Source organism: Barbus barbus, assembly GCF_936440315.1.
Source record: "Barbus barbus genome assembly, chromosome: 24".
Classification (NCBI taxonomy): Eukaryota; Metazoa; Chordata; class Actinopteri; order Cypriniformes; family Cyprinidae; genus Barbus; species Barbus barbus.
The window spans coordinates 3,622,768-3,752,870 of record NC_136752.1 but is presented as its reverse complement, the minus strand read 5'-3'; the positions used below and the strand labels follow the sequence as shown (position 1 = coordinate 3,752,870).

Genomic DNA, 130,103 nt, shown 5'->3' with positions numbered 1-130,103 from the left:
GAATTAAATGTTTTGGGTGAGTAACTACATTTTGCAGACATGCAATAAAGTTCTGAAGTTCCAGCAAAAAGTTGTGACATTTGCACTCACAGTTTAGAGAATGTTAAGACTATTTCGAAAAATGTGCCAAAGCAATTGAGAAAAACAGTAAATGTAAATTTACTTTGTTCCCCTCTAGTTTGACCTCATTTTGTTTTGTATGCAAGTTGGTTCTCTGTTTAGGTTCAAATAAAAACCCATTTGCAGTTGTTTGCCTCCTAACCCTTGGTCACTCACACACGAAAACAGGCCAAAAGATGCCCATTTTCCTGTAGCCGTGGACAATGGTTTAAGGCGATTAGCCTCCCACTGCAGGTTTGAATTGTGCTGATGTGTGTCTTTATTCCAAGAACACACATGTACTTGAGAATGTGAGCATCTAGGAAAGCTGGAGATGTTCATTTCACATTTGTTTTAATGGAATTATAGTCCAGGTATGCTTCTGAAGTAAGCTGAAATTAGAACCATTGCCAGGAACATAATGGAAAATCTGAAACAAATGGCATTTTAAGAGAAACATAAACTGTATCTGTAATTCCTCTACATTAGCATTAACAAGTAAGGATAAGTGTTTTGTTTTTGACCTTGCCATGATTTGAGGAGCAGTCAGTAAAATGATGGGAACACAATAAAAGCTTATACTGCTGTGGTAATTTATCCTCATCATTTGGAAGTGTATACAAATAGATATTGCTTTTGCAGCACAGAAAACTACATCATGTCGACAACACAACCAACTAAACTGAAATAGCTTGATATAGTTTCTTACCAATATATGAAGTGAAGTGACATACTGCCATGGTGACCCATACTCGGAATTCATGCTCTGCATTTAACCCATCCAACGTGCACACACACAGCAGTGAACACACACACACCCGGAGCAGTGTGGCGCCCGGGGAGCAGTTGGGGGTTCGGTGCCTTGCTCAAGGGCACCTCAGTCGTGGTATTGAGGGTGGAGAGAGCGCTGGACATTCACTCCCCTCACCTACAATCCCTGCCGGCCCGAGACTCGAACCCGCAACCTTTGGATTACGAGTCCGACTCTCTAACCATTAGGCCACAACTTCCCCCTAAAATCTAAATATATTGTCTTAATCATAAACAAACTGGTTTGTAGCGGAAACAGTTCTATCCTTTACTGCACTTTGTTATTCTCCTCATTATTTCCATACAGCAGCCAATGAATCAGAAGCCTTGCGCATTCATAGAAAACAGCTTATACTTCCGTGTGAAAAAAATAAAGTGAAAATACTACACACTACATGAAAGGTAATATTTGAAGTTATTATAGCGGCACTTTAATATTGTTGGTCAAATAGTAGATTAACTGAAACAAGTAAGTCCGTTTGCATTGCAACTGGATGTTGTAGTGTGGAAGAACATGGTTGCCTTGAAGAGGCCAAGAATGAGCTTATTTTGTTTTGCAAAAGAACTACTGGAGAGGACATATTTGAGGTCATAAACGGCTTTTTCCAGGACAATCTGAATTGAAAAGTGTACCATTACTTATGCACAGAAGGAGTATCACTGGTGGCAGGCAGAGTGCAATGTACTATTTGGGTTAGCAATGAAAGTACTCCCAAGTGTATGGAGACTAATATTATAAAATTCATCAAGGTCATGCATTTCCATATCACAGACTCTTTCAAATCCTCCAGGATGGTGAATCACAGGAAGACCAGTGTCTGGTTCACACTGATATTTGGTGGCAATATTATTGAGAAACTGCTTGAACTTCACACTCAGGTAAGTGTCGTTCTAAAGGAGCACCTGCACCCTCTTGTGTACGGTGGCTGTCTGCAAACTTCAGGAGCTTGACAGAGGGGACTTTAGAGGTGCAGTCATTGGTGTAGAGGGAGAAGAGCTCCAGTGCTGATGGTACGAGTGCTGGATGTGAATTTACCAAGCTTTACTAACTGCTGTCTGTCTGTCAGGAAGCTGTTGATCCACTGACTGACAGAGGTGGGGACGGAGAGCTGGGTTAGTTTATTCTGAAGGGTGTCCGTGATGGTGGTGTTAAAAGCGGAGCTGAAGTCCACAAACAGGATCCTCACATAAGTCCCTGGTCTGTCCAGATGCTTCAGGATGAAGTGCAGTCCCATGTTGACTGCATCATCCACAGACCTGTTTGCTCTGTAGGCAAACTGCAGGGGGTCCAGTAAGGGACCAGTGATGTCCTTCAGATGAGCCAGAACCAGTCTTTCAAATGACGTCATGGCTACAGACGTTAGAACCACAGGTCTGTAGTCATTAAGTCCAGTAATTTTGGGGTTCTTTGGGACGGGGATGATGGTGGAGCGTTTGAAGCATGAGGGGACTTCACAGCTCCAGTGATCTGTGTGAAGATGGGGGCCAGCCGGTCAGCACAGATTTTTAGGCAGGCTGGTGACACACCATCTGGACCAGGTGCTTTCCTTCTTTTGTTCTTCCTTAAGACCTGGCACACATCTTTTTTGCGGATTTGAATCGTAGGTGTGGGGGAGAGGAGGGTTGCTGGAGGTGTAAATGGTTGTGTGGAGAGGTGTTCGGGGCGGGTGTGGTGTGTTTTTTCAAAACGACAATAAAACTCGGTCAAGTCGTCTGTTAGTTGTTGATTCTCCAGAGTGCTGGGGGATGGTGTCTTGTAACTGGTGATATCCTTCATTCCTATCCACACTGAAGCAGGATCACTGGAAGATAATTTTTTCCTTAGCTTGTCAGAATAATTCCTCTTTGCCACTCTGATCTCCTTTTCCAGTGTGTATTTGGTCTGTTTGTACAAGACTTTATCCCCCTTTCTGTAAGCATCTTCTTTGGCCTGACGGAGCTGTGTGAGTTTTGCAGTGAACCATGGTTTGTCGTTGTTGTAGATTAGATGAGTCCTGGTAGGAATGCACATGTCCTCACAGAAACTGATATAAGATGTTACAGTCTCTGTGAGATCGTCCAGATCGATGGCAGCGGCTTCAAAAACAATTGAGAGAGAAACAGGCTTGTAAGTTCCGCTGTGTTTCATTAGTCCATCTTTTAACAGATCTCAATACAGGTTTTGCAGATTTAAGTTTCTGCCTGTAGGTCGGAATAAGATGAACCAAACAGTGATCAGAGAGTCCTAAAGCTGTTCGTGGAACCGAGTCCTTTATTGTTGTGTAACAGTGATCCAATATATTACTGTCTCTGGAGGGACATGTGATGTGCATTTCCAGTCCTAGTTTCTAGTTCCAGTTCCAGTTATAGTCTAAGTTTAGTCATTTCCTGTTGCCTTGTTGTTTGTTTCCTGATCTTCTGCCTGTGTATCTTGGATTAACCCTTTGCCTACTGTTTCGGACTCTGTTTGCACCTCTCCTGGACTTTTGCTCGTGTTATCGGATTACCCCTCTTAATATTGTTCGCCGATCGAAAGATCAACGGTTGCCCTAGGATTACTCTTGTGCCTTGCCCGTGCCATACCTGTTGCTGTTATTTGACTCTGCAGGTGTTTTGACTGTTTACTAATAAAAGCTTGCAATTGGATCCGCTTGCCTCACATCTCGTTGACTCCGTTACAATATATATATATATATATGTGTGTATATGTATATACAGTCATGGCCAAAAATGTCGGCACCCTTGCAATTCTGTCAGAAAATGTTTCTGAAAATGTTTCCTTCTCTCAGAAATTTTTTGTAGTTGCAAATGTTTTGGTACTCACATGTTTATTTATTTTTTTGCATTGGAACAACACAAAAAAACAGAGAAGAAAAGTCAAATCTGATACAATTCCACACAGAACCCAAAAAATGCACTGGACAAAATTATTGGCACCCTTAACTTACAGTTTTTTTCAGTCGCTAACAAGCGTTTGTCCAACCAGTTGTCACATTTTCAAAACTCTAAACACAATTAGCACAGTATCGGTCTTTTGTGGCCAAACCATTCACACATTTCATGTCGTTTTCACACAATATGCAGTCAGTGAACACATTTCCACAATGCTTACATTTTCTTAACAGACAAGCTATACCTCCCAACAAAATTATGGATTGTTTTTGTAGTATTTACGAATGTTAACACACAACATCCCACAATAGCAAAAACAATATTCCAAACCTTAGATACAGTATAAAAACCTTTGCTTCTGCAATGATATCAGTTCAAAAACAATATATCTCAGATGATACAGTTTTTTTGGATTGCTTAAGCACGATTTTCAAAACAGGGCCCGTGTTTTCAAAACACTACACACAATTACCACAACCACACACCCAATTAGCAAAACACTACAGAGCCTTTGCATAATTAAACACTCTTGTAAAAACTATACACTTGTTTAAAAACCACACTTTGTTACCATATGAAACACACGTTTCACATTTTACTATACTCTGTTTGCACGAGTTACACTCTGCTGTGATAAACCTAAAACACTTTTAGCACTTCTACTTCCCTATGATTAGAGTAGGCTACCATCAACAAAGTACAAATATAAAGTAAATCCACCAAACACTACACAAGACCAATGTTGCAGACTGAAGAAACTCATTTATTTCTCAACACGCCCAAAATGTTGACATGGAGATTCATAATACTGTAACAAAATGTCACTTTACGTATTGTACTGTAAGTTTACGGTTACAAAAAAAAAAAACACTAGACATTGTCTCTTCGCCTAGCTGGATCTGGCCAGAGAATGTCATCAACATCGCAGGCAATGTGGTCATTAGCAAGACACCTTGGAAAGAAACGTCTTGAATGACGAATCCATCCTTGCATTGCTGCTACCTCCATCTGGTCACAGGCCTCCTCCATGGCTTGGATGAGGGGTACCTCAGCCTGGAGACGGAGATCATATACCTTCCACCGCCATGCCGAGAAAAACTCTTCTATAGGGTTGAGGAATGGAGAGTATGGTGGAAGATATAGGACGGTGAAATGTGGATGTTGCTGAAACCAGTTCTGAACCAGAGAACAATGTATTGTATATGATCGATTTGATTTGCTGCTGTTATGTTGTGCAATTGGTCCAAGAATGTAAGTATGAGTGCTGTGTTGTAAAGGCCCATATGGGCATGGCGGTGGAGGACCCCATTCTGTGTAATGGCTGCACAGAGTGTTATATTACCCCCACGTTGCCCTGGGACATTGACTATAGCCCTGTGGCCAATAATATTTCTTCCCCTCCTTCGTGTTCTTGTCAGGTTGAACCCAGCCTCATCTACGTAAATGAACTCATGCTGGATCTCCTCTCCATCCATTCGTAAAACTCCCTGAAGAACAGTGTCAGGCAAAATTGTGTAGTTCAGTGTAGATCTAGTATACATATTACAGTACAGTAAAAGATTATGAGACAGTATGCAAGATCACACTGCTAAAGTGAATACATACCTCTGCATAATCATGCCGCAGTCGTTTCAGCCTTTCGGAATTGCGCTCGAAAGGCACTCGATAAATTTGCTTCATTTGAATATGGTTTTATTTTAGGATGCGTGCCAGTGTTGATGTTGAGACCTGATGGATATCGTTGAAACTGGCATGGTTATTGACAATGTTAGCTTGGAGCTGATTGAGTGTTATAGCATTGTTGGCCCAAACCATGTTTACTATCTCCCTCTCTTGCTGTTTTGTGAACATAGGAGGCCTTCCCCCTTGTCGTTCCTGACCCTCAATCCTATGTAGAAAAAAAAATGTATACAATAGTACAGTAATTTCACAGGAAAAGGTAACAGAAGTGCTGATACTGCATAGAATACAGTACTGTAAGCAGTTACTGAAACCGTGCAGATGTTTTTGATATGGTGATATTTTTACAATACCTATTTTCCAGTCGAAATGTTCTTATCACACTTGCTACTGTGTATCGGCTTAGATTTGGCTGTACTCGCAGTCCAGCCTCCCTCAGCGTCAGGCAGTGGTTGACAACGTGGTCAACCAGTGTTGCGCGGATCTCATTTGTCAGATTCGGTCCTCTTTGAGCACCTTCTTGTCTTCCTCTTCCTCCAGCATGGCCTCCATCTCTTCCTCTTCCTCTGATTCCTCTTCCTCCTCGTCATCTTACTCTTTCTCTGACTCTTTCCATTGTGCTTGAAGACCGATGAACTCACCTGCTGCTTTTTATAGTGCTTATACACCTGATTGGTGTGTCTACAATTAAGCAAACAAGTGTTTGCACACCTGATGACTGTGTTGAACCAATTGGTTGGACGGTGCGGTAATTTGACAGTCAGTGCTTTGGTATTGCAAGGAAGTGACTTCATGATAGATTTTTGTGTGTAATGTATGTTAAGTGTGTTTAGTGTTTTGCAAATCACTGTGTGTAGAGTTTTGCAACAAGTGTGAGGTTGACAATGTGCTTATAGTTGTGCAAATATGGGCTGATGTTTTGCTTCTTGAGTGTAAGGTTTTGCTAATAGTGTACTACTTTTAATTTTAGTGTGTAAGCAATCCAAAAAAACTGTAATAAACAAACAATTGAATAATTGACACACAGCTGATTTATGTTGGGTAAATTAGGCCAACCACAGTTCATTCCAGTCTGGCTTAGTCTCAGTGGCAGGGGTTATTTTTTTCTATTACATTGACACTTATACAGTAAAAGGAGGACTTTGAGGAGTGATGTTTTTGGAAACAGAAACAGAAAAAGACAAACACGGTAATGTCTGGATGAGGAAGAGTAAGAGCAAGAGGCCCAGGGAGAAGAGCAGGCCCAGTGAGAGATGCAGTGAGAGGTGCAGGAGTAGTGAGAGGAGCAGTGAGAGGTGCAGTGAGAGATGCAGGAGCAGTGAGAGGAGCAGTGAGAGGAGCAGGAGCAGCGAGAGATGCAGGAGCAGTGAGAGATGCAGGAGCAGTGAGAGGAGCAGTGAGAGGTGCAGGAGTAGTGAGAGGAGCAGTGAGAGATGCAGTGAGAGGTGCAGGAGCAGTGAGAGATGCAGTGAGAGGTGCAGGAGTAGTGAGAGGAGCAGTGAGAGATGCAGTGAGAGGTGCAGGAGCAGTGAGAGATGCAGGAGCAGTGAGAGATGCAGGAGCAGTGAGAGATGCAGTGAGAGGAGCAGGAGTAGTGAGAGATGCAGGAGCAGTGAGAGATGCAGGAGCAGTGAGAGGTGCGGTGAGAGGTGCAGGAGCAGTGAGAGATGCAGAAGCAGTGAGAGGTGCAGGAGCAGTGAGAGGTGCAGGAGCAGTGAGAGGTGCAGGAGCAGTGAGAGATGCAGTGAGAGATGCAGGAGCAGTGAGAGGAGCAGTGAGAGATGCAGGAGCAGTGAGAGATGCAGTGAGAGGTGCAGGAGCAGTGAGAGGATCAGTGAGAGATGCAGGAGCAGTGAGAGATGCAGGAGCAGTGAGAGATGCAGTGAGAGGTGCAGGAGCAGTGAGAGGAGCAGTGAGAGATGCAGGAGCAGTGAGAGGAGCAGGAGCAGCGAGAGATGCAGGAGCAGTGAGAGATGCAGTGAGAGGTGCAGGAGCAGTGAGAGGAGCAGGAGCAGCGAGAGATGTAGGAGCAGTGAGAGATGCAGTGAGAGGTGCAGGAGCAGTGAGAGGAGCAGTGAGAGGAGCAGGAGCAGCGAGAGATGCAGGAGCAGTGAGAGATGCAGGAGCAGTGAGAGGAGCAGTGAGAGGTGCAGGAGTAGTGAGAGGAGCAGTGAGAGATGCAGTGAGAGGTGCAGGAGCAGTGAGAGGAGCAGTGAGAGGAGCAGGAGCAGCGAGAGATGCAGGAGCAGTGAGAGATGCAGGAGCAGTGAGAGGAGCAGTGAGAGGTGCAGGAGTAGTGAGAGGAGCAGTGAGAGATGCAGTGAGAGATGCAGGAGCAGTGAGAGATGCAGGAGCAGTGAGAGATGCAGTGAGAGATGCAGGAGCAGTGAGAGGAGCAGGGCCAGGGAGAAGAGCAGGCCCAAGGAGAGGGTAGAGGTGTAAGAATGGGTGGTGGTGGCATTCAAGGGCTGCAAGAACAGTAGTCAGTGATGAAATCAACCACGGTCTTTCACTAAGAGAGGCTGGTGAAAGAGTGCAGCCCAATTTGAGGCGGTCAACGGTTGCCTCCATTACACGCATCTTTCAACAAACCAACAGGTAAGTATTGCATTTTACATGGATTGTTTATATTCTCACTTGACATGTCAATAAGGTCATACAGTAATGCATATGTTGAATTTTTTGTCCCTCTAAAGAATGCAACGTCTTCCACCCTCTGGGGGAAGAGGAAAGCTCCTCAATAATGATCAAGAGCTTGCCATTGTAGAAATGGTTGTTGCAAATAATGCAATAAAACTGCATGAAATTCAAACTAGAATTGTGGAGGACCATGAGATATTTGACAATATCGATAGCATCAGCCTCACAACCATTACGCGGACATTGTCCAAATACAGAGTGCGGATGAAGCAGCTCTACACTGTTCCCTTTGAGAGGAACAGTGAGAGAGTCAAGGAGCTACGACGACAATATGTCCAGGTATAGTGTATATTCAATTCAATGTCCAGTTCTATAAGCTTTGCACTTTGCAAGTAGGTAACCTACACAGTAATAGGTTACAGTACAGTATGGTATACAGTAATGACATGATTTACATAAACTTTGTTTCAGAGAGTTATGGAATTGGAGGCCAACCAGGCCCCTCATGAATTCATATACATAGATGAGGCAGGATTCAATCAGGCCAAAAGGCGTCGACGTGGACGAAATGTAATTGGAAAAAGGGCCACAGTTGATGTGCCAGGACAGAGAGGCAAACATTACCATGTGTGCAGCAATTGCAAATGCAGGATTACTCCTTCACAGATGTCAGATTGGACCCTATAATACCGAGCGCCTCCTTGCCTTTCTCAATGATCTCCACCAGCGCCTGGTTCCAGAGCAGGATCAGGAGGGTGAAATCATGAGGACCTTTGTAATTACCTGGGACAATGTGGCTTTCCATCATTCGCAAGCAATAACAACATGGTTTGAAGTCCACCCAAGACTGGTAAGTCTCTTCCTTCCACCCTATTCACCTTTCCTCAACCCCATAGAAGAGTTCTTTTCTGCATGGAGGTGGAAGGTTTATGACCATCAGCCACATGACCAGATGTCCCTCCTTGAAGCCATAGATGCTGGCTGCAGGGACATCACAGTTGATGATTGCCAAGGGTGGATCCGACATACCAGGCGGTTTTATCCCAGGTGCATCGCCTTGGATAACATCAGATGTGATGTTGATGAAAACATGTGGCCTAACCCTGAAGATCGCAGAGATTAGATACAGTAATTTTTTGCTTTTTTTCTCCCCCCCCATCCTTTTTCTGGGCTTTTTGCTGTTGTTTTTTTGTTCAGAATGCTCGTGTTTCATGGATATGTTGTTCACTGTAAGCAATACTGTAAAACTTTTTCTGTTCTATCATACCGTGTTTCTACTGTACCTCCTGTAGTAAACAGTAAAGGAAAAAAAACGTATTTGCTTTGTACTGGAATACTTTTGAATGTGAACATTACTGTACAAGTGGACATACAGTTCCCAACCAAAACATTTAGTGTCAAAACGGTGGATTGCATGTTTTGCATGCAAATACCTGTAAAACTGAAACATAAAAGTCTATGCAGTTTTTGTAATGTCAACAATAGCCAGTATTTTGAAACCTGGTGTACTTTGATTGATTGCATGTACCTTGTGAAGTGAAAACAAGTGTTATTCTTTGACAGAGTAATTTAATTTTGAGTCAGATTCCCAGTGTTTTGGTAAAGTTGGTGTGTGCAGAGAAAGATGTGTTCTATTTTGAAATGAAGAGTTAGTATATATTTAACTAAATGTGTTTTTGAGAAGAAAATTATCCATTTGGCCAATTGTGTTTTGTAGGTGTGAGTCTGTGTTAAGAGTTTAGAAAAAGTATCTGAAGTATGGGTAAGCGCTTGTTAGCGATTGAAAAAAACTGAAATATTTGGTAGCACCCCCTTTGGAAAAAATAACTGAAATCAATCGCTTCCTGTAACCATGAATGAGTTTCTTACACCTCTCTACTGGAATTTTGGACCACTCTTCTTTTGCAAACTGCTCCAGGTCATTCAGATTGAAGGATGCCTTTTCCCAACTGCTGTTTTGAGATCTCTCCACAGGTGTTCTATGGGATTCCGATCTGGACTCATTGCTGGCCATTTCAGAACTCTCCAGCGCTTTGTTTGTAACCATTTCAGAGTGCTTTTTGAAGTGTGTTTCGGGTCATTGTCCTGCTGGAAGACCCATGACCTCTGGTGGAGACGCAGATTTCTGACACTGGCCACTACGTTGCGCCCCAAAATTCTTTGGTAATCATCAGATTTCATGATACCTTTCACACAGTCAAGGCATCCAGTGCCAGAAGCAGCAAAGCAACCCCAAAACATCTTTGAACCTCCTCCATGTTTGACTGTAGGGACTGTGTTCTTTTCTTTGAAGGCCTCATTTATTTTTCTGTAAACAGTGCCATGATGCCCTTTACCAACAAGCTCTACTTTTGTCTCATCTGTCCACAGTACATTCTCCCAGAAGTATTGTGGTTTTGTCATATAAGTTTTGGCAAACTCCAGTCTTGCTTTTTTATGCCTTTGTGTCAGCAGTGTGTCTCCATCTCCATTCAGATGGTGACAGATAGTGTGAGCTGACACTGATGTGCCCTGTGTCTGCAGATCAGCTTGAATTTGTTTGGAAGTTAATCTGGCTTCTTTATCCACCAATCGAACAATCCTTCGTTGTAATTTTTTATTAATTTTGCTCTTCCGTCCACATCCAGGGAGGTTAGCTACAGTTCCATGGGTTGTAAACCTCTTGATGATATTGTGCGCAGTGGACACAGGAACATTAAGATCTCTGGAGATGGACTTGTTGCCTTGAGATTGTCCATGACTTTCCACAATTTTTTCTCTCAAATCCACAGACAACTCTTTACACTTCTTTCTTTTCTCCATGCTCAGTGTGACACAACACAAAGGTTGAGTCAACTTTTCTCCACTTTAACTGGTTGCAAGTGTGATTATTATGTTGCCCACACCTGTTACTTGTCACAGGTGTGTTTAAATACAAATTACAGGAGCATCAAATGCTTGAAAAGCAATTATTTCTTACTGTTTTGACAAGGTGCCAATACTTTTGTCCGATATTTTTGGCCAAGACTGTATATGGGTCAATGACGTATAAGGATTTTCGACAAATACAAACTTAATAATATCTATTGCAATTGTTTAAACTTAAGACTGTTGTGTGCACAAAATTTCATATTAGATTTTTAAATTAAGCCTAAGTGGTTTTAGTGTTTTTTCATCTAGATAAATAAAAAAAAAAAATCAGGTGGGGCGACTGTGATTTATCTTAAAATGAATTAATTTCCTTAACATACATAATTTTTTTTTAAAAGGTTCTCAATAATTAAAGTGTTTAGAAACAAAGTATTTTTTTTTTTCGTTTTTGTAAATAATTGATTATTTATATTTATTTTAATTCTATATTTCTTAAGAACAAAAATATATGATAATTATTTACAAAAACGAAAAAAAAAAATTAAAAGTTTAGTATGAATTTATGTGCACACAGCATTCTTAATGTTTGAACAATTGCAATAGATATAATTTTTTGTAGCCTATTTGAAAAATCTCAAGTTTGTTAGTCGAAAATCCTTATACTTCATTGACCCATATATATATATATATATATATATATTCTCAAATTAACAATGGGTTAGAAGTAGGTTCAAGTAAACTGACTATATAATGAGAGCATGCCGCTTAGATCACGAACTCAGAAGTCCCTCAAATGCGAGTTTAATTCATTAATATTAATTATACGTTATGTGATTGGACGCTGCATCAAAAGTGACCTCCTGCGTCACTATCGCCTGATTAATATTCATACAAGCCAAGCCTGCGCCATAGTAGCGCAAATGCTGTCTGGTTGTAATGAAGTCTCACTCTTCGCCGCTGGATGGCACATGAAGAACAGGTCCTCCTCCTCTTCCTCACTTCAGTGCGCAGTTTGGATCATGTTTATCAAGCGCTCTTCTGTTCCCACGCGCCACTGCCACGCATTCTGCCTGTTTCGGGGGACATCTCCATAGCAGCTTGTGCAAGGAAGAGTTCACGTGAATGTCCTCTGTCTGTGGGGTAGGTTTTAATGAGTATTAACAAAGTTTTGGCTTGTTTGTGTCGTTTTTGTTGTTTCTGTGTTCAGCTGTGTTAACCCGCAGTTCACTAGTCCCTGTAATCTTAATGTGATCATTTGAGTAGCTGTTAGGAGCATTGCTCTCCTCTCTCACAAATAACAATCAGCCTGCCATGCTGTGGTTGCTGGGACAATCCTTCACAAGAATGTGCATTCACACTCTCTCTCTCTCTCTCTCTCTCACACACACACACACACACACACACACACACACACACACACACGCACACACATGTTGGTTTTTGTGGTTTATGGGGACTCTCCATAGGCATAATGGTTTTTATACTGAACAAACTGTGTGTGCTATTGCCCTACACCAACCCTACACCTAAACTTAGCCCTCACAGGAGACTTTGTGCATTTTTAGATTTTCAAAAAAACACAATTTAGTATGTTTTTTAAGCCTTTTGAATTACGGGGATATAGGCAGTGTCCTCATAAACCACCTTCATATTGTAATACCTCTGTCATACCCATGTCATTATACAAATTTGTGTCCTCATAAACCTAAACATGCACACACACACACACACACACACACACACACACACACACAGAGAGAGACACAGACACACACACACACACACACACACACACACACACACAGAGCACATTTACCTTACCTTATCTAAATGGGGACATTAGGGTGGGTATGTGTATATATATATATATATATATACTGGTTATGATGGGAATTGTATTAGTTTGATTAGAAACTGTAATGATCCCTGTTGGTCTCTTTCTATTGGTGGCTTGTTAATTCCACTGAATCCTAATGGAATATGTCCCAACACGCACTATGGGAAATGGTTAATAGTTGATGTTTTGTAATGTTTGTAATGCTATTTGTAGTGGAAACCATTAGAATTGATGTTTTTTTAGTTCTATCTATCTAGCTACTATCAAATGATGACTTTCCCAAAAAGAGGTTTTGGTTTTGTCAGATTTTAAGGTCTTCTTGCCCCCAAAATATAGCTAAGTACACACAGTTTCTGACTCTAAGACTGTTGTTTTAAATCAAGTTTATTTTGATTAATGCAGCTACAAACCAGGACAACATTTTGGATTTAAAAACCATTTGTTGTGATTATAACCAGCGATTGCTGTACCAAAATAATATAGTTTTTCACAGCTTTGTATTAGCCACTAAGCCTATTTATAAATATAATTAGTTTATTTTACTTTAGGAACGATAACTGTAATAACTAGTATTCTTGTAAAGGGTTTCAGTAATGTGTCTAAAGTGTTTACTTTAAATGTCTTATCTGAAGCATTATTAACGGGTAAACCACACGGTTTAATTAGCTGTGCATGAGTTTATTTCTGTGAGCTCGGCTAAGCACAGTTCATCCTTGCTGGTACTGTATCGAGACAATCTCTACATTGCTTTAAAATGCATCTTTACCATTATCAGATTGTTTCTCGTGTTGGTCTCAAACCCTTTGTCTGATGGAGGGGATTCTGGCTCAGGTAAAGGGTGTGGTGATATCATTCAGACTGTTTCTGGTATTGGTCATCCGATGTACAGATCATGTAACAACTTCGGTCATATCTCAAACCCATTAAGTGAAGTGGTTTATAAAACTAACACAAATCTGTTTTATTAAGTTGCAGAACGATTTAGTTTCATATTGTTTTGAAACACAAACGATCGTAAATGATGTCATGGAAACCTGTCATGGTCACATGTTAAACATGTTGCATAAATGAAATGAATTCTTTTTTTACTTTAAATGAGGCCGGAATGTGCTTGTCATAAAAACGTCAAAATATATGCATGTTTATTGACAATGAAATGTGAGTTTGACATGATCTTGACAGGTTTCGTGAGATTCACCCTTTATTTTGGATCAAACTCGGTATCATTTAATAGATCTGCTCTGAGCGTATGCTCCAGACATTTTCTGGCAGGAAGATTTAGCAGAGTTCCAGCTCAAATCCTTTGAATAGAGCTGAAAAATGAAACTGTTGCTGTACGTCGCCACGAGGAGAAAGGATTATGAGTAACTGTCATAGGGATAAGGTTTCAAAGAGGGAAATAATCAAGTCCTCTTAGGAAAAGATGTCCCTTCACTCTCCTATATATTTTTACAAAAGCACTCCTTGGCCTGACCAACAGGCCCTTAACACTTGGTTCAAGTAGCACAACTACTTCCTCATTTGTCTAATTATGGCTCAGGCGTTTGCAGTATAGTGTTGTCCAGCTGCCTTTTCTATACTGATGTAACTCGACTTTATCACCGCTGCTGAAAAGCTGCACTCAGCAGCAAAAGTTCTGGTCTACCACCCATTTAGAGACCGTCTGACACGTAAAGTGGCCAGTCACATTTATCTGTGATGGATTATACTCTCATGCTGTAAAAAAAGAAAGAAAATAAATGTATGCAGGGCTATTTCTGATGATAAAACCTGAAAGTGTATTGTAAAAATAAATAAAAGGATAAAAAATTAAATAAATAAAAGGATATTTAACCTTTCATCTTTACTTAGATTTATGATTTATTTGAGTTTATCAGATGCCTCCCATAGTTCATATTGATATTCTGCTTTTGTAACTAGTCTGAACGGTAAAAGCGTTCTCCATCGGACTCAATGTAAATTGTGCTGCAGTCTAATTTCTGCTCCACTCCAGCAGCACCAGATGAAATAATTGGGTGCTTAAACACTTTTTTATATATAGAAACTGAAACTTAAATTGAAACCATTAAAAACTAAACTAAAAAAAACTTGAAACCATGAAAACATAAAAACCATGAAAAAGTAATTTTTTTACTTGACATAAATTAAATGGTAACTAATTGAGTTTTACTTGATGTACTAAAATAACTAAAACTGAAATAAAAAAATAAAAAAATATATATTTTTATATTATATAGTTTTTATTATTTACAAAAAATAGAAATAAAAACAGATAGAAAATATGAATAAAATCCATAATAAATATCACAGTGATATTAAAATGGCAATGGTTTAAACTCTTTTTTTTAATTCCAAAAAAAAAAGACATCATAATATAATATGTCAGTATGTCATTCTTTAGAGTTAAATGGTTTTCGGGGGTTTTAGTTGTTGCACACCAGACAATGATGTCATGAAAATGAAATTTCATAAGTGCACTTTTATGCCCTGAACCTTTCTCTACGTAACTCATGTTTCTCTCACACAGGACCGTAACAAAATTAACTTGCAACCAGATGCGCGTGTCTGATTTTTCAGTTCACTTCATGATGAGGAATCTGATTAGCTGTATTGTCATGGTGGTGGTGTGAAGATGAGCGAGTGCTCTGGGGATTTATCATTGTTAATGGACAAACTGAAGAGATATTTAATATGTTCTTCATGACCTCTGCTCTGAGAGATGTCATATTTTGTTTAAATATTCCCTGAAATTTACAGATGATGTACATTGTAAATTGTGATAAAATTACTGTGATAAAAGATCAAAAGGATTAACAATGCAGATTAATTTTCACACTTTGATCATATTTACCAAGGGTGCCGATATTTTTGGCCATGACTGTATAATTTAGTGTTTGATAACTTTATTAAATTGTATTTTCCACTTGCTGTAGGGCACGGGTAAATATGACATTTAATGGGTTTGTGTGAAGATTAAGTTCACTTAAATTAACTAGTTGTTATTTTTTTAAAGGCTAATAAATGTTAAATCGATATCTCTCAGTTATACTGTAATATTGAATGGTTATAGTCAGTGGTTAAATATTAGGGAAAGTCATAGAGGCATCAGTGATACTTGCCTTCAGTCATAAAAAAGATGGCATTAAACAAACATAAAAATATATATTTTCATGTTTCTACATTAATTATAAGATTGAATGTGTAATTATTGCAATATAAAAGTATACTGGAAAACTTTAATATTAGGTGGGAAAAAATGTGATTAATTTTTTTAACGATTGACAGCACTACTAAATATACTAATAATAAGTTAACTCAATTGTGCATCATATCTGATGTCATATAATAATACAATTTAAAGAGTATGTGTGTGTGTGTGCGTGAGTGCATGAGTGTGTGTGTGTGTGTGTGTGCGTGAGTGCGTGAGTGTGTGTGTGTGTGTGTGTGTGTGTGTGTGTGTGCGTGCATGAGTGTGTGTGTGTGTGTGTGTGTGTGTGTGTGTGCGTGCATGAGTGTGTGTGTGTGTGCATGAGTGCGTGTGTGTGTGTGCGTGCGTGAGTGTGTGTGTGTGTGTGTGTGTGTGCGTGAGTGCATGAGTGCGTGTGTGTGTGTGCGTGCATGAGTGAGTGTGTGCGTGAGTGCATGAGTGCGTGTGTGTGTGTGTGTGTGTGCTAAAATGCAAATCCTTAAGTTAGGAAGGAACAAGTCATGTTATGGTTTTGTCTGACAAGCACAGTATGTTGTGTTTTGGCACAGATGTTTTAGCAGTCACACTTAGTCCTTTTTAGAGCTCATTTCGAAATGCACAATATCTTTATTATTTTAAGCCTCACACAATTTTTCTCCTGCATTCTTCTGAAAAGGTGGGAATGTTTTTCCCTATTGTTTTGGGAAAACTATGAGACAGCTGAGACTCTGCCATTCTTCAGGTTGAGAAGAGGCCAGAGTTTAAAGTTCACTAATGTGTGTGACCATAAAACATGAAAAGAGAGAATCCAGAGAATCCTTTAAAGATTTAAAGGGATATGCCTACACATGCTCATTTCAGCTGTCCTCTGAATCACTAGCATAGTGCATCTGCGGCTCTTTCAGTGGTCATCATCATAAATACTACATGTCTGAAGCTGACTTTGAAGTTCTGGGGGTTTAGACTGGTTAGTGCTGAAGCTTTTATTATCAGGTTTGCTTATAGAATAGTCACAACAAACCATTATACCAATTACATTCAAACCAAAAGTGTATAATGGCAGTACTCCTTCTCTTCACACTTGGGGAACTTCTAGCCTGTCATGCTAGCGTAGTCTATAACATGCCATTACGCAGTGAGATTTTATTGACCGATGGTCATGTGTTTGCAGTGAATGTAACTGCTGTTTATAAAGAAATACCTTCATTTTTATGATCCAAGGGTTCACGTTTCACAGACCTGATATCACAGTGCCTCACATGGTTTTGGGGTTAGACCTTTTTTGTTTTGTTTGGTTGCTGGTTGGGTTTAAGAGGGAGAGCATAACTGAATTTGCTTTTCCACTGTTTGTGTCTGTCATCAGTCTCTTGACTCTACATGTGATGCTGTGCTTTGATGCAAAACAGTGCATTTTAAGGAATAAGAATACTTCTGTCAAATTGAAACTATGTAACTGTCATAAGCTCACCTTTGGAGTTTTTTGGTCTTATGCTGTGTACATCGAGAGAAAGTTGCAAGAAATGTCATGGGCATTGGAGGAAACGCATTGCATGTGACCCTGAGCCAAACTAAACATGATCAGATGACATAACTCAAGTCTTTGCTAATACCAGGTATAAACGGGGTCAGTGTAAGATCCATCTTAAGAATCATAACATTAGAAAAACAAGATTCCTAATCATTTGCACCAGATAATTGAACCGTTTGAGCGTCACATTTCAGTGGCGATTGCGACGAATCACAATAGTGATACTATGCAGCAAATCTTGGCTGCATGATTGTTTATATCATCACAAAATGTAAACTGTGTTATAGACTGTATTAAACTCTTTATATAATGTTAGATGTCTAATATATCCAACTTTATCCACATGCTTACAGTACACTCACATAAAGCTTTATACAGTGTCTCGACTACCTGTTTTTACGTAAAAGAACATTTCATTTTATTGGGTCATCATAAATTATAATTGTTTTGGCATGAAATCCCATCAATAACATTTATACAGTGGTGTCCAAATTTATTAGAACACTAGTATTTTCCATCAGCTAAACAATGGTTTTAAGTCAGTTATTTCTATCTTTTGCTGTAGTGTGTCAGAAGGAAATAGCCTTCATTTTGCCATTAATTGCACTATTCATTTTACTGCATTTTTACACAAGTGCCTAAAACTTTTAACAGTAATATAGCTTTGCAAGAAGATTTCTTGAAGTGTCTTGGAGACGTTGCCACAGTTGAGTCTGTCTCAGTTTGTTCTGTTTCTTCATGTCACTCCAGACAGACTGATGATGATGATCAGATCAGATCTCACTAAAATCTCACTGGATTATTACAATTAACGCAATTAATTAAAATACTAGTGTTCTAATCATTTTGGCCACCACTGTAGGTGAACCACATTGAACAAAATCAAAATGATTAATAAATATATGATATGACCCCTTCAATGACAAATCAGCTGATGTAGTGCTGACAACTGCACAAACCTCCCTCTCTTTAGTGTCTAGTCACATCCGCTTTACTCTGGAAAACTACGGCTGCTGTTATGACAGTTGTGCCATTTCCTGTTTCCCTACAGGCTTCTCCAAACGACATGAGGGTTAGGTCCCTCCAAGAGCTGGACATCTATGATTCCTCTCTCCTCGCATCCCAAGGCAGAGGGACACATTCCTGTTTCTGATCCCAGTAATTCCCCCCTCCCCAAGTCTTCCCCTAATTCATGAGCCAGCAGGATGCATCATCTGTGCGAGCCCTCTCTGAGCGTCTCCTCATAGCCTCGCACAAGGGCCAAGCTGAACATGTGGTTCAGCTCATCAACAAAGGGGCCAAGGTAGCCATTACCAAGGTGAGTAACATGCTTTAGTAAACTTGGTAATATACTGGATTCAGAAGTCTGAGAAGTTGTTGTTCCACCCTCTGTGTACGGTAGAGCGAATTACATTTCTGTACAGGTTTTGGAGCTTATATTAAAAATATTGCATTTCAAGAACATGGTCTTGTTCCAGTTCGCACATGCCTGTGAAGTCCATTCATTCTTCATAAGGAAATTTAATGCACCTCCGTGCATGGTATTATTAGTCGCTTACTGTAAAGTATATTACAATAAAGAACTGTGTTTTTACAGTACAATTGTATTTGGTGATATACGGTACTCTTGTTAATTTACAGGCTTGCTGGCAACTGATTTTTTTTTTTACAGTGAGTTACTTTTTTTTTTTTTACAGTGTACTAATTAACAACCTGTATACAGGCTAATATGCAATTATCTAATAAGTAAATAGTGAATTGGCCCCTAAAATAAAGTGTTAGGTTCTCTATTATTAATGTACAGTCACCTATTTGAATTTTTAAAACAAAGCTTAGGACTTTTTCCTACAATCAGAGAGCATTTTAACAGCAGATGTCACACAGGAAGGAAAACCGAAATCTTGTTTCATAACGTTCTAGTGATAATGCAATGCATAGTGTTGACTAGAAGACATCTCATTGCCGCTAATGTAGCATGACGTGTTGTTGTTACTTCTGTTACTAGAGATTAAATTGTAGAAAAACATAATCTCGGGTGTCAGCTGATCTTTAAACGGACATGAGCATACTTTTAAATGCATATGATAAAAAATTCATCATGCAACAACAACTTGAGACTGGGGAGGCATAAGTAAGTTTGATTGATTTGTTTACAAAATAATTGTAAATGTATTAAAACATTATATGCATATTTATTTTGAGTTGAAAACATTATTTATTTAAAAAAAGGTCAAATATTACAGTTACTCCCCCTCTCCTACCCATGAATACCTGGGGTGTCACATTCAAAGCTTCAGGTGTTTCCCTCACCGCAGGGTTTTATCTGATATGTGAAAGCCCCCAGCCCTACCTGCAGAGACCTCCACAGATCATTCAAGCCAGACAACAAATGGCTTTCTCACCAGGACAATGGCGAGACCAGAGCACCTGCTGAGCAGAGCTCAAGCCGTGGAGATAAGAGACATGGCAGGAAAATAACGATTGAGACTTCTTACAGCACAAAAGCAAAATAGATCAGACCACCACTTTGAGTCAGATTCTGATTGGATTAATATTCGTATTGCACTAAATCTTGTAAATATCATAAATAAATTATGCAAATTCAGAATTCTATTCTGTGAGTATAAAAAACAACCACTTTGACAATTAAGGTTAAATAAACGATCAATATAATTTGTCAGTATATTTTCAGAGAGGTGAACACAAGGTGGTACAGACATAACCGAGCACATACCTCTGGTCTCTTCCCCTGCATTGTTACATAATCACTCCCACTAGTGCTGCACAATATATCCAATTTCAGAATATAAAGAAGGTTTTGAGCGGTGGCACTGTGCCAGTGCTTAAGCAGTTTTACGCTCATCAGGTGGGACACAGACTTTAATTACTGCTCATTGTTTGTTGCTGCCTTTATACATCCTGGATGAATTGGACACTTTCTCGGTCTCTTCTAGGCGCTTCGCTCATCATGTGAGGTGATTTTAACATTAATCTAGACTACTTTAATCCTTCAGTACTGATGACCTCCTTCACGTGTCTGACGTCACTTCTTGATCTCAATGGTTTTGTTAAAAAGGACTCGTTTGAGGCCTAAGATTACCCTACTGCACCTCTTCACTTTTGTTTGTTTTGCATGTCTGCAACTGCATCTAACATGAATTCCACCCTGTAATAAACACTTAATGCCCTCTGCCCTGTAGTAACTTCAGTTTAACCAACCTATGGCAGCTTACTAGGTCATTTGGTTATTGCTCTCATACAGTAGTATACTTTGAAAAAAACACGTCTGTGTTGTAAATTAAGAGAGTATTTCTATAATAGCCTATAGCAGACTTGTTTTGAAATATGCTCTGATCAAACCAAGGCACTTAAAGGTGCCATAGAATGCATTGAGACAGTATTTTAAATTGTTCTCTGATATCTACACAGAAGGTATGTGGCTTAGGTAAGGGCAAAAAATCTCCAGAAACGATTTTACATGTCCATTTACAACCCTAGGATTTCTCTCTAGAATGAAACGGTCTGTTATTGGCTTATTTGGCAGGGTCATGAATAATAATGAGCTCTGCTCTGATTGGCTGTTTCACCGTGCTGCTCAATGTTGAGCTCTGCTCTGATTGGCTGTTTCACAGTACGGCTCATCAGCAAGAAGGAAGCACAGGGAGGAAAATATATATTTAAATACTTTCTCTCGCAGTTATATCGTCGGGTAATTATACTGTATATAAAACGCGGGCATCAGGGAGCCGTTATTAATATGCGAGGCATTGAAACTGCTTTTGAACGATCCATCGATCGCGTTATAGTTTCTCTTTAAAGAGACGCGATCACACAAACTATGTTTACATTATGGAGCAACAGTACTTACCACACATTTCACAAGATCAGATGCTTGTCAGTGGTGCTCAGGATCTGTAAGTCATTCGCCATCATCCTCATCTCTCCTTACTGAGAGTGAAATCGTATGTACTGTCACAGGCTACCGCTAGCAAGGAGCTAACCATGTCCCTTTAGTGGCTCGCGTTATTTGCTTTCTGTGCCTTTCTGAATACAGACACCAACCCATCCCTGCACTTCACACCCCCTGCACGGCCTGGAACATAACATTTATTGTGTTATTTTCGCTGTTGTCCGCGCTTGTTTATTTACAATACCTGCAGAGCTTCTGATGGTTCGGCCGGCTTAGAACAAGGGCGGGTTTATGCAAATGTTGTGGGCGTAGTGATCGCGACTGTTGCGTCACAGTCGGTGTTATGTTCTGATTCGCCTGTTTTTCAGTGGTCTTTTTTAATCACGAGATTTACATATGAAGGAGGAAACTATGGTGTTTGAGGCTCACTGTATGTCATTTCCATGTACAGAACTGTTATTATTTAAATATGCCAGGGTAAAGTCAGTTTTTCATTCTATGGCACCTTTAAACTTTAGCTCTTTAACGTAACCATGTTTTGCACAATAACATCAGAATGAGCTGAGCTGTTAGTATGGCACCTAACAGGATGGAAATAAAAGGTTAGCCATTGCTGTGGGGGGTTGAGAACTAGATTGAGTATCAGCTTGGAGTTCTTTTTGTTTTTTAAATATTGATATAATCAAACTGATTTCTGTAATTGGATCAAACAAGATATCATATTTCAGAATGACAATCCAAATAATACCACAGAACATCACAGAATTCATCAAATTGAATGCTAATACTTGAGGTGTGTGCTGTTATTTTCCCATTAAAAACATTACTTCCATTATGGAAGTGATGATAGTACAATTAATAATAATTTTTAATTTTGTTAGTGTTTTTTCTAAAGAAAGATAATCATGTATAATTATGAAAGCCAAAATATGAAATTTCATGGATAAATGTGTACTGAGCACTGTTTTGTAGAGGGGGGTCAAAATGATCATGTTCAGCTAAAACTTCAGAGCCAGATTACAGGAGGGTAGAAAAATGACCAGAAAGATTCCTGCATCATTGCTATTTTTACACAGAGATTGGTCTAGTAAAGTGATTCCAGCAATCATTATATGGTAGTGCTGACCATTCATAAAGCACTTTTCAAGTGTTTTCCTCCAGAGTTTGCATGCCTGTACCTCAAGAAGTATCAAAGACACCTGAATGATTCCTGTTGGCATCTTCATTTTTAAGGCCCTATTTGGTTCAGTTCCAGAGATACTGCAATCTCAACATGGCTCCAAGAACAGAATAAATGGTTAAATTGTACAGTGGTCAAAAACCAAATGTGGGTCACTTTTAGTTCTGTGAGGAATGTCTGAAGATCAAAAAATTTTGAAACTCGTGAACTTCTTGAGTTATAGGCATGCAAACTTTGTAGAAAAAACTATATTTGAGACGGAATGACTCGTATGATAAAACAGCTTAGTCATTTTGCCTGTAAGATTTCTAAGAGAGGACATTTACATCGTATTATATCTAATATCTGGAGTGATGCATGTTTCATTAACACTATAAATACAGCAGCCACAACACGCCTGGCATGAGTGTTGTCTGTTACATAAGTCACAGCTCTGTGATTATTTCTCTTTGTGACATGGTTTCTTGGCTGAAGTAGCATAAGGCTGGTCCTCTGGGAGATTAGTCAATGGCTAAAACTGTAGAAAAGAGGACTGATATTTTATTTAGTCTCACTCATTATGTAAATGGATTATTTGGATTCATAACAGACATCTGCAGAGTCACGCTTGCTGTTCGGTCATGTGTTTTGTCCCACACACATTCACTGGCTCCCCGATCATTCAGTCTGTGTTTGTTTGCTGATTTTGTGTGTGTGTGTGTTGTTTGCTCGCAGAACGGCAGAACCCCTCTGCATTTGGCTGCCTATAAGGGCCACATTGCAGTTGTGAGGATTCTCCTGGCCGCTGGGTGTGACCTGGATATTCAGGATGATGTGAGTATAACATATTTGCAATATTTTCAAAAAAGCACATAGATTAACATAGATTGTTAAAAGCACTATATAAATAAAGGTGATTTATGAGTTCAACACCTTACTGTGCTCCATGTGGTTTGTGAGAGTCAAAAAAGGCAATACTTTAGTATAGGGACCAATTTCACTATTAACTAGCTGCTTATTAGCATTAAAATATTGGCTGTTTATTAGTATTTACAAAGCACATATTTTGCATGACAATATTCTACATCCCTAATCCAACTCAATCCCTAAATTTAACAACTACCTTACTATTAATAAACTGCAAATTAGTAGCTTAGTGAGGCAAAAGTTGTAATTTAATAGTGAGAATTGGACCTTAAATAAAGTGTGACTGAAGAAATGGGAATTGAGCCTACTAAAGTGTCATAAATGTTTGTGTACATATAAAAATAATTCACCAAAAAAAGTCACTTTAGTCACCGAGTCACTCATGTGTTTCCCATATGACTTTATTCTGTGGAACACAAAGGAGAAGTTTTGAAGTAACTCAAGACAAGGCATAAAACGACCATAACTCATGCATTATATGTCAAGTCAGGAGACAAATGAGGAACAGACCACATCACAGGTCTTTCGAAACTGATACTTTTGGTGTTTTGTTGTTCACCTTGTGTCTCGGCCTTTAGGGCAGGTGATATTCCACAATACAAACTCAAACGCGTTTCCGTAAACCTTATCTGTGTTTGGGCAACCATGCCATTTTTGTTGTTTATTTAGTTTTCTGCACCAGAGAAAGAATCATGATTTTACAGCATAGTCCTATAGTGCTCTGCAGAAAACTGTGTTTCCTGAATCTAGAGCTACAGCAAACAAGATCATCTTCATACAGCATCTTTTTTTTAATTTCCAACTAGAAATGGATAATGCTCTGTTGTCGTTTTATGACCAAAATCAGAAATCTGTAGGAAAGACTGGTCCAAAAAAGATTGTTCTACCTTTGTTTTATAATAGGAAATGTGAGCTCCCGTTGCACAATGGCAGAGGAGCCAGTGAGAGTAACACACACCTCCCTCTTAAAGTGCTGTAATACTTCATAAGTAGCACACTGTGCAGCCAGAGTCACCACAGGCTGACTGATGTTTCAGTTATACATGTTTTTGCTCTCAGGGTGACCAGACGGCGTTACACAGAGCAGCTGTGGTGGGAAACACTGATGTCATTTCAGCTCTCATTCAGGAAGGATGTGCACTAGATAGACAAGACAAGGTAAATATCTCATTCACTTATACTAGAAAAAGAGTTATTATTGCAGGAATTGCAATGATCTGTTTACAGAGACTTTCACTGCTGATATGTCGAGGATAATGTACAGTCATCTGGTTGCTATTGGAAAATACATTCTGATAGGACGATGACTTGAAGTGTACTGTACATTATGTATTATTACACCGCCAAATAAACAAATGGACATTAAATACTGATTTAAGTGAAAAAGCGTGGAGTAATATGAGAGACATGAAACTATCAGAACTATGTAAGCAATCAGCTGCCTTTGACAGTTAAGCGCTTTATATCAGCATTTTTCTTTAAATGATGTGGAAAGTAATAAGTATATCTATAACTATAAAGCATTTGGTCCCAAGCCTGCTGTGTGATAGTCTACGTTAGGCCTAATTTGTGGTCCTGTTACTAATTTTTTATATAGTTTTTCATTTGAAATTTGTGCATAAAACTCAAATAGTGAGCCTCCTAATGAACAGCCATTGTTTTTTTAATGTTTTCTTCATGTATCGGATTTTGAAATGACAAATGCAAATGAGAGCTGTGTTACAGCGGTTATATTTTCTGTGTTTTTCTCAGGATGGGAACACTGCATTACATGAGTCTGCGTGGCACGGCTTCAGTCAGTCTGTCAAACTGCTGGTGAAGGCTGGAGCCAACGTTCACGCTAAAAACAAGGTGAAAGCCACTGCCATAGCAAAAACAACCTCAACATATTATATACATGCAAATAATTGTCTTACTAGTGTTTGGCTGATTGTAATACAATTGCAAATATGTGCAAATACACAAATAATGCACACAATGTTGTTTGGAGGTACTTTTGGCTTATGAACGTTACATAATTTACCTCATGCAGCTTTGTTTTGTTGCAGTGGAGCACATGCACAATACAGTACAGCCTGCTATAATAAAGCAATCAGTGCATCATTAAAAAATAAATAATGTCAGTGCGATTATTGTTTTATTAACTCGTGAAGTTCTAGCCCTCATATACAAAATCAGTGCTTGGTCTTCATGGGTGCTGTGCAGTCATATGGTGAACAGGTGTTTTACAGCTGTATTGACCAATCAGCATTCAGGACTGCATCTGGATCTTTTGTACAATGTGGAATGATTCGGTGAACGTTCTAGTTGAGCATATAGCAGGAGATCAGCTCATGTAATCTCTCTCAGGCAGGAAACACGGCTCTTCATCTGGCGTGTCAGAACGGTCATGCTCAAAGCTCCAAAGTCCTGCTGCTGGGCGGCTCTCGTCCCGACAGTAAGAACAGCGTAAGTACCCTCAAACTCTTCTTTCTGTCGGTTTGATTCACACAGTCAAACCAAAAATTTGACTTGACCCTGACGTGTTTTTTCTTTAATTGCCAATACAAACATTTTACACCACAGACTGAAAAAAATGAAGCATTGCTTGGTAATTGGTTGAGCTAAATTGGTATTATCTAATTGTTTAGGCCTACTTAAATTGAACAGCTGACAGGTATTCGGCCATGCCTTTCTATCAAAGTTATCTGACATTATCAAGATGAATTTGTTCTGACACAGTTTAGTCTCAGCCTCAGACGGACCGTTGGCTTTCAGTTGGCTGAACGTCTGATGCATATGGCACACGAAAGTAAACACTTCAGGAGTTTTGAAGTCGTCATCGGGTTGGTTGAATTATACAAACCCCCTCACGAAAGCCGTCGTGTTTTCAACTGTGACGACGAGCGCTTATCAGGATCAACTAAAGAGTTTCACACACCGGTTTGTTATTGTGGGGACATTTCCACGCCCCGAAACATGACGCTGAACGAAACAAACTGTGATTGGTTGTTTGACATGTCGGTCAAACGGCCTCATGGGCGGGCCTTAGCCAATAAAAGCTGCCATGGATTCCAGACCTTCAGCCGTCAGTCTGAAGGTCTGGCTACGCGAGACTAGACACAGTTTAACTCATGTTTTATTACCATTTTCTAAACCATTGCAAATACACTGTTATAATGTGAGAAATGCAGAAGGTGTCTGAATACATTTTGGTTTGACTGTATGTCTCGCTCTCTTTTCTTTCTCTGTGTGTTTGTCATTTAAAAACCACATGAAAAAATGTGCTCTTTAAAAATGAAGTTGACTTGTTTGTTTAGGTTGGTGACACGTGTCTGCATGTGTCTGCACGATATAACCATGTGAGTGTGATCCGAGCGCTCCTGAGTGCCATCTGCTCAGTGACTGAAAGAAATCATGTAAGGACTTATAAATATTGTTAAAACGCCGTTTTGCTGATCCTTGAGTAAGCTGTAATTTTGTCCATCCTGAAGATGTTTCTGATTCATCCCTATTTTGGATTCTCCTCCGATGTTCAGGCAGGAGACACAGCTTTACACATCGCAGCTGCTCTGAATCACAGGAAGACTGCACGCATGTTACTGGAGGCTGGGGCCGACAGCCGCATCAAAAACAATGTGAGCACCTTCAGAAACATTGCATGAGCTTAGCAAAATGAGCTTAGATACACTATATTGCCAAAAGTATTGGGACACCCCCTTCTAATGAACAGGTTTGACTACTTCAGTCATTTCCATGAGTACAAATCTTAATGTTTACGCAAATAATGATATTCTAGGGGATATTGTGCTGCTATTGGCATGTAGCAGAAATGGCCCATTTATCTGTGTGAGTATGCACATGATTCTTCCGTCTGTATGTTATTGGGTGAAGACGGGAGAGACGGCCCTCGATCAGGCTCGTGAAAATGATAATCCTGAAGTGGCGCTGCTGCTCACCAAAGCTCCACAGGTAAGAAAACACACGCATTCTTATGAGCAATTCACAAGAAGAGGTCCTTCTTCTTTTTTTCTTTTTATTATATGCTTAACAACAAAAACATTCAAATTGAACCAACTGACCAAATATCAGATACTGTACATATCAGATTTGGAACCATATTTGCAAATGACTCAAATCACATGCAAAAAATCTTAAATGTGGTCTTTGTGTCTACATACATGCAGCTAAAAATATGTGCCAGATTAACAAATCATAATTGGATGACAGTTTGGTTTTATCAATACTTTTTAAAGGGATAGTTTATCCAAATTGAAAACTTTCATAATTTACTCATTTGTCATTCCAAATCTGTAGGACTTTCTTCTCCAGAACAAATTTTGACTGAATTTTCAGTTCGCATTAACCATTAACTATCCCATTAACGTGACACATTACATTCTTCAGCTTTAGATTCAGCTGAGTGAAGAGTTAAGACATGTGACTTACTATCTGAATTTACATGTAGAGTTTCACTCGAGGACGCACTGTGAGGAAGAGGAGGGACAAGATGAAGACTGAGGGTCGAGCGCAGTCAGTCCCGCGTGATGAGATGCTGCCGAGAAAGGTACAGGAGCAAACCTACACTCCCTGTCTCTCAGACACAATCAGAACCGAAGGAGCATCTGTACGAGACGCAGATGAAGTTCAGGCTGTCACTAAATGTTATGTAAGCTATAATTAATGGCAGGTGAACCTTCATACTCCCACAGTAATATTAGGGTGACCATACGTGCCATTTCTCCCGGACGCATCCTGGCCAGGATTTCTATAATGCATAAAATATCTACAGGATTTGGCTTTGCTTGCGTGTGCAGACCGATCAGTGTTTGACATCGGTTCGTTATGTTTTCGAAGGCTCTCGAGGTACTTTGAATCAAAGCAATATAGAAATCCTGGTCTGGGAAAAATGGCACGTATGGTCACCCGAAGTAATATGACACATCAGATGTGAAAACATTCAATAATTAAAGTTCTGATTGTACCATAGTCGCTAAGTTGATCATTTTTAGGTTTTCATTCTTCGAGTCTTGTGTGTAGAACTACTTCCTTACAGCAATACTGCAGTAACAGCCAGTGTTAATAGCTTGATCATGTTTATGAAGTGAATACTATGTGCCATAGTATGAGATAAAAAAATCATACATGATACATTATTTCAAATAATTATTAAATACAAACATGATTGTAACATATTCAGTCCAGGAAGGGAACATTTTTTAGTTTTTCTTTGCCTGAACTGTGGGAAATGTAGCTAGCAATAAACGAGTAGTGCTCTCAGATCTGCATAACACATTTCATCATGTTTATATCCACTCGCTCCGTAGATTTTGCTGGTCTTTGTCAATGATGTGACTTTACTCTTGTGTTTGTGCAGGACAGTGCATCTCCTGCAAATGACACTCATGGCAGTGACGGTTCTCTCCGCCGGAATGACACCGAGATACGTGCCAACAGAAACAGTGAGAAGAAAGTCAAAGAGAGGGTTCGTCATGCATGTATTTTCTAGTTTAGGGAATGATGTATAATCAGCTGGGTATAATATGGGAATTATATTATATGTTAAGTGCAGAGGTTTATATTGCAGTAGTGATCGGAATTTGCATGTAAATAAACTTCTAACAAGTTCTTCTTCCAGCAACATGTGTCAGAGCTCTTATGTGTGTTGCAGCTGTCGCCATCAGATGCCCTCATTCGAAGACAAAATAAACACAGTGATCACAAGAAGAAGAGTAAAACCGAGAGTTCATCAGCTCTTCCTCCTCCTCCTCCTCCTCATAACTACAAAGCGTTCCAGCTCTATACTCTCTACAGAGGCAAAGACGGCAAGATCATGCAGGCGAGGAACCAGTTTCACTTTCAGATTAAACTGATTTATTTCTCAATTAGCACTCCATTGAAAATAACTAATGCTGTCAAAAAAACCTTTATATTTGTGTTTGTGTTATTCATGGGTTATTTCAAACACATTTTTAGGGACTCTTTGACATCTTTCTCCTATAAAGGACTATAAAACTGCAACCATTTATTATTACATTACAATAAAATATCCTATGAATAGGATACAATCATCTCTGAAATATTTTTTTTTTTTTTTTGAGAAATTGTACTTCACACTTTTTAAACTTAAAGCATTCAATTAATTTGTTGTTTGTGTATAGTTTTCTAAAGAAAGAATCACTGTCCTCAATGGTGCTGTCATTTTCTAATATAGTTTGTATATTTATCATGGAAATGAGAAGTGACAAACATATCTGCATGGGCAGCAAAGCGCCTGTTGAAATGAAAAAAATAAATGCATTAAAAAAAATATATATATATATAAGTAATTTGCTAAATAGAACCTAGTAGAAACCTTTAAATGTATTATTGACTCATGTATATGTGTTATTTCCATTAAAGGCCCCATTGAATGGCTGCAGGTGTGAACCTCTCATTAACAAACTGGAGAATCAGCTCATGGCCACTAAAGAGGAGATGCAGTCAGAGATCCACACTGTACAGGAGCTCATGAACAGCAAGATGGGAGAAATGGAGCGCAAGAACAAACATCAGGTGCAAACAGCCTAGACTTCACAAGACCTACCAGCGTACATGTCCTCATTAAAGGGATAGTTCACCCAAAAATGAAATTTTGATGTTTATCTGCTTACCCCCAGGGCATCCAAGATTTAGGTGACTTTGTCTCTTCAGTAAAACACAAATGAAGGTTTTTAACTCAAACCGTTGCAGTCTGTCAGTCATATAATGGCAGTCAATGGGACTCACGCTTTTGAGAGAAAAAAAAACATACACTGCCAAAACCAAATTAAACCCTGCACCTCGTGACGATACATTGAGGTCTAAAGATATGAAACGATCGTTCTGTGCAAGAAACTGAACAGTATTTATCGTTTTTTACCTCTGATCCGCCGTACTGTCTAACTGTCCTGAGCGCGTGACGTGTCTTCTTCTTGCTTTACGGCGGATTGCAGACTTATAAATGCATTACTGCCACTTATCTCTCAAATGGATCATTGACACTCCTAATTGAGATTGTAGATAGTGTCAATGATCCATTTGAGAGAAAGGTGGCAGCAATGCACTTTCTACTGAAGAAACAAAGTCACTTACATATGTATATACACTTACAGCAGATAAACATCAAATTTTCATTTTTGGGTGAACTATTCCTTTAAGGGTCCATATATTGAAATTCACCTTTTCAAACTTGTTCAAGGCCACTGGTCAGATTTGAACTAGTTAACTTTTTTGGTGTAGCTATATACTGACTACTCAACCTACTGTATATACAAAAGGGAAAAGTCAACAAAAACCAATAATCGATTTAAATTCAGCTGCCCATAATTTCAATTGCTAATAGCCAATCCTTATGCTGCTTGCACCTATGTATATTTAACTTTCATTGAACATTTCATTAAATGTTTTATGCACATAACTTGTGGTGTTTTTTTATTTTATTTTGTGGTTGACTATTGTGTGTTTCAGATCAGAGCTCTAGATAAGATCACTTTAGAGAGAGTGTCTGCTGAAAGGATTGAATGTTTACATCGCATTGACGAGCGAGCCATACAAGAACGCTTGGAAGGAGAAAAAAGACAGGTAATATTCACCAATAAATGTGCATGCAGATAATCATATTGGCATAAACCCTGTTTTACATGCATGAGAAACAGATTGCTTTTTTCTCTAGATGTAAAGGGAATAATGTCTGGTTTTAGTGGTCATGGGCTATCTTTGGATTTACTGTCTTCCTAATCTTTGGATTTCTGTAAGCAGGCATCAGTGGTCAGTGATCTCAAGAACTGGTGTCTTTCGAAGATCCACAGTCTGGAGATGCGTCTTTCTGGCGATCGCAGCAACACTACGTTACGGCGCTCCTCGTCCCTCACCGACGCGCTTTCAGATAGTGATCCCCGTTCCCACACAGCTGTACCGCATACATCTGGTGCCAAAGCCTGTTACTCTCCATCAACAAACCAACCAGAGGCGAAAGATGAACGAGAGGCTGTAGCAGCGAGCACGAGTCCTGAGGATGGATCGGCCGGTTACTATGTGATCGAGGTGGACCACGTCTCACCGGGTATGACGGATGAATGAACAGCCACACACACATCCAGCTGTGTTTCTCTCTATCTCTCTCTCACACACACACACACACACACACACAGATGAGCAAAACAGATTTTCTGGCTCATCTCACATACAGACAGCACTGCATGCAGCATTAATGGTTTTCCTGTGTTTGTTCTCGTTTAGATAAAGGCTTATGTAAGTGTTACATAAAATGTGTTATGTTCGGTTATTAGAAGTAAAATATACTAAACGGAATGTCTTTATACACATATGGAGGGATATAGCAGACAAAATCATTTATTTCATGAATAAAAATGTTCATGGCATTTTTATCGTACATGTGTATAAATAATGAACTGGTACAAATGTTGAAATTAAATTTAGGCATTAACAAATGAATAAGGTACACAATATATTTCATTGTGTCGTATATCACCAAGACATCAATGCAGGGGTCTAGAGATGTGTTTTTAGCGTCTAGACATCCAGTGGAAGATTCCTCTCTAAGCCCTTCACCATTTTTTCACCATTAGTTAAGTAAAGGATAATTCAGGACTAGGTGTTTTAATGCATTTCGCAGAGCTAAAGAACATCCAGATGCACAGCGGCTTGTAAGATCTAGCATTCGTGGGCAGTTGTGGCCTAATGGATAGAGAGTTGGACTTGTAACCTGAAGGTTGTGGGTTTGAGTCTCAGGTCCAGCAGGGATTGTAGGTGGGGGGGAGTGAATAATCAACACTCTCTCCTCCCTCAATACCACGACTGAGGTGAGACCCTTGAGCAAGGCACCAAACCCCCAACTGCTCCTCGGGTGTATGTTCACTGCTGTATGTACACTTGGATGGGTTAAATGCAGAGCACAAATTCTGAGTATGGGTCACCATACTTGGCCACACACCACTTCCTCCTCCCTCCTCCCATTCTGACCACCTAACCCAAAAACTCAGTTACTCATTTTGAACATTTACTCACCCTCAGGCCATCCCAGATGAGTTTGCCGTCAGAATGAGTCCAAACAGCTGAGAAAAACATCACAATAATCCACACCACTCCAGTCCATCAGTTAACATCTGGAGAAGTGAAGGCTGCATGTTTTTAAGAAACAAATTTTGCTTTCAAACCATTGCTTTCGGCTAAAATACGAGTGCATAATCCATAATAATGGTTCCTCCAGTCACCAAGACGTCGATGCAGTGAAGAAGTCCTCTCACATCAAAATCCAGTTTTGGCCTGTTTTGTCTTGTAAATGGTGCTTAATCTGTGTATATGTCTCTCCTGATTCAGACCAGAACACTTTTTCTCTAGAGAAAGTAATATTATAGATAGAGGACTCGTATTTTAGCCAAAAACAACAGTTTAAGGGTCTTACTGATGGATGTGTTTAGTTGTGTGGATTGTGATGTTTTTATCAGCTGTTTGGACTCTCATTCTGACGGCACCCATTCACTGCAGAGCATCCACTGGTGAGCAAGTGATCCAATGCTGAATTACTCCAAATGAATTATAACATTTATTTGAATTATTTAGAGTTAGTGAAAGTTTGTGTGCAACATTACCTCATTGCTGAGAAATAATGTTGCAATTAAGTAGCAAAGCTTATTAAATTTAGAATAAGTCCATGGTATTAAGATTATTGTTACTTAACATTTGCATCTGGTGCTTGTGTCAGTGTGTATGCTGCAAACCTTCTGAAGCTGTTCTGTCTTTTCAGATAAGCAGTCAGCACCGAATCAATCTGCACCCCAGTCTCCTTGTATAGTCCGCCCTAAGCAGCGATCCCGGGCCTGTAGTGACCCTCACAGAGTGCAAGATGAGCTTCAGGACTTGAATCTGGAGCTGAGACCTGTCCCCGATCAGTGCTGCGAGCACAGGAACCTCAAAAGACGCACACAACAAAGAGCAAAGACCAAACAAAACGCTCAAACCATGACGAGTTTAGGAGACCCACACCCCGCCGAGGCTTCCTTCGCCCAGGAGCGGGAAAACATGCACGCGCTGGAGGTTACGCAGTACTTTTTCGAGGCTGTGACTCTGCAGATGGAGCGCTGGTATGAACGTAAGATTGAAGAAGCACGCTGGCAGGCCAACCAGAGAGCCCAGGCCGACAGAGCCGCTCTGCTGGACCGAATAAGCTACCTTGAGGAAGAACTCGGACTGCTGAGAACCAACAGACAGGAGGAGAGCTAGTACAGAAGATAACACTGGTGTAGCAGACACTGTAACGTCCGCATGGATGAGTGAAGTTGATAGAGCAGCTAACACATGAAGATAACACTGCAGCAGCAAACGTCGGGAGAAGACTGATTTGGAGCCGAAACATACTCTTTGCAAGTGCTTAAAGCTACACAAGTTTGATTTCCTTTGCCATCACACAATTCATAATGGAGGGTATAAGCATTCTTAGCAATACTATAGTGGGCATTAGCACAAACTGAAGCTGAAGCTTGTTGCCACCAGAGTAACACAAGAATGCACTTTAAGTACATGCTTTCAGAGCCCTGTTCAAGAATTTGTGTCTGTGCTTGCGTTGGGTTATGTGTCTGGCTTTACAGACAAACGGCCACTGCCAAAGATCTGTTCAAACTCCTGTCTTTGATAATGCACTATAAAGATAAGTCTGTTTTATTGTAAAAGGATCATTTAAATGTGGATTCTTGATTAAGAACAAGGCAGTACTAGTACTCAAATTTGCTGAAAGTGTCTAAATTTTGCTACTATTTTGGAGGTTTGCCAAATCATATAAAACCAGTGAACACTGACAAATAAAAGTAACGAAATCCATCGCAGCAAACACTGTGATATAAGCAAGTATTAGTTGATTTGATGTCTTTGTGTATGGTCTTTATTGCACAAAATGAAATGTCTTAACCTGTGATGTTTAGTTGAGGATTTTGATGTAGTTCGTAGGGAAAGTATAAGAACACACAATGAAATAAGTGTCTGTGTGAATGTTTCATAGGTAAGTCATCTAATTTAACAGCTTTTAATAATTACTTATATATATATATATATATAAATTCAGAATGCATGGGCCGTAAAAAACTCTGTCCCTTGCTATGTTTTGAGGCTGGTGTTGTGTAGAGGTTAAAATCACTGAACTATAGCTGCGATCTGGTATGAAAGGCCCACTTTTCACCATCCAGTCAAACATGAATGTCATTTGATCTTGATTTTTAAGTCTTAAGATGCTGGTTCATTTTTTCTCCGCTGTGAGCTTGAACGACACTGAACCTCACACTGCTCCACGAGGACTGACCTATAATGTGGAGATTGTTTTAAAGGGATAGTTCACCCAGAAATGAAAACCGTGTCATTTACTCCCCCTCAAGTAGATCCAAACCTGTATGAACGTCTCTGTTCTGCTGAACACAAAGGAAGATATTCTGAAGAATGAGGGAAACAGAGCAGTTCTGGGGCACCATTGACTTCCAGAGTATTTTTTTTTTTCTTTTATGGAAGTCGAAACAGCCTGGTTACAAACTTTCTTCAAAATATTTTCCTTACTACTTGAGGGCGAGTAAATGATGGCAGAATTTTCATTTTTGGGTGAACTATCCCTTTAGGTATTGTTGAAATGATCAAAATGTAAAATAATCATGGATTCAAACTGACATCTTTGCCAGTGACTATTGAGCTATGTAATCAAATAGTTTTTGACCATCTTGACAAATGTTAACAACTAATAAGTAATGACCATGTTTTGTTTTTTGATATACGTGCAAATACTAGATTAATTGTTTACAGCTGCTTCAAAGGGAACATTATTATTTACTGTCATACAGCTGTTTGATCTGTCACAAATTAATGTTTAATAAACTACATGTGTAATTTTGTGGGGGGAAAAAAGACTACATCTAGTGTCTCTGTCCGGAAACAGAATTATTTGATTTGATCAGCCATAAAAGACCGTTTTTGTCTGTATATGAAACAATACAGATTTCACTGTTGTGATATGTGCATTGTTGTAGTTTGATAATATATTGCATATTTAGCAGAGAGTGCACAATTAAGTCCATTACTTGCCTTTTATACAACATTTAGCAGATTTTCCATGAACGAATTCATCTCTCTCTCCTCGTGTCGTGATGCTTCACTGTCAGGAGACGAATGTCCTTGAGGCCTCTCAGTTCGTCAGGTTGTTCGAGGGACACGGCCAGCTGTTGTTCCACATTCTTCTGCAGGTTGTAATGATTGATTTTACAAGCTCAGCGTTGAGATGCAAGACTCTTATCATGCCCCGACAGGTATTTTCAGTTTTGGATCTGTGGGGAACGTTTATTGGTGTTCATAATGTAGCATTTGCTAAATAATGCAGATAGGAGCATTTGTTGTGACGTTGTGATATTTCAACTACACACCGAGTAATTATGACTCAGAGAATTGAATGTATTTGGCTTTTATTAATATTTGGCAAAGTAAAATAACGAGCACTCAAATATTATACATTTAAACAATAAAATATCAGATATGCTTTCACATTATAGTGTACTTTTTTAAAAAGGGACAGTTCACCCAAAAATGACAATTATGTCGTTCCAAACCCACAAGACTTGTTCATCTTCAGAAACACAAATGAAGATATTTTACTGAAACCAGAGATTTCTGTCCCTCAATGTGAAGTCCAGTCAGCCATAACACTGACACGTTACAACATTACTACAGACGAGACAAAGATTTCTGAAGAGTCACAATGCCTTTATACTTTGTCTTAAACAGATTCAGTTTATGCTTTTAGTGACATATAAACATTGATCAACACACTGACATAGACCACAACAAATATGGTGAACAAACTGCTTTGTTAATGCACCAAAACCAGAGGTTTGTTCTCGTTTATAACGAGATATTAGTTTTTGCATTTACCATATTTCATCCCTCTATGTATGCAAGTTGATCAATGTTTATATGCAAATGAAAGCCTAAATTAAATCTGTCCATCATATAAAGTGCCACCTGATTCATATAGAAGTCGTTTTATACTTGCTAAAGAGTGAATCATTTATTGTACTTCAATAAATAAAAACTCAGACGAGTGAAAGTCTTGTGTGTCTGGGATGACATGAGGGTGAGTAACTGATGACAGAATTGTCATTTCTGTCTGAACTATCCTTTTAATAAATGAACATTTCAGTTCGATTTCCAGCGAGTTTTAGCATCCAGCCAACGCGAGAGATTTTCTCAGATCCTCCAGATGATTGTGCGCTTGAGTGATCATCATGCGAATCACATCCTGAGGAGGAAAACATACTAAATTTACAATGCATGTAAATGGAGAACATTGTAAGTAGAGCCCAAACTATCAGACATTCACTCTAACCTCACTCATTTTATATGAGAGCTGATTTCCAACCGCATCGCAACAGTGACTGCTGGCCATATGACAAACTTTATACAACTGAGAAGCAAAGCAGTGCAGCGACTACCAAAAGGAGCAGAGAAAGTGTGATTTACTGCCTAATACAGCTGGATGCTGTCAGAGTAAGATTAATGACTAGAAACAAACTGCTCAGAGACTCACTGACCTCCAAAAACAAGATCTACCGTTTATTGTCAATCCCATAGCAATGCATGAAGCACAGCTCACTTTTAATCCAAGCTGGTGAAAATGACTGGATTTTGCCAGCAAAAACTCAAATGTGACTGCACTTTTAAGCCGAGCACAAGGTTCAATTTCTCTGCAATTAAAATTGAAGGCCATTTTTTTCTTCTTCATGCACTTCTGTTAATATACACATCTGTAGAGAGCTGGGTTTTAGGATGAGGGCATATCTATACAGTTCACCAACAAACAAATATTTGCTAAATAAATGCACTCGCCCTCAGACCACCCAAAATGTAGATGAGTTTGTTTCTTCATCAGGTTTGTATAAATGTGTCTCTGCATCAGTGTCTCAGCAATGGATGCTCTGCAGTGAATGGGTGCCGTCAGAATGAGAGCTGATAAAAACACCACAATAATCCACACCACTCCAGTCCATCAGTTAACATCTGGAGAAGACAAAAGCTGAAACAAATCCATTATTAAGGAGTTTTTAACCTTAAACCATTGCTTAAGGCTAAAATACGAAGTCCATACTGTGTGGTGTTTTATCAGCTGTTTGGACTCATTCTGACGGCACCCATTCACTGCAGAGCATCCACTGTGATACAATACTACATTTCTAAGTTGCTAAATTGAACAGGAAGAGCCCACCTGGTCTGTTTCACTCTTGTTCCTCTTGAACTCTTCTCTGGCCCAGTCTCTTAAATATCTGCGGTCAGACTCGCTCGGGATCTTGCGGATGCTTCGGAGCAGATCTCTGTAAACCCCCAGAACCTTCTGTCTCTGTAAAAACTGAGCACAACAGCACATGAAAACACGCTCAACTACAACATCTGCATGTGTCCGTTCATCTGTGTATGAACTCAAAACACTGATGTCTGTCCGCTGCGTCAAGCTTTTAAAGCCTGCGTTCAGTTGCATTGCCTCGCGCAAGTTCAGCTGTGTTTGAAGGCGAGAACGCGTCCTAACAGCATTGCTGGAATTGATCTTAATCCACGGAGCCGTTCTGATTCTAAAGGGGTTGTGGTGAGTGTGTTTTACCTGTTTGAGACTCAGAGCTGCTGCTGGTAATCGAGACACTGCCATGTTGAATAACAAAGGGGCGGAGCTCTTCTTCTTCTTATTGGTTTTATGGCGGATTGCCATCATGGTTTATCAGGTGCATACCGCCACCTACTGTACCGGAGAATGTAACATGGATTATCCAATATCTCAATGACTCCAATATATATATATATATATATATATATATATATATATATATATATATATATATATATATATATATAGTTTATAATAATTTCAATTTTACCCCACTACTATCTAAATCCTATAATATACCCCTGCATCCTTCAGATGTTCCACAATAGCATGCTGTGCATCTTTTACCCCGTCTCTGTTGTTCCCTAAACACCCTCAAGGTTCCGTTTATCTTTAATCTAATCCTCTCTTCTCTATACTTCCTGCAATGCAGCAGTATATGTTCTACATTTTCTGTGATTTTACATTCCATACATTCATCTGATTTACTTTTACCTAATTTAACCCTGTGTGGTCAAACCTCAGCCTGGTTAAAACGGTTTCCTCCCTTCTATTCCTTCCATTCACACCCTGTGTATTAATACATTTCTGTATACTATAATATTTTCTTCCACTATTATCCATGTCCCACCTGTCCTGCCATTTCTTCATCATTTCTTTTTTAATTATTGCCTTAGCTTCTCCTTTAAGTGAATATTCATTATTTCGCTCACCCTGGTTGATTTCTTTGCTATTTTGTCTGCTTTCTCATTCCCTTTTATATTTACATGAGCAGGTACCCAGCAGAATCTCACATCTATCTGAAGCCTTCGCAATCTAAATACATTTTGATGGATTTCTAGCATTAAATCTTCTCTGTTAGATTTCATATTTTGAATACTGTATAGGGCTCTATCTGGTTTTACTTCCTCCACCCACTGCAGCCCTACAATAATCGCCATCATCTCTGCCGTATACACTGACACCTGATCAGGTAATCTTTTCCCAATACTTGCATTCAGTGTTGGTATATATATTCCTATATACTCTATTTTCTTCATCTTTGGATCCATCTGTATAAATATCTAAATAACTGTAAAAATAGCTTTTTATGCATTGACTTGCCATGTATCCTTTCTCACTTTCTTCCCATTTATCCTTTAGTTCCATTATATTTAAATCTAGCAAGTTTTTGGAAACAACCAAACAGGGATATTACTAATAGGAGTAGGAGTGTTAAAACAGATACTGTTTAACCTATATTCCTCTGATCTAGCCTTTGTTACCCGTCCAAAACCATTACCTTGAAAATAATTATACTTCCATCAATCTTTAATAACACTATTGGTAGGGTTTTCATTGCCATATCCATGTAAACGACACCAGTATGTAAGCATGAGTTTATCTTCTCCTAACTCTACCTGGATTGCCTTAGTTGGTGTTGATCTCATCGCACCAGAACAAATCCTCAAAGCTTTATTAATAACTCTTATCCATTTTCATTAAATGTTTTTTTGTTGTTGACCTCATTAGAGCCCTATAAATATACATCAATGATTGTTTATTTGCTCCCCGATCTTTCCCAACTAATGCTCTCATTAAGTTAAAACTTTCTTACATTTTGATTCCACCTTTTCCATATGTACTTTCCATGTACCCTTTTGATCTAAACCAAATACCCAAATATTTAAAATAATCTACTGTTTCCATATTGTGGCCATATAACTTAAAGTTCTGTTTGTCTATCCCTTTCTTCCTGGTAAATAACATATGACAAGATTTACTTGTAGAAAGCTTAAAGCCCCAATTATATGACCATTGTACTTTTCCTATTGCTTCCTTGATTTTACGTGTCACGCCTATGGGATCTCGTCCTCTTACCCAAACAGCCCCATCATCTGCATACAAAGCTGACCCAACTCGTCTGTCCAAATTCATAAAAATATCATTAATCATAACATTAAATAACACTGGACTTATAACGCTTCCTTGTGGAATTCCATTAATAAATTCTATTTCCTCAGACACTTCTGATCCCACTTTAACTCTAAATCTTCTTTCTGCTAAACAATCTAAAACCCAATTATATAACCTACCTCTTATTCCAATCTTATTTAGTATAATTAATAGCCCTTCCCTCCACATAGTAAGCCTTTTCAATATCAAAGAATACAATATTCATTAATTGTTTTCTCATTACTTACTTTCACAACAGCATCCATAGTAGAACGTCCTTTTCTGAAACCACTTTGGTATGGTGCAAATAAACCTCTGTATTCAAGGAAATAATTAAGTCTTCTGACTAAGATCTTCTCCATCCACTTACAGGTGGAATGTTAGGGCGATGGGTCTATAGTTGGCAGCATTGTTAGGATCCTTTCCAGGTTTTTTAAAAGGCAGTATTAATGCACTGCACTCTTCCAATTTTTTGGCATTTTACCGTCTTTTCAAATCTTATTAAATAAATACAATACTACCTCTAATATTTTTCCTGGTAAATTTTGAAACATTACATAGCTCAACTGATCTTCTCCCGTAGCAGTATTTCTGGCACCATTTAATACCATCACTAATTCAATCATATTAATTTCTTCATCCATTGTACTTTCCACATTGTCTTTTTTTTAAAACACACTCCTATTTTCATTTAAAATCTTTTCTTTATTTTGTCTGTGAGTATCATCTAAATGGTCACCACTATGCACACTGGCAAACCTCTTTCCTAATATATTTGCCTTTTCCTTGTCTGTTATTGCCATTATTCCATCATCCTCTAATACTGGTATTTTAACATACACTTTATTCCCACTCATTTTCTTCATCAATATCTCTCCTATTTGAACTTCTCTCCCAATAGTTGAACAGTAACTCCTCCATGCATTTCGTCTACTACTCTTAATTTCTCGTCGAGCTTGAGCCTTTTTCCTCTGATAATTAATTAAATTTTCCTGATTCAAGTTATTTTTTTAATAATCTCAAAGCATTATTTCGTTCTTTTATAATTTCTGTACATTTATCATTCCACCATGGGACCATTTTCCTTTTCCCTCCAACTATCTTGAGTGGTATACTATTTAAAGCTGCATTTAATATTAATTGCGAAACTTCAGATGCACATTCCTCAATATCACCCTCCATTAGAGTTAAATCTGCTGATTCACAACATATTTCTTTAAATTTTTGCCAGGCAGCTTTTGTAAAATCACACTTCTTATGCCTAGGCCTTTCTTGGATATATATTTCAGCATTTATAGAACATATTATCGGAAAGTGGTCGCTCCCAATACTTGTACTGTCATTAATATTCCACTCACAATAATTTGCCAGATTATTAGATATTAAAGTAAGATAAATACAAGACAATGTGTTAGAACGTATGTCAATTCTTGTACCATTTCCATTATTTAGACAAACTAGCTGCCTAACATCCATCAATTCTTCCACTACTTCCCCATTTTTATCAGTGTGCTTACTTCCCCAAAGATTATTATGTGCATTGAAGTCTTTCCTTTTCCCTTGTCTCCTAATTATATCCTCTAAAATGTCTAGACTTGATGATTTACATGGATTATAAAAGCTGATTACTACCAGGTTCCCATCTGATTTATATAATTCAATAATCACACATTCTATTTCTATTGAAGTTGCTATTCTTTTAAATGATATTCCATCCCTTACAAATGTTGCACAGCCTCCACCTTGACCTCCATCTCTATCAAACCTGACAGACTCATATCCAGGTAGAATAAAATCAAGGTGAGGTCAAAGCCAAGCTTCTTGAATGCAAATAATATCATGTTTGACTTCAGATTCTGCTACAAACTTTTTAAATTCTTGTCCATTTGCAATTAAGCTTCTAGCATGCCATTGCAAGAGGTGGCGTACCATTACAAGATTAATTAACACTCTGAGATCCATCATTATTAGCACTCAACATACTATGTATATCTTCAGCTTTAACATCTTTAATACCTAGAAACTCCTCTGCAGCTTTCCTCTCCACCACGGTCTTGATTCTATCACTTTTTCTTTCTTGTCGTGTCGCAATATTAATAACTTTGCGCATAAAAGCACCTTCAAGGTGTTCTCCTCAACTTTACGCTTATGGTTGCATGGCTTCTGTGGAGGTGCTGGCCTTCCTGGCTGATATCTCCTTATGTCTGAACTCTGGGGTACTACATACCTTACATTGTCATTCAAATTGTCCTGATATTCTTTTGGTCTATTTTGTTTGTTTTCATATATACCAATACCCTTTAATGCCTCTGCATATGTCACCTTATTCATAACCTTGTATCTTTGCACTTCTTTAGCTTGTTTCTGAACCACACATCCAGCATAAGCAGCACTATGCTCACCTCCACAATTACAGCTTAGCATCCTTATTGCATTTGCCATAAAATGAATGCACATTTTATAAAACAATCCATTATGCCAAATGGAGTCAAAAGCCTTCTTAAAATCTATGAAGCATGCAAATATTTCCCCTCTTTCTTTAGGTGTACATGTTGATTTATTAATGTGTGTAGTGTGTGAATATGGTCAGTGGTTCGATGTTTAGGGAGGAAGCCAATTTGAGATTTGCTGATGACATTGTGCTGCTTTAAAGAAAGATGAAATCCGAGAGTTGATTATAGAGCAAAATACTTTTGCCAAATTACTGGTTACACATATCCCTCTGTAGTTATTAGGATCTGTTTTGTCTCCACTTTTAAAGATCCAGACCTCAGGAAAAACGCCTGAACTCAGAGTCAGATTGAAGAGTTTGAGTAATGCAATCTGAAGTTCAGGAGAGCTGTTTTTAAGCATCTCATTGTTTATGTTGTCAGGGCCGCAGGATTTCTTATATTTGAGGGAAGGTCTTGTTGGGTTATTGGATAATCAAGTGGATTTTGGTTGTTTTTGATACATGATTCAAGAGCGTTCAGTTTTTCAAGGACTTTTAACTGGTTGGGATTATTCAGAGGGTCAGTTTGATGTGCATAGAGCTTCTCAAAATAATCTTTCCAAATTTGACCGTCTTGTATGGCTAGTACTTGTGGCTTTGTATTGTTTAGACTGTTCCAAGTGCTCCAGAACTGACCCTGATCAACTGTGTTGTCCATCTTCTGAAGTGTGTTGTTATAATAATCTAATTTCTTCTGTCTCAGTGTGTTTTTGTATTGTTTCAGAAGTTCTGAGTGCTTTAGTTGACTGGATCTTTGTGTTTTTGATTTGAAATTAATCGTAGCGCTTGTCTTATTGTTTTACAATCACGGTCAAACCACTTTTCAGAAGGTTTTTGTTTAGCTCTGTTTTTGTGTTTATATGTGGTAGTTTTATTTAAATTAGCCTTTTTTGCTATATTTTCAAAAATATCATTAATATGTTTAATTGCTCAATTTATTCCTTTCCAATTATTATCATATGTTGAATTGTTAAACAGGGTTATGGAATTGACTATTTCATTTGACTTCAATACGTTAATATATGTTTCAGCAGCATTACAAGTCCATCTATATGGTGTTTTGAGCTTATGTAGATGAATTGGCTTTTTCTGGATCTCTCTTGATTTGATGTTTTCACCTTTAATGCAAAGATTGATCTGGTTGTGATCAGACAGAGGTGACTGAGCTTTGACTGTAAGTGCACTGAAATGGGAGGGGCTTATATTTGATATGGCATAATCTACAACACTGTTGCTGAGATTTGAGCTATAGGTAAATTGTCCACAGGAATCTCCTTTGATTCTACCATTGAGGATATAAAGACCTAAAGTTTGACAAAGGTGGGTAAAATCCAAAACTGACTAAAACTAATAATAATAATAATATAGTAAAAATAACAATAACAATCGATAATAAAAATAATCCCAATGATAATAATCAATGTGTTGTGATCAATCATTGTAGATTTCAGTTGAGCATGTTGCTGCAGAGAAGGCTTAGCAGTCGTTTGATTTCTCCCATATCACTAATGGAGAGTTCCTGAGCCGCTGCTGCTGAGGGGGTCTGCTGTGATAGTACCTGGGCGTAGCTTGCTCTCTGCTGGGACGCCTGCCTCTCTTGCTCTCTGTGAGACCAGCCTGAAGTCATGGTTTGTCTGTGAAGGTCTTGAGCGAGATGAAGGTCCAGATGGCTCAAACGGTTGCGTTCTCACATTTCTTTTTGCTCCTTTATAGCCGGTTGTTGGGAAGCGTCCAAGGGCAACATCTTTGATAGCTCTGGCAAAAATCCTGACTCCATCCTGATTCAGGTGGAGCCCGTCATACAGGTGCCACGGTCTTATAGAGCTGTGATGGACTAGGTGCACATTGGGCAGACTGGAACAGGAGAGACGGACCTCTTCGTTGATCTTATCAATCACAGAGGGTGGGACGTCGAGCCGTGGGAGCAAGCTGGAGACCAGTACACATGAACTGGGGAATGTCTGTGAGGCTTTCTCTGCCATCTCATGCATTGCCTTGGCTGTACCTTCATTTAAATTATGGAGGTCATTCGTACCTGTATGAATGATAATACATTGCGGGCTGCCGAGATCATCACTAGTGAGCAGTTCATGAACACGTTTTGTGTTTCTGCAGTGGAGCGCTAGAACCCGCTGTCTGGGGAAGAGTTTCTTGGGTTCGATGTTCTTTCCTATTGAGTCCATCAGAAGAACTACTGAGGCCTGAGTCGCTGGTGTTCTGTGGGACGGTGTTGGTGTGTGAGTGCGCTTCTTCACATGGCCATTCACTGTGTCTGGAGATGTGTACAGATTGATGGTTTGGAAATGGGAAGAGTGGTCATCTGATTCAAAAATGCAGATCGGACTTCCTTTACAGATTCCCTTCTTCTTAGTGTAGGGGAAATATTCATTAATAACACTTTTCTATATGAGGTTCCTCTCTGTATAGAAGATCAAGTTTGTCCTCTTTTCTTGAGATGTCATATCAACATAAAGAGATTCAGGATGTTCATGTAACAGTGTTTGTTTAAATGTCTTTCTTTTGTCTCCTTTAATGTCTGCAGGATAAATTATCTCCATGGCAACCGCTGAATGCGTTCGTTAGTCACAGTTGAGATTTATATGATGCTGGTAATCGTTAATAATAAAAATAATATATTTCTATTATATATAAATAATCTTAGTGCCGTCCTGTGTTGATGAAGGCTATATTGGTCTGTTCTCTTCTAGAGTTTGGGCTGCTGTACCAATAGAAAAAGACTGATTTGAATTGATGTAGCATACATGATAGGCCAATTATATACAACATGGAGGATCTCCTCACACTCCATTCTTCATCTCATCTCAAAAAACCTTTCTGGACTGGTACCAATTTATTATTAATGCACTTTAGTGGTTAAGCTTAATATATAATTTAAGCAACATAACGATGTAGTTTGCTTATTAATAAGTACTACATTTAAGATTTTTTTATTCTATTCATTTTACTCAAGTTCTATGCTTATATTCAAATATAAGCATATTCTATATTTTTTTCAAAACATCCTTTTTTGCGTTAAAATAATTAGTTATGAAACAGCTTTTTACCTAAAAACTACCCTATTCTAATGACACTGTTCTCAAGCACGCAGGAGTCACGTCACTTTCCTATAAGCATAACAGAATATCTTTCATGTCAACATTTATTCTTTGAATGTGTGTATACTCAGTCTGCCATTTACACACACAAAACTGAAGGTTTCAATGGTGTGTGTGTGTGTGTTGTTCCAAATGTTGCATAAAGTGAGCTATTAAGGGTCAAATTCTTAGCCGAGATTTTATCGTATCATTCCATCATTGCCATAAACCAATTTTACATACTACAAAAAAATAAATAATAATAATAACATGCACTGATAAATCAGTTATTATTAGCACAGCAGCATTCCATTAAAATAAATATCAATTTTGATTTCATAGCGACTTTACACACATTTGTGACCCTGGAGCACAAAAGCAGTCTTAAGTCGCTGGGGTATATTTGTAGCAATAGCCAAAAATACATTGTATGGGGGTCAAAATAATATTTTGCTTTTATGCCAAAAATTATTAGAACATTAAGTAAAGATCATGTTCCATGAAGATATTTAGTGAATTTCCTACTGTAAATATATCAAATCTTCATTTTTGATTAGTAACATGCACTGCTAAGCACTTCATTTGCATCCACAAATTCCAGATTTTCAAATAGTTGTATCTTGGCCAAATATTGTCCGAACCATACATCAATGGAATGCTTATTTATTCAGCTTTCATATGTAGAAATATCAATTACACACAAACACCAGACACTGAAGTATATGGTTGTGCTGAAGACCTTTTATTTATTACCACCCTATGCTTTCTCCCATTCAAGGCAAATTTACACTCAAAGTAGCTACAGATGCTTTTCCTGGGAATAAGACCACCAGCTTAATCAAGAAAAGGATTTCCTTATTACATTATGAGATGCACAGGATATTAGAGATTTCAGAAAAATAAAATACTAAAACAATGACGCCAGGAAACCGTCCTTGCAGAAGAACAGAAGGCTTTGGTAGTGACAGTAAAATCTCTTCGTAACGAGGAGAGAAACCAGAGCAGGGTTCTCAAAAGTGTTATGCTCAGGATCTGTAGTGATATGTACTGTAGTGTTTTGACATCATATCCTGTGGAACAGAACAGCATCTAGCCCATGGTTTCTTTCCTAAACCTTTGGGACTATGAAAAGGAAGTAAAGTACTAGGCTAATTTACACTGCATAACTTATACATACAATTTCTGTGTATAAATAAAAAATACACAGAGCAAGAATTTACAATGTTTTTTTTCTTGGGAACTTATATAATGACCGGCTGGCTAAATTCACCAGCGCACATGATGATCTCCCTCATAGGTTTGGTGAAAGAAGGCATAAAATCAAAGTCCCTGTGTAGTCTAGTGCCCTGTGCCGCTCAAATCCACACAATCATAAATAAAGACATCATTTCAGGAAGAAAATACTCAACTTGTTTCAGCTACCATTAAAAAAAGTCTTTAAATAAATTAAAGAGGAGTAAAAATACAGAGCTCCACTGCATCATCAGATTCTCGGTTGTTTAAAAGGCACCAGACAAGTGCATCCTGAAGGAAAAATAATAAATACAGCACAAAGTGTCAAGGCAGACTCCACCAGTCACCAACAGAGATAGAAGAGAGAAAACAAACTCACAAACATATAAAAACACTCACATTCTACACAAGTCCGTCTCGTGAAAATATGCCCCGATGTTACCCACAAATCAAAAGAAAGAAGAAATTATATTTTGCATAATAAAAATCAAGCCCATTTTTAGAGCAGTTCAAATTATTGCCATGTTCCTGAGAATTAAAGACATTTTCCCTCAAAATTCCTGTTCAAATCTTCTACTTCTGAATTTGTCATTTTCATTGTTTTAAATGGCGATTTGCTTAACTGTAATCATTTTAATTACATAAAAATATGACTATAATGCAAAGTCATGCATTATTTCTTCACGTCAGCATAAAGGCAGCGAAAAAAAATACTATGTGTAATTGTCAATTATTATTATTAAATATATTTGTTTGCATTACAGTAAAGAGAAATTGTGGTTTGAAATCAAATTGTCATGAAATGCTGATATGAATGGTCCTGGCTTTATTTATGCTCATGCAAAATATCATTTCTGGGTTCTTTTGATTTCTGGGTTAGTTTCCCCCCACACACGCATTCACACTAAACATAGACTAAATCCCGCCCCTGTTCTGGCCCCAAGGCCTTCGATGGGTTGACCGGCTCGTCCTCCTCCCCGTCATAATCCTCGCACTCGATGGGCTTGGGACAGCTGTACGGGTGGCCGTTATCGTCGAAGAAGCGGCGGAAGGTGAACTCGTAGAAGGCGTGCTCCGGGTGCTTGCCGTTCTTGAACCAGCGGTTGAGTGTGTCGTTGTGGTTGCCGTCAGCATCGTCGTTCCAGAGTTTGTCGGGGTCAACGGGGTCAAAGTTGGAGGTGTCAGTGCAGTGTGTGATTTTGGGGATGTAAGGCGCATGGTGTTGCTGCCGCAGATCTGTGGAGAAGTCGATGCTTTTGAAGAAGGGATGGGCTTTAATCTCATCGGCTCCGTTTTTCCCAAGCCGGTCTTCCGGGCCACGGCAGAGCTTCAGGATCAGGTCGGTGGCCTCCGGACTCAGCTTGGCCTGCTGGGGGATGTGTAGAGCCGTCTGCCAGTTTATCACCTGAGACGGACACAAACACACAGCAAGATGATTCAACTCTGTGTGTAGCTAACATAGAGCTGATAACTGCACCGACTCACAGCATCTGTTGATTTACTTGGCCCAGTGTCGCCTCTGCTCGTTAATGCTGCATACACTTGGCATATTTAAGAGGTTTCAGTCATTTTTGTTGAATTGGCCATTACAATACCCATAAAATGAACTACCTGCGATGGAAGGAATCTGCTGGAACACTAAAAAATTAAGGACTGGCCCCCTCAAAGTCCGGACCTCAACCCCATCGAGCAAATTTGGGGCGAGTTGGAAAATAAAGTGGATAGATCTATTGTACATTCAAAGGAAAGCCTTTGGCATGAGATGACATTAGTGTTGAAGTTCTCAGGAAATATATTGACACTATGCCAGAGAGATGTGCTGCTGTAATTGCTGCAAAAGGTGGACATACCAAATATTAAAGTTAAAAGTGGACAAAAACAGTACGACTCATTTCATCTAGTAGTTTTGTGCTCAGAGCAATCATCGGCATGTTTCATGAACATTATGAAATTAAATCATGTTTTGGAGGCAAAAAAGTCAGTATTTTCAGATCTGTCAGGTGTTCTAATCATTTTGGCCACCACTGTTTGTGTTACAACATGAGACCAAACACATATCCACCTGTAAGGACCAACATATACTCTCACCTTCATCTGAGTCTCAAGAGGAGCTGTTGCCAGAAAAGGAGGTTGACCGACTACCATCTCATAGAGGATAACACCCACACTCCACCAATCACAGAGCTGGGTGTAACCTAGGATTAAGAAAACAAGTAAATAAATAAAACTAAACAAAAATCATACCAATTTAATGAATTAATAGGGTTATGAAATCAGTGGAAAGTTCTGTTGTACCTTACAACACAGTTTAAACGAGCAACATGACTCAGAAACTAGTTCAAAACTTGATCACGCAGAACAATAGCACATGTGCCACCGTTATAGATCAACAAAACCAATTGTACCACAAGCCCAGTGCTGCCAAGTGAATTGGGCTACTTTAACACTGTTGCCGCGGGTTGTTATTTATGTCCGCGGGTTGAAGCGAGATTTAACATGATAATGTGAGATTTAGCCCCTGGAATGCGAATTGTACCAGGGGAACCCTGCCAAAATACATGTATTTACCCCCCGGAACGCGATTTTTACCAGGGGACCCCCCTCAAAGCACGATTGGGCTAGTTTTGAGTGGCAATTGGGCAGGTTTTGTTCCGAAAACCTGGCAACCCAGCACAAGCCTTTTGCAAAAATGGACATAATTCCAGTTTTAAATATATATGTGCAAATAAACCAGTTACTTAATCTGATTTCAGGAATTGCTCTGCTGCCTCATAAATGAGAGTGCAAAACACAGCAACACACAGAGCGGTTTCTGCACAAAACACTGTGGTACATTCAAATTTACTCGTGAGCAATCTACATCTGAGGGTGTATGTTTTTTACTGACACATCTACTCTAGTACTGCAAAGCTGAATCAGCACTGTTTAGATACACATCTTCCATCACACAAATAACAGCATTAATGCAAATAAAGACGAGACCATAATGAATACTGATAATTAAAAAGAATGGACAGAAGTATAACTGTGCCTTTATTCTTCCTGCTCAAGTGTACTAAGAGATTGTTTTGAAGTTTGATATTGTCTTTTGTTTTCCAACTAGAGATGAACAGCCTTAAATGTTGAAATGCTCATTTGATTTGTTTCAATGTATGGAAAACAAGATGCAATGAGCATGAATGATGTCTCTGTCACAGACATCTTCTGAAGACTGAAAGTCATGCAGATTTTGAATGACATGTGGGCGAGAATATTTATTTATTTATGTGTGAACTATTTCTTGCATGAAACATTTCTTTGTCAGGCAAACCTTGTAAGTGTATGAAAAGTGCTTGATAAATTAAGTTTATTATTGTTCATGCATAGGTGCTACTGCACACACACTGACATACCTGTGCGCAGCAGAACCTCAGGGGCGATGTAATTGGGAGTCCCCACCAATGAGTGTGCCAAGCAGCGCTGATGTTGTCTAGCGGCTCTGCGCTCCAGTGGCTTCAATCGTTCTCCACAGCGACAGTTAGGACTGTCTTCCCACTCCTTACTGAAGTCCATACTGTCCTGACGCACATGATCACCTGACAAGACAGACAGAAAAAGTTGAACACCTTACCCTAGTTAAACCAAAGTCCTTTATCAATTCTCCAATATGTTTCATTCAACAGTACATTCAGGATCCATTCATTTTAAAGGGGTCATATGATGCAACTTCAAGTTTTCCTTTCTCTTTGGAGTGTTACAAGCTGTTTGTGCATAGATAAGATCCCTGAAGTTGCGAAGACTAAAGTCTAAAAACCAAAGAGATATTCTTTAATATCTAAAAGTATTTTTAACTAAAAGTTAAGACTCTGCCACGCCCCCCTAAAACATTTAAACACGCCCCCACATGTCTACGTCACGGTGTGGGGAGATTTGTAAAACACCACCCAAATGTGTACGCAAAAAAAGCAGGCGGAACTATTATTCTCGCTGTAGTATTGCTGGCGCCAAGTCCTGGAGACGCTGTGTTTCGTTGTGAAAGCGAAAGTGATTTGTTTGGGCTTCCAAGAGAGGACACAACTAGAAATCAGTGGTTAAGCTGCGTTTACAACACTGTTCCAGAACAGTTCAACCCAAATATTAGAGTGTGTGCAGCACATTTTACAGAGGACTATTTCCTGAACCTGGGAGAGTAGCCTGCCAGCTGTTTTTATAAAGTGGGGCAATTCCAACTTTACAAGGACAGTCTGGCGCTTCTGACTCACAGCCTGTAAGTATGTTTTCTTATTTAAAGAATCTGCCACAAATGCGAGTTTTGAGCTGTGTAGAGTAGTGCTTGTTGTTTGTCGTTTCACTGATCACAAATGCAGACATGGCAATGTGATGCGTAAAAAGACAGTATAAGCCATTATAATCAGTAATTATGTCCCCACGGGACGCAAAAAATTATATCCTCAATGCATTAACATACTGCATTAACTACTGGCAAGATTTTATAAAAGTAACTATTTGTCTATAATAGCACAAATTAATGGGGTCAATTTAGCATAAATGTATTTTGGTCTTTGAGTTGTTTGTTAGGCTCACCGCTTTGGTAGTATTTGGAGTCGTGAGTCCATCGGAAGCCAGTGCACAGGCCAAAGTCTGTCAGTTTAATGTGTCCATCACGATCAATTAGGATGTTGTCAGGTTTGATGTCTCGATGGATGAAACCCATTTTGTGGACGCTTTCCACAGCACAGGTGAGCTCTGCAATGTAAAACTGAGCCAAGTCCTCTTGGAAAATGCCCATTCTGATCAAAAGACTCATCATGTCCCCGCCAGGGATGTAGTCCATCACAAAATACAAGTTATCTTTATCCTGAAACGAGTAGTACAAGCGTACGACCCACTCGTTATCAGCTTCAGCGAGAATATCCCGCTCAGCTTTAACATGGGCCACCTGGTTTCGCAACAGGACATCTTTTTTACGGAGGGTCTTCATGGCATACAGAGCTCCCGTGTCCACTTTCCGAGCCAAACACACTTCTCCAAACGCCCCGATTCCCAAAGTCTTGATCTTCTCAAACATGGATTTGTCCATTTTGGCGCGCTTGAGGCGGATGTAGTTGGATTCTTTCTGGGACAGCATCATGTGCATCTGCTCCTGTGCGTCATTTGAAAGTCCCACCTGAACACACAATACATGTTGAGATACCAGCCCTAACAAAACAGATACTTACACACAGGCCTAAATACAAACTCGCTCACACAACACACAAAGACACAGATTAAATGAACTTCTGAAATTATTTGAGGAAACATACAAGCTATTCAATCATGTAATATTCACAGCTTTGGCAGGCAGCAGCATCCAGCACTGAAAAACAGCAACGCATGCAATGCACAGGGTTTCCTACAGTCATCAAAACTACCTCAGTACCTGCTCTTTATTATAATACTTAGATATTGTGAATACTTAGATTGTGCTAGCACAACTAGGAAATGCAAATGTACTTGAAATTTCAAACTGAATTTGCAATGATGCTAGAATTTCAACTGTAATATGTTTCTCTCATGACTGATACGCAGTGGCACATGCTGGCTGCCTGGATTTATTTTTATGTGCATTTTAATACACAAGTATGTATCTAATATGCTCTGATAAGACTCTGGCAGAACCTTAACCTGAAATCTTGTTCACTGAAATTGGGTTTTATTTTACTGAAATGTTATGATCATAACACTAACACATAAAAACAAAGCCAGTAGCCAAGTAGCCAGACAGCAATGGACCTTAATCACAGATGCAACAATGAAATACAAGGTTTGAGATGGGTTTTCAAGAAATATACACACACCAAACACTTCAGATTTATATTATCTATCATACAATAAATTCTACACAATCAGTCACCGACTGTACGTTTCTGTTATAAATATTTTGTCTAAACTTATATTCCTTCATCTACCAGTAAAAGTGTAGTAACTCTGCTCCATTCATACATATCACTACCCAACACATAACAATCAGCACAGAAAATGTGAAAAGACAGGACAAACCCCTCATGTGCATAGATGTGAACTTACAGAGCTGCAGGAAACCCTTAAGATCTTAGCTTTGTCCTAAAACCCAGTGAGCTGCCTCACAGTCTATTGTCTATAGATAGCTTTCCTAATCATCACAGAACTTCTTAAGCGGCCAATCTGAAATGCTCTTCGTAGGCAACTCTGTGTCGTACAGATAGCACTCATTACACTTGCCTTGATTTTAAGTAAGGATTGGTATTAGCACATGGCAAACCTAACAACACAATAGTCTGGTTAGTATAAAAAAAAAACAGTGTGCATTAATATTAAGGAAAAAACTGTTAACGTGAACTCACCACATTGCATTTTGGGATTCTCTGCAACCTAAAATTTTGGCTGTACACTTTAGCCAAAGAGAAGTATTACGCTGCCTGAATTTCATAACGCATAGCGCAACGTACCTATGACACCTTAAAATTCTGTATTAGTAGGCAGCTCACTAGGCTTTAGAACACAGCTCATAAGAATGTTTGAGCAACATACACATGCTGTCCAACTGACAGGGTCTTACGTTACCACACTTGAGCGAAGATTACTCCAGAAGAAACCTTTAAACTATGAAAGCCAGTTGATGACACATAGAAAAGAAAGTAGGCTTACGGAGGAGATCCACAGACTGAAAGATATAGAAGACAGACAGACAAGAGAAAGGGAGCATAAAAGGGTAGGAAAGAATAATGGAAGAAAGATTGGAAAAGTTAAAAGTCAATAGGAAATTAAAGGGCTAGTTCACCCAAAAATGAAAATTCTGTCATTAATTACTCACCCTCATGTCGTTCCAAACACGCAAGACCTTCGATCATCTTCGGAACACAAATGAAGATATTTTTGATTAAATCTGAGAGCTCTCTGATCCTGCATAGACAGCAATGCAACTGAAATGTTCCCAGGGGAGAAGAACTGTTGAATAAAATCGTTATTTTCGTTTTCTTTGTGCACAAAAAGTATTCTCGTAGATTCACAAAATTGAAATCGAGCCACTGAAGTCACATAGACCAAAGTTTCACAGATGTCCTTACTACATTTCTGGTACTGGGAACATTGCAGTTGCGTTACGGTCTATGCAGGATCAGAGAGCTCTCAGATTTCATCAAAAATATCTTAATTTGTGTTCCGAGGATGAATGAAGGTCTTACGTATTTGGAAAGACATGCGGCTGTGTAATAAATGACCGAATTTTCATTTTTGGGTGAACTAAACCTTTAACAGCAGAGCAGAGAAGCAAAGAACATCGTAAGAGGTTGTGTCAGTGAAGAAATGCATGCTAACCCTCTGCATCTCGCTCTCCAACTGCTTCTTCCTTCGGATCCTCTGCTGGTGGTTCTTCAGGATGTTCTCCACATGCTGCTCCATGAAGAACTTGAAAGCCTGCGGGGAGTATATGGGAACTCTGCTTTCCCCCTTGCGCTCCTCGTCGCGTTTACAACGCCGCACCGGCACGGGAGACGTCGTGATCAGTTTCTTCTCGCGCTCCTCGGAGGCCTCAGCGGGCTCGCTGGAGCAGGTGCTGTCAGTGTCATTGTCGTTGTCCAACCCGTCGTCCTCTTTATTGCTGGGTTTTGGGCCGGGGTTGGGGTCGTACCCCGGTGGAGGCTGCTGCTGTAGCAGGTGTTTAGGGTAAGGTGGAGGTGGGCCTTGGTAGCTTGGGACTTCAGGAGCAGCTGTGGAAGCAGACGGATCTTGATAAGCAGAGGGCGGAGGCTGCTGCTGCATCCATGGTGGGTGTGTAGGGGCCACGGCCGTGTGCAGCTCTGGCTTCTGCACTCGCATACTCTTTACTGGCTGCAAAATGGGGGCCTGTGTAATGGTGGTGACGGTTGTGCCGGAGGGTTGAGAGCTGGGCACAGACGGGCACTGACGTCCACTGGGCTGGGCATTGGTGAAGGAGTTGGAGCGCCCTGGAACGCTGTGGGGCCATGATGAAGGAACGTCCTGATTGGTGCTGTGACCGGGGGAAGTCTGAGGCTGCTGCACAGGAGGTCTGACCTGGGGTAGTACCCCAAGGTTGTACATATCAAGGTTGTGGCTATTGCGGTTGGGCACCAGCATGCTTGGGGGAAGGTTGGCTCCGTTTGAGGTTGAAGCAAGAGTGCTGGATTGCATCTGCTGCGCCGTGGGACTCTGTCTGTTAGTCTGGTGCATGGGATATGGAGGTGGTGGTGGCTGGCGGCCACTACTATTAATGCCCACATACTCGCTTTGTATGCTGCCATTCTGGGGCCAGGATGGAGGGAAGGTGAACTTGTTGCCCCCGGAGTTTTGCATGATGATGGGTTGCCGACCCACAGGCACCGGACTGATCCCTCGCTGCGCCTGGGACGGAGGGTTTATATAGCCATCAGGTCGGGGCCCCTGAGGCACAGGAGAGAGCCGAGGCACCAGGTAATCCAAGTTCCCAGAATACCGCTTGGTTGAGGGATTGGAGTCCCATGAGAAGGGAGGAGGGGTGATGCTACGCACCTGCCGTGGGAGGGGAGGATTCACTCGTTGACCACTGGCTGCAGCGGCAAGATTTTGAGGAAAGGTTGCAGGCCGTGAGAGGTCACTTTGAGGTCCAGGGCTACTGGGACGGTAAATCATGCCATCAGTCATTAGAGAACTGTGTCGCTGTGGGGCGAGAGACTCCTTTGAACCCTTCCAGCTTTGGCGCCGCAACACTGTCGGTGGAATTTGGGATGGACCTAGAGAGGAAGCATCCATACATCAACAACAGGTATCTGAGAAGACTTTTACAAGTCCTCTTCACAATCCTGTTTATTTAAATTTTAGGTGAACTTTCCCTTTAAGGAAAAAAAATAATTTCAGCTAATGCTTTACAGGGAACCCTGCCAGTTGATGCATTATTATAATATTAAAGGTTACGATTAAGAAGTCCAAACTTCAATTCGATTGCTATTTATTTTTAGAGAAAACATATGCAACCGAGTTATATAGGCTACAAATATTTAAATTCCAGTAGGCAGCATTTATATTTAATGATATGAATATAAATGCTGCCCTTTTCAGCCGCCGGTGCCCTTTTGTGCTGACCACCTGCATCTCTGTGTGGTATGGGAACTGCAGTGCTGCTGACCGCAAGACCCTACAACGGACAGTGAACACTACCGCATAGATCATCGGTGCCCCTCTCCCATCCATCCTGGACATTTTCCTTGCACAATGCTCCAGCAAGGCCTCCAGCATCGTGAAGGACCCCACCCACCCCTCCCACAACCTCTTCCAGCTCCTGCCATCAGGTAGAAGGTACCAGAGTATCAAAGCTCCCTCTGTCAGATTGCTCAACAGCTTTTTTTCCCCAGGCTGTGAGAGCTCTTAACTCCAATCTCCCTGTCCCCCTCTGAAACTATGATCACCTCAGTCCCCCCAGTTTATTTTTTTTCTATGCAAGTATCTATACTTAAGAATGTGTCTATTTTTACCACCTCTGATTGTTCGATACCTCATTGATTTAGAAGTTATATTTATTGTCATCACCAACTTGAATCAAGTGCCTGCTTTTCTTGACATTTTGTTCAAAACAAAATTGTTACTTTTTAGGTCAAATCCTGTCACCGTTGCCAGTTGAATGACCCAATCAAGACTGTTGTGCCAGTCTTGCATTCTATTAAGGTACCGCTTACAAGGTTTTAGAAAACTGATAAGACTAACAAGCTAGTCTCAACCTTGTGTCTCAACCAGTTTTACCAGCATTTGGTTGATGCTAATTTTTTTACCATGCAGGTAAAAGAACCTTGGGAGGTGCTTGGTTTGGATTTGATTGGACCACTGCCAGAAACAGCACGCACAAACAAGTTTGTCCTTACCATGACTGACCTGTACACCAAGTGGGTGATTGCAGAGCCTATGAAATCTAAGACAGCAGCTGAGGTGTCTGCAATAATAACCTCAAAGCTGTACTCGTTCGGCATGGTTAGGAAAATAATTACAGACCAATGGAAGGAGTTCGTCTGCAAGGTGATGTTTTGTAAATGTTTAATTATGTTTTTTCCCCCTACTCTTGTCTCAACATGTCCACCTCATTTTTCCCAATTGTAAATTTAATGTGTGGCTTCCGATCTCATCTGCTTCCAGCTATATTCAGCTGTGTAAAACAGCTCATTTTGCTGCTTGATATTGCAAACTGGTGTGTTTTACCATATTATTTTAATTATGAGCACACTGGTTTGTAGTGCAAACAGTTTTACCGTTTACTGCACTGTTATTCTTCTCCTCATTTCCCTGTCGCTCTTAATGAAGCAGAAGTCTCACACAGTCTCCGAAAATGGCTTACTTCCACGTTGAAAAATAAGGTGGGTATGTTGTTGTCTACAGTTACTCCAGTCTTGCAGATTTAACTTATGATCCCTCTGCAGCTCAACGGCAGCATTTTCAGTATGCTGAAAATCAAACATGCCGTCTCCAGTGCTTACCGTCCCCAAACCAACAGGCAGGTGACTCGTTTTATACCTGTCTTTTAAGATCTATTGTTGCCTTATGGTTACTCATCAACTTTATAAATGCATTGATATGTACAGGATGGAAGAACAAATCAGAATATCAAGCGCGCACTCAGGAAGTACAGTGGGTACGGAAAGTATTCAGACCCCCTTAAATTTTTCACTCTTTGTTATATTGCAGCCATTTGGTAAAATCATTTAAGTTCTTTTTTTTTTTTCCTCGTTAATGTACACACAGCACCCCATATTGACAGAAAAACACAGAATTGTTGACATTTTTGCAAATTTATTAAAAAAGAAAAACTGAAATATCACATGGTCCTAAGTATTCAGACCCTTTGCTCAGTATTTAGTAGAAGCACCCTTTTGATCTAATACAGCCATGAGTCTTTTTGGGAAAGTTGCAACAAGTTTTTCACACCTGGATTTGGGGATCCTCTGCCATTTCTCCTTGTAGATCCTCTCCAGTTCTGTCAGGTTGGATGGTAAACGTTGGTGGACAGCCATTTTTAGGTCTCTCCGGAGATGCTCAATTGGGTTTAAGTCAGGGCTCTGGCTGGGCCATTCAAGAACAGTCACGGAGTTGTTGTGAAGCCACTCCTTCGTTATTTTAGCTGTGTGCTTAGGGTCATTGTCTTGTTGGAAGGTAAACCTTCGGCCCAGTCTGAGGTCCTGAGCACTCTGGAGAAGGTTTTCGTCCAGGATATCCCTGTACTTGGCCGATTGCAACCAGTCGTCCTGTCCCTGCAGCTGAAAAACACCCCCACAGCATGATGCTGCCACCACCATGCTTCACTGTTGGGACTGTATTGGACAGGTGATGAGCAGTGCCTGGTTTTCTCCACACGTACCGCTTAGAATTAAGGCCAAAAAGTTCTATCTTGGTCTCATTAGACCAGAGAATCTTATTTCTCACCATCTTGTGGTCCTTCAGGTGTTTTTTTATGTCTTGCACTGAGGAGAGGCTTCCGTCGGGCCACTCTGCCATAAAGCCCCGACTGGTGGAGGGCTGCAGTGATGGTTGACTTTCTACAACTTTCTCCCATCTCCCGACTGCATCTCTGGAGCTCAGCCACAGTGATCATTGGGTTCTTCTTTACCTCTCTCACCAAGGCTCTTCTCCCCCGACAGCTCAGTTTGGCCGGACGGCCAGCTCTAGGAAGGGTTCTGGTCGTCCCAAACGTCATCCATTTAAGGATTATGGAGGCCACTGTGCTCTTAGGAACCTTAAGTGCAGCAGACATTTTTTTGTAACCTTGGCCAGATCTGTGCCTTGCCACAATTCTGTCTCTGAGCTCTTCAGGCAGTTCCTTTGACCTCATGATTCTCATTTGCTCTGACATGCACTGTGAGCTGTAAGGTCTTATATAGACAGGTGTGTGGCTTTCCTAATCAAGTCCAGTCAGTATAATCAAACACAACTGGACTCAAATGAAGGTGTAGAACCATCTCAAGGATGATCCGAAGAAATGGACGGCACCTGAGTTAAATATATGAGTGTCACAGCAAAGGGTCTGGATACTTATGACCATGTGATATTTCAGTTTTTCTTTTTTAATAAATCTGCAAAAATGTCAACAATTCTGTGTTTTTCTGTCAATATGGGGTGCTGTGTGTACATTAATGAGGAAAAAAAATGAACTTAAATGATTTTAGCAAATGGCTGCAATATAACAAAGAGTGAAACATTTATGGGGGTCTGAATACTTTCCGTACCCACTGTATGTGAATGACAACCACAATGACTGGGACCTCCACCTTCCTGCTGTGGTGTATGGAATCAATACTGCAAAGCAGGTTTTGTCTAACTTATTATATTTATAATATCTATGGTTAATAGTAAAACTGAATTGGTGAATTTATTTACTATTTAATGTCAAGGGTGGAGTTTTTCAAACTTATAGATAAATACAAACTTAATAGTTAATGGGAAGCTTCCTTATGTGATCAGTATTCCACTAGACACAGCCCCTACTTCCTCTTCTTCCATCGACACCCACGTCTGCCAGAGGTCATGAATGCCTGTCCCATGGGAGATGACTTTGAAGTTGCTGACCCAGAAGATGACATCGACACCAGAATCAATAAGATGAAAGTTCTCAGTGAAACGGTTTGTATTTGAATAATAAAGGTAAATGAAGTAGTGAATTACTATCGGAATTAGACCTAGTCATAAGCTGATCTATGTATTTTTTTTTGCTGCGATTCATTGATCAAGAGACCAGAGAATTCTGTATTTTTAAATGAGTTTTAATTTTGGGTACTGTTCTTTTTTTGTAGGTTCTTCACAACATAGAGAGAGCACAGAGCATGCAACAGAAGTCATTCCAAAATCGCAAGCGCAAGTTTGTGCGAGTATGTTCAGCCGGTGATGATGTTCTGCTCTCAAGGGACCCCAAGAAACGACAGACAGGAGACACATTTACAAGTCAGCACGAAGGACCATATACTGTAGCCAGCATCTCTTCCAAAGGGGTGGCCACTATCGTCAAAGGGTCAGCTTGTCAGAGGGTCAATGTATCAAAACTGAGGACATACCACAGCACTCAAATTTAACTAAGTCAAAAACAGCCAAAATGACTGATTTCCTAGCATTGATATCATTCATGGTATAATGTTTGAGTGTGTGTACCATGCGTGTGTGTGTGTGTGTGTTGGGTATGCGAGTTGTTGATGCATTGGGGATATTCTGTAGTCTCAGCCCTTTCGGTTGGGTATGCATCTTCTGTGGATTGTGTCAGATTTTATATACGTGACCCTGGAGCTCAAAAACCCGCATACGAATGAATGAAGTTTCTGAAAACTTTTTTTTACTACATTAAAAAAAAAAAAAAAAAATATATATATATATATATATATATTTATTTGATCTAATGTAGTAAAAAAAAAAAAAAAAAAAAAAAAAAGTTCAGAAACTTCATTCATTCATTCATATGCGGGTCAATCGACCCGCAAGGGAAGCATTTGTAACTTTATTTTATTTTTTTATTCTCAACCACAGAAACTCTGCTATCCACTCAATTTTTGTGTACGTGTTCCCAATTCAAGGTTGACAAAAGTCATAGTCTCATACCATAATGATAAATGCTTGGTTTTAAAAATAAACTAAAATCATTTCCGGGTCGAAATGATCCTAAAAGGATTAGGATATGCATGTATACATGTTTAAACAAGCCAGCAGTTGTTAACTAACCGTGGATGCACATTTCCTTTTCCAGTGTTTTCCTCAACAGTCTACAGGGAAGCTTTTGTTTGTTTGTTTTTATTTTTGATTCGCCAGTGGTGGTGCATTCAGTTGATGAGAGGTTGTGTCTTGAAGGGTATGACAGACTCTACAGTTAAAATTTCAGTATCCTGGCTGTATTAAGTCACTGTTGGCAAAATGATACTAGAAAGGTGTTATACAAATAGAGTGCATATACATTTACATATTTTACAAAGGCATGAACGGAGATTTGCACACTGGACAGAAGAATCATCCCAACTCCTTCAGGGAACCCTCGAACCTGTCTTTAGGGTGTCAAAATCCACCACCACCAAACAGTCTCCCAGCAGAAGAGTTGTGTTTGAAGAGGACACTGATAAGGTAAATTATTTTAGTGGTCATATATCAAGGGGTTGCATGCAAGCTGGATAAATAGTTTAACCCTTAAATGCAAAAATGTTTCGCCAACCATTATTACATATCCGGGGTCTTTAGTGACCCGGACCTATACATCCAGCACGGATGGATCTCTAACTCTCTTGATATTTTAAGAACAATTACAGAAGAATAAAATAAAGCATATTTCGTTACCTTTTGAAATGTAGAAGGGTTTGATTTGAGCAGATGATTTTACCATCGCTGTCATCGTCAGAGTGCACTTCCACAGTCTATTCAGCATCTGACTCATATTCACGATCTCAGCCATATTCTCAAAACTATTGTTTTCAATTATTTCAAAATCAATATTTTGATCACTGGCAGCTTATTCACCACATCCACCATCAAATGACAGTGACGCATTTCATCGTGTACAGTAATTTCTCTGCAGTAAAGCCATTCAAACCAGTTAATTTTTTGCTAATGATATTCTTGTTTTATGCTTGCCGTAATTATGAGTGAAACATCACGTCCTCATTGTGAATCAAACAGTGCCACCGAGGAATAAAGATGCATTGCACATATTGAGTCATCGGATATGTAAATATAGCTGCACAGGAAATATATACTTACACATTTACATACTTCGGGTCTCTAGCGACCTTATACACTTTTTACAAAAAATTAATCAGAAAACAGGCACTCTTGTATATACATTTTTTTCTTGTTATATTGCTTAAAATGAATAGATTGAGGAATTTGATGTCTAACTCTAAAAAAATGAAGGAGGGAGAGGGTATTGAATGATGTCCCGGGTCGCTAAAGACCAGCGCCAGTATTAATGAAAAATCTTAGTGCTACGATTTGCTCCTAGTAACAAAACTCTAAGAAAATTCTTAGAAATGTGGGTGTTTCCTCTTAAAATTAAAGAAAAGATCCTAGTAAAGAAAAAAGTCATTCGGAAAGCATCTTAACCCTTAAAAGAGGTCTTAAGGTCCAAAATTGTTAGGAGTACGGATGAGGACTTTTAAGAGGCTTAAGAGTTTCTTTAGCAGCGGAGAAAATGGATGAAACATGAAGAGGGAGAAGAAATGTGTTGAACACAATGCATGACAGTGCGTTAATAAGATGCTACACATTAGATCGTGTAGGGATCATGTTTGTGACCGATCTTATTAAAGACATGCTAACATCTCCGACACCGCGCTGAAATGCCATAGCGCCAGAAATGGACGTAATCACTACATTAACATACTTGGCAACTGGAAAAATGCAACTATGCAGCAGTGATGATTTGAGTCTGTTACAGCACTTATTGTGTCGTTGTTCATTTCCAATAAAATACATTAAGTGTGACAGCATGGTAAATAAAAAATAAAGAATATATATACATATATAATGTGTGTGTGAGAGAGAGAGAGAGTACGGTAAATCAGGAAAAATTACAAGTGAAGGCTTATAATAAACCCTACTCTCAAAAGTGCTCCTTTATTTCCTTCTTGGACAACCAACCAATCACAGTCTTCAAAAGACTGTGTCATAGCTAGCAACGGGGTCAGCCCCGCCTCCTCACTAAGATACAAGTTTTGGTCTTTTCCTCGCTCAGAGTTGCTCTCAGATTGGTCCTGAATCACTTTTAAACTAAGACTCCTAGTTAGAAATTGTTAAGATAAATTAGGAGCTCTCTAAAAGGATTCTTGGAATCTTTAGGAATACGGGCCCTGAGGTATGCATTTAAGGGTTAATTTGTTTGTGCCATTGTATTTATGTTTTATAATACTGTTCTTCACCAGGCGCAACAGCCTACCGTTGTGAGAGACCTTCATACAGCTTGGTACTGGGTACACAATCACAGAGACTTATTTTGTGGAGAGGTGACAGAGCCTGCATTTCTGAACAGTGAAGATCAACTAAATGCACTCAGGAAGGCCCTGAGGAGTGAATTCCCTGAAGCAAAGGATGACTTTTTGTTTATATTTCAGTCTCAAGATGACATGGAAACATTTGTCATACTGTGTTGATAAACAAGGCCTGAAGGTCAATGCCATGTTCCTCAATCAGCAATTGTAGTAGACGATGGATGGAGGGAAGGAATGAATGAATGAATTTATAAATAATTTAAAAAATATATGTTTTTTGTGTTTCTTAGATGCAGACATTTAAGTATGCTGAAATAAGTAAATCATATTTTTAGAAAATTTAAAAATGAAATGTAAAACGCTCACTTATAATAATTTTCACTCACCTGTATTACCCAAATAGTCTGGCAAATGTAAACTATTTAATTCATTTAATTTGTAAATCTAATCCATTAATCAAAAAGGGTTTATTTTTTTTAAGTGACGTGAGGCCAAGTGACCCTTGGCCTCACGTCCCTTGGCCTTGATACTTGGAATTTGTGCTCTGCATTTAACCCATCCAAAGTGCACACACACCTGGACCCATTTATGCTGCGGCGCCCGGGGAGCAGTTTGGGGTTCAGTGCCTTGTGCAAGGGCATCTCAGTCGTGGTATTGAGGGTAGACAGAGCGTTGATTATTCACTCCTCCCCACCTACAATCCCTCCCGGACCTAAGACTCGAACCCACGACCTTTGGGTTATGAGTCTGACTCTCTAACCATGAGGCCATGACTATTTCCGGTACGGATCAGGTACAACAACAAAAGAAAATATTACATTATTACCAGTATTAGTATTATAACAACAGTTTTATTAAAACTACCCAAAATTGCCGTAAATTGTTTCATCATACTTCAGACAGGAAGTAGACGCATTTATGCGCATGTGCAGTACAAATTGTGTTTCCGGCACGGATCGAGTAGTGACACGGCCAAAAAAAAAAAAAAAGACAAAAAAAACGTCCGGTTACCGATCGCGCATTATAAGAAAAAACGTTGGGTTCCGATCTATGGCCGGTCAACCGGTGCATCCCTATCAGAATCTATTTTTATTTCATTATTTTATTTTTTCTAAGAGGTGGTGGGGAGAAGTTAGAGCTTTTTAATTCCAACAGAGGGCGAAATGTATGTGTGTTTGACTTGAAGCAGCACCGCGCAGACGATCAGCATATGGGCGATAATTCGATAACGATAATTATCGCGATATAATTTCCCCCGATAAAACGATATGAGGAGTTCGATAAATGTTCGATATAATGTTTATGTGCCAAAAGCAGAACGAAACAGCGTGACTCATTTGAACTGCGACACACAGACCGTTTATCCGCTCGGATCAAAGTTCAAACTGCCACGCGGCGCGAGCTCACTAGAGCAGAATCAGATGCGTTTACACGCGAGCATTAAGCAGCGCTGTGAGATCCAGTGTGAAGCGCTTGAATTCAGCGATGAACACAAACGACTCTGTGGTAGTTTAAAGTTTAAAGCCAAACAGGAGAAGCACTGTGTGCAACGAGACAGTCAGAAGGCTTTTCAGTCTACACATCGCCATCATTTACCATGGAATTACTGTAGTAACACTCAGTGCACCATGGTATTGTGGCAGAAATGTGGGATATTCACACTGAATTTTATTACAGGAGTTATGGTATATAATTATAGTATGTATCTGTGATTAAGCTATAGCATGTGTGTATTTATACTGAATGTTTTTAGACTACTGTTTTTCATACAAATAGGCTACCTAAAAACCATATAGTTATATTTTTACCATGGTATTGAGGTGCTATATGTGGTTTTAATTGTGTTTATCACGATATAAATATATGCTACTACGGGAGACCAATGCTTAAAAAAAAAAAACACTTGCTAAAATTTTTACAATGTTACTGATTTTGATAATGAACAAAACTTTACCTCTGCATCCTAACTCAAGCTACTATCAAAAGTGCATTTCTAAGAGACAAAAAATAAATAAATGATTTTTTATTAATATTATAAGGCAACCCAAACCGGTTTCTTGATTTGAAACACTATCACTCATTAGAACATGCAGAAACTAAGAAATACATTTTTCTATTTAGACATTTATTTTGTTAAGGAAAATTAATGTTCTGGTTTCTACAACTTTCACTTGAGCAAAAATTTGGCTTTAAACTTGAAAAAAATTAAGATTTTACATTTATCGTGATAATAATCGATATCGACTGATATGAAAAAAATGATCGTGATAATTTGTTTTGGTCATATCGCCCAGCCCTATATCACATCAAAATACCGAAGAAACAAACCTCTTCCAGAATTCTCTCTGCACCTTCACGTTTTGAATCGCAACTGCCGGGAAAACATGACTAAACATGACTGACACGGTATGCAAAGTAACATATCACTATTTTATTTCAGAAAGTATTTTTTCTGCTCATTCTGTTTAACATTTGACTATAATATTCAAGTTCACGGTTTTGCCACTTTAAAGTTTCATGGTTCAAGGTAGTTTAAAATATAGCTATACTGTGTATACTCCTGAAATAAATGTTCAGAAAGATGTGATGCATTGTTTTTGTTAATATGACTCATCATATACAGTCTCTTTTAAGGGTATAATCAACTATTTTTCACTGTCTAGTCTTTAATAAGGAAACAAAAATCACAAATTGTAATATCGAATCGCAATAGAGACTGTTAAGATGTGTTTTTTTTTTTATTATTGTGACAGTCTGTATATTAAGTGTATCATTCAACTTTTTCCCATGGTCTAGAGTTAAAAACAAAAATCGCAACACATAGCAATATCGAATCGCAATACTTGTAGAATCGAAATTCTTAAAAAAATAAATAAAAGTATCATGAGAGTATCGAATCGGGAGGTAGGTGTATCGTCCCATCCCTACTGTTTAATTAGGCTGGTTTAAGGTCAAGTGTGCCAGACAACAACTATTATAGTTTGACCCTATAATATCTTACTGCTGCTACCCCCAAACAATTCCAGCAATTAATATCTACATGTTATGTTGCTATCAAAAGGAATGAATGTGTCAAATTATGGAAGTGGCTCATGTAGTATACCTACCTGCTTGTTTTATGGCCGTGTTGACAGGCCGTGCTGCAGCGGCTGTTATCTGCTCCCTCGCAGGCTCCTGGAAGTTCATCCTACTGATATACTCTATGGCTGCCTCCACGCTATGACTGTTCGTCTGCTTCAGAGCACGAACCACCATCTCCTGTACAAACGCACACATATATGTATTAATTTACTGCTACTGAGAATCAATAGAGTATGTTGGCTCTCATTAACTGGCATTTAAATGCAAAAGATTTCAAAACATGCAGAGCTGCTAATAGAGATAACTAGAAGCTCTTGAAAATTTTATGTGTATTTGTGTGATACGGTTTTATTATTACATGGCTCTCTGGAAAACTTGCCAGTGATTGGTCAATGGCATTCTCTGGTGTGATATTTGTGCATTAGCGCCACCTGCTGTCAGTGAGTGGATTTACATTTACATTCAGCCTGTGTGCAGTTTCTGTCTGGCCAAAAACGGACCGAATTTGTATGCCCTGTTGTAAATTGAGCGGTTGATGGGAAAACAAGCTTATGTGGATTCTACACATTTAAACAATTCAGATAAGCTATCTAGAATTATTTATGGAGAAGATAAAATACATTTATTAATCAATTATCATTTTGACAACCCTTTTCTTTATTTAAAGGCTGAAATGTGAGGTTTACCTTTTTATGAAACTTTTTCAAAGCTTTGAGCATTTACATTAGATATTTAAACATGTTATTAAACTGGTGTCAGTCAAGTTGTCATTTAAAATCATTGGTAATGTTATTATTTTAGTGATTATGCAAACAAAGAGTCATTTTCTTTGTTGTTTGTTGATTTTTAAGTGATTTGTGTGTCGGTACTTTTTGAACATCACATTTTAACAATACCATGATAATATTGATAACCGTGGTAATTTTGGTCACTATAACCGTGATAAGAAATGTTCATACCGTAACATCCCTAGTTACAATGGTTTGCCTGTTTGTCTGCCTGTACAACCGCAGCATGTGACTAAAATTTGTTTTGACAACCTTTATGCACATCCACCACATGAAAAAAAGCAGAGTAATTAATCTTATTGAAGAAGAAAACAACTAAATATGTACATCACACCCAGTGCTAGTGAGCATTTCAGTATAACACGTTGAGCTCGATCCTTCAACCAGAGCTGGTCCGGCAACATACCATTTCTGTCGTTCCTCAAATAAGCGAAATTATAAAGTGACAGTAGAGAACATTCCTGTGATTGATATGACGCATTTTGGGGGGAAGAGTACACAAACATCTCTTCCTACCAAACTCCACAAGGTCCATTACCTCATCAAAACCAGCATCCTGTAGCTCTTGCAGCATGTGTCTGTTGATGTCTGCCGCGTGTCCACTGGAGCTAGTTTCATTAGCAAATGGCATGAGTGACCTGCGGATCTCCTGCAGTGCTCTGTGATGGTGGGGGTTCCTGGGGTTGTTGCTGCGCCCTTGTTGTCTGGGATCGTCCGGCAGTCCCTTCCCGGCGCTCACGTCGGTTTTGAGAGCATCTGGCGGCCGGGAGAGGTTCCGCAAGCTCTCTCGGATCTCCTGCAGCATTTGTTGACTATTGCCACTGTAGTTGCTCGCGGGGAACGTCTTGGGTCGCATCTGTCTGTATCCCTCGGGTTTCTCTCCCCTCTTCATGTAAAAACATACGTTAAGTGCTAAGGTGGTGATGAAGAGACTTCTGGCTGGAAGAGTGAAACTGTCTGGATCTCAATGTTTCACCTGCACACTAAAGAGATGCATAAGGGTTATACAGAAGCTTAATATAACTTAAAATGCATATCTGAAACTTGTAAAAACAACCACCAAAAATAATAATAAACTTTTTTTTAATCACGTGTTTCTACATTAGTTTTTAGTGATTTCGATAGTTCAAAACCATAAAACATTTATTTTTGTGGTAGGTCTAGATATGCCTTCAGGTCTAAAGCTGCCTACACCACTAACATTTACGACTCAATAAAAAGCTCATCGTAATAAGCTAACTTACCGCAGTGATAAATACGTTATATTCATTTTCTCTAATCTAAGTTGTGCCTAACGTTACCTAAACAGCATCACAGGGCCTACAGAAGTCTGTCTAGCCATCTCTATAGGGTATAGACATTCACGCACTGCTAACTCAGACCTGAAACTCCAGAAATGTGCAGAAGTATTGCCACATAACGTCCTTAAAAACCTTAAACATTATTCCTACTGCACAATAAACATTTTAAAGCGGATAAATCATTTATGAATCGGTACAACAGGTGACCGAGGCCTAAAGTTGCGGCGATAGCATAGCGCTATCATACACCGTTTAAAAACGAATTCCATTCACTTACCATTTAATGAAGGTGAGACATCGTGTTTGTACATGTATAGACCCCTGTGAGCTCTTAAATGCTGAATACCCCCTCTGCCGTGTCTGACAGAGGCATGTATTTGTTGACGGACCGTCTGCTTCTCTCTGGTATTTACTGTCGTCTTGAGTTTTAACGGCTGTCATGCGCGTCACAAGAGCCCGGATGTAGTGAAGTCCCTCCCCCAGAGGAGCAGCTCCAGGCCAGAGGCCCTTCTGTGTGAATGCAGGTCAGCGTCAGCTGCTTTTCTGTGTGGACAACAGTTTGTTACATAATAAATTGACCTCCTAACCATGGTTTGCATAAGATATTCATTTTTGAGTAAGCTATATTTGGAGTTTACTACAAAAACTAGGCATTTTAAATTATAAACAACACACTTTTAACAACAGGTGGCACTGAATTTATGCTTCTGCGATATGAGTCCCAGAGACCCTCATCTATGTTCATTCTCAGTAAACGGTACCATTTTTTTTTATTATCCCCATGAGTAAACAAGGTTATAAATCCATTTTTTTTAATCTAAAAATGTACAAAGTTTTGTGTGAGATGCAGAGATAGGGTAAGGGGACAGAAAATACAGTTTGTACCGTATACAATCTATTACAGCAATCAATGGAACATGCAAACCCTATGTGTGTGTTTTATCACTTCAGTTCAAAAGGTTATGAAATGTCCCCCTATTTTCAAATTATCGTTCAGCAAATACGGGATTTTCAATAGCCCATTCAAGTTGTTTAGGTTCTTAAATATGTAGTCACATCATTGTAAAGTAGCGCTAGTTGTTCATCAATATTTTTGGTGTTTCTAATGAAACAGCTGTGGGAGTCACTGTAAATTTGACAATTTTCTCTTCTGGCTGCCTTTATCAATCTTTCTCTATTTTTTCCCCATCTTTTTTAAGCTGTTTAACACTCTCTATTGCTATTTGAGCAAATAGGAACAGAAAAACATATATTTTTGATGTAGTCTCCCAGTTATAGACGTTTACTCTGACATCTTTCACTTCTGAGAAAGTCAGAAATGTGAAGAAGAAAAAAAAACAGTCCATTAGAACAGGGTTCCCCTCAGTGTTGAAAAAAGTATCCAATTATCATATTTAATTCAAATCAAGTCACATTTATTTATATAGCTCTTTTTATACAAAACAGAATGCAGGAAAATAACAGAATCAATGATGCACACTTCATTAAATCAAGTTAATTTACGTTGGTTCATCAGTTAAGCTCAGCTTCACAGAAGACAACAGTGTCATTATTTCATTATGTCACTTTTGGCCAGGGTTTAAAGCTGATGTGTCTAGACACTGTCAATTTTGAGTTGTTTTCACTACTTTTGAGTTAAAAATGGTTTAAATAAAACCGATCCAGGTTCAGATTCCCTGTCTAAAGTCTTTCACGATGCTCTAGGGGTGCTTCATGTTGTGTCCAGCACCTATCATCCTGAATTGCAGGGTGCTTTGGAGTGCCGGCATCAGACATTAAGATCTACTTTTACTGCTTGGAGACAGGGAATGATTGGGATGAGGGAGTCCCATTAGTGCTATTTTCTGTTTGCAAGGCAAGACGGGAGTTGCTTGGTTTTAGCTGAATTGTTTTTGGACGTAATAATCTGCACGTTCACGTGAGAAAATCACTGTGATTGACTTTGTTTCTCTTACTCGTGAATTTTTGAGAAATGCATGTGCAGTTGCAAAATAAACACTTTTATCTCTCACAGAAAAAAACAAAGTCCTGCTTTGTTAAATGCAATTGCACGTAACTTCATTCTGGGAGAAAAGTTTTAGCGTTGCATCCAGTAGACATAAGTGGCCACGGGAGTTGCAATGGTTTTTAGAGATGGATGGCTATTACATATGTTTCTGTAAGAACTTTTCAACCAAGATGTGTAGCCCTAAAGTTGTTTCTAATTGGCCTGATGAGGGTTTCACTGAACACCTGTCAGACACATCCAAGAGTTTTATCACCAGTGTGCCGCAAAAGTCTGGGGTGCGGTTGGACGGCTTCAGCACATTGAAAATATAATCTTTTTCACTATTCTTTCAGAACAAGGCGGAAAATCTGTGGATCCGCTTACATCTCCTCCCACAACATCATTGTGAGTCATCCTGTAGCTGCACAAGCACATCCATCAGTAGCTACTGGCCCACAATGACCCAGTTAGACCTAAAAGCAGCAAGGACCTCTAAAAAAAGGGCACCCCATACACCAGACATTAACCTGAGGCCTCCAGAGGTTTTTCCCCAAGCAATTTTGATGAGTAATTAAACCAGCAGACCAGAAGTGAATAGTAGTGTCTGTATGACAGCACAGGACAAATGAAGCAGCAGTTTTTATAACTGTTTCTTTCCCATGCTTCTTGACAGACAGAAGAGAACTAACCAGGACTCCTTGCTGGCAGTAACTTGCCAGTGTAGGTGTGTATGAGCTATGAGCTAGGACAGCAGTGTCTCCCACTGCACACAGACACTGGCCAAGGGTTGGTGATCAACCATCAGCGCCACCACTGCTGTTTCAGAGCTGACAATGTGCACGGAGGCTGTGTAAGACAGCTCTTGCGGAGCAAAAGCCAAAGAAGTGTCATACAAAAGGATAGTTACCGCTATCAGTGCAAGTCATGTGTTCAGTCTAAAACTTACTGGCCATACTAGGGTTAAAAAGAAAATGGTAGTCCAGCATCTGGACAGACCGTCACTCTCCAATTAAAATGCTTGACAGAAATTCAAACATTTTTGTCAGTTCTGCCTAAAGTTAAGTTATCTGTGTAATGTTGGAGGAAAGCTCTTTGAAGGGAAAATCCACCAAAATATAAAAATCCTCTAAAGCCGTCTCAGATGTATTATGATGATCTTTCATCAGATGAAAGATGATTTTTATAAATGTAATCCATCTTTCTGAGTCCATATAATTGATGTCAAAAATTGACTTAAAAATGATCACAACAGTAATCCACATAACCTCAACTGAGGTCTCAATGTCTTGTGAGAAAAATAAAAAAATGTAAAACTATAAACTTCTTGCCAACTATCACATTCATGAACTTACACTAAACATACACAAGAGCACTCTGTGAAGTGTGATGAAAGTGTGCTGTGAAACACAGACGAGACGTGATCTGTGATTCTGTCTTTCACTTTATATGACACAGATATATTTAATTGCAAAAGGTAGTAAAATGTAGTCTCTTGTAAACTCTTTCAGTGTTTATGAATGGGTCCATGAATTAATGACTCACCTGATTCATTTCTTCAAGAATTGTAGCTACGTGAAGCCCATGCAACAGGTTTAACAACCAATAAATATTAGCTTTGCAAAACACCACTTATAGGTCACATAATTCTGAAAGACGCATGTTTAACTTTTATTATGGCCCCAATCATTGTATCCAAAACTCTCAGAGAACTGAATGACACAGAAAGGCTGTACATATTGCCATTTTTATGACTTAACTCAATCTTGTGAAGTTTCTAACAACTGAACAAAGAACTTTAGTATATAAAAATATCCCAAGCAATCTCCTTCATACATATTTTGGGTCAGCAATCAAACAGGAATTTGTCTGTGGACGTACACGGCCTCTCCATCAGTCCCGCACACTAAACACTGCTCAAGCACATCGAGGCTGTTGACAGACAGTGTCTGGCTGGGCAGCATATGAGTTGCCTCCAGTCTATTTTTGCTGGAGTCCCCAGCAAGCCAGGCGCTGACCACAGAGTCATTCTCCCCTGCCAGCGGTACGCCACTATGTGAGACCACCCTGCTGTTCCAGCCCCCTGAAACAAACCAGGTATCAGAAAATTAGATGAAGATACAATAAAAAATAATAATAAAATGAGCCAAGTCTGTGTATACTGACTACAAATTCAGAATTAAACCTACATAGTAGCCCATATGCTCTGACCAAGCTGTTTAGCTTTACTTCTCATGCATAAAGGTTATACAACTTCAGGACTGAATCCTAGAAAGTTCATTATATACATGTGTGAAATATGAGAAAAACAAACAAAGGAACAAAAGCTTTGATGAAACGGCAGCTTTATGCATCCTTTATCCACCTTCAGATTTACTATTTTTGCCTTGACCAAACCTAAGCTTAAAAAAGACACTATGAAAATAAAGAGGGCAGCAGAAATTTTTACAGTACTTTAAATCCCTGGCTATGTACACACTGTAAAGTCTCAGGAGTGACAACCGCATTAAAAAACGGCAGTGAATCCCCTAAATTATAGTTTTGTCTGTGTATGGAGCAGGACTGAAAATTGTGATGACTGACACCATAGCAACGTTTGGCAGTCTCACACGTATAGTATTCGCTATTTCTGACCAAAGAGGCCTCTTATGTTTGCCGATTTGTGGATTTTTTAATCGACAGTAGACAGAGCCGTTGTGTTTTGTTTATGTTTAGAAAGTTGCTCTGCAGAGTGTGCTCAATAAGTGTTGCCATGTCCACTTAATATAAGCTACATTTGTTACACATCTTTGGGCTTGTTGTTTGGTCTCAGCTCAAAAGCGATCCAGAAATCATTTGGATTTATATTTATTATGGGCTTGTGCTTTTTTATAGCAAGATCTGACAACACAAATGAGTCAAAACATACCTCGTTTACTGAGATATCTGGCACCGTGCATACAGAAGAGAGACACAACTATGCTACTCATTTAGATACGTCATTAACAACTAATTGCTTAGTTTGGTTCCATACGCACTGCACAGACTTTCTGCAAATGCAGTTAATTTGGTTGTAAAATGGAGTTGTCACTCTCTTTCTTTTGATAGTCCACTTTAGACATTCTACTATCAGTAACTTTGCAGCTACATGTCAGCTAGCAGTCATTAGAGTATTAGTAGACTGTCTGCTTAATATCTTCTAACACTTTATTTTGATTGGTCCACAACAAACAACCTACTGACTATGAGAAACTTTGTAAATATATGTCAGCTTATTCTACTAACCCTAAACCTACCCTACTGAGAGTTAGTAGACATGTAGTTGCAAATTAATGAGAATTAGTTCACATGAAGTTACAAAGTTACTTATAGTTAGTAGAATGTCTAAAGTGGACTGTCAAAATAAAGTGTAACCAGCATTTAAGATTAAACTCAGATAGCTAGATTGTTATAAGTATCATTATAGTTGCGATGGAGTCTTGGCTTACTCTGTAGGAGTGTGCTCATGTCTGATCCTGAAGTGGTCTCCCAGTGGAGCAGAGATCCATCCTCAGAGCATGTAAATAAGTGATTGGGGTTTGATGAATGAAAATGTACTTCCCACACTGTAGAGGAAAAAAAACACATCAGAATCAGTGCCAAATGCTTCTGACTAATTATCAGGTTTTTGACATTAAGATGTGTCACATATTGACATTTCATGTGCACAGGATGACATTGTTCATTTTCTTTTGTCCTTATTATGATATATACGCTTCTTGCTAATTTAAACTGGCCTTATTCATGAATAAGGTCACTCCTACTGCAATACCTGTTAACTTTCTTGCCACTGTGTAGAGCGAGAGAAGATCAAAAACGTGCAATATTACAGCGGTGGAAGGAGGAGTTTTTAACAACAGTGGAAATATGAGAGTCAAAGCATATTTATTTGTTAAAAATCTACTGAATTCAAAGGCTACTCACTTTCTGCTGAATGGGCCTCTATGAGAGAGAAGGGTGTATTGCCCTGTCTCACATCCCAGATACACAGCATCCCGTCCTGTCCTCCAGTGGCCACTATGTGCTGCTGGTTTGGGTGTTTATCCACACAGTGCAAGGGCACTCTGTCCCCAGTGCTGCATGAGTATAGAACACAAAACAAAACAAGTTAAGATCCAACTTTTGAATGTTCTAACTAGAGAAAAATAAATTAGACACATTTTGGATATGGAGATGAATGTCAAAAGGACTCAAAATGCTGGCAAATAAGGTCATTTCTTATCTTAAGATGTTAAAACATTGGCAGGGAGAAAAAAAAATCTATCAATAATGTGTTTATTCGAACAAAATAGTCAAAATGGTCCTAGAAAATATACTTTTTTCATGCAAAATATGATTTTTTTTTTATTCTGGTGTGAACGGACATGTTCTTCCGCTTTCTGGAGATTCAAATGAACAGTTTTTCTTCGAAGAATTATGATAATATGGTTTCTTAAACTAGTATGAGTGAATCCTACAGAGAGAGAATTTGTGCAGGACTGTCACGCTGCTGTCTGAAGTCCCAAATCTTCAGCTGACCGATGGAGTTAACCGTGAGAACCTCAGTCGTCCTCAGAAACGTCACAGCATGAATCGTACTGCTATCTGCGTTTTCTGTTAAAAGGCAATAACACAGTCCTATTAATATGCATTACAGGTCACATGATCTGTCTTGATCCGTCTCATATATCATTCCAAAGATGTGAGACTTACTTTTTGGAGTGAAACACAAAAATACAGCAGAATCTCAAAGCTTTCCTCCATAGAGAGAAGGAATGATGATTCAAGCAGGGAAGCTTCAAAAAAGCACCATAACACAAGTCCATGATGACTGCTGCTCTATAGTCTACATCAAGGGTCACCAAACTTGTTCCTGGAGGGCCAGTGTCCTGCAGAGTTTAGCTGCAACCCTAATAAAACACACCTGAACCAGTGAATTAAGGTCTTGCTAGGTATACCTTTAAACTTGTAGCCCAGGCAGGAGTGTTGAGGCAAGTTGGAGCTAAATTCTGCAGGACACCGGCCCTCCAGGACCAAGTCTGGTGACCCCTGGTCTACATCTTCTGAAACCACACTACAGCTTTGTGTGAGGAACAGAATTCATTATTTACATACAGCTATGGCCAAAAATATCAGTACCCTTGGTAAATATGATCAAAGGAGGCTGTGGAAATTAATCTGCATTGTTAATCCTTTTGATCTTTTATTTAAAAAATTCACAAAAATCTAACCTTTCATTGGATAATAACATTTTAAAATGGGGGGAAATATTATTATGAAATAAATGTTTTTCTCTAATACACATTGGCCACAATTAATAGCACCCTTTTATTCAATACTTTTTGAATCCTCCATTTGCCAGTTTAACAGCTCTAAATGTTCTCCTATAATGCCTGATGAGGTTAGAGAACACCTGACAAGAGATCAGAGACCATTCCTTCATCCAGAATCACTCCAGATCCTTCAGATTCACAGCTCCATGACGGTGCTTCTTCTCTTCAGTTCACCTCACTCATTTTCTACAGGGTTCAGGTCAGAGGACTGGAATGGCCAGCAGAAGCTTGATTTTGTGCTCAGTGAACCATTTTTGTGTTGTTTTTGAGGTTTGTGTTTGGATTATTGTACGGTTGGAAGATCCAAACATGGCCCATTATAAGATTTCTAACAGAGTCAGTCACTTGTTGATTTTTTATCTGTTGGTATTTGATAGAATCCATGATGCCATGTGTCTGAACAAGATGTCCAGGACCTCCAGCAGAAATATAGGCCCCCAACATCAAAAATACAGCAGTATATTTCATTGTACACATGGGGTACTTTTTATCCCTGACTAAAAAAAAATCTTGAGCGTTTGCTGCTAATTTCTAGGGGTGCCAATAATTGTGTCCAATGTGTATTTGAGAAAAACATTTATTTCATAATGATATTTTCCCAATTTTAAATTCTTCTTATACAATGAAAGGTTAGATTTTTGTTCATTTTTTTTAAATAAAAGATCAAAAGGATTAGCAATGCAGATTAATTTTCACAGCCTTCTTTGATCATATTTACCAAGGGTGCCAATATTTTTGGCCATGACTGTATATGACCTTGATGGGAAGGTCTGTTGTTCCACATTCAAACCTCTGATATTCTTCAGACCTGGAAGTCATATAACTGGCTTAATAACATCTGGCAAAGGGACTACCAATGAAAACTAGCCTTTGGGTTAATTTAGGTACATTTACATTCATGAATGTTGATCAATGTACACTGTCCCTTTTTGTGAAATAAATAAAATATGGTACTTTTTTGGAACTAGCAAGCAACTGGTCATCATCCACTTCTCTTTTGTGTTCCAAGGATAAAAATAAGTCACATAGGTTTGGACCATGATGACAGGAGGGTAAATTATAACAGAACAATGATTTTATATTAAACTGTTTTTGCATAAAATAATGAAACCATTCATGATCATTGTCTCGGCTACAAAGAAAGCCAGAAAACACTTACCGATAACACGGACAACTTCAGTCTGATCGGCCTTGTAAAGAATAACTCGGCCGTCTTCACCCACTGACACTAGTTCAGGGCTTCTGCACACTACTGCAGTGCAAGGTGCATTATCACAGGGATACCGATGAGCCCTCTCCCACACATGAGCCAGCGACAGAGCCTAAACGTCAATCACAGCGGTCAGATCTGCTGTGCATAATGACATTAATCAAACATCAAACAAACAAAGCACATACCTGACAGTCAGACTGAAGCTTAAAAATCGCCACAGCCCCGCTTGAAGATGCAGAAACCAGCCGGTCTTGATCTAGAAACTACACAGATTGTGCAAACGATGGTTTTTATTCAAATAAAACTAGTTCAAAATTAAAGACTACATTCTCTTCTCTGACAAAGCATTTATTAGTACTGAAGCAATGGTATTATTAGTTTCAGCTCCTATTTGAAATACAGTGGGTTTAAATATCATTTTACAAACATGTAACAGTTGCTACTTTTATTAAAACAGGTTTTTTTTTTCTAAATACAAATATTTTTCATATTTTGTATTAGAAAATGGATTTGCAAAACATGTTGTGACTAATGCACTTTGGAAATGTAATAGGCTAACTTGTAATCTGTGACCTATCTAAAATATAATAAGTAGTGTAACTATTTCAATTACTTTAAGTCATGTAACTGATTACTTTTTGATTACTTCCCTCAATTTCTGATGTTTTCAAGTATTCATCATTTTCAAACAAGTAAAGCAGGCAGGGTTAACCTTACAGTAGCGTTCAACAATGATTACTGTCACTTTCACAATCCTTCATCACTTGATTATAATAATTTAATGTTAAAGCACAGACATCACAAAATCAGACTTTAGCACCACTTTTTTACTTTGAGATCATTCTGAGGTTAAATACAGATTTAAAACCATAACAGGAAATAGTTTAGTACTGTTTTTGAAATCAAATCTTGCATAGAAAACACTGACATCTAACAATGGCTTAGAAAAAAAGTTCATTTGTTAGATGTCAGTGTCTCCTGAAACATTAGTGTCTCATGTTTTAGAGCAGTCACTGCAATTTATGATAGAAATGAATTAAATCTGTATGTGGGTGTGTGAAATATTCAGATGTAACCCCATTTGTGACCCTGGAGGAGATATCTGTAGCAATAGCCAACAATACATTGTATGGGTCAAAATTATACATTTTTCTTTTATGCTAAAAATCATTAGGATATTAAGTAAAGATCATGTTCCATGAAGATATTTTGTAAATTTTCTAGCATGAATATACCAAAACTTCATTTTTGATTAGTAATATGCATTGATAAGAACTTAATTTGAACAACTTTAAAGGTGATTTTTTTTTTGCACCCTTTTCAAATAGTTGCATCTCGGCCAAATATTATACGATCATAACAAACCATACATCAATGGAAAGATTATTTATTCAGCTTTCAGATGATGCATACATCTCAATTTGAAAAAAACAGCCTTATGACTGGTTTTGTGGTCACATTTGTAATTATTAACATTTTCCTGAGTAGACACTTTTTTCTCAGTAACTGTAACTGATTACAATGTGTGATTAAATTATGCAATTTAGTTCCTCCCCAACACTCCTGATCTCCCCTAAGCAGTGTTGTTTTCATTACACATGTTCTTTCTGAATGCAGTGTGAAATATGAGTTTGGATCGAGCCTGACCTGCAGGTCCATCACATCCCCCTCATGCTGAGAGTCACACAGTAGCTGCGGCTCTTCCTCAAACTCTCCCTCTGTGTTAGAGACTCCCACCGACCACACCGACACTTTGTTATTCTGCAAACACACAATGAATGATGATCACACACAACGAGACATGAATGTGAGATGTGCTGTTATTGCACGTGGATGCATCTCCTGCCTCGTCGTCCCAGGATCCCGTGGCGAACACTTCAGGCTGCTGTAATAAAGCCGGGGAAATAGGCCGCCACCGCGTCGTGCTGATTTTCTGCGAGATGTATTTGGCTATTGGGTCCATTGTGTCTCAGTGTTGTCGTGATGTGTTGTTGTTGTTGAGTATCGTGTGCTTCACATGCAGCGCTGTATCCCGCCAGCTTCGACTCGACTGCCGGGTTCGCTCCGTACGGCGGCCTCGAAGGACCAAACGCGTTTCTGTTTGATAAAATCGTTCACATTGGCTGTGTTCGAAATGGCATACTTGCTTACTGCATACTGCTCAGTACACAGTGTATACTGCCTACTATTTTTTAAAGAATAGTGTGTGAAACGGTATACAATAAGCAACAAATATTTCAGAGTAGTATGCTTAATTGTCACATGACAAACACAAACATTAATTCAGCACAGCTGTGAAGGTTGTTACCTTACAAACAATTGTGCTAACTATTCTTTTTACAAAGGCTTGTTATTAAGGCTTCATACTAGTAAACAATATTGGCCAATTGAACTCATTTCATAATTGAATAACTTTACATAGGCTATAGACTGAACTGAATGAGCTGTCTTTAACTGAACAATATTTTTGGCAGTTACACTAAATGGAAAAAGTGATATAATCTAATTACACTAAGTGCAAATAATGATTAATTATGTTTACAATAAAATAGCAGCATTTTCTTTAGCAACAGGTGTGTAAATAGTAGTTAGGTGGCAGATATTTATACTGTAGTACATTATAAAACAGTATGCAATAACATATTAGACAACAACATTTTAGTGTAAACTATCATAAATTTTATTTGATGAACGCCACTTTATTGGGACAAAAACCTACTAACAGCTAAGCACACTGTATTATTAATGAGGTGTTTAATCTCCACTTTTCAAATATTTACTTAATTTTTTATTGAAAATAAATGCCTTTCTGGTCTGGTATGTGATGGGAAAAGGAGTTGCATGAGTTTGACAAAAGCCGAAATCGAACTCGCATCAGCAGCAGCCCGTATCTCCGCCACTGATTCTACAGAAATACACGTGTCTTCTGCAGAGCTGTTTATCACAGGCAGGCATTGGTGGGCGGAGTCAATGTAAATAGCCTCTGACAACATAAGAGCTGTTTGCATCGGAATTTAATTCTGTTTGCTTAATTGAAATATTAATTTTAGTTATATATATAATTTATTTATATATGATATTACTGCAATATTAATATTATTATGCCATTCAGAACACAGCTTCTGTGATGATTTCAGTATACTTGAGTTATATTTAGAAGATTCTGGCAAATATAGTAGGTCATCCGGGTATTTCATGCATACAGTAAATGTGCATACTATGAGCAGCATACATACTGGATGCTGCAGAAATAGTAAGAGTAGTATGGCATTTCGAACACAGCCTATGAGAGAAGCCCGCACCGAATGAAGGCGCATGTCTGGTGACTGTCGGAGGAGGAGCGGTGTGCGCATGCGCGGCGTTGACAGCCGCAGAGCGCGCTTAATAATGGCCTGGAAATCCGGAGGAGCGAGCCACGCGGAGCTCGTCAACAACCTCCGCAGTGAGTTTAGCACGTTTTGTGTTTCTAAAAGAGCAATGACAGTCATACTTACTGTAGCGCTTAGCAACCGAGGTTTGTTTACGTCTTTGCAGTGAAGGAAATTGCGCGTCTGTGAACTAGCATCGCGTTACAGCCGAGGGGAAAGTGCGCTGATGCGTGTTTTAGGATGGCCTGAGTCCATCTCAGCGTTGCTCCTGCGTCTGTTGTTGTTTCAGACAAGCACATGGTGGCTGCTGTTACAGTGCTCTTCGTGTTTGTTAGCTAGCTGCTAGCAGTCTTATATGAGATCGTCTCTCTCAGCACCTGCTCTGTTTAAATGATCGCTATAATATTATGCGTTTCGGGTCATATGTTGTATCGCTTTGACTGAACAAACATGGCTCACGTCCATGACACAGCAGCACCTGTGTTAGTCGTTCCCGCAGGTATAAATATTTGTATACAATAAAGAATTAGATCAATTTTTCCTACATATTGGTTTTATTTGTTAAAGTGGGCGTGGCACAACACATGCAGCGAATGTCTTTCTGTGATGACGTCACCCTGGACTTGATGCATCCGCAGTTTATGATTTTGAGCCTTGATCTTATTAATGCTGCGTACATTAGCCACACAATGAAATCGATGTCGTCTATATAATATGGATTTTCTTTCTTTTAATTATTTTATTATTAAAATTATATGCGTTTGGCCTACCTGGAGAATGTATCTAATCTATAAATAAAATAAATTTATTTATTTGTTTATTTATTTATTTAAATGTAACAGTTGACCATTGGACACAGAGACTAATAATACTCGTTTGGCATGTAACCCATCTTCCTGAACTCCTGGCTTTATTCTGAGGTCAAATGGTCAGTGTGCTATATTTAGTGGTGCTTGCTTAGACAAGTATCACTGTTACTGTTCCTGCTACTTAGGGTTAGTGAATTGAACAAACTGCTAACTTAAACTTGTAACCAATCGTTTCTCTCACCATTGTGTGCTGGAACGTGTTTGACTCTTGGCTGTGCCATGCAGTTTGTGCTTAGTCACGTTAGGCGCTCAAACACTTAGACAAGTAGTTGTCTACTTACAGATTCTCCAAGAGAATCTAGCACTTATAGAGACTGACTAGTTGGTCCAGATTATGACCGATGGTCAGCATTCTCTATTACTAACCAACATCCATGAATGGGAGAGATGTTGGAAATGCCTCATTGCCACTATTGATTTACATTAATTGCATGCCTTCTGGAAATCCACGGTTTAGCATGGCGTTTGACAGACATGCTGTGTCTATAAGGATTCACTCCCATTGGACTTTTCCAAATAATTAGCTAGACACAACTACATTATCTATACGAAAGTTGGTTAACAGTTTGAAAAGGTTTAAGAGAGATATAGGCTACATCAAGGCTTCGAGCTTCAGTCTGTGAGTGATCATCTGTCTGAAAGTGTAAATGTGTAGTATTTACTATGTTTAAATATGCACACACTGCTATTAATAGTGTGTAAGTTTTGAATACCAGAATTGCTGACGTGCCCCAAGGTTTTGCTACTCCAGTGTGAACCTTCATCTTTAGAGTACAAAAGTAGATATTTTGAAGAATATTTACGCTGATCTTTTGAACCAGGGTTGTGAAGCTGCAAATAAGGTTCCCAGTAAAGGTTCTCTTGGAACTGATATTAGAAGCGATTGTACATCATATATATTGTGTCTATTACAATGGTGTTAAGCCATCAGTTTGAATGCGTTTGTGTTTTTTGTCCAGAAAATGGGATTATTAAATCAGACCGCGTGTATGAAGTTATGTTGACCACAGACCGTGCCCACTTTTCCAGATGTAACCCATACATGGACTCGCCACAATCTATAGGTAAGCTCCAATCCAAAGTTATTAATTTGTTGGCACAATGCAGGTGTGTAATGTGGCCAAAGCTTAGTGAGACAGAATTCCTGGTTTGTGTTTTTGCTGCTCTGCACGGCTATACCAGCCACTTTAGTTTCCCTGTCTGTCTGAAACAAAAGGATTTGATTAATTAATTGGAATAGTCTCGAATTGACATCTGAAGGTACATCCTCTCCTATCCAGTGTAGATATCTTTAAGCTGATTGCAAAGCAAAGTGATGTCTTCTGATTCCAATGTAGACACAATGTTAGAGACAATGCTGAATTCTGGTGATTCTGTTGATGTGTTTTCTTTGGGATGAAAGTCTTTTTTTGTAATTTTGTGCAGGTTACCAAGCAACAATCAGTGCACCACATATGGTAAGTTAAAACTGCTTTAGCAGCATTTGGGATAGCAGTTACTGGCCTGTTTGAGGTAGGCACTGATGAACACTAATCTGTATGCTGTAGCACGCGTATGCTCTAGAGCTCCTCCATGATCACCTGTATGAAGGAGCGAAGGCTCTGGATGTGGGATCAGGCTCTGGAATCCTGTCCGTCTGCTTTGCCAGAATGGTGAGTCTCTCCACTGCCAGTCGCAAACATGGGATTGCTCAGGATTTTCACAGTTCTGTCATATTAAATGTAGAGTAATGGCATGCAAACAATTATGACATATGAATTACTTTTGTACGTTAGAACAGTTAAACAGTGTGTCTGATACGGAGGAACAAATATAAATGAACATATGGGCAGACCTACATTTTTTCAGTTTTCACAGAGTTTAGCCCTATGGCAGGTTGCATAGACTGCTGAGACTTAATACTTAGTCATCTATCTTTGTTTTTTTTTTAAGACTGGTCATAACTTTTTAAAGCCAGTTACATGAAAAGATAGATTGGTCTAATTTGAATCCAAAAAGTAAGACTGATCGGTTGACACTTGTTTAACTGATAGTTAATCAAACTAGTTCTTAAGGTCTTAACTTAGTTGCTATGTTTATGCAACTGCCCTCTGAATTCACTCATTTATATTTTTATTATTTTGAAAAATAATTATTGTGTAAAAAAACACAATTCTTTATTCCTGTAATTTTATGTTTTGGGTTCTTTTTTCTTTGATTTATTAAGCCTAGTAAGTTGGATTATTATTTTCCTTTTTATTTTGGTACATTTGATTAATTCTAGAAATAATTTCATACAAATACATACATATTCTGGCATGTAGTTCTGGTACTGCACAAGAGAGACTACCTGAAAGACCTCTAAAGAGGAACTACACACCTGAAGAGACTTTTTCCTCTTGCATTCTCATCAACACTGGTAACCGTGTGGTGACGTACTGCAGTTCTGACATTGTTTTTGCACACGATGCAGTAGTGAAAACAGCAAGAAAATTGATGGGTACTTTCTTGGCTTTATTATAATAGTTGTACAAGCAACAAGGAACTACATTTTTCAGATGATCGTTGCACCTTTTGCACACCATAAATAAACATACACAAAGGGTAAAACTCAAATCATTCATCTTTTTAGCAGCTGTGATGCTAGTACTATACACCTAAAAAGATTAAGGTTCATCTTAACTTATTCAGTTAAAAAGACAGGCACATTTGCTGAAACCACAGTCATTGCACTGATGACCTAATCTCTGTGGATTTACTCCATTGAGGAAAAAGCTTAATAAGGCTTGCACCTCGCTGTCTGTCCACTTGTCGGAATGCCTCTCCATATTTAGTGGTATAAAATTAGCCCAATCCTTTGAGTAACAGTTAGAACAAGTCTGTTTACATTATGGAAGCCAATGACTCTTCTTTGGTTTGTTCAGCATGTGCATCCAACCAATCACAGGCTACAGCACCTCCAAGTTTTTATATGCAAAAAAAACAAAAAGAGTAGTTCCTTTGAAGTTTCTAAAATGTAGTTCCTACAGTGGGAAAAAAAATCAATTAGAAATCAATTTTGTTATTGCATATGAATGTTGAATTAAGTTAAAGTCTTAGTTGACCCAACAATGAAAATTCTGTCAATAATTACTCACCCTTGTGTCGTTCCAAACCAGTAAGACCTTCGTTCATCTTTATAACCCAAATTAAGATTTTTGATGAATTCCGAGAGCTCTCTGACCCTCCCATAGACAGCAAAAATCCTAATACGATCAAGGTCCAGAAACATAGTAAGGACATCGTTAAAATAGTCCATGTGACATCAGTGGTTCAACCGTAATTTTACGAATGTATGAGAATACGTTTTGTGCACAAAGAAAACAAAAATAACGACTTTTTTCAACAATTCATCTCCCTGGCACCATTTTGGAGAGTATCACATACGTAAACAATGTATGCAACGTATGTACGCGGATACGTTGTTTACATTTAGATCAAAGCGTAAACAACGTAACCGCGTACATACGTTGCACATAGGGTGATGCAGAGGAGACGAATTGTTGAATAAAGTCGTTATTTTTGTTTTCTTTGTGCACAAGTGTTCTCGTAGCTTGTTGTCACATGGATTATTTTGCACTTTTTACACACTGATGTTACATGGATTTTTTTAACGATGTCCTTACAACGTTTCTGGACCTTGATCGTGTTAGGATCCTTGCTGTCTATGGAGGGTCAGAGAGCTCTCGGAATTCATCCACAAAAATCTTAATTTGTGTTCCGAAGGCCTTACGGGTTTGGAATGACATGAGGGTGAGTAATTAATGACAGAATTTTCATTTTTGGGTGAACGCTGTCTTTAATTCAGAGCTACACTGAATGAAAAATCATTAATTTACTTCTGCCAGTTTGGACCTCCATAGTGTGACAATAGTTTGATGAGTGTGTGCATTACTGTGGATGTGTTGTGGTGTTTTACAGGTTGGGCCGAAGGGGAAGGTGATTGGCATTGATCATATTAAGGAGCTTGTGGAGGATTCTATAACTAATGTAAAGAAAGATGACCCTAGTTTGATCTCTTCAGGGAGAATCAAACTCATTGGTTGGTCTACTTGCCCATCTTTGGTGTCTCAATTGTTTTTGCCTGTTTTATATTTTGTGTTTTATAATGTATTCATTTTTTAGGTATGCAGCCAAATTTTGGCTGATTGTGACTGGCCAACGGTCAATACTGTTTACAATGGTGAAAGTTTTTGCCCCCTTCCTGTTTTGTTTTTTTGCATATGTCACACTTGAATGATTCAGATCATCAAACTAATTTTAATATTACACAAAGATAACCAGACTAAATACAAAATGCAGCTTTTAAATGATAAAAGCTGTCCAAACCTGCCTGGTCCTACGTGAAAAAGTAATTGCCCCCTAAATCTAATAACTGTTTGTGCCACCCTTTGCAGCAACAACTGCAATCAAGCATTTGCAATAACTGGCAGTGAGTCTTTCACAGCGCTGTGGAGGAGTTTTGGCCCACTCTTCTTTGCAGAATTGTTTTCATTTAGCCACATTGGAGGGTTTTCAAGTATGAAAGGACTGTTTAAGGTCATACCACAGCATCTCAATCGGATCTAAGTCTGGACTTTGACTTGGCCACTCCAAAACCTTAATTTTGTTTTTCTTGAGCCATTCAGAGGTGGACTTGCTGGTGTGTTCGGGATCATTGTCCTGCTGCATAACCTAAGTGCACTTGAGGTCACAAACTGACGGCCGTACATTCTCCTTCAGAATATTTGCCCAAAAGTCTTGGGGATGATCAAGATATATTTTGGCAAATATTAGACGATCCTTTGTGTTCTTTTTGGTCAGCAGTGACTTTTTCCTTGGAACTCTCCCATTGATGTCAGGGATCTGAAAGGAGGACCCAGTTGCAGAGTGAGTGACAAAGGTTTATTGACAAAACAGACTGATACAAGAGGGTAGTGAGGTGCACATGTGATCCAACATCAAGAACACAGTAAACAAAGAGCCAGCCTGGAAAGACCGCTGGAATAGTCTCAGACAGCAACTGGCAGATTACAATAGCAGCAAAAGACGGCAAGACCAGGCAGATAGAGGACACCAAACAAGGCACCATAGAGCTGAGTTCAGATACTTGTTGACAGCCAGCTCTGAAGCAGACCCAGTGCCTAACACAGACAAGACAGGACAAGGCTCCACAGGAACACAGTTACTCCAAAGCAGGCAAGGGGATAAATAAAACAAAATAACTGATAAAGACTGAAGTAACAAAATACATAATTACCAATATAACCAAACACAACTAACTTAAAGAATATCAAACAAAAATGCTAAACAAAAGATCACATCTAGAATAACTGAATAATTATTAAAATAAAAGCAAAGACAAAAGCATAAGCAGACAAAAGTGCAAAACAAGGAGCAAGACAAGAACATGGAACTACAAAGGAGTAGACAAGACAAGGAAACAAGACCAACCAGACAGGGAGACAGAAACACACTCAGCCACATCCACAGGCAGAGACAAAGAGAGTGACAGAAGGGGTGAGAAAGACAACGAACCGGCAAAGACAATAGGGTAAGGGGACAATAGGGTTAGGGAGGAATGCACACGAGGAACAGGTGAAAGCAATTACACTAACAAGGACTCAACAAGGGCTGACAAGAGGGTGTGGTAAAGATGAAACGAGGAGCAAGAGGGGCTAGAGAAGCACATGGCTGACGAAAACAAAGCCATGTGCTAACACAAGACAAACACAAGAACAACCACAAGACAATTGACACCTGACACTGGATGCCGGTTTTGCCCAGCCTCTTTCTTATTGTTGAATCATGAACACTGACCTTAATTGAGGCAAGTGAGGCCTGCAGTTCTTTAGATGTTGTTCTGGGTTCTTTTATGACCTCCTGGATGAGTCGTCATTGTGCTCTTGGAGTAGTTTTGGTAGGCCAGCCCCGGGGAGCTGGAGAATCCTGTGAAGGTTCACCACTGTTACAAGTTTTCTTCATTTGTGGATAATGGCTCTGACCGTGGTTCGCATGAGAAATAGCTTTGTAACCCTTTTCAGACTGATACATGTCAACTATTTTGTTTCTCATCTGTTATTTAATTTCTTTAGATCGCGGCATGATGTGTTGCTCTTTAAGCATGCTTCACTTTGTCAGACAGTTATTAAGTGATTTCTTGATTCAACAGGTCTGGCAGTAATCAGACTTGGGTTTGGCTAGTGAAATTTAACTCCGCTTTCTAAAATAATGTGTTTGAGCACAGTTCTTTTATGATTTAAATAAATTAATAAATTTTTCACGTAGGGCCAGACAGGTTTGGACAGCATTTTTCCCCTTAATAAATTAAATCATCATTTAAAAACTGCATTTTGTATTTATTTGCATTATCTTTGTGTAATATTAACATTTGTTTGATGATCTGAATCTTTTAAGTGTGATAAATATGCAAAAGATAAAAAAAAATAGGAAGGGGGCAAAAACCTTTTCACGGCACTGTAAATTATATTTTTCACATATTTTATCACATTTAAATCCGTTCCTCAGACTTTTTTCCTCAGATTTCTTTTTTTTCTTTTTTTTTAAAGTTGTGACATTTATCAGACAAATTTACATTCAGAGACAGGCCATAGGAATAGAACAGAACAGCTTACAGTGTTATTCTGTGATGTTGTCTGTATGCGTGCAGTTGGAGATGGAAGAATGGGCAATACAGAAGAAGCACCTTATGACGCCATACATGTCGGAGCCGCAGCTCCCACAGTGCCACAAGCAGTATGTTTTCTTTGAATCACAAATACACTTGGATGCCTAGCCATATTTGTACCTTAAGCCATATCTTTAAAGGAATAATTCATTCACAAAGTAGAATTTTGTCATCATTTATTCATCATGTACCTAGATCTTCACATGTCTGTGTGTGTGTTTGTTTGTGATGTAGTTGCTGGACCAGCTAAAGCCAGGTGGGCGTCTGATTCTGCCGGTCGGGCCAGCAGGAGGGAACCAGATGCTGGAGCAGTATGACAAATTGGAGGATGGCAGTACCAAAATGAAGCCACTGATGGGCGTGATTTACGTGCCTTTAACAGACAAAGACAAGCAGTGGTCAAGGTGGAAGTGACTTCCTGTCCTCTGTACCCTCTCTCTTCTAGGGCACAGGTGAAACGGTGTGGTCCGGAGCAGACAGAGGCTGCATTTGCCGCTTGTCATCTTTTTTGCTGCTCCATACCATGATGAACAACTGCACAATTTTTTTAAACTTTAACCCACCAGCCTGATTTGACCACACAAACAAAAAAACAAACATATATATATAATGTTTTAAATATCTGGTTTGCCATTAACTGCTGGAATGGGCTTGAGTTTGTTTTTGTTTTTTCCCCTCTAAAATGCTTTCTGATAAAGAGACATGAGAGCACGAAGACATCAAAACCTATTCAGATTTGGCATTATGGCTTTGTTCACACTGGCAGCCCAAATCTGATTATTAAGGCAGATCAGAGTCAATTCCAGCCAAAAAAAAAAATCATTTATGACATCACTTAAAACTCAACAAGAGAAGCTTAGAAAGTCACAGTTCCTGAAAATACAGTCTAATTAAATTCATTACAATTTGTGTTCCTCTAATTTGCGAGACCAGTAATTACCCCCAGCACAATCGCACAGCTAATGTACCCTCAGATTTCCACCCTGTTATAGACAGCTGCCATTGTGACGTATGTAATGCCATATACAGTGAGCGCTGAGCATTAGTGTGTAGATGTGAATGTGTAAAATAATGTGTTCTTTGTTGCATTGAATGCACCTAAACCGACAGTTTCTACTGTCTGTTTTTGTAGAAGAAAGTATCTTGGCATTGTGTTGACGCCTACATCGTGGCTACAGCAACCAATATAGACACACCAGATATGGAGTCCACTGTCTGAACCCGGTTTCATCAGTGGCAATGCAGACCAGTGCAATTTGAAAAACAAATAGCATGCAGTTTGAACACAGCCTTTATTGCACATTAAAGGGTTAGTTCACCCAAAAATTAAAATTAGCTCATGTTTTACTCACCCTCAAGGCATCCTAGGTGTATATGACTTTCTTCTTTCAGATGAATCCAATTGGAGTTATACTAAAAATGGTCCTGGCTCTTCCAATCTTTATAATGGCAGTGGGTGGGTGTTTCTCATCGATTCGCAACAGGAGGCCTTTATTCACCCCCCGGAGCAGTGTGAAGCACGTTTTATTATGGATGTATGCACTTTATTTGACTACTTTTGGACTGTTGAAAAAACACCCGCCCACACTGTAAAAAAAAAAAAAAAACCTTAAAAATTTAAGGCAATCAGCTTCAGCAGATTTTTGAGTTTTCTCAACTTATTTTGGTAGGAGATTTTTGAGTTCAACTTTTTGTTGTATAAACTTAAAACAAGTTGAGAAAACTCAAAAATCTGCTAAAGCTGGTTGCCTTAAACTTTTTAAGTTTGCTAAACTTTTTATTTATTTTTTTGCAGTGTTGTAAAAAATCAAAAGTTGAGAGAACTTAAACATTTAAGGCAACCAGCTTCAGCAGATTTTTGAGTTTACGCAACTTTTATTTATTTTTTTACAGTGCACTGCCATTATAAAGATTGGAAGAGCCAGGAGCATTTTTAATATTGGATTCATACACCTAGGATGCCTTGAGAGCGAGTAAAACATGGACTAATTTTCATTTTTTTTGGGGTGAACTAACCCTCCAGTACCTTTAAGATTGCTGAAACTAATTGTTGCATGTGTTTTGTTTATATTGTATGCACGTCAGTCGTAATGTGTTGTATGATCTTCTTGTGTATCTTTGATGTTCACAGTAACTTTTTTTCTCATTTCTTTTTTTTTTGTAGGGATGAACTTTGAAAGAATGATCTGGCAATACTCATCGCACCACATGTGCACGCGCACACACACACACACACACACACATACACATACATACATACATATACATACAAATGGACTTCACTGAGGAGAGCTTGTATAAATGCTCTATTTCCATACCTGTGACAGTCTGGCGGTCAGGAAAGATGGATGTATTGATCAGATTCTTTTATTTAAAAGCAAAAAAGTGGAATAGGGCTTTGTGCTGAGATTTTCATGCCTGCAGTTTGACAATTGTGTGAATGCAGTATTTTTTTGGGGGGGGTTATTTGACGCAGGTGCATATTTCTTGTGATGACTTCAGTATTACATTCAATTGGGTTGTTCATGCATCTCAGCGTAATGTAAACAGAACACAGGGGCCAGCCTTTGTGCTGAATCCAGCCTGTGATTAAAACATAATTCACTGCTACATTATGTGGAGGGGATGTCTTTGCTCTACAAATCTGTGTTAATAGTAATGGCTTGTGTTTTCTGCTGAAGCATGTGATGCCCAGCCAAAATAAACCACTTAACATGAGATAATTTCATCAAGAGGATTCTAGAATAAGCCACAATCGGCCATGTGTTACTATGATTTTACCATGGTTATGGGATTCTCTTTGGTTTGACGCAAAGCAAACATCTTTAACTGTCAGAAAATCAGTATAGCACAGTTTCAATGGCTCAGTATGGGATAATGTACAGTCAGCTGGTCATTATATCAAACTGAACCCCTAACACTAAGCAGAACTGTTATTCCTGGATGCTTACCAACCAAATAAATAACATGTAAATAACATGAAAAGTTGCAAATATTTTATGTGAGAAGAAAGAGTGCAGAATGATATATGATTTTTATTTTTATCTGGGACAATGGTCAATTATTCACTTTAGCATAATTAGAAAAATATGTACAAAGCACAGAATGCTGCCATTAACCAATCACAATCAGGTATTTCACAGAACTGAGTCTAATAATTGCTTTTAGAGCAGCAGCGACAGCAATATGATAAAAGACCCCAGTGTTCAATACATAACTACCTTTATTAATATTAATGATTATAACAATGTAATAATAATAAACATTTCTCCAGGCAAGTAATATAGTCCATTAGCTATAACTTTAGGCTGTTTACAGTTGCCAAGCAATGCAGCAACATTAATAAAGACTGATGGCCACAGTTGTGTGTTTAGGGGGTTTGCAACAGGCATTTTACAAGGCATATCCAATCAGACTACAGTGTGAATTATACTAGTCAAGTTCTTCCACACTGACTGAATCAACCATTTCTCTTTGAAACTTGCCTTATACACAGAGGCACTGTCCTGTTATAAAACTAAAGGGTCCTGTCCAAACTTGCTATAAAATTAGAAGCACACAATTCCCTTAAACATTAAGATTTGTACTCGTGGAAATTACTAAAGTAGTCAAACCTGTTCATTAGAAGGAGGTGTCCCAATACTTTTGGCAATATAGTTGTATAACTTGAAAACAACTTCAGAATTCTTAAATTATTTTGTTCCAACCTCGTATTATTTTCTTTGTTTTGTGAAACACAACAGATGCTTTTCCACATGATGAAATTTGATGTTTTATATTGTCAACTTTTTAATTCATAATCGTCGCCTTTGGATTTGATTTTCTCGTGTTCTCGGCAAGTATGATAAATGTGAGATTTAAGAGCTACTGTATGGTGGAAGGGAAGACAAAGGATTAGACAGAATGCATGAGTTTTATGGATGGACTACTTTTGTGGTACTTTTGTGTCCTTGGAGCGTGCAGCAAAAATCATGATCATCCACTTTCTTCATTTTGAAAACAGAATCTTGAACATTATTTCACAGAAGAAAGAAAATCATACAGGTTTGGAATGATATAAGCAGAGTTGGGTCACAAGTGTAGAAATATTACTGCTCACTTTGAAATGTGTTTCACATCACTGCACTGCTCAAAATACGCTTGTCTATATTATCTAACATGCAGCAAGTAAAGTCCCACTCAGATCCACAGCATTGAGCTAAACCTCCAGTGGTCATTTTGATTGTAAGCGGTTTTCAATGCCAGTTCTCTGTGCATGTTTGTGTGTAACCTGCACGCACAAACGTGGCTTTTGACAAATAAACTCACTGCAAAGCAGATCTGTTCATTCACTGGTCTCTTCTGTCACACAATCTCACAGTTTGAACTATAGAGAAGTAGATCTCATGCCAATAAATGTGCATCATCAAAAACCATGAACAATAAGAGAAATATCACAAATTTCTTAGTCATTCTGGTGATAGGTTGTGCTTTCATTTCTAAATTTGTTTCAGTAAAATCTGGGGGAAAATCTAACTTTCACTAAAACTTAATTATTGTAATGCACTATTGGCTGCCTTGATGTGTTTAAAAATAAGACGCATTTGTTGAACTCGCAGCAGCTTGATCCAGTCCCATTTATTGGTGTCTTGTAATCCAAGAACCCTAAAAACTATTTGATATTTATTTATGCAAAGTAACATTTTGTTACATTTATGGCATAGAACTGTACACAGAATAGTTATGAAATTTGGCACAAAGAAGACAGTTTGAACTTTTAGCATTACAAATTTGAAGTCTGCCTCTCAAACCAGCAATAGCTCAAACTTTCACTTATGTTTATGCTAATAACTATTGTACTGTAAGACCTAGAAACAATATTTAAGATGATTTTGATCTTTACAGAATTTAACTACCTTATCAGAGATCATGCTGGCCAAAAGTTGTTCAAAGACCAAATCGTTCCCATGTGATGGCAAGCACACCAAAGTAGACAAGTGGACATGAGGCTTTATCTTTTTGACCAATTGAAAGAAAGCTTGTCAGAACCATCACACTCTGAGGATACCTGGACAGCTTTAGACCTAGTGATCCAGAAATATGAAAAAAGGGTGTGATCTGATCTGTTGTTTCATACCATGATACGCTGATTTTTGTTACACCATAATACTTTTTAAAGAATTTTGGCTTTTCATACACATTTGTGTGTGCACAATTAAGTATGCATGTGACATTCATAAAACACTCTGGATACTCATATAGCTAGTCCACATTTAATGTTTTTTTTTTAAATGTATTTCTCCAAGATTATTAAATTTGATATTTTACAATCATATATAAGGTTTGAAAACATTTTTGCACAATTACACTGATTATACAGACTAGTATTTTATATCACAGTAAGCCATTAAACCACACTGAAAACATTGCCCTAACCAGATATCCTAGGAAATAAGGCCATATATATTTTTTAAATCAAGGAATTTTTGTCAGGGCCAATATATATATATAAATTAGAATCTAAAACTTTTAAGATGGTACCAATAATTACATTAACTAAAGCTGTATTCCCTGGATTATTAATGAACATAATGAACTCAGTTTTACTGTCAAGCATATAATCATTTAAGGATACAGAAACAAAATGGTTTAAATGTTTATCCTATTAAGGCTAAGCACATTTTTTCAGAAAATAAACAGAAAAATACTCTCATTAAAGGGTCAAATTCCCAGGTCAAAAAATATCAGGCAAGCTTGTGGTATATCATGCTTCATTAAAAAAATAAAGCTGAATCCAAATTCAATCACTTCAAAAAACAAGTATATACTCTTAAGTATGCATTAAGCCAGTATGCCGGTATTTAGGCATATTATCAAATCATACAACTGCATCTTTATGCCACAGGAACCTTTGTTGCAGTCACACACATCTGCATAATTGCTACCAAAATAACTTACAGATGCAGTTTTCTCAGAAATAGTGTCCATGAAATTGAAATGTTATTTTCTAGATAGCATGATTTGATATTCACTTAATTTGGCATACTATATAGGAGCGATAGTTGTGTCATTTTGCACTCAAGAGGATATTAATGGCATGAACACTTACCATCAATCATTAGATCAGTAATAGTCAACCCTGCTTTTGGAGAAATACAATACCTTCCCGCAGAGTTAAGTTCCAACCCTACACCAACACCCCTTGAAACCTTGTAATTCTGAGCAGGTTAGGTGGTCCAGGTATGTTTGATTAGCATTGGAGGATGGTAGCTCTATAGGGTTGTGCCAGCCATTTGTAAGTTCTTACTTAAAGTGGAACATAAAGTCCACACTTGGGTCTTATTAATTACTAACTAGTTTGTAACTTTATACTTAATCTGGTTGCACCATTTGTTTTTAAGGCAGAATGTAGCTAGTAGGTTGTAAACTCTCTAAAGTAATGTGTAGTCGCTTAATGATGTTTACCCTCAATCCAATAGTAGCTTTCAAATTTATGAACAGAATTGTGTTGGAATGCTGTGAATTGGCTTGATTCTAACCTCACGTAACTAATGTTAAAAAGGACACTGAAATATGATGTAGTGCTTACTCATGAAAATAAACATAACAGGTGTTTTTATATGTAAATAACATTCATAAGCTGTATTTGGAAATAAATACTATTACAAAAAAAAAAATTGAATTCCAACATGGAGGGATACACACTGAGGTGCAGTGTTTAGATCTGGGTTCATGTTGAAGAGCTTCAAACTCATTTATGCACATAATGTTCTCTATTTGTAAATGACAACATTATATGTATTAAGCATTGAAGTCTGCTGGGTGAAACATTAGCTTACTGATACAATTCAATCAATCAGCCGTTTTATTCAATGCATTATTCTTTGTTGGAGGAAATATTTATTTTATATATAAATCAAGTTTAATGGTGCAATTTAGTGCCCCTTTATTTCACAACTAGGCTGTAACTTACATACAGCTGGTGCACCTGGCCCCAGGAGCAGGGTTGACTAGCTGTGCATTAGATTCTTTTGCCAACTTATGTGTCCTCTACACACACAGTCACACAAATGGTGCAGCAGATTGGAGGGTTGATTGGCAGGTGGCTGTTCTGCTACAGATACATGCCATTGATGAGGTAATCCGACTCTTCTGTGGTGAGAGGCAAAGCTTTCTTCAGTCTGCGACGTACAAGCCAGAGCCTGCAGCCCACCATCAGTAAGAGCAGAATGCTGATGATCAGACCCAAAGCCAGGGGTAAGATCGCACCTTCACATACACATACACAGAGTGACACTTGAAGAATTTGAGAAACAGACACAAAAGTACAAATGACATTTATTTAGTGCTGTATGTTACTCAGAAGATAAAACACACCTGATTCAGGGGGTGGGTGACCTTCCAGTACACGATGTGTTTTAGACGATGGCAGTGAATTCCAAGACTCTGTGAGAGGATTTTGCAGTTTTTCCTTATGGACAGAAGCAATGGGAGCTGCACACAAAAAACAAAACAAAAAAACAGTAATTTTTAATATTGCATGCTGCAGGCATTAAATTTGATCAAGAGCACATTTAACACAAAGACATCAAAGAGTCTAAAGGCCCATTCACAGCAAGGACAAGAGCAGCAGTGTCCACACCACAACTGTAACGTAACAGAGGAGCAATATTGCTGGAATCACTTTCACAACAAGTTTATTAAGCTGTTGAATGACAGCCAATCAGAATCTATTCTACTATAAAGAGCTCAAGCACTAATGCTGCCTTCACGTGCTATCAGAATTATTGTAAATACATCTTCCCTGATCAGAAATTAGACATGAACAGCCTTTCAATTCATATTTACCACTGGGAAACTAATATTTAAGTCATTCGTTTTTATAATTATTAATTGGTAATTATAATTTTGAGTTGGGTTGGCCATAAACTTTAAACATAGTGGAGGGGACAACCATTGCTGCTGTCAACTGTGTTGGGGAAAGTTACTTTTAAAAATAATGCATTACAATATTGCGTTAGTCCCTACGTTTTATGGAAAGTAATGCATTACATTACTTTTTAAATCTGGGCAGGGCTTGCTTGCTTGTTTTTAATATAAAAAATTATATTTCTGGCAAATGTAAAAGCAAAGACGTTGGTTAATAAAATGGGATTAAATACATAAAGGACATTTGTGTTATTTAACATTTAATTATTACAGGTTTGCATCATATTCTGAGTTGCATTTCATGGTTTTTATTTATTTTGAGGAATACTGAATCTGTTTGTTGTTGTTGTTTTGCAAGTGAGATGAATTAATGCATGTTCACATTTATTCTAGAACTACAGTAACATCTAACTCTCAATTTCTCTCAACATGAGGGCAGGAGAGCTATCAATCAATAAATGGGAAAAAAGTAACTGGCATTACTTATTTGAAAAAGTAACAGCTATTTTCTTGTAAATGAAAAAGTAATGTGTTACTTTACTAGTTACTTGAAAAAAGTAATCTGATTACGTAACTCACATTACTTGGAATGCGTTACCCCCAACACTGGCTGTCAGTGCTTCTCTTTATTAGTTTTTTTTAACTACATCACTTTGTCTTGCCACTAAAGTAGTGTATTTATCGACTATATATGAACAATCATTTGAAGCATATTGTATGTTTTATAAACAGTGAAATATGCATATATTTGACCGAAATTCCAAAATCATCAGCAAGCTGACTATCAAGCGCGGTGTTTTTTTTATATGATTGTCAACCAATGGGATGCTACATTTTATTCTTTCCGACAACAAAGCACTTGAATGCGACAAGCTCATAATCACGACTTCATATGTGGGAAATAGCTAATTTCTGATAGCATGTGAAAGCAGCATTAAAGTGACGATATACATGCAGAGAGCACACTTATACACACAAACACACACATAGAGCAAGGATGTCCAGACCTGTTCCTGGAGGACCACTGTCCTGCAGAGTTTATATCCAACCTTAATTAAACACACCTGAACCAGCTAATCAAGGCCTTCAGACTCACTAGAAACTTCCAGGCAAGTATGTTGGAGCTGGTTGGAGTTAAACTTTGCAGGACCTTGGCTCTCCAAGAGCAGGATTGGACACCCTTGTGACTATTGTTGTACATACGTGTGTATGCTTGCACACTGGGTAACGGAGTTGCAGTGCCCTGATGTTTTGTTACTGCTGAAAGATGGCAATTGTTAGCATCACAGAATTCTCAACTGAATAACTGCAATGTCATTTATACATTCAAAAATCAGCTAAACCAGTTAAGTCTCACATGGTTTCTCAATGCACTCATTTATGCAGTCAGACTTCTGGAGGAAGTTGTTGTGGTTTCCTTTGCAGCCACCATACTGGAAGTGCTGGCAATCTCCTGTTTTAGAATCATAATACCAGCGTGGGAAAACACCTTTACATGGGCCGACCACCCGGGGCGCTGCACAGGGATCTGGCACAAAGAGAGAGAGAGAGAGAGACATTTGCTCTCCCAGTATCAAATGTCTAGACATAGAGAGGCTTTGTTAATAAAAGCTACCCGAAGAGAAAGGAAGCAGTGGATGAATTTTGTGAACTCATGAATAAAGCAACATCTGCAATGTTTTGGAGTAGTCAGTGTACTGTGTCTTCAGCAGTGTCTGCATAAACATTCTTCAAAATACTTAAAGGAACAACATGAGATTGAGTAAATAATGACGAAATTAATTTTACTTTTGATGAGCTATTCCTTTAAATGTGTCTTTGAAGGATGTATCTTATGTCTTACCTTGCGAACTGAAGTCATAATGTTGATGTTCAGGTTTAGGGCTGTCATTGAGCTGTATTTCTGTGGGCGTCTGGGCTTCTGCTTCAGTTTGTATATCTGGTCCATGTTTAGAGGGGGGGTTGGACTTATGACCACTATCAACTATAAAACAGACCCAACTATTTTTATCCATCTTTAAATAATTAAGATTCTGAAAAGGCTTTTGAGAAGATGATACGAGAGTGGCTTGGTAGTCTAGGCTTACAATTTTGGCAGAAATCTTCATCTGATCGGTCAGGGCAGTGTTGCTTTCCATCGCAGGCATAACCAATGTCTATACAGCAGCCATCATCACACATGAACTGATACCGAGAACAGTGACCTGTACACACTTCAGAAAAACACACATACACTGCTGTGTCACATCCATATAGATTCAGGTTGAAGTTTACAGTTTATTAGTCCCCTATACAGAGCAATTAAAACATAATTTTCAAAATCTTTAAAACTCAAAGCAAAGTACAGCAGTAAATAGCAGTGTTAAAGACACTGAATTGTGAATAAACAAATACAGTTTTACATATAATAATGATTTATGGACATATACATGCAAAAAGTGGGTCAGGATGGATGACTTGACTTGACCTGTCAATTAGTGTGGTCACCTAAGAAAGTTCCTCAAATTTTTACATAACTGGTTTCAGCTGTCTCCTCGGAGAGATCATTATAACAGCTAAATAAACATCACTAAAATAAACATCTTATGACCCATATTTACAAGCATATCACTGTTATCTTAGATTATTAAGAATATTTTAACTACTGCATCATTTTCTACTTTATCTGTACTATATCTCAGTCCTCTGCACATTTGATCATAAAAACTATTTCACACTGAGATTGCAGAAAATGTTGGTAATTTTCTGTATTCGCACTGCCAGAGGTGTGTCATATTGTGTGCTCTCATTCACACACATCCTAAACAGTCCCGTAAAGAGACGCACTCTTTCATTTTTTGTATCATTCTCTCAAAAACAGAATGGACCCATGTATACAGACATTGTGGCAGATTTCTCTTTGAACGCTGTTTAATTTGAGGTTAATAATAAAAAATCTTAGGATCTGTTCTGCTCTGTTCGATTATGTTTCTAAATGAACAGCTCTAAAAAACACATCTAATCGATGTCCAGTCAGCATGGTCCTAAACCAGCCTAAATACCCACCCATACTTGACACCAAGCAGTCATTCAGACAACCCACCAGCTAGTTGATTTTGAAAATATGTAGTTTTTCACATTCCTAACATGCAAGCTCTCTCACACACACACACACACACACACTCACTCACACACACAGAGACACACAGACACACACATGTTGGTTTTTGTGGTTTACGGGGACTCTCCATAGGCGTAATGGTTGTGTGCGCTATTGCCCTACACCAACCCTACACCTAAACTTAGCCCTCACAGGAGACTTTGTGCATTTTTAGATTTTCAAAAAACACCATTTAGTATGTTTTTTAAGCCTTTTGAATTACGGGGACATAGGCAGTGTCCTCATAAACCACCTTCATATTGTAATACCTCTGTCATACCCATGTCATTATACACATTTGTGTCCTCATAAACCACATAAACATGCACACACTCACACACAATTAAAACACTAATCATCCATGTTTATATGTAACTGTTTTAAAAAAAGACAAGGAAGATTTAGAGACAAATTATTTCTGACCTTCTGCGTTTGGTGCAGGGGCGAGCACACTGACAGACACATTGTCAGATCTCTTCTGTCCCGCCGTGTCAGTGACGGTCAGCTCAAAGGTATAAATTCCTTCTCTAAGACCACTGAGTTTCAGCAGGCCTGGGTGAGTCACCTGCAGAAATCACATAATATAATCAAGACCAGTGAACTTCACATACTACTTAGTAATATGTCTCTCTAACCCAAGTCTCTGTAATTGCTGTAAATAATTACAGCTGGTCCACTCAAAGCTACTGGAATATACAAATAATTTCTCGCATGCAAAATGATTATAGCTCACTTACTTTAGAGAATTTCTGAAATGTGACCTTGGACCACAAAACCAGTCATAAGGGTCAATTATTTGAAACGGAGATTTATACACCTGAATAAATAAGCTTTCCATTGATGTATGGTTTGTTATGATAGGATAATATTTGTCTGAGATACAACTATTTGAAAATCTGGAATCTGAGGGTGCAAAAAAATGCATATTATTAATCAAATATTAAGTTCTGATATATTTACAGTAGGAAATTTACAAACTATCTCCATGGAACGTGATCTTTCCTTAACATCCTAATGATTTTTGGCATAAAAGAAAAATCTTGACCCATAAAATTTATTTTTGGTCAATGCTACAAATATACCCCAGCGACTTAAGACTGGCTTTGTCGTCCAGGGTCACAAATGTTTTTTCTGCCATCATTTTATGTTGACAGTAACATGAGTTTCTTATCTATCTTGCCTAAACTTGACTACAATATCACACAGAAGACAGATCACAGGTATTATTCATTACAATGAACAATACTGGAAAAGAATGCTATGTATGGTATGAATATTTTGGTCATGATATTACTCAAGCTTATATTTTGCAGTCTCTGCTGAAGTGCATTGCAATGTAACTGACAAACATAAAATCAATAAATTTAATAGCCTAATTGGATGGCTTGCAATGGCCGTCAGGTCAGCACAAATGCTTGCAATAGACAGCTGTGTTTTATTTAATGAAAGTGTTTAGGTTTTGCCATATGAGGCTGTGATTGCTTAAAAGGCAATCAAAAAGAAAGTACTTTGCAGCAATAAAGAGACTGGAAGTCAGGTTTTGCAGTTTTCAGGCGACACCAAATATTACAAAAACCAACAGTACAGCAATCCTCACTGAATTCAAAAAGTCAAACTTCTATTGGCTGAGCCAATGTTGCTTCGTCCAGCTGTTCAGGTTGCTCAAACAAAGCAATGTCACATTGTTAAACTTTGAGAGATGACTGAAAGGTTTACCTTCATTTTAACAGAGGGATCTCCTTTCACAAGAGCCCATTCATAATGTATGATGTCATGATCATCAGTGCTGTCTCTGCCGTCTAGCACTGCCCAGTCTGTTGGCAGCTGAACCACCAAGTCCTGGCCCGCATCGCTACGAGGTGGCTCATCCAAACCTGTGAAACCCAAACACGCAAAATGTCAAGTTCAACATTTTTGTGACAACACAAACTTTAAATCTTAAGCCTTTTTCTTTTATTTACAATAGAGTGAACTCTTGCACCCAGAAAGAGTAGATGCAGAGCAGGATGTGGAGTTTCTTGAGCTCCAGTATAACTTGACGGTAGTTCATTACATTACATTTAGTCATTTAGCAGACGCTTTTATCCAAAGCGACTTACAAATGAGGACAATAGAAGCAATCAAAACCAACAAAAGAGCGACAACGTGCAAGATCTATAAGTCTCAGTTAGCCTAACACAGTACACGTAGCAAGTTTTTTAGTGTTAGTGTTAGAGGGTCAGATAGATACAAAGAAGACAGATAGATAAAATAGAATTAGAATAGAGAGTGCTAGAGTTAGAGGGTCAAATAAAGTTGCTACCAGCAACTGTTTTATTCATACAGGTTTGGAACAACATGAGGGTGAGTAAATGATGACAAATTGTAGATTTTTGGGTGAGCTATCACTTTAAAGTTTTTTTTCTAAGGACTCCATGAAATCAAAAATCCTATCTGCTAGCTTCAAAGCCATCTAAAGTCATCAACCCTGCTTCCAAAAAATGACAGAATATATCATTCAAAATCAACAGCTATGCATGTACAAACAAAATCATGATGTTACAAAGAAACTGAGAATGACTTCAGACACAGTGCATATATGAATGACTATTTTTAACACGCTATGAAGCTGTAAAAAACAAAAACAAAAACACTTTGTTCTTTTAGACTTCTATTGACTACTTTTAACGGTACACTACCGTTCAAAAGTTTGGTGTCTGTAAGAATGTGCTCACTAAAGCTGTCTGCATCTATACAGTAAGAACAGTAATATTGTGAAATATTATTCACATTTCAAAGAACTCTTTTCTATTTGAACATATTTTGTAATTTATTCCATTGATGACAAAGCTGCATTTTCAGCTTAATTACTCCAGTTTTCAAAAATCATTTGGAGTTCAAGAAACATTTCCTATTGTAATCAATGTTAAAATCATTTTGCAGCATTAGCCTATATGATGCATAGAAAGTTCAAAAGACAGCACTTAATAGAATTTCTCTAAGAATGTATATTTTACTGTCACTTTTGATCAATTTAACCCCTTAAGTGTCACCGGCCTCTTTTTTGTTGTTGTCTTTTTCTCTATCACATATTTTAGTAATCATAAATTATATATCACTTGAAAGCTTAAAACCTCAAAACCATGTTAAAAAACATTTTAAAATTGGACATTGTGTTACCATGGAAATGGTACTTTAAAATATTTTAGCGGTTTCCTCCCCGGAGTGGGCGGTGTCAAGTATCATATTACAATTATGTACATGTGTCATTCACATGTTTATTCACTTGACAGAAAATAATTTATTATTCTTTAAAAAATTTATAGTTTTAGAACAATTGCATTTTTGTGCTTTTTAACAGACCAGCTTACAACTTTAACGAAACACAAATTGTATACTGATCATTTTTAATCATCATTTGTCCATGATTAACAAATGTTTATTGAGATAATAGTACAATGTTGACATTTCAATGATTTATAAGTGATTAATAATATGTTAACTTGTAACTTAACTAGTAACTATTAACCATTTACTAAGGATATGTTTGATTATTTCATGATGCTATTTTTTAAGATAACTTATGACAGATTTGTAAATCGTTAGCATATTACTTAATAATCATTTGTGAACGTATAGCCATGTTTTGTAAATGATTAGTTCATCATCATCTAATCACTTGTAAATGTTTTATAACTTAATCTACAAAACATAGATAAAAATATTTAGATTATTAAGCATATTATCACTTATTAAGCATTTATGAACACATAGTTGTGTTTTGTAAAACAATTTGTTAATCATTAACTAATCACTTATAAATGACTTACAACTGAACATTATTATAAAGTGTTACCCAAAGGCCTTAAATGTTTGGAATGACATAAAGGGTGAGTAATAAATGACAGAAATTTCATTTTTGGGTGAACTAACCCTTTAAGGGATTAATGCATCCTTGCCAAATAGCCTAAATGTATGTTTCTTTCAAAAAAAGGTAGTGTATAATTATATAATTACTGTATATCTCTGGGTGACATGAAGACATACAAACAGGGCCGGAGTGGGGCTAATTTTCAGCCCTGGAGTTTCATGCCTTAGACCGGCCCACTTTTGTTCATGAATGACTATATTAAAATAAGGCAATTAAAACCTCAGTATATAAGTCTCCAAGAGTGCACTGTTCTTACCGCCTTGTAATTCATCGTATTTTTCTAGAGCTTTTGTTTTGATGTAAAAATCTTAACTTTAGAAATGGACAATTGTTTTTTTTTTTTTAAGGAAATAAGGGACAGAATAATGAACAGTCAAAATATTTGCAATGTACCACAATGTATGTCTGCTTGCAGTAAAAATGTTCCCAGAAAATAAAATCACATTTGTTTTGCTTAATCTATGTAGTTATTCTAAAAAAATAATTTTAATGTCACACACACAAAAATGTCAGTAACACTTTATTTTAGGGTATCTTGTTGCAAGTTATTTTAACTTGTTGCTTATTAGCATATATTACCAGAATATAAGCCATTTATTAGTACTAATTAAGCACATATTAATGCCTTATTCTACATGACCTTATTCTACATCCCTAAGGGGAAGTCTACATTCCGTGATTACCACAATCGGAGTAACCCACCCTCATCGATCCCATATGAAGGTCTCCCGGCTGAAGTGCTTGGGCTGTCAGTGGCACCCGAACCAAGGCTGGGCTCATGGGGTCTAGAGCTGCTGTTGTCCACCCGACTATAGGTACTGAATCCCGGCTGAAAGGAAAACGAGCACACATTCCTTCCCCTGTACGTGCAGTTGAACAGATAACAACGCAAACTGTCGTCGGGCTGCTTGAGGTCCTCCTGGATGATGGCGGCTGTGCAGTGCGGGTGAGAGCAGCAGGCGTGCGCGCAGTCCCTCCAGCTGAACACCCTCTGCGGAGCGGACAAGAACGCGGCGCCCTGCTCGATGGACGCGCTGGCGCGGATGATGCGCTCCTCCACCGCCTTGAAGCCACTGATACAGCGGTCTCCATCCTCCTCGTCCTCCCTCGAGTCCGACTCGTCCTGCTGTAGCTGCTTACGGAACTCCTCCAGCAGTTCTTCCACGCCAGATATTTTGGATTTGAGATCGGATGTTGAAGAGGAGCGCGTGATGACCGTCGTCGTCATACAGAGAAGAAGAGAACAGATGAGCGCTCGCTGGATGTGATGCGCCGCAGGAGACATAATGATACTGTAAACGCTCATTTGCCAAGATGGAAACAGTGGCACTCTTTTTCTCACATCACATTCGAGATTCAAAGTAGTAGTTTACGATAAAAAAAGAATAGCCGTTTTGCGCATTTTTGAAGCACAGCACAAAGCACCTGCACCTGTCGTTTTCACGGCCAACTGAACTGAAATGAGTGCAGAGGCTAATGCAGCATTATGCTGCGAAGCAGGGTCATCCCTGCAGGTGGCACTCTGTGGCTCAACCCAAACACCATCGACTTACATATTCCTATATCTTCTTGAGTAAAATTAAATATACTGTGAAATAGCCGCAAACAGATTATTAGGGTCCAAGCACCAATGGCTCAGGTGGACGATCTGGTGACACTCTTGTCAAATACAGTGCTGCTTGAAAGTTCGTGAACCCTTTAGAATTTTCTATATTTCTGCATAAATATGACCCAAAACATAATCATATTTTCGCACAAGTCCTGAAAGTAGACAAAGAGAACCCAATCAAACAAATGAGACAAAAATATTTTCTTTGTCATTTATTTATTCAGGAAAATTATCCAATATTGCATATCTGTGAGTGGCAAAAGTATGTGAATCTCTTGGATTAGCAGTAAATTTAAAGGTGAAATTAGAGTCCATCTGTGCAGAGGTGTTTTCAGTTAGTGCAATAACTATCAAATGTCAGTACGTGACCTGTTTTATTCAAAGAACGGGGATCTATCAAAGTCTGATCATGTTTGTGGAAGAGAATCATGTCACGAATTACCGAGGACCTTGGAAAAAGAGTTGATGTTGCTTATCAGGCTAGAAAAGGTTACAAAACTATCTCTAAAGACTTTGGACAAATCCACAGTCAGACAGATTGTGTACAAATGGAGGAAATTCAAGACCACTGTTACCTTCCCGAGAAGTGGGCGACCAACAAAGATCACTCCAAAGCAGAAAGTGTAATAGTCTGCGAGGTTGCAAAAGTTCCCAGGGTAACTTCTAATCAACTGAAGGCCTTTCTCACATTGACTAATGTTAATGAGCCCACCATCAGGAGAACACTGAGCAACCATGGTGTGCATCGCAGAGTTGCAAGAAGAAAGCCACTGTTCTCCAAAAAGAAAATTGCTTGCTAATGATCATGTTGACAAGCCTGAGGACTATTGGAGAAAGGTTTAATGGATGGATGAACCAAATAAAACGTATTGGTTTAAATGAGAAGCTATTATGTTCGGAGAAAAGAACACACTGCATTCCAGCTTAAGAATCTTATCCCATCTGTGAAACATGGTGGTGGTAGTGTCATGGCTTGGGTCTGTTTTACTGCATCTTGGCCAGGACAGCCTGCCATCATTGATGGAACAATAAATTCTGAATTATAGTAGCAGATTGTAAAGGAAAACGTCAGGACATCTGTTTAAGAACAGAGTCTCAAGAGAACGTGGGTCATGCAGCAAGACAACAACCCCAAGCACACTGACTGTAAGTCATTCTACCAAAGAATGGTTAAAGAAGAACAAAGTCAATGTTTTGGAATGGCTGAGTCAAAGTCCAGACCTTAATCCAATTAAAATGTTGTGACCTAAGCAAGCAGTTCATAGGAGGAAACCCACCAACATCACAGAGTTTAAGTGGTTCTGCATTAAGGAATGGGCTACAACTCCTACATGTTATTGTGCAGGACTGATCAGCATTTACAAGAAACTTTACCTTCAGTTACTGCAGCAAAAAAGGATCACACCAGATACTGAAAGCAAAGATTCACATACTTTTGCAACGCACAGATATGTAACACTAGATCATTTTTCTCAATAAATAAATGACAAAGAAAATATTTTTCTCTCACTTGTTCAATTGGGTTCTCTTTGTCTACTTTAAGGACTTATATGAAAATCTGATGATGTTTTGGGTCATATTTATGCAGAAATATAGAAAACTCTAAAGGGTTCACAAACTTTCAAGCAGCACTGTATGCGTCTAAATATGACTCCTTATAGAAGTTGGCCTATTATTCTATTGTCTTTTTTTTTAACTGGACAGCAATAAAACATACAATAAATTAAATATGTTTTTATATAATTCATTTAATTATCTATAATTCTTTTGGAGATCAATTATTTTACCTGGGATAAAAGGCACCTTGATATTATTTTCCTCTAAACCACTAGACGGCACAAAAACGTTGCGTAGCACTTTCCATAACATCTGCTTTTCAAGATGCAAGTGCAAATTCTGTGCTTACTTGATCTAATATTTTATGTTTTTTTAAATGTTATAGATTTAAGTAGCAAATAAGAATTGCTAAAATTAATACATGTATTTTGAGACAGAGATCTTAACGATTTTCACTTTTGTTTAAAATAATCAAAGCAACGGATTTTAAATAACAAAAGAATATGTAAACGTATGGTATTTGGGGTAAAAAGCGCCCCTGCTGTTGGGGCTAAAGGCACAGTAATTAACATGATAATTAATAGATGGCTGACTTTTTAATTTGTTGACATGACATGGTTAGATTCAGATGATAAATATCATATAATATGTTGGGTGTCCATCTTAGAGATAAGCACCATGTTTAGAATAATCCATCATATTTAAAAACATGATATTAATCATATCATATAATAAAATATCATTTGTTGTTACTACTGTGAATCTATATTCAATTATTATGGGATATCCATTGCTTTCAAAATCTTTACTTTTTAAAAATATTTTTTTTTTTTTTTTAAAGATTTGCATAGCTTTTTACAATGCAAATTGTGTCAAAGCACTGAACAATATCAAAAAAGGAAAATAATGTGTCAATAAGTTTAAATAGTGTCTTGCAATCAGGTCGACGATATCGCTGGAAATGAAGCGTCCCCAACTAAGCAAGCCAGAGGCGACAGCGGCAAGGAACCAAAACTCCATCGGTGACAGAATGGAGAAAAAACCTTGGGAGAAACCAGGCTCAGTCGGGGGGCCAATTCTCCTCTGGGCACACAAACCAGCAGTTCAGTTCCAAACTGCAGCAAGTCAGATTGAATGGGCTCAGCTGGTTCCAGTGGTCTTTTCCGATGGCTGTCTAAGTGGCGGGGTCCTCAATGGGGATCTGTCTCTGGTGTTCATCCAGGTGTCTGACCTCTGCCTACGATCAGGGACACATACGTCATCTCCTGGCGCTGATCCTCCATCTCAGGTGTTCGGTCATCTCAGATCATGTAATGGTTGGATCCAGACTGAAGTTCTGTAATTCCTAGCTGGCAGAAACGGAGAGACAAGCAGAGACATGATTAGCGTAGCTGCTGTTCCATCTAAGCAAAAATAAATTTTTCAACCCAAGCTAAAGAATAATAATAATGTACGTCTGATCAGATATAACTGCAGTACAAGATTATAAAATGCATTACGTGAATGCTTGGCTAAAGAGATGTGTCTTTAATCTAGATTTAAACAGAGAGAGTGTATCTGAACCCCGAATGTTATCAGGAAGGCTATTCCAGAGTTTGGGAGCCAAATGTGAAAAAGCTCTACCTCCTTTAGTGGACTTTGCTATCCTAGGTACTACCAAAAGTCCAGAGTTTTGGGACCTTAGAAAGCGGGTTGGATTATAGCGTGGTAGAAGACAAGTTAGGTACGCAGGTGCTAAACCATTTAGGGCCTTATAGGCAAGTAATAATAATTTGTAAATGATACGGAACTTAATAGGTAGCCAGTGCAGAGACTGTAAAATTGGAGTAATATGATCATATTTTCTTGATCTGGTAAGAACTCTAGCCGCTGCATTTTGGACTATCTGTAGCTTGTTTATTGAAGATGCAGGACAACCACCTAGCAGTGCATTACAATAGTCCAGTCTAGAGGTCATGAATGCATGAACTAGCTTTTCTGCATCAGAAACAGGTAGCATGCTTCGAAGCTTAGCAATGTTCCTGAGATGGAAGAATGCTGTTTTTGTAACATGGGAAATATGATTTTCAAAGGACAAGTTGCTGTCTAAAATAACACCCAGATTTTTGACTTTAGAGGACGTAACAGTGCATCCGTCTAGTTGCAAATTATAATCCACGAGATTCTGTGTACTGTTTTTTGGTCCAATAAGTAATATCTCTGTCTTATCTGAATTTAGTAGGAGGAAATTATTGGTCATCCAATCTTTTACACTTTTTACACAATCTATTAGCTTAGATAGTTGAGAAGTTTCATCTGGTCTTGTTGAGATATATAATTGAGTATCATCAGCATAGCAATGAAAACTTATCCCGTGTTTTCTAATAATATTTCCAAGGGGCAGCATGTAAATTGAAAATAGCAGAGGACCTAGGACAGATCCTTGTGGTACTCCATACTTTACCGGTGATAATTGAGATGACTCCCCATTTAAATGAACAAAGTGGTAGCGATCGGACAGGTAGGATCTAAACCATCTTAAAGACTGTCCTTGAATACCAATATATTTTTGTAATCGATCTATGAGTATATTATGGTCTATAGTGTCAAACGCAGCACTAAGATCAAGTAATACTAGCAATGAGGTGCAGCCTTGATCTGAAGCAAGTAGTAAGTCATTCGTAATTTTAACAAGTGCAGTTTCTGTACTATGATTGGGCCTGAAACCTGATTGAAATTCTTCATAGAGATCATTTCTTTGCAAAAAGGAGCATAATTGAGTAGACACAACTTTTTCTAAAATTTTTGACATAAACGGAAGATTTGAAATGGGTCTGTAATTTGCCAGTTCATTTGAATCTAGTTGTGGTTTCTTAATAAGAGGCTTAATAACCGCCAACTTGAATGGTTTTGGGACGTGACCTAAAGATAACGATGAGTTAATAATATTGAGAAGCGGTTCTTCTGCTACAGGTAACAACTCTTTCAGTAGTTTAGTGGGTACAGGATCTAATAAACACGTTGTTGGTTTAGATGCACTGATAAGTTTATTTAGCTCTTCCTGTCTTAAAGTTGTAAGGCACTGCAGTTTTTCTTTGGGTGCGATGCATGAAGCTGAAATACTAGACGCAGTAGAATCTACATTTGATATTGTATTTCTGATTTTATCTATTTTATCAGTAAAGAAATTCATAAAATCATTACTATTAAACTGTGGGCGAATATTTAGATCGGGTGGTGTCTGTTTATTTGTTAGTCTAGCCACTGTGCTAAATAAGAACCTTGGATTGTTTTGGTTATTATCTATGAGTTTGCGGATATGCTCTACCCTGGCAGCTTTTAGAGCCTGCCTATAGCTGGACATATTGTTTTTCCACGCAATTCTAAAAACTTCTAATTTAGTTTTTCTCCATTTGCGCTCAAGAGTACGAGTTTCTTTCTTGAGAGAATGGGTGTAACTGTTGTACCATGGCGCAGTACGTTTTTCTCTAACCTTTTTCAATTTGAGGGGGGCAACAGCTTCTAATGTATTAGAGAAGATAGTGCCCATGTTGCTAGTCATTTCGTCTAATTCATGCGTATTTATGGGTACACAGAGCAGTTGAGATAAATCAGGCAGGTTATTTGTGAATCTGTCTTTGGTGGCTGGAACAATAGTTCTGCCCGGACGATAACGCGGAGCCATATAACTAATATCCGTAATAGGCAGCATGCACGATACAAGGAAATGATCAGTAACATCGTCACTTTGAGGTACGATATCTATATTGGTAAGATCAAGTCCATGCGATATAATTAAATCTAGCGTATGATTAAAACGATGAGTGGGCCCGGTGACGTTTTGCTTGACTCCAAGAGAGTTTATTAGGTCAGTAAACGCAAGTCCTAACGCATCATTTGTATTATCAATGTGAATGTTAAAATCTCCGACAATTAGTAGTTTATCAACATTAACTAGTAGATCTGAGAGGAAATCTGCAAATTCTTTTAGGAAATCTGTATATGGCCCTGGCGGTCTATACACAGTAGCCAGAGCAAGAGATAGGAGAGATTTCTTTTGCATATCTAACAGTGTAACATTAAGCAGAAGTAGTTCGAATGAGTTAAACCTCCTGTATCCTGTTTTCTGAGTAACATTGAGAGTATTACTATATATTGTTGCCACACCGCCGCCACGACCAGTCTGACGGGGCTCATGTTTATAACAGTAGCTTGGTGGAGTAGACTCATTTAGACCAAAATATTAATTTGGTTTCAGCCAGGTTTCAGTCAGGCAGAGTACATCAAAATGATTATCTGTGATCATTTCATTTACAATAACTGCTTTGGGTGCGAGTGATCTAATATTTAGGAGCCCAAGTTTTAAAAATTGTTTTTGTTCATTTATTTTGCGTTTTTCTGGTGGTCAGATTTTTTCTAGATCCTGCATTAAATTTATATTTTGACCTCGCTATTCGGGGAACAGACACAGTCTGTATAGATTGGACAGCGCAAGTACTTCTATCTTTTAAGTGGGTAGAACAAAAGTCATCATAGCAGTTATTTGAGAATTGGCTTACTAGTCAGATGGAGCGTAGCGTCCTGGAGATGTTGTCCGACAGGAGTTCCGCTCCGACTCTGCTGGGGTGCAGGCCATCAGCACGGAAAAGCCTAGGATGCTCCCAGAAAAGATTCCAATTATTAACAAAGAGCAGTTTCTGTTCTTTACACCATGTCGATAACCATTCATTTAAAGCAAACAGTCTACTGAACCTTTCGTTTCCTTGTCGATACGTGGGAAGCGGTCCTGACACGATGATCGTCGCCGCGGGCGATGTGCTGCGTACCGTCTCGATCAGGCTCCTGTATTCCCTCTTCAGTGTCTCCGTCTGCCGCAGCTTGATGTCGTTGGCCCCCGCGTGCAGCACGACAGCACCGATGTTCTTGTTGCCCTTCAGGATCGCGGGTATCTGCGCAGAGGGGGGGCGGATTGGTTCCTTGTGGAGATCTCGAAGACGGGGGGGGGGGGGGGAAGTCGTCACCCGAGGCCTGGCTCACGTCCTCCGCTGCTGCAGCACCCAGGGTCCGTGGTGTCCCGGCGCCGGAGTGAAAGACATCTGGGAAGATCGAGTCCTGGGTGGACAGGGTCTGTGCAGAGAAACACAAGGAGTAGAGGTGGTGGGAGTGTTAGCAGCATGCTGTATACCTACCCCGGATTTGTGAGCGTCAGCCCGGGATGTTTCCAGCGCGGCTTTCCGCTCTCTCAGCTGGGCCTACTTCTCTATCAGGTCGCAGATCTGCTTCTCCACGGCTTCCAGCTCCAGCTGGACCGAATGCAGCTCGAACGTGTCCTCACCTGCACTCAAAGGTAGACACAAATCCGCCATTTAAGCAAGTAACAGTGAAACGATAGTAATGTGTGTGAATAGAGGATTTGCAATGTAAGCGAGATTAGCGGCAGCCACGCTGCCGATGCTAACGGGCTATAAGCTAATAGCAGACTCGAGAATCAGAATAAAACTAGTGATAAACAGACGCTCTGATTGGATTTGTTATAGAACGCTATAGTGGATATATTCACACGTTATAGAAAAGCCGTTTGAATAAGGCATTCGAAGCCCCACTGTCGTCGTTAAAGCAGGTTCAGTGGCAAACGGTTCCGTATAGCGTACTAACTAACAACCCGATCATACGCGCCAACCCGTTTGACTAAGGCTGTCAAAGCCCCACTGTCGTCGTTAAAGCAGGTTCAGTGGCAACCGGTTCAGTATGGCATAATGTTATTGCATTGAAAGTCGAGCGAGATCACGGAAAAAAAAGGCGAAAAGGGCAAGGCCCTGTGTGTGTGATCTCAGTCTGGGTGTGTGCCGGAAGCGGAAGCGTCCTCTGATGGCAAGCGTCCTCTGTTGGCCGAAGTCAGCGTAAAGACTTCCTGTGTGCTGCTGCAGTCTGTGCGCAAATTCAAAGAATGCCACCCTTCAAAGAATGCCAAGAATGCCAGAATTGCTTTTTTCAAATACACACTGGCCACAATTGAGGGCACCCTTTTATTCAATACTTTTTGAGACGTCCATTTGCCATTTTAACAGCTCAAAATTTTCTCCTATAATGCCTGATGAGGTTAGAGAACACCTGACAAGAGATCAGAGACCATTTCTTCATCCAGAATCACTCCAGACCCTTTAGATTCCCAGCTCCATGACGATGCTTCTTCTCTTCAGTTCACCTCACTCATTTTCTACAGGGTTCAGGTCAGAGGGCTGGAATGGCCAGCAGAAGCTTGGTTTTGTGCTCAGAGACCCATTTTTGTGTTGTTTTTGAGGTTTGTGTTTGGAAGATCCAAACATGGCCCATTATAAGATTTCTAACTTCAGTCAGTCACTTATTGATTTTTTATCTGATGGTATTTTATAGAATCCATGATGCCATGTGTCTAAACAAGATGTCCAGGACCTCCAGCAGAAGTATAGGCCCACAACATCAAAAATACAGCAGTATATTTCATTGTACACATCAGAATCAGAATCAGAATCAGAATGAGCTTTATTGGCCAAGTATGTTTACACATACAAGGAATTTGTTATAGTGACAGAAGCTCCACAGTGCAACAGAAAGACAGTAACAGGACAGGACACAGGTAATGAAACAAAATAACAGGAAATAGCCAATAACCAATGTACAAAGCAGCAAAAAAAATAAAATAAATAAATAAATAAAATAAATAAAAAATAAAAAATACACAATATATAATATATAATATAGGTGTGGGGTACTTTTTATCCCTGTGTTCACCAAACCCATCTTGAGTGTTTGCTGCTAAAAAGCTAATTTTTTAGTTTCATCTGTCCATAGAAGCCAGACCCATTTGAAGTTCAAGTCGTGTCTGATAACTGAATATGCTGGAGTTTGTTTTCGGATGAGCTAGGAGAATTTTTCTTGAAACCCTCCCGAACAACATGCGGTGATGTAGGTGCTGTTTGACAATTTTTTTTTTTTTTTAAGGTTTTCTGACCCCGAGACTCAACTATTTTCTGCAATTCTCCAGCTGCGGTCCAGTCTTTAGCCACTCAAACTCTCCTTCTCACTGTACATTAGGATGATTTAGACAAACGTCCTCTTCCAGGCAGTTTTGTAACACTTTATATTGATTGGAAATTATTAATTATTGTCCTGATGGTGGAAATGGGAATTTTCACTGCTCTAGCGCTTTTCTTAAAGCCACTTCACTAATTTGTGAAGCTCAATTATCTTTTGCTGCACATCAGAAATATATTCTTTGGTTTTTCTCATTGTGATGGATGATTAAGGGAATTTGGGCTTTGTTTTCCCTCCTATTTATATTTCTGGGAAACAGGAAGCCATGGCTGGATAATTTCATGTTCATAATCACCCTGGAGTGCTCAAAATTGTGAATTAGAATGGGAATATACTTCAGATATATTTTACTCATAAGAATTTCTAGGGGTGCCAATAAATGTGTCAACATGTATTTGAGAAAAACATTTATTTCATAATGATATTTCTCCATTTTAAATTCTTTTTAAAATTCTTTAAAATTATTTTTAAAAAAATAAACGATCAAAAGGATTAACAATTCAGATTAATTTTCACAGCCTTCTTTGATCATATTTACCAAGGGTGCCAATATTTTTGGCCATGACTGTATGAGAGAGAGAGAGAGAGAGAGAGAGAGAGAGAGAGAATGAGAGAATTAGCTTTATTGCCAGGTATGTTTACACATACGAGGAAATTGTTATAGTGACAGAAGCTTCACAGTGCAACAGAAAGACAGCGGCAGGACAGGACACAGATAATAAAAAGCATAATATACAAACATACAAAACAGACAATGTACAAAATAGCAAAAACACAATATATAATATAGACAATTATATATGTACAGTACAGTATTAAAGTTAGTCTGTTTAGAAATGAGTAAAGCTGGTCATGCGGTTTGTGGAGTGGTTTAATCCTCCTCTGCTGAGATCTTCAGAGACTGAATGTATTTTATCTTCAGCTGAAATCATCTAAGGCTCTGGCTGAAGTCAGTTGTAGTTCTTGAGTTTCTGTGTGTCTCTTTTTTTCTGTTCTCTTCTTTCCTTCAGTGATTTTGCTTGTTAACAAGCTTAGACAAGCTGATAGTCAGACTGGTTCTGTTCGCGATTGTCATTCGTTCACCAACATGAGACGTCTTCTCGGCATTATCCAATATTGTAATCAGACTGAACAAAAAGCTTTTGTAGTTTCGCTTGATGCCAAGAAGGCATTTGATCGTGTAGAGTGGGCTTACTTATTTGAGGTGTTGTGGCAATTTGGTCTGGGGGACGAGTTTGTGAAATGGATTCAAATACTTTATACAATCCCCTCCAAATGTATTGAGACAGTAAGGCCAATTCCTTTATTTTTTGCTGTAGACCGAAAACTTTTGGGTTTGACATCAAAAGATGAAGCAGACAAGAGATTTACATGCCAGCTTTTATTTCCAGGTATTTACATCTGGATCTGACACACAACTTAGAAGATATGACCTTTTGTTTGAACCCACCCATTTTTCATGTGAGCAAAAGTATTGGAACATGTGACTGACAGGTGTATTTTGTTGCCCAGGAGTGTCCTATCACAGTGATTATTCAAACAATAATTAGCATTGCATGTCTACCCTCAGTTTTAGATTTGGGTTTTGCCTGTTCAAACTGCATTTATAGTTAAGAGGTGTAAACAACATGAAAACCAGAGAGCTGTCTATGGGTGAAAAACAAGCAATTGTGAAGCTGAGAGAAGAAGGAAAATCAATCAGAGCCATCGCACACACATTTGCCATAGCCATTTCAACCATTTGGAATGTCCTAAAGAAGAAAGAAGCCACTGGTGTACCAAGTAACAGACATTGAACAGGTAGACCAAGGAAAACAACTGCAGTTGATGACAGAAACATTGTGAGAGCTGTCAGGAAAGACCCTAAAACAACTGTAAGTGAGATCAGCAACAGCCTCCAAAGGGCAGGAGTGAAGGTATCACAATCTACTGTTCGCAGAAGACTTCATGATCACAAGTACAGAGGCTATACACCAGAAGATGCAAACCACTCATTAGCAAGAAGAATAGGAAGGCCAGGCTGGAATTTACCAAAAAGTACAGAGATGAGCCTCAAAAATTCCACAAAGTTTTATGGACTGATGAGACAAAGATGAACCATTACCAAAGTGACGGAAAGGCTAAAGTTTGGAGAAAGAAAGGATCTGCTCATGATCCCAAACATACAAGCTCATCTGTGAAACACAGTGGAGGTAATGTCATGGCTTGGGCTTGCATGGCTTCTTCAGGGACGGGCTCATTAATCTTCATTGATGATGTAACACATGATGGCAGCAGCAAAATGAACTCAGAAGTCTACAGAAACATTTTGTCTACCAATTTAAAGAAAGATGCAACCAAACTTATTGGGAGATCCTCCATCATGCAGCAAGATAATAACCCAAAACACACTGCCAAAACAACAAAGAAGTTCATCGGGGCAAGAAGTGGAAGGTTTTAGACTGGCCAAGTCAATCTCCAGACTTAAACCCCATAGAGCATGCCTTTTACCTGCTAAAGAGGAGACTGAAGGGTGTAAGCCCCAAAACAAACAACAACTGAAAGAGGCTGCGCTGAAAGCCTGGAAAAGCATCACAAAAGAAGAATGCAAAAGTTTGGTGATGTCAGTGGTTCACAGGCTTGATGCAGTTATTGAAAGCAAAGGATTTGCAACTAAATATTAAGTGTTTTCACTTTAATCTATGTTAATTCTATCTGTTCCAATACTTTTGCTCACATGAAAAATGGGTGGGTTCAAACAAACGATTATATCTTCTATGTTGTGATTAGGGATGGGTATCGTTAAGGTTTTAACGGTATTACTACTCTTATCGATACTGCTTATCGATCCGGTACTTTAACGGTATTCTTATCGGTACTTTTTGTTTTACTTTGTTTCTTTGTTCATATTCTTACAGTATCTTATCTTATGTATATAAAACACTAAAAATGCCTGCACTTCATCAATTTGTAAATGCACCAGTGTGCAGGTATTTTTAGTGTTTTATATACATAAGATAAGATACAGTAACAACATGAACAAAGAAACAAAGTAAAACAAACTGACAAATACAATAAAACAAACACACAAACGAAATGAAATAAACAGTGCTTTCATTTTTCCATGAAGGTCTACTAATATTAATGTTCAGGTAAGTAATAGTTACAAAAGTAATCAAATGTAAATGAGCACTGCATAGTTTTCACTGTATGTACTGTATGTACTGATAGATTTATGCTTATTAAAGCTATAACGTTGTTCAGATTAAGAGCTGTGGGTGATTTTCTCTTTGCATTTTTTTCTTTGATTAACATTGATGGCTCAAGCTCCAGTCTGACACTTTAAGACAATATACTGACACGCATCGGATTTTCTCCCAACTGTTCTCGTCCACTTAAAACATAAAAGTGAAGACTCTCATAACCGGCCATTTTGACACATTGTGTGTGTATTTTTTGGCATATTTTTGTGTGTTATTTCGACGCGCCCGAAGCTCAAAGTGTGCTTGTCCGTTTTGGAGCACGCCGCCGCGCAGGCACACGCGCGCGTTTCAGCCTGGGGAACAGCAGATTGTACTTTCAACGTTTTACTATCAAATATGTCCTGCAATGTAGCAACAGTAAAGATGGCATTTTATAACAATCACTGATTGAGCTGATTCAGATGTTAAGTTTTGATTCGGAGGAATGAATCCGCGCCGCTATGAAGGGAAGGGAGTTGTGCTAGAATAAATGCGGCTATAATCCTTGGAAGCCAAAATCGAAAAAAAAAAAAAAATACTTAGCTTAATATAACAGCCACAGGCCTAAAGTGTGAGCAGATGTTTGAATAGTTGGTTCTCTCTTCTATCATAATTAAACAGGACTTTCATGTTGCGTGTGCTGAAGCTCCGCGTGAGCGTGATCTGGCTTCTGAATTGCGCATAGCAAAAATGCATCATAGACAAATGTTTGAATATTATTGCACATAAAAACATATATATATATATAGAGAGAGAGAGAGAGAGAGAGAAAGAGAGAACCAATAAATGTATGTGTGTTTTCTTAATTTCTCCAATACCGACAGAAGTACCGATAACGTCAGAGCTTATCGATACTCCGGTCTTTCATAATTTAGCTCCGAGACCGATTTAATACCGAGTTTCGGTACCCATCCCTAGTTGTGATGTAAATACAGATGTAAATACCTGGAAATAAAAGCCGGCATGCAAATCTCTTGTCTGATATTCATGTTTTGATGTCAAACCCAAATGTTTTCAGTCTACAGCAAAAATAAAGGAATTGGCCTCACTGTCGCAATACTTTTGGAGGGGAGTGTAGGTCACCCAAAGCTTCCGTTTCGACAAATGGCATGCGTTCTGCTGCCTTCAGTCTGAACCGTGGAACTAGACAGGGTTATCCCCTGTCACCACTTCTTTTTGCTTCGGTTCTCGAACCATTGGCAGAGACCATTCATAACCATGCAAATATAGTGGATATAGATATCGACAGGACAAAACATATGATTGCTTTATACGCTGATGATATCTTATTGCTCTTAGAACCTGAGAAGTCGGTGCCAGCTCTTATTAATATAATAGATATTTTCGGCTCTTTCTCAGGCTATAACTTCCGGACACATTAACTTCCAGCTTTGCTAATCTTCGGATGCTCTTGCTTACTGCTCTGCACTTTGCTCCCGGTTTATGTACTTTTCTCAGATTCTTCTAAGATTTTAACTTCAGCAGATCAGCACAGTGCTCAAACAACACAGTTTTGGCACAAACACCAAACTAAAAACTTTTTTAGACTGGACAAAAAATAAGACTCTTTGCCTCCCACTGCCAGTAGCTTACATTCCAGAAACGGGACAACACAGCTGCCGACATTCAAGCAGACGAGAAAGAAATGCCTCTTGTGGAATCTACTTGCTGCATGAACTGCCACAGACTTCTACAAAGGATTGCGGTTCTTGAAACAAAGTTATTTTCTGGACTTCAAAAACAGGCGGAACACACAGCAGACGGTCATCATGGACCCCCTCAGCATACAGCTGATGAGACCTGTGAATCTAGTGAATCACAGTTTATACCAAGTGTAGAGGAACAAGCCGAGACTGATCGACAGACTAATCGATGGCACAAACAGGAGGCTTGCAAACACTGATATTTTACCACCCCTATACATCTTGAGAACGAGTTGAAGCATTGATGAATGTGGGTGAGGAATTCCCAAATGTGACTGAACATAGATCATATCAGCCAGCAGCTAACATTGCTACTAACAGGCACTCAAGGTCAAGCAGACAGCGAAACTCAGCATGGAGCCGAGCCCAGGACTCTGAAAGTGGGTGACTCTATTATCAGAAACATCAGTAGCAGGACTACAACGTCATACTGCTTTCCTCAAGCAACCATCTCTGATGTGAACAAGGAACTTTGGAATATTCTAATGAAGCACAAGACTGCAAATCGAGTCATCATCCATGTGAGGAAGAATGAAATTCAGAAAGAGCAGGCAGAACTCTATAAGAAGGATTTCAGTGAACTCTTTGAAACTGTCACGGTTCATGTCACTGGTTTCTTCATGTCTTGTGTATTGTTGTTCTCTGTGTGTGTGTGTGAGTGGGCGTGACCGCTCACTCCAGTCATCAGCGCGCCAGCTGATCTCAATTCCCGCACCAGCTGCTGCCAATCTACTCACCTATAAAGTCTCACCGCACTTTCCTCTCCTTGTCAGATCGTTGTTTGATGTCCTCAGTGTTGTTCATCGTGTGCCGTCTGCTACAGTGTTCCTGGTCTTCGTCTGTCTGGAGTCTTCGTGGTTCTCGTCTCGTCTGGATGTTCACCTGCACTGGATTCACCATCACCACTCGTCACCAGCACGCTGTCCATCTTGTCCCTGCGCCACCATCCCATCCGAGAGACTGTACTGTATTTGTGTCATCTGACCATTAAATATTATTACTCACCTGCATCTTTGCTTCCGCCCCGTTCCTTGTGACAGAACGATCTGACCAGAGAGATGGAAGCAGCAGGTGGAACTACTTCGTCGCGGGAGGACTTCCTAAGGTCCAGCGTTTCTCGGATGGAGGCCCAGGAAAGGAGCATGAAGGAGTCGGGACAGGCGATTCGTGCTCTTGTGGCGCAGGTGTCTGAGCTCACCCAGCAAATACAACATCTGTGAAATCCCGCTGCGCCACCCACACCGCCAGCTCCCTTCATACCATCGGAGAGCGTCTCCCAGTCAGAGCCCCGCCTACCAACTCCGGAACTATACAGCGGTGAGCCGAACTTTTGCCGTGCATTTCTGACTCGCTGTGCTATGCATCTCTCCCTGCAGCCCAAGACCTTTGCCAGCGAGCAGACCAAGGTGGCGTTCGTGCTCACGCTGCTGACTGGGAGAGCAGCTCTATGGGGAACAGTGGTGTGGGAAAACCAGGATCCATGCGGCGCCTCGTTTCAGACACTCTCTGCCGAGATGAAGAGAGTGTTTGACCGCGCGGTTGCTGGGAGAGAAGCCGCGCGGATGCTGGCGGATCTCAAACAGGGGGAGAGATCCGTCTCTGACTACTCCATCGAGTTCAGGACCTTGGCGGCAGAGTGTCAGTGGAACGAGGAGGCGCAGTGGGATATGTTCCTGCATGGGTTGGCTGATCGCGTCCGGAATGAGATCTATGCCCTGGACCTACCCCCCACACTCAATGGGCTTGTCGATCTGGCGTTGCGTGTAGACTCCCGACTCTCTTGAGTCGAGCGGCGGAGGTTACCCGCTCGGCTTCCTGGGGAAACGTCTACACCACGAGCCAGCGGCAGGGACACGGTCAGTCCCGTCTACGATCACGAGCCCATGCAGGTCGGGCGAGCTCGGCTTTCCCGGGAGGAGAAGGAGAGGCGGAGATCCCAGGGCTTGTGCCTGTACTGTGGCACGGCAGGACATTTCGCCTGCTACTGTCCTGTAAAAGGGGCAAGCCCGGCAGTAAGTCTGAGGCTACTGTCGGGTGGGATCTCCGCTGAGAAGACCTCATCGACATCTACACTCCTCCCGGTAAGACTACGATGGTCAGCCCACACTCAGGACTGTCACGCACTGCTGGATTCTGGGGCTGAGGGTAATTTCATGGACTCTGGTTTTGCACATAGGACTCAAGTTCCCCTTCTACCCCTCACACAGACCATCGCAGTTCACGCCCTCAATGGCCAAGCCCTTCCCATCATTTCCTTCACCACCGGACCCGTCACACTCATCGTATCTGGCAACCACTCTGAAACCATCTCCTTCTACATTCTGGACTCCCCCCTCGCACCCATTGTTTTAGGTCACCCCTGGCTCACCAAGCACAACCCCAGAATCGATTGGCAGCAGAGAACAGTATCGGAGTGGAGCAGTAAATGTTATCAGTCTTGTCTTATGTCCGCTTGTCCGTCTGTTTCTGTTTCTACGTTTCAGGAGGAGGCAGTGGATTGGTCAAACGTGCCCACGGAGTATCACGACCTGAAGGAGGTGTTCAGTAAGTCTCGTGCTGCTTCTCTCCCTCCGCATCGTCCCTATGACTGTGCTATAGAGTTACTGCCAGGTACGTCTCCGCCTAAGGGCAAGTTATATTCACTTTCTGTTCCAGAGAGAGAGGCTATGGAGAAATATATTTCTGATTCTCTAGCAGCGGGGTTCATCCGTCCCTCCTCTTCTCCAGCGGGGGTGGGGTTCTTTTTTGTGGGGAAGAAGGACGGGTCCTTGCGACCTTGTATTGACTACCGGGGGCTGAACAACATCACGGTAAAGAATACGTATCCTTTGCCGCTGATGTCCTCAGCCTTCGAGAGGTTGCAGGGAGCGTCAATCTTCACCAAACTGGACTTACGTAACGCTTATCATTTGGTCCGCATTAGGAGGGGGGATGAATGGAAGACTGCCTTTAACACCCCCAGGGGGCACTTTGAATACTTGGTCATGCCTTTCGGTCTGTCCAACTCCCCGGCAGTCTTCCAGGCACTCGTCAACGACGCGTTGCGAGATATGGTCGATCAATTCATATATGTTTACCTGGATGACATATTGATTTTTTCTTCTTCTCTCCAGGAGCACGTGCAGCACGTTCGACGAGTGCTTCAGAGGCTGTTAGAGAATGGGCTTTTTGTCAAGGCGGAGAAATGCGCTTTTCACGCACAGTCTGTTCCCTTCCTAGGGTACATTGTGTCGTCTGAGGGAGTGCGTATGGATCCTGAGAAGGTTAAGGCTGTGGTGGATTGGCCAAGTCCAGATTCCCGTAAGGCCCTACAGAGGTTTCTGGGGTTCGCCAATTTCTACCGGCAGTTCATTCGCAATTTCAGCCAACTAGCCTCGCCTCTGACCGCCTTGACCTCCCCCAGAACTACGTTCAGGTGGTCAAACGCAGCTGAGGCTGCGTTTGCCAAACTGAAAGGCCGCTTTGTTTCAGCCCCCATCTTAGTTACCCCTGATCCATCACGTCAGTTCATGGTGGAGGTCGATGCGTCAGAGGTGGGGGTAGGTGCAGTGCTATCCCAACGTTCTCCGGCAGACGGCAGAATGCATCCGTGCGCGTTTTTGTCTCACCGTTTGTCCCCTGCCGAAAGTAATTATGACATTGGTAACCGAGAGTTGTTGGCAGTCAAATTAGCATTGGAAGAATGGCGTCACTGGTTAGAAGGGTCGGGGGTACCTTTTATCGTACGAACCGGTTATTTGTGCCAGAGGGATTACTGTCCGACGTTATTCAGTGGGGACATTGTTCCAATGTGGCTTGTCATCCAGGAGTCAGTCGCACTACATCTTTAGTCAAGCAATGATTCTGGTGGCCACTCATGGCTTGCGATGTTCACAGTTTTGTTTTGGCTTGCTCAGTTTGTGCCACTGGTAAGACTTCCAATAGACCCCCAGATGGGCTCCTTCAACCGCTGCCGGTCCCTTCGAGACCCTGGTCCCATATCGCTCTAGATTTTGTCACCGCCCTCCCACCCTCTCAGGGTAACACGGTAGTTTTGACCGTGGTGGACCGGTTCTCGAAGGCGGCCCACTTTATTCCCTTGCCCGTATTAATCCGCCAGCCCCGGTTTCCCCACCGCCGCGACTCGTAGAAGGGGAACCCGCTTATTCGGTTAATCGTATTCTGGACTCAAGGCGGAGGGGACGCGGATTTCAGTACTTGGTGGACTGGGAAGGTTACGGTCCGGAGGAGAGAATTCTGGATCACTCCCTTATTGATGATTACAATCGACAGGTAAGGGAGTCTGGGTACACCAGGAGGTGTTCCTAGGAGGGAGGGTACTGTCACGGTTCATGAATTCACTGGTTTCTTCATGTCTCGTGTATTGTTGTTCTCTGTGTGTGTGTGTGAGTGGGCGTGACCGCTCACTCCAGTCATCAGCGCGCCAGCTGATCTCAATTCCCGCATCAGCTGCTGCCAATCTACTCACCTATAAAGTCTCACCGCACTTTCCTCTCCTTGTCAGATCGTTGTTTGATGTCCTCCGTGTTGTTCATCGTGTGCCGTCTGCTACAGTGTTCCTGGTCTTCGTCTGTCTGGAGTCTTCGTGGTTCTCGTCTCGTCTGGATGTTCACCTGCACTGGATTCACCATCACCACTCGTCACCAGCACGCTGTCCATCTTGTCCCTGCGCCACCATCCCATCCGAGAGACTGTACTGTATTTGTGTCATCTGACCATTAAATATTATTACTCACCTGCATCTTTGCTTCCGCCCCGTTCCTTGTGACAGAAACACTTTAAAGTTCAGTCGTTCACCAGTTGACCACTCCTAGCAAGGGAAACTAACATGTTTTCACGGCTGCTTGGGCTGAATACATGGCTAAAAAGAACCTGCAGTACAAAAGGAGTCATCTTCATCGACAACTTCCATCTTTAAACTGGATGGCCTCCACCCAAACAAACTTAGTGCAAGAGTGATAAAGGACAATATCTTCTTCTCGCTCCATCATACTTCAGTAGTGTGTGCCAAGCTGGACAGAGCATGAGTGACCACAGGACTTCATATCAGCTTCTGAGTCATCATGTGGTTGTGTTGTACTGAAATTGCCATTACTTTCTCTGCCATTACTTTCTACACGCATGCGCTGATTTATGACTGCGTGTTTTGAGTTTGAGCTCCATCAAGTTGATTCTTTATCGTCTATTTTCTATCTTAAAAACAATTTTATACACTATCATTTTCGTTTCTATAACGTGTGAATACATCCCCTATAGCATTCTAAAACAAAACCAATCAGAGCGCCTTATCACTAGTTTTATTTTGATTTCTCGAGTCTGCTATTAGCTTATAGCCCGTTAGCATCGGCAGCGTGGCTGCCGCTAATCTCGCTTAGATTGCTAATACTCTATTCACACACATTACCATTGTTTCACTGTTACTTGCTTAAATGGGGGATTTGTGTCTACCTTTGAGTGCAGGTGAGGACACATTCGAGCTGCATTCGATGCAGCTGGAGCTGGAGGCTGTGGAGAAGCAGATACGCGACCTGGTGGAGAAGCAGGCCCAGCTGAGAGAGCGGAGAGCCGTGCTGGAAACTAGGGCTGGGCGATATGACCAAAAAAAATGATCACGATAATTTTATTCATATCAGTCGATATCGATTATTATCACGATAAATGTAAAATCTTTATTTTTTTCAAGTTTAAAGCCAGATTTTTGCTCCAAAGTAAAAGTTGTAGAACCCAGACCATTAATTTTCCTTAACAAAATAAATGTCTAAATAGAAAAATGTATTTCTTAGTTTCTGCATGTTCTAATGAGTTATAGTGTTTCAAATCAAGAAACAGGTTTGGGTTGCCTGATAATATTAATAAAAAATAATATCCCTTTTTTTTTGTCTCTTAGAAATGCACTTTTGATAGTAGCTCGAGTTAGGATGCAGAGGTAAAGTTTTGTTCATTATCAAAATCAGTAACATCTGTAAAAATTTTAGCAAGTGTTTTTTTTTTATTTTTAGGTAGCCTATTTGTATGAAAAACAGTAGTCTAAAAACATTCAGTATAAATGCATGCATGCTATAGCTTAATCACAGATACATACTATAATTATATACCATTACTCCTGTAATAAAATTCAGTGTGAATATCCCACATTTCTGCCACAATACCATGGTGCACTGAATGTTACTACAGTAATTCCATGGTAAATGATGGCGATGTGTAGACTGAAAAGCCTTCTGACTGTCTCGTTGCACACAGTGTTTCTCCTGTTTGGCTTTAAACTTTAAACTACCACAGAGTCGTTTGTGTTCATCGCTGAATTCAAGCGCTTCACACTGGATCTCACAGCGCTGCTTAATGCTCGCATGACCGAGTAAACGCATCTGATTCTGCTCTAGTGAGCTCGCGCCGCGCGCCAGTTTGAACTTTGATCCAAGCGGATAAACGGTCCATGTGTCGCGGTTCAAGTCGCGTTGTTTCGTTCTGCTTTTGGCACATAAACATTATATGGAACATTTATCGAACTCTTCATATCGTTTTATCGGGGGGAAATTATATCGCGATAATTATCGTTATCGAATTATCGCACAAGCACTACTGGAAACATCCCGAGCTGACGCTCACAAGTCCTGCACGCTGCTAACACTCCCACCACCTCTACTCCGTGTGTTTCTCTGCACAGACCCTGATCTTCCCAGAGACGTGATCTTCGCAGATGTCCTTCACTCCGGCGCCGGGACGCCACGGACCCTGGGTGCACCAGCAGCGGAAGACACGAGCCAGGCCCCGGGCGACGACCTCTCCGCCTCCGGTCTTCGAGAACTCCACCCGGAACCACTTCGCTCCCCTCCGCGAGATGGAATGCGACGCTATGATCGTCGGAGACTCCATCGTCCGGCACGTCCGTGCTACGTTAGCTGAAGGTAAAGTGCACACTCACTGTTTCCAGTCTAGAAAAAATCTGATCGTGATTAAACCAGAAAAACACAAAATAAATGAACAAAAACTATTTATAAAGCTTGGGGTCCTAGACATTAGATCCCTCGCACCCAAAGCAGTTATTGTAAATGAAATGATCACAGTGAATATTTTGGTCTAAATGAGTCTACTCCACCAAGCTACTGTTATAAACATGAGCCGCGTCAGACTGGTCGTGGTGGCGGTGTTGCAACAATATATAGTGATATTCTCAATGTTTCTCAGAAAACAGGATAGAGGAGGTTTAACTCATTCTAAATACTTCTGCTTAATGTTACACTGTTAGATATGCAAAATAAATCTCTCCTGTCTCTTGCTCTGGCTACTGTGTATAGACCGCCAGGGCCATATACAGATTTCCTAAAAGAATTTGCAGATTTTCTCTCAGATTTATTGGTCAATGTTGATAAAGTGCTAATTGTCGGAGATTTTAACATTCATGTTGATAATACAAATGATTTAAAAGTCGTCGTCGTGACGTATTGTCAAGTATGGTGACCCATACTCGAAATTGGTGCTCTGCGTTTAACCCATCCAAGTGCACACACACAGCAGTGAGTAGTGAACAAATGCACACACACACACACCGTGAACACACACCCGGAGCAGTGGGCAGCCATGCTGCAGCGCCCGGGGAGCAATTGGGGGTTCGGTGCCTTGCTCAAGGGCACCTCAGTCGTGGTATTGAGGGTGGAGAGAGCGCTGTACATTCACTCCCCCCATTCAACCTACAATCCCTGCCGGCCGGGGGCTCGAACCCGCAACCTTTCGATTACGAGTCCGACTCTCTAACCTAGGACTTGCGTTTACTGACCTAATAAACACTTTTGGAGTCAAGCAAAACATCACCGGGCCCACTCATTGTTTTAATCATACGTTAGATTTAATTATATCGCATGGAATTGATCTTACTGATATAGATATCGTACCTCAAAATGATGATGTTACTGATCATTTCCTTGTATCGTCCATGCTGCGTATTACTGATATTAGTTATATGGCTCCGCATTATCGTTCGGGCAGAACTATTGTTCCAGCCACCAAAGACAGATTCACAAATAACCTGCCTGATTTCTCTCAACTGCTTTGTGTACCCATAAATACACATGAACTAGACGAAATGACTAGCAACATGGGCACTATCTTGTCTAATACAGCAGAAGCAGTTGCCCCCCTCAAATTGAAAGAGGTTAGAGAAAAACGTACTGTGCCATGGTACAACAGTTATACCCATTCTCTCAAGAAAGAAACTCGTAATCTTGAGCACAAATGGAGAAAAACTAACTTAGACATTTTTAGACTTACGTGGAAAAACAGTATGTTCAGCTATAGACAGGCTTTAAAAGCTGCCAGGGCAGAGCATATCCGCAAACTCATAGATAATAACCAAAACAATCCAAGGTTCTTATTTAGCACAGTGGATAGATTACCAAATAAACACATGCCACCCGATCTAAATATTCCCTCACAGTTTAATAGTAATGACTTTATGAATTTCTTTACTGATAAAATAGATAACATCAGAAAGACAATATCAAATGTAGATTCTACTGCGTCTTGTTTTTCAGCTTCATTCATCGCACCCAAAGAAAAACTGCAGTGCTTTACAACTATAGGACAGGAAGAGCTAAATAAACTTATCAGTGCATCTAAACCAACAATGTGTTTATTAGATCCTGTACCCACTAAACTACTGAAAGAGTTGTTTCCTGTAGTAGAAGAACCGCTTCTCAATATTATTAACTCATCATTATCTTTAGGTCACGTTCCAAAACCATTCAAGCTAGCGGTTATTAAGCCTCTTATTAAGAAACCACAACTAGATTCTAATAAACTGGTCAAGTCAAGTCAAGCCACCTTTATTTATATAGCGCTTTTAACAATGTAAATTGTGTCAAAGCAACTGCACAATATCCAAAAAAAAAAGGAAATAGTGTGTCAATAGTGTAAAAGGAAAAAAAAAATAAATTGCAATCAGGTCGACGTTATCGCTGGAAATGAATTGTCCCCAACTAAGCAAGCCAGAGGCGACAGCGGCAAGGAACCAAAACTCCATCAGAGACAGCATGGAGAAAAAAACCTTGGGAGAAACCAGGCTCAGTCGGGGGCCAGTTCTCCTCTGGCCAAACGAACCAGCAGTTTAATTCCAACTGCAGCAAAGTCAGATTGTAAGGTCTCAACTGGTTCCAGTGGTCATTTGGTAATTCTGTATGTTGTCTGAGCGTTGGCAACCTCCGAAATCCTCTGAGGGGTTGGCATTTTCTTTTCTCAGGTGTTCAGTCATCTCATCATTTAGGGGTTGGATCCAGACTGAAGCTTCTGTCATTCCTAGTTACCACGGGATGTTAATCCCGTGGCAGAAACGGAGACAAATAGAGACACAATTAGCGTAGCTGCTGTTCCATCTAAGCAAAAAATGATTTGTTCAACCCAAGCTAAAGAATAATAATAATGTACATTTGATCAGATATACTACAGTACAAGATTATAAAATGCATTCTGTGAATGCTTGGCTAAAGAGATGTGTCTTTAATCTAGATTTAAACATAGAGAGTGTGTCTGAACCCCGAATGTTATCAGGAAGGCTATTCCAAAGTTTAAAAGCCAAATGTGAAAAAGCTCTACCTCCTTTAGTGGACTTTGCTATCCTAGGTACTACCAAAAGTCCAGAGTTTTGCGACCTTAGGGAGCGGGTTGGATTGTAGCGTGGTAGAAGACAAGTTAGGTACGCAGGAGCTAAACCATTTAGGGCCTTATAGGCAAGTAATAATATTTTGTAAATGATACGGAACTGAATAGGTAGCCAGTGCAGAGACTGTAAAATTGGGGTAATATGATCATATTTTCTTGACCTGGTAAGAACTCTAGCCACTGCATTTTGGACTATCTGTAGCTTGTTTAACTGTCACAAATATTTACAGAACAAGTGGGAACCCAGTGTGCCAGTAGCCTCCTCTATTTCTATTTTATCATGTGATAGAAAGTCTAAGGCCTTCTCAAGCCGTATGGCTGACCCATCTAATCTGCGTCCTATTGTGCATCAAACTAAGATTGCTGTAGAGACAAAATGTAATTCCATCAAGTTAGTATTTTTAAACATTCGCTCACTAAAAAATAAATAATTTCTGATCAATCAATTTAATAACCACAAACAACCTGGATTTTATGTTTCTAAATGAAACATGGCTAGAAGACAGCTGCAGTGCAACAGTCCTCAATGAAACAGCCCCTCCTAACTTTAATTTTATAAGTGTCTGCAGGACTGTTAAGAGAGGTGGAAGTGTAGCTGCTCTATTTAAAGATGCTTATCAATGCAAGCAAGTGTCATTTGGTCAGTATTTGTCTTTTGAATACCTAGGTATTGTGCTGAAAGGTGCTCCACACATTCTGTTTATCATTATTTACAGGCCTCCAAAATACTCTCCAGTAGGGCTGTAACGATACACCAAACCCACGATTCGGTTCGTATCACGATTTTTGACGCACGATTCGGTTCGTATCACGATTTCTTTTCGTGGGGGGGTGGGAGAAAAAAAAAAAGAAAGATTTTGAAAACAATATTTTTTATTAAATAACATTAGAAAAATCTTTATAAACTGAACACCAAAGAACAAGATTAACTATGCAAATTATTAACAATATAAATAGCCATATATAAAATAAATAAATAGCCAAAGCTATAACACTTCTGTTTTCTTTGTAACAAAATACTGTTGAAAAACAAACAGAACTAAACTCCACTGTGGAGATGATTCGAGCTTGTTGAAAATTCTTCTTCAATCAAGTTCTCTTACATTTACAAAGTAAATTAAATGGCTACTGTTTCACACTGAGGTAACTGAGGCTTACTGCCTGTGCTGCAAACCACAAATCAAGTAAGTAAACATTAAACAAATAAATAACTTATTTCTCTTAAGAAAACCAAACTCGTTGTGGAGTTGATTTAAGGGAGTTGAAAATTCTTCTTCAGAAACACCATCATGTCAACATTGTCTGGTGAGAGGCTTGCTCTCTGTGCTGTGACAATGTCACCTGCAGTAGAAAACACTCTCTCACTGGGGACAGATGTGGCTGGGATTCCAAGGTAACTTTTAGCCAACTTGGCTAAATGGGGGAACTGGTTCTGGTTGTCCTTCCACCACACAAGTGGATTTGAGTCCACTGAGAGGTTCTGCACTGCTCTGTAATGCTGCACCTCCTCATCCACCACTTCAGACAAAGACTTGGATGATGATGATGATGCCTGTTCAATTGGAAAGATGTCTCCAAACAGTTCAGCCATTGGTGCTCTTTTGGCTGGAGGAGGACAGTCACTGCTGCTGGAGGCTATCTCTGATTGCTCCTCTGTCTCATCCCTGGAAGTTTGGGCCTGTAAGACCAAATCCATAACATAATTGCAGCATAATGTTAGCTAGCCTACAACGGAGGATATGAAATCCAGGATGAATGAAGCTAATTTAATAAAGTTAAGCATTATTATTATCTGACTATATTTAAATACCGACTTTAAATAAATAGGCCTAACTGATTTACACAGCACTTTATTTAATAAAGTTTTTATATTTTTAAATTATATTTTATAATTTAATATTTAAAATAAATTTATTTAATTATATTAATATTAAAACATTACCTGAACAGTCTGTGAACAATCGTCCACAATTCTCTCAGTCAGACTCTTGAAGATTGTGTCATGGGTGGTCTCATCAAGGAAAGGTAGAGATTTGAAACGGGGGTCAAGTGCAGTGCTCATCTGAAGAAACTGAATTAGTGCCCTATCTGTATCAGGGTATCTGTCCTCGAAGTCATGTGCAATAGCAGCTTTGATGTCTTTCACTACTGTTGAGTCAGAGCCACTGTGCTTCATGGAGGCCAGGATTCTGTGTTTCAATGGCAAGATCATTGAAATAGTTGGAATCTGCTCAGTGCTCATGAGGGTTGTCACAGTTTTCAAAGGTTTGAGAACCTGGACCACGTCCTCAGCTAGTTTCACATCATCATCAGACAGAGTGACGATGTCTTTAATGTTCTTCTTGACACTCTTGTCTGTTAATGCCGAGAAAACAGCAGCCTGCTGCTCAAGGTAGCGCTCGAGCATGTCGTGGCTAGAGTTCCACCTAGTAGCCACATCCTGGACCAGCTTGTGTAAGGGCAGCTGTAGCATCACCTGTTTCTCCTTCAACACAGCTGCAGCTGTTGTGCTGCGGTGAAAAAACGTGACAACTTTCCTCACTCTGCTGAGGAGTCGGGACATCTGGTGAACGCCCATCCCTCTCTGCGCAGCCAGATTAACAGTGTGCGCAAAGCATCGTATATGCGGTGAAAATCCGGCCGCTTCGACAGCATTGGCAATGTTTCTGGCATTGTCTGTTGTCACGGGAACGGGGACGTTTGATCTGCTGATCTTCCAATCTATCACAGCCTCTTTAAGTATTCCCGATAAATGGTCGCTTGTATGGCTCTCATACACCGGGCGCGTTTGGAGGACGTGGTTTGCTATTTGCCAATTGCCCGTAATATAGTGTGCGGTTATGGTCATGTAGCTGTCTGTGGCACGGGACGTCCATCCATCTGTGGTGATTGCGATGGATTCAGCAGTACTCAACCCTTC

At 39.4% G+C, this 130,103-nt stretch overlaps 7 protein-coding genes across 10 annotated transcripts in view; 2 read left to right on the top strand and 5 right to left on the bottom strand.

Annotated features, from left to right (window-relative positions):
• Positions 1–11,838: 11,838 nt before the first annotated feature.
• LOC306843884 (ankyrin repeat domain-containing protein 6-like) lies at positions 11,839–34,363 on the top strand. 2 transcript variants are annotated; one of them, XM_079375581.1, is made up of 17 exons: positions 11,953–12,090; positions 18,554–18,820; positions 20,457–20,477; positions 23,307–23,405; positions 24,558–24,656; positions 25,251–25,349; positions 25,848–25,946; positions 26,798–26,896; positions 27,017–27,115; positions 27,372–27,449; positions 27,946–28,044; positions 28,855–28,962; positions 29,149–29,316; positions 29,880–30,032; positions 30,966–31,079; positions 31,257–31,560; positions 33,265–34,363. In XM_079375581.1, the coding sequence occupies exons 2-17, from the start codon at positions 18,695–18,697 to the stop codon at positions 33,738–33,740; spliced, it is 2,241 nt and encodes a 746-aa protein (XP_079231707.1). In that variant the 5' UTR covers positions 11,953–12,090; positions 18,554–18,694; the 3' UTR covers positions 33,741–34,363. The 2 variants fall into 2 exon arrangements, with proteins under 2 accessions (XP_079231708.1, XP_079231707.1); XM_079375582.1 differs by lacking the exon at positions 20,457–20,477 and having other exon boundaries at positions 11,839–12,090.
• Positions 34,364–35,933: 1,570 nt separating this feature from the next.
• On the bottom strand, positions 35,934–38,211 carry lyrm2 (LYR motif containing 2). Its single transcript, XM_079375536.1, has 3 exons — positions 38,137–38,211; positions 37,747–37,887; positions 35,934–36,783 (listed from the first exon to the last, which is right to left on the bottom strand). The coding sequence occupies exons 1-3, from the start codon at positions 38,179–38,181 to the stop codon at positions 36,703–36,705; spliced, it is 267 nt and encodes an 88-aa protein (XP_079231662.1). The 5' UTR covers positions 38,182–38,211; the 3' UTR covers positions 35,934–36,702.
• An 8,166-nt stretch (positions 38,212–46,377) lies between these two features.
• On the bottom strand, positions 46,378–68,431 carry LOC306843816 (serine/threonine-protein kinase LATS1-like). The gene is made up of 8 exons (XM_079375493.1): positions 68,261–68,431; positions 67,221–67,665; positions 65,921–66,071; positions 54,205–55,616; positions 51,454–52,036; positions 50,283–50,465; positions 48,979–49,085; positions 46,378–48,295 (listed from the first exon to the last, which is right to left on the bottom strand). Exons 2-8 carry the CDS (start codon positions 67,572–67,574, stop codon positions 47,795–47,797), a joined length of 3,291 nt encoding a protein of 1,096 aa, XP_079231619.1. The 5' UTR covers positions 67,575–67,665; positions 68,261–68,431; the 3' UTR covers positions 46,378–47,794.
• Positions 68,432–71,394: 2,963 nt separating this feature from the next.
• nup43 (nucleoporin 43) lies at positions 71,395–78,631 on the bottom strand. Its single transcript, XM_079375173.1, has 8 exons — positions 78,357–78,631; positions 78,158–78,271; positions 76,696–76,773; positions 76,457–76,619; positions 74,443–74,578; positions 73,910–74,061; positions 73,435–73,551; positions 71,395–72,050 (listed from the first exon to the last, which is right to left on the bottom strand). Exons 1-8 carry the CDS (start codon positions 78,471–78,473, stop codon positions 71,821–71,823), a joined length of 1,107 nt encoding a protein of 368 aa, XP_079231299.1. The 5' UTR covers positions 78,474–78,631; the 3' UTR covers positions 71,395–71,820.
• Positions 78,632–79,687: 1,056 nt separating this feature from the next.
• On the top strand, positions 79,688–89,693 carry pcmt (protein-L-isoaspartate (D-aspartate) O-methyltransferase). Of its 3 annotated transcripts, XM_079375170.1 has the most exons (8): positions 79,688–79,952; positions 81,707–81,811; positions 82,173–82,204; positions 82,295–82,399; positions 84,687–84,807; positions 87,415–87,500; positions 87,667–87,836; positions 89,597–89,693. In XM_079375170.1, the coding sequence occupies exons 1-8, from the start codon at positions 79,826–79,828 to the stop codon at positions 89,607–89,609; spliced, it is 759 nt and encodes a 252-aa protein (XP_079231296.1). In that variant the 5' UTR covers positions 79,688–79,825; the 3' UTR covers positions 89,610–89,693. The 3 variants fall into 3 exon arrangements, with proteins under 3 accessions (XP_079231296.1, XP_079231297.1, XP_079231298.1); XM_079375171.1 differs by lacking the exon at positions 82,295–82,399 and having other exon boundaries at positions 79,841–79,952; XM_079375172.1 differs by lacking the exon at positions 82,295–82,399 and having other exon boundaries at positions 79,851–79,952; positions 87,667–87,884.
• Positions 89,694–94,525: 4,832 nt separating this feature from the next.
• LOC306844169 (low-density lipoprotein receptor-related protein 11-like) lies at positions 94,526–103,674 on the bottom strand (the record flags this gene model as incomplete). Its single annotated transcript, XM_079376120.1, has 9 exons — positions 94,526–94,680; positions 94,789–94,905; positions 96,544–96,600; positions 96,698–96,868; positions 97,184–97,324; positions 97,428–97,553; positions 98,903–99,044; positions 100,196–100,353; positions 103,092–103,674. The coding sequence occupies 9 exons, from the start codon at positions 103,672–103,674 to the stop codon at positions 94,526–94,528; spliced, it is 1,650 nt and encodes a 549-aa protein (XP_079232246.1).
• A 24,761-nt stretch (positions 103,675–128,435) lies between these two features.
• The window catches only part of LOC306844168 (E3 SUMO-protein ligase ZBED1), a gene marked incomplete at both ends in the record, with an annotated part of 1,818 nt that continues 150 nt past the window's right edge, over positions 128,436–130,103 (bottom strand). Inside the window, 2 exons of the mRNA XM_079376119.1 lie at positions 128,436–128,861; positions 129,126–130,103. The exon at positions 129,126–130,103 is cut by the window's right edge and continues 150 nt beyond it. Of these exons, the coding sequence (XP_079232245.1) occupies positions 128,436–128,861; positions 129,126–130,103 (1,404 nt within the window). The remainder of the gene's footprint in view (positions 128,862–129,125) is intronic.

Excerpts from the sequence above, each read along its gene's own strand:
- LOC306843816 (XM_079375493.1), bottom strand. The coding sequence starts at position 67,574 with ATGAAGAGGGGAGAGAAACCCGAGGGATACAGACAGATGCGACCCAAG. Across the intron at positions 52,037-54,204 it reads TGGAGAGCGAGATGCAGAGG|GTGGGACTTTCAAATGACGC; the intron begins GTTAGCATGCAT and ends TTGTGTGTTCAG. Across the intron at positions 50,466-51,453 it reads CTCCAAATACTACCAAAGCG|GTGATCATGTGCGTCAGGAC; the intron begins GTGAGCCTAACA and ends CTGTCTTGTCAG.
- nup43 (XM_079375173.1), bottom strand. The coding sequence starts at position 78,473 with ATGGACCCAATAGCCAAATACATCTCGCAGAAAATCAGCACGACGCGG. Across the intron at positions 73,552-73,909 it reads AGAGGCCCATTCAGCAGAAA|TGTGGGAAGTACATTTTCAT; the intron begins GTGAGTAGCCTT and ends TTTCCTCTACAG. Across the intron at positions 72,051-73,434 it reads CATGAGCACACTCCTACAGA|GGGGCTGGAACAGCAGGGTG; the intron begins GTAAGCCAAGAC and ends GGTTTGTTTCAG.
- lyrm2 (XM_079375536.1), bottom strand. The coding sequence starts at position 38,181 with ATGGCAGTGTCTCGATTACCAGCAGCAGCTCTGAGTCTCAAACAG. Across the intron at positions 37,888-38,136 it reads CAGCTCTGAGTCTCAAACAG|TTTTTACAGAGACAGAAGGT; the intron begins GTAAAACACACT and ends TGTTGTGCTCAG. Across the intron at positions 36,784-37,746 it reads ACAAGAGTGAAACAGACCAG|GATGTGATTCGCATGATGAT; the intron begins GTGGGCTCTTCC and ends TTTCCTCCTCAG.
- LOC306843884 (XM_079375581.1), top strand. The coding sequence starts at position 18,695 with ATGAGCCAGCAGGATGCATCATCTGTGCGAGCCCTCTCTGAGCGTCTC. Across the intron at positions 23,406-24,557 it reads ACCTGGATATTCAGGATGAT|GGTGACCAGACGGCGTTACA; the intron begins GTGAGTATAACA and ends TTTTGCTCTCAG. Across the intron at positions 25,350-25,847 it reads ACGTTCACGCTAAAAACAAG|GCAGGAAACACGGCTCTTCA; the intron begins GTGAAAGCCACT and ends AATCTCTCTCAG.
- pcmt (XM_079375170.1), top strand. The coding sequence starts at position 79,826 with ATGTCTGGTGACTGTCGGAGGAGGAGCGGTGTGCGCATGCGCGGCGTT. Across the intron at positions 79,953-81,706 it reads GCTCGTCAACAACCTCCGCA|AAAATGGGATTATTAAATCA; the intron begins GTGAGTTTAGCA and ends TTTTTTGTCCAG. Across the intron at positions 84,808-87,414 it reads AGGGAGAATCAAACTCATTG|TTGGAGATGGAAGAATGGGC; the intron begins GTTGGTCTACTT and ends GTATGCGTGCAG.